Here is a 121,682-nt window from a genome sequence, read left to right as displayed (position 1 = left end):
CCAGAAAAGTAACTGAAGTATTCCTTTTCCCATTCTTAAGAAATCAAAAGTGGAAGCAAAAAATTGAGCAATCAGCCTACGAAGTTGACTGGGGCAACAGAATACACTCACGGATTCTGTTCACAACAGCGGGAGTGACAGACCAAAAGGAGAACGGCACAGCGTCCCTCTCTCCTCTGTCCACTCATGCAACCAGCACGTGAGTGCGTCCACATGCAGCTCCCAGTCTCCTGTCCCACTGACGCCAGCGTCCACTCACCACAAGCCTACTAAGTGCCACATGTGCTAGGATGCTCCCTCATCTCATCACCATAGACATCCCTGCTGGAGGTGAGTATGTGACAGACGAAAATCACGGAGGCCTAGAGAGGTTGAGACCCGCATTCCCACTGCGGTGAGGGTGTGTTTGAGAGGGACCCCACGGCTGGGCCCTCCATGCCGCTCTCCTCAGTAATCACTCCCAGACCAGAGCAGTGAGGGAGAATTTTCTTCCTCTTACTATTTTCAGCCCCTTGGCTGACCCACCGTTCCCCAGAAAGCTATCGAGTTCTGGCAGCTCTGAGGCCACAAAGCCATAAACGCACGGGACACACAGCCCATCTGTCTCTAACGGGTCTTTTACTTGTCATGCTCATCATTTCAAAGAGCAGATGGGTTAAGAAAGACTTGGCAAGTTACCACGAAATGACCCCTCCACTCCTTCCTGGGGGAAGGGTGACTAGTTAGCAGTCAGGCCGCCTTTCTTCCCCCACTCCCTGCATTCCTGTCCCTAAGGAGCCACAGACAATCCCACCAAATAGAGGCAGGAGACAGCCTCCTCCTTCCTACAGCTGGTGGGGGGAAGGGTCCTCTCGGGCCTTTCTAACTGCATGAAAACCAAACTGTGAGCTGTACCGACCCGGGCCTCACCCATGTTGCAGTCACGTACAACACAGGTGCCCAGTGGTATCATCAGGCAGAACTACGAATGTGCTTTCCATCGTTTTCATACAATGATTCCAGAACCGTTATCCACACAGTTCCATTTCTCACACATACGACGTACTTCACGGATTACACAGCATGTTCACCATGCCCCTCATCTGATCCTCCCAGTAGCCTTGTGTGATCCCTTGAGTATGTTTTCCCATCTCCATTTCTTAAGAAATGGAGTTTCTGAGGTTATGAAATCAAAACTTTTCAAGAACATCCAGCTAGTGTTAGAACCAGGATATGAGGGCTTCTGATTCTAGAACCGGTATTTGTGCCACTATTCCACATGGGCCCCTCCAGGGATTTCTGCCTGATCTTAAAATGCAGACAGCAAATCCGTCTCTCTACAGTCCTGGGGTTCCCTATAGACAAGAAGTCAAACTTCTAACAGAAAGCTTATACTTATTTGGAAGGCTACCTGGGATATTTCTTTTAAGTTAGTTTGTTCATGTTTTGGAAAGATTGCTCCAATGGCAATGCGGGGCATGAAGTGTAGAAAGGATTCCATGATGAGTCAGAGAAACAATTCGGTGGCTCTTACAACGGTTCAAATGAGGCATGAGGCGCAAGCAGAAAGGACAGAGGGAAAAAGCATTGGAAAGAAATGCAAAATGAAATCCACTCAGACCCAGGATGGAAAAAAGGGGAGTAAACATAATGGTGGTTTCTAGTTTGAAAGACTGATGAACACGGATGTCATTAACTACTGCAGAGTGGTATCTGGGGCCTGGGTGCACCAGTTTGTTTAACCATTCACCTGCTGAGCAGTCTCCAGGTTGTTTCCAGTTTCTAGCCTTTATAAATAATGCTGCTATGAACAGATACATATAGGTTTTTGTGTCAACATAAGTCTTCATTTCTCTGGGATAACTGCCCATGAATGTGAGTGCTGCCTCCTATGGCAATTGCACATTGAGTTTTTTAAGAAACTGTCAAGCTGTTTTCCAGAATGGCTGTACCGTCTTCCATTCCCACCAGCCAAGTGTGAGTGATCCCGTTTCCCTGCGTCCTCACCAGCATTGGTCTTGTTACTACTTTTTATTTTAGGCATTCTGATAGGTGTATAGTGACGTGGCTTTAGTGTGCATTTTTCTGATTGCTCATGATGTTGAACAGCTTTTCATGTGCTTATATGTTATCTGAAATGTCTCTTCAGGTCTTTTATTCATTTTCAAACTAGATGATTCGGTTTCACTGCTGAATTTTGATAGTTCTTTATATATTATAGATATGAGTCCTTTATCACACATGTGGTTTGCAAATAGTTTCTCCCAGTCTCTAGCTCCTCTTTTCATCTTTATTTTGCATTTTACATTTTAGTCCATGATCCATTTTGAGTTAATTTTTGTACGAGGTATGAGGTTTAGAGCAGAGTTCAGGTTTTTTTCCTATGAATAATCAGGTAGCCAGTAACTTTTTTTAAGAGACAAGGTCTCACTCTGTCACCCAGGCTGGAATGCAATGACAAGATCAGAGCTCACTGCAGCCTTGACTCCTGGGCTCAAGTTATCCTCCCGCCTCAGCCTCCTGGAGTAGCTGGGACCACAGGCAGGTGCCACCATGACCAGTTAATTTTTTTAGTTTTTGTAGAGACAGGGTCTTGTGCCATGTTACCCAGGCTGGTGTGGAACTCCTAGGCTCAAGTCATCATCCCACTTATATGGGGCCAGGCAGTGGCACATGCCTATAAACACAGCACTTTGGGTGGATGAAGCAGGAGAATCACTTGAATCCAGGAATCCCAGACCAGCCTGAGCAACAGAGGGAGGCCCTGTCTCTGCAAAAAATTTTAAACATTAGCTGGGCATGGTGTTGTACACCTGTGGTCCCAGCTACTTGGGAGGCTGAGGTGGGAGGATCTCTCAAGCCTATGAGGCTGAGGCTGCAGTGAGCCATGATCGCACCATTACACTCCAGCCTGGGAGAAAGTGAGACCCTGTCTCAAAAAAAAAAAAAAAAAGAAAAGAAAAGCTAGAGCATCACCCATATTAAAGACAGGTATTGTCTTTTTGATAATTTAATTACAGTTATATAATGGACATGTAAAATATCCAGTTTGGAAGTTTGAAAAATACATAACTTTAAGTATTCTTACCTTAAAATTCTGATTCCTACCTAAGATATCTCATACTGTTTACATAAGTATCACAATGCCGGGACAACAACTAAAAATGTGTACGAGGGAGAAAACTGAGCATGTATGCCTATTAATTAAGGTATATTTCCCCCTTATTACATAAAAAGGTCATCACGGCATATCCCTGTGACTGTATCTAAGGCAAGCCTACAGTTTTACTTCTCTGTATTGTAAAATGCAAGGCTAAAATTCAAATACTAAACATTTCCTGAAGCCAAGGGTAGTTTACTTAAAATAAATGCCTAGGGTCTATATAAAAAATATGAAAAAGCTAGCTACTTCATAGCCATTCCAATCTAAGTTCAGTTTTTTTTTAATTGACACATAATTGCGTACTGTACATATGTATGTAGTACACATGGTGATGTTATAATACATGTATTGTAGGTGATCAGCATAATTAGCATATCCACCATCTGAAACATTTATCATTTCTTTGTGTTGGTAACGTTCAATACCCTTCCTCCAGTTATCTGGAACTATATATATATATATACATATATATATATAAATATATTTTTTTTTTTGAGACAAAGTCTTCCTCTGTTGCCCAGGCTACAGGGCAGTGGTGTGATCACAGCTCACTGCAACATCTGCTTCCCAGGTTCAAGCTATTCTCCTGCCTCGGCCTCCCTGGTAGCTGGGATTACACAGGCACTCACCAGTATGCCCAGCTAATTTTTGTATTTTTAGTAGAGACGGGGTTTCACCACGTTGGCCAGGCTTGTCTCAAACTCCTGACCTCAGGTGATCCACCCACCTCAGCCTCCCAAAGTGCTAGGATTACAGGCATGAGCCACCGCTCCCAGTCTGAAACTATATATTCTTGTTAACTATAGTCATCCTATGTTATAGAACACTAGAACTTATTCCTATCCAGCTATAATTTTGTATCCTTTAACAAATTTCTCCCTATCTCCCTCTTCCCCCACCCTTCTCACCCTCTAGGATCCTCTGTCTACTTTCAACTTCCATGAGATCCACTCTTTTTTGCCTTCCACATAAGAGAACATGTGCTGTGTAACTTTCTGTCCCTGGTTTATTTCATAATATCTTCCAGTTCCATCCACGTTGCTGAGAATAACAGGACTTCATCCTGTGTTATGGCTGAATAGTATGCTACTGTGTATAAAGACCACATTTTCTCTATCCATCATCTGCTGTTGGACACCGAGGCTGATTCCATATCTTGGCTATGGTGAACAGTGCTGTAGGAAACGGAGGTGCGGATGCCCCTCCGACACTGATTTCCTTTTCTTTGGGTATCTACACTGTAATGGGACTGCTGGATCACACTGTAATTTCATTTGCAGTTTTCTGAGGAGCCTCCATACTGTTTGCCATAGTGGGTGCCTTAGCTTACTCTTACTCTTTCTCTTTTTTCCCTTCGAGACAGAGTCTCACTGTTGCCCAGGCTGGAGTATAGTGGTGTAATCTCGGCTTGCACACTGTAGCATCTGCCTCCCAGGTTCCAGTGGTTCTCATGCCTCAGCCACCTGAGTAGCTGGGATTATGGGCACCCGCCACTGCACCTGGCAAATTTTTGTATTTTTTAGTAGAGATGGGGTTTCACCACATTGGCCAGGCTGGTCTTGAACTCCTGGCCTCAAGTGACCCACCCACCTCAGCCGCCCAACAGTGCTGGGATTACAGGTGTGATCCACCGCTCCCAGCTAATTTTTGTGTTTTTAGTAGAGACGGGGTTTCACCATGTTGGCCAGGCTGGTTTCAAACTCCTGACCTCAGGTGATCTGCCTGCCTCCACCTCCCAAAGTGCTGGGATGTCACCGTGCGCCCCGCGCCCAGCCAGCTGCTCTAGTGTACACCCCCCTAGAGTGTGTAAGAGCCCCCTTGTCTCCATATCCTCACCGGCACTTGTTATTTTTTGTCTTTTTGGTAATACTCATCCTGACAGGTGAGATGATACCTCACTGTGGTTTTGATTTGCATTTCTCTGATTATAAGTGATACTGAGCATTTTTCTCACATATTTTTTGGCCATTTGTATGTCTTCTTTAAACAAATGTCTGTTCTGTTGGGTGTGGTGACACAAACCTGTAAGCCCAGTACTCAGAACGCTAAGGCAGGAGGACAGCTTGAGCCTAGACCAGCCTAGGCAGCATAGCGAAATCCTAGCTCAAAAAAAAAAAAAAAAAAAAAAAAAAAAGAAGAAGAAGAAGTAGAAGAAAAAAGAAATATCTGTGTCTGTTCAGCTTTTTGACCTCCAAAAATTAAGAGCCCATTTTGGAATCCGATGACCTGCCTGATTCAGAGACAATCTGTGTTTGGTTCTACTCTGCTACTTCCTATGTGACTTTGGGAAGTTCCCTTAGCCACTTTGAGCTCAACTTCCTCAACATTAACCAGGAATAAGTGCCACCTGCCTCTGCTGGTTAACGCTGAGGACTGAAAGGAGGACCTCCGCAACGCCACTTGACAATGCCACCTGGCGGAAGCCCCTCAATGCGGGGCTGGTAGGATCATCTGAAGCTAAGTACAACTTTCCTTTCCACTTTCCCAGGCTCATTCTGCATACGATTAGCAAGGAATAGCGAATAAAGGAAACCAAAATACTTGCTTAATTTTTTATAAGAAATTTTTAAAAAGTGGGGGTGGTAGAAAAATAGGAGGGAGATGAGGGGAAGGAAAAGCAGCCGGTCACAAGTTCTAGTCCAGGGCTCATCCCCGGCCTCCTCACTCAGGCAATCACCAGTCCCCACCTCCTGGAGGGGGGGGTACTTTCTCGGCGGGCTTCACCCACATGGAAGGCACTGCCACAGGTGTTCAGAAACCAGGAGCACCTTGAAATGGGCAATGTGCTTTGGGTAGGAGACCTACAATTTCCTCAAAGAAACCACGGCACAAAAGTGACCCACATAGGAGGTAACCAACGGCTGTAAATACTTGGTGGCAAAAACTGATGTCATACCTTCTGTACAGGAGACACACACCCAAATAAAACTTGCCAAAATAGCAGAGAAAAAAGTACAGCAGACATCCAGTGCCATTCTGTTACAGAAATATTTATATCCCAAAGCCAGGAACCTCTCTGGAACACTGTTTATTTCCATGTTTCATGGAAGATGTTTGAGTGCACTCACGTGTGTCTCAACAAACTTCCAGTCTCTGTTCTAAACCCTGTGGCTCCTCAGCAAAACCCAAAAACAAGTATCAGTTTTCCTTCCAAATGGGAAATTTCCTGACCTAGCGAAACCAGCATCAAATCCACTTATTATGAGATAGCTGATTACAGGCGCAGCCCTCTAGTCCCAGGATGACTCCCCTCCTGCAGGAGCGGGAAGGATGGGCATAGCACTGGCCTGCCAGACCACATCTCCAGGCAGTTCGAAACCATTGCTGCTCAGGTGAACCATGATAAAAATCGAAACCAAGTATCTCTGAAAAGTGTACATGTCAAGAGCCACACCTCGAACCAGACTCAGCAGAAATGGACGTTGCAAGGTTTGTTCAGAGACCTCCTGTCCATGCCCCCTCTCCCCGGCACCTCCCTCCTTGCACTAGGGGCCCAGGGCCAATGGACCGCTCCCTTACCTCTAGCCCAGTGCATTTTCAGGAACAGCTCCCAGACTCTACCAGACCCTGAAATGTATTCACTGAATGCACTATTTCTTCAAATGATCATAAATCACCTGACTATAACAACAATTGTTTTAAAAGTGTTCTCTCTCTCTGTTGGGAATCGTGCCATGAGTTTGAGCAAGCAGCTTTGCTTCTCTCTACTGCAATCCTATCATTTGCAAAATGTTAACAATTACTGCGTTCACCCATAGCATTGTTGTAAAAAGCCTTAAGATCCACTTCATGTAGTCTGCCTGGAGCACAGACCCTGTCACATGGCAAACGTCCACTGAAGGTGAGTTGTCTGTAGCTATTAGTACCTAGCAGTCCAGCGAACAAAAGGAGTCGATCAGGTCTCATCGTATCACCATGAAAGGATGTCCATGTAGACTGCGCAGTGGGAGTAGGGGGACTCAGTGTTTATCAGGTACTATTTTGTTTTTTACAAAGTGTACATATATATTTGTAGGTACACTGGAAAAGATCTGGAAGGAAATACACCCAGTGTTAATAATGACTACCCCAAAGACACATTCATCCAAACACACAACAGAAAAACACTCACTATCTTTCTGTCTTCCATGTCATTTGAACTATTTTCAATAAACATCTATGGCTTTTGTAAAGTTTTTGAAAGGAATTTGTTGCAATTTTTTCCCGGAGAAACAAGCAAGAGGATGAAAAAGGTGGAAACAGAAGGTAAAATGGAATGGGACTCAATGGAATTGAGTCCAAGCCAGGCTCAGCAGGCACACGAACCACGCACCTCTCACTACAACTCAACACCAGCTCTCTCTTCTCTTGATCCAATGGCCAAAGACTTAGAGATAAAATGTTTATTGTGATCACATCAATCACACGACGGAGCTTGGAACCACCCTTCCAAACTCCTCTGGTTCTGTGTACCTGCCCGGGGCTGTTAGCTTTCCTCCTGTGTCTTTGGCTGGCCTGTAATCCCCTAGTGGTGGAAATGCACCCTGACACTTAGCCATCATCCCCACAACACTCGGCCCCGCATAGAGACCAGGGCAGTGATGTCCACTCGGACTGTGATTCTACTTATAAAGCAAAGGACTAGGGACCAGATGCGACTTGTCTTTGGTAACTCACCAGCTGTTGCTTGAACCAGAACAAACTCAGGTCTCCTGATGCCCAGAAAAGAACTAGTGCCTCTCCCACTAGAAAAGTGATGAAAATGTTTTGCTTGCTGTGAAAAGATGCACTCCTGGAGAAGATGGGTGCAAGTTCTCATGGAGGCACTCAGCCCAGATGACCAGGAAACAGGGCTGCCAGATGAGACACTCGGCCCAGATCACCAGGAAACAGGGCTGCCAGATGAGACACTCGGCCCAGATCACCAGGAAACAGGGCTACCAGATGAGACACTCGGCCCAGATCACCAGGAAACAGGGCTGCCAGATGAGACACGGGGCCCAGATCACCAGGAAACAGGGCTGCCGGATAAGACACTCCGCCCAGATCACCAGGAAACAGGGCTGCTGGATGAGACACTCAGCCCAGATCACCAGGAAACAGGGCTGCTGGATGAGACACTCGGCCCAGGTCACCAGGAAACGGGGCTGCCAGATGAGACATTCGGCCCAGGTCACTAGGAAACAGGGCTGCCGGATGAGACACTAAGCCCGTCCACCGGAAAGGAAATCTGGCTGGGCAGTGGAGGGAAATTCACACAGCCCAAGGACAGCAACAGCATGAACAAAACAAGAAATACCTGACTGGAAAGCCATAGCCTGGCTAGCAAATTCAAAACAGAGCCACAATCCTAGCAGCACACATCACTGCAACACAGAGCTTCAGTCAGTGTGCGCACACTTTAAGTAGAAATGTAAAATGTCCATGTTTTTGGAACAAGTGGGCTATTTTTGTGTGTATGTGATGTCAAAGAAAACAGCTGAGAAGAAACTGTTGGCAAGGAAATAGAAATAGGCGCCCTTACACATTGACAGTAAGATAACGGTATGGCCCTAACGGAAGGGAATCCGGCAACACCCATCAATATTTAAAATGCGCAGAACCCTGGATCCCACAATTCCATTTCTAGCAATGCATCCTATGAACATATTCACGCAAATATGCAAGAATTATGTACAACTCAGCATTGATTAATCCAAACGGTTGGGAACAACCTAAATACTTACCAGTGGGGAACTGGTGGAGAACCGTGTTTATCTTATGCCAACATCTGTGTTTTTAAAAACAAGACACATATGCTGGGCACAGTGGCTCATGCGTGTAATCCCAGCACTTTGAGAGGCTGAGGCAGGTGGATCACGAGGCCAAGATATCCAAACCATCCTGGCCAACATGGTGAAACCTCATCTATACTGAAAACACAAAAATTATCTGGGCGTGGTGGAGCACATCTGTAGTCCCAGCTACACAGGAGGTTGAGGCAGGAGAATCGCTTGAACCCGGGAGGCGGAGGTTGCAGTGAGCCGAGATCACGCCAGCCTGGTGACAGAGCAAGACTCTGCCTTGGAAAAACAAACAAACAAACAAAAACTGGCAACAGTGGTCACAGGGCAGTGATGGGAGTAGGACTGCCTTTCACTCTCCAGTACGTTTTGAATGTCGCTCATATTACATATTCAAAATATATGACTACAGCAAATATTTTCAAAGTAACTATGAAAAACTGGGAAAATAATATCTAACACACAGAACTGCTGTATAATTAAAGGATGAAAAACAGGCACTATCAGAGTTCAAAGGAAGAAAGATTAATTCTAGCTTGGATGTCAGAGCGGGGATCATGTAAAGGAAGTGAGTATTTCAAGTCTTGAAGGATGGAGAAGATTTAAAGAGGCAGAAGTGTGGAGATGATGTCCCAGATGGAGATAAGAACATAGGCGAAGACGATGTCCCAGATGGAGATAAGAACATAGGCAAAGACGATATCCCAGATGGAGATAAGAACATAGGCGAAGACCATGGCCCAGATGGAGATAAGAACATAGGCGAAGACGTTGAAGAGATGAGAAGGTATAAATTCTAAGTGCAGCTCTCAGGCTGGGCTTCAGAACAGGGCTTAGGCAACAAGCTGGAGTGCAAGGCTGATGGCGGGAATGGAACCACTGAAACCCAAACTTGCATATCACGCCCTGATCATGAGCCTTGAATGCCAAGCCAGGGAACCCGTCCTTGATCTTAACAATGAAAAATCACTGGGCCGGGTGTGGCGGCTCATGCCTGTAATCCAGTGCTTTGAGAGGCTGAGCGAGAGGACTGCTTGAGGCCAGGAGTTTGAAACCACTCTGGACAACACGGCAAGACTCTGTCCTTACAAAAAATTTAAAAATTAGCTAGGCAGGATAGCACACCTGTAGTCCCAGCTACTCAGGAGGCTGAGGCGGGAGGATCACTTGAGCCCAGGAATTTAGGGTTACAGTGAGCTGTCATGGCACGCCTGCATTCCAGCCTGAGCAACAGAGCAAGGGCATGTCTCAAAAATCAAATAAAATGAAATAAAATCGCTACAAGTTTGTACAGACATAAAGTATAAAATCATACCATATATGATTTAATCCAGCTATATAATATAAATTAGAAGGGGAAAAGAGAAATTAGGAAGCTATTATAAGAAAACAAGACTCAACTAAGACATGAGCAAAGGCCCTGGGCTCACAGCGTTATCTTTATATAAAGAAATGAACTACCACATTTATTTTCATGGCATCACCAACTCAGATACAGGCTACAGTATTCTGGAACCATCTCTGTATCAGTCAAATCAGATGGCCATAATACCGTAGGCAAATACCATCAAAAACACCATAGGCTGTGTGGTTTAAACATTAGTTTATTTCTCACAGCTCTGGAGGCTGGAAGTCCAAGATCAAAGTGTCGGCCAACTCAGTTCCAGGACAGGGACCTCTTCCTGGCTTGCAGACAGCCACCTTTCTTCTTGTTTCCTCACACCAGGGCAGTGCAAGCTCTCTGCTTTCTCTTTTTATTTTTGAGAAAGTATCTCACTCTGTCACCAGGCTGGAGTGCAGTGGCACAATCTCAGCTCACTGCAACCTCCGACTCTCTGGTTCGAGCAACTCTCCTGCCTCAGCCTCCCGAGGAGCTGGGATTACAGGCACATGCCACCACACCCAACTAATTTTTGTATTTTTAGTAGAAACAGGATTTCAGGATGGTCTCAATCTCCTGACCTCGTGATCTGCCCACCTCGGACTCCCAAAGTGCTGGGATTACAGGTGTGAGCCACCACACCCGGCCTGGTTTCTCTTCTTCTAAGGGCACTAATCCTGTCAGACCAGGGCCCATGCTCATGACCTCATCTAACCCTAATCACCTCCCAAAGGTCCTACTCCCTAATACCATCACACAGGCAGTTAGAGCTCCAGTACAAGAATCTGGGGGAGACATAAACATTCAGTTTATAACAATGTCTTTTCAATCCTGTTGAAAAAAACAACCAAATGAGTAGGCGACAAAGTACCTTATATGTAAACAAGTCAGGACTTTTCATATTTCTGCTAACACATTTAGGTCAATTTAAAATGTCTGATAACAAGAGTCAGAAGCAGAGATAAATGAAAGTTAGTTACTCTGCATTTTAGGCCCACACTGAGCTGTCTTCCAATGACATTGTGGCACAAAGAACACTGCTTTCTATTCCTGTTTTTGCCACCAAAAAAGCTGGAACATTTCCCTGTATTTCCGTTTATCTCTAAAATCACTTGGTTGACTTAGCAGACCTCCAAGGTCCCTTCCATTCACAAATTCCACAAATAACTTCCTATCAACAGAGGCTACACAAATAAACTACACTGATGAAGGGGAAAGGTAACACTAGCAAACAATGAAATACACACAAGGTAAGACGTATAGAGAACTGGATCAACCACAAACTGGTGGACGATGAGCCGGCGGTGCATAAAAACACATTCCCTAAAGATGGACAGAGAGGCAATGGCGCCGAGGTAGTATTGTTGAAGATTTCCTCTTTTAAATCTTCAAGATAAATAACCCCATTGTTTATATTCATTCTGATTCAATGTGAATGTGAAAACTTCCTCCAGGGGACACAGACATCTAAAATCTTCCCAATGTATCCAATTTGTCACTTGATATTTTTACTGACAAGAAAAATGAGGGACTGAATATACAAACAGACCATGCCTGATCATATGTATAAAGACAGAACTCAGATCACAACCTGTAGCTGCCCACCCAGGAAACCAATCCCCTATCTACAGTCAACAGCCAGGAGGCCAGCCAGGCTAGCACATCAGACAGGAAGCCAGACTGCTCTCTCTCCACAACCCAGAAACTAAACCACAACTCTGTCCCAGGTGACCAGGACTTGACTCAAAACTGACAGCCACCCTAATTTTGGCCCAGTGTTTCCAGTTAGGATCATTCAGGGAAAGTCAAATATGCCCCTACCCAATCACATAGGACACCCCACTTCTGTACAGCCGCCTCCAACCCCCACAACAGCCTCCACTGGGGGCCGTTCTTTCCATCCTGAAGCTTCCTCACTCCTCATCCGCCACTCACTTGCATGTCAGTCTCTGCCACACGCAAGTGACGGTGCCGACTCTCTTGCCACAGCAACTCTGAGAAAGTCGCCTCTGCCTGTCTCATGTGGGCGGCTTTCCTTCATTTTCCCCAAAGAATAAGTCTTAAATGAGGGGCTTCTTTCTATATGGTCAAGTTATACAATTCAGAAGCCCAGCATGGCAGATTCCAAGCCTGGAAAGACCATACACCCCTCAGGTCCTCTTTCCACAAAACACAGCTTCCTTGAGTTCTTCAGTCACTCCGACCAACCAGGGAAGGAACCACGTGTTATGGAAAGATCAAGGGCCTTGAAGTCAAACTTCTGAGTTCATCCAGTACTTCATCTTTCAACTTAAGAAATTACATGGCCTTGGCCAGGCGTGGTGGCTCGCATCTGTAATCCCAGCACTTGGGCAGGCTGAGTTGGGTGGATCACCCAAAGTTGGGAGTTCAAGGCCAGCGTAACCAACACGGAAAAACCCCATCCCTACTAAAAATACAAAATCAGCGTGGCGTGGTGGCGCATGCCTGTCATCCCAGCTACTCGGGAGGCTGAGGCAGGAGAATCACTTGAACCTGGGAAGCAGAGGTTGTGGTGAGCCGAGATCGCACCATTGCACTCCAGCCTGGGCAAGAACAGCAAAACTGTCTCAAAAACAAAACGAAACAAAACAAATGATGTGACCTTGAACAATTTTCTTAACTTCTCTAAGCCTCTATCTTCATCTTCAATAACATAATTTTACCTCCAAGATTGCATTAAATGGAATCCCACATGTAAGCCAGCTGACAAATATTAGGGGCCCTACAGCTGTGCGCTGCTACTGCCGCCCCACTTTACCCCAAGGGAGAAGCGCAAGATGTCCAGAAAAAGCCTGTTGATCCCTGCACCTCAGCATCCTGTGTTCACACAAGGCGCAGTGACATCCAGACTTACCGGGGTCACCCAAATACAAGACATGGTTTGATTTTTCAACTTAGGTACACATGGCTTCTAACGTTCACCATATATGATCCATAATTTAGAAGAGATTTTCCTACACTACCCTGTGGTTCTATTTTAGTAGACTTAGATGTGCCATAATAGCTCACTCTCTTAAGCCCTCTTCAGTATCAAAAACAAAACTTTAATCTGTAACACAGTTATCAGTAGTGAAAGTGGAAAAGGTACCTAGGAGTCAAAATGATCCTCTGCCCCGCCCTGCCCCACCCTACAAAAAGCTGTTCAGGAGTATTTGGGCTGCTTATGAGAATGCTGTCTGTATTCCCAGGGACAGACAAACGCCTACCCTGGTTAGAAGCTGCGCTGCTCAGCCTCCGGGGTAGAAAGCTCCACACACCCTCTACCCAAGGAGAAGAGAAGCAAATGGGGTGGCCAGGCTCCAGGATGTGGACTGTTTAGTGTGGTTTCTGCAGTCCAGGTCACCGCCATGGGTGAAGCTCTTCCTTCCTTCTTTTCCACCCAAGTGGCCAATGTCCTACGGCTGCTGTAGGGCCTCTTCCCTGTGAGTCAGCCCAGGCATTCCCTTTCCCCTTCCTTCTGTTTTTTTGAGATGAAGTCTCGCTCTGTCACCCAAGCTGGAGTGCAGTGGCATAATCTTAGCTCACTGCCACCTCTGCATCCCGGGTTCAAGCAATTCTCTTGCCTCAGCCTCCCAAGTACCTGGGATTACAGGCACCCGCCAAAACGCCCAGCTAATTTTCATATTTTTAGTAGAGACATACTTTCAACTTGTTGGTCAGGCTGCTCTCGAACTCCCGACCTCAGGTGATCCACCTGTCTCGGCCTCCCAAAGTGCTGGGATTACAGGCATGAGCCACTGCATCTGGCCGAGTCAGCCCAGCCATCCTGACTTTTTGTTCTGGTAAAATTACTCTCTTCTACATCTACCTTCCAAGTAGCTAAATCAGAGATCTGGCCCTTGGGACAGGCTTGAAGAATCCCTGTTTTTGGTCCTCAAGAGGTCCTACCAGGGTCTGGGACAATTCCAAGACTTGTGTTCTTAAAGAGGAAAGAAACCTCACATACACGGCTCTCGCAGAGCTCAGGCAGAGCTCAGGCAAGGCTTGGGAGGCGGCCCTAAGGTTTGGGTGTGCCATCTACGATAACAGCTAAGAGATCTGAAGCCAGCTGTCTGGGTTCAAACCTCAATTCCAACAGCACTGGCTGTGTGATGTTAGACGACGTCCCCAGCCTCTCTGTGGTTCAGTTTCCTCACTGTAAAAGGGCCACAATAAGAGAGCTGCTCTAAAAATTAAGTCAATTGGTGCATATAAGGTATTCAGAATAATGCTTGGCACATGGGGGACTTCAATAGACACGTACTGGACAGAGTAACTTAGCAATTACTAAATATACTCATGCAGGCCAGGCGCGGTGGCTTACGCCTGTAATTCCAAAACTTTGGGAGGTTGAGGCGAGAGGGTCACTTGAGCCCAGGAGTTTGAGACTAGCATGGGCAACAGAGCAATATTCCACCTCTAAAACTGTGTGTAACATACATGTCTATATACACTCAAATGTTCACAGTGTATTTATAGTATACAAAATAGCTGGAATACAGACTTAACTATTCACAATGGTTACTTCTAGAGAAGGGGGAATGCAAATTTCAGCTTTTTACCCCACACATATATTCTTGTATCATCTGAAATATTTAAGCAAATTGTATGTATAAATTTGCCCCGAAACACATAGCAGAACAATGTAGTTTTCACTCAAAAATCTTCAAATCATGATGGAATTGTCCTGTGAAAGTAAAGTTAGAGAGGTGAAAAGTCTCCCTCCAGCCTAAATGCTCTTTCATATGACCTATATTACACAAACCAATGCAGACGCCCCAATCCTTTCCCCACTGTCATAAGAATTGTTCAGTGAACTTACAAACTAGATGATAGAGTTACCAGGCAAGAACGTGGATCCAGTTCTGCTTTTTCAAAGGCCAGTATTTCTCACATAATAGTAATGCATTCTTCAACCGGTCAACTGCCCCCAACACCTGAGCTCTCTGTTGTACACAACTCAGCGAGGCCTGGGAGAAAACAGTGTAAATTCCACTTAGTAACAACACATCCCGCCTGATTCCTCTGCTAGGTTAGTTCTCAAGTCGTCTTTTTCTAAGCTTTCATTCGGCTCTGCCACACGTACCTAGGCTGGGTAAAACACTTGACCAGGTTTTTTTCTTCGAGACGGAGTTTCACTCAGTCGCCCACGCTGGAGTGCAGTGACGCCATCTCGGCTCAGAAGCCAGCGCCCGGGTCCATGCAGCCCCCTCCGTGGCAGATGCGGGGAGCCGGGGAGCAGTGGGGACCGGCCCCTACCGGCAGGACGACCGGGACCCCCGCGCGGGCCCACGCGGTATCGTAGCAGGCGCGAAGTCCCCGGTACCACCCGAGGCCGAGACAAAGCCCAGGCGCAAGGACCCCGGATCCCGACCTCGGACCCTGCGGAACTCAGCTCGGAGCCGCCTCGCCCGGGGCAGAGACCCCCGCCCGGTCCGGAGACCTCGTTGCCCGTTCTCACCTCAGGCCGCCGCCTCGGAGCGCTCGCTCCTCGCCGCGGCGCCTGGGCCGACTGGAGCGCAGCTGAGCAGCCGACAGAGCCGAGGCAGCCTCAACCACGGAGCCCCGGGGCGGGGCCGCTGCCGCCGCTTCAGCCCGTGTTCCACGCTCAGGATCCGGCTCGGATCAAGAAGCTGCAGCTGGCGCCGGGCTGCGGCCGGAAAACACATCACGCAGGTGCACAGGGCCCCGCCTGCCGCCCGCTACCCCGCCCCCAGCGGAGCCGGGCGCCCAGGGCCCGCCCCCCGGCCAATGGGGAGCGAGCCGCGCGGAGAGGGCGGGGCCTAGGGGAACAAATGGAGGCTGGGCGGGGCGGTGCTGGGATTGGGCGTACAGGTTTCCGCGGGAGGACGGTACCCAAGAGCTGGCCGGATCCTGGCCTCCTAGAAGACCCAGCTCTACGTCCACCTGCAGTCTGGTCTACAGGACGCGCTCATCTCAAGCCCAGAACTCAGGCTTTTAGGGCAGAGAGCGAGAGACAGGCTTGCTTTACAAAAAGTGAAACTGAGGTCCAAGGAATAGGATTGCCTGCTGCCCGAAGTCACGTAGTCCCATTCACTCGTTCACTTTGTGATTCACCAAACATTTGAAAGCACGTATGGTGGGCTTTAGGAGTGAAGTAGGGCCGGGCACGGTGGCTCGCGCCTGTAATCCCAGTACTTTGTGGGGCCGAGGCAGGTGGGTCACTTGAGGCCAGGAGTTCGAAACCAGCCTGGCCAACAAGATGAAACCCCATCTCTGCTAAAAATACAAAAACTTAGCCGATCGTGGTGGCGCGTACTTGTGGTCCCAGCTACTGGGACCTGTGTAAAACAGGACCTGCACCCTGAAGGCACTCACTCAGGGAGGCTGCTGGGATGGGTGGATGCACAGTTAAGGTCTTCATGGTGGCTGAGGCTGACCTCATCCCCATCGCTCTTCCCACACACACCTGAACACTCATCACTCCCACGCTCACACCCACCACTGAAAGCCTGGCCCCTAATCTGATTTGCCTAACAAGGTCTCCAGATGAACAACACAGGCTTCCCTACCTCTCCCCTGCTAGGGCCCCACCGTGTTCTGGGATGTACTCAGGGATCAGGAGAACAAACCCTCAGGGAGTGAAAGGACATTCCAGGGTGCAGGCCTCTGCATCCCCCTGCATGCCCTCACCCCTGCCTGACACACCCTCACCCCGTACCTGGCCAGCTCCTACCAACCCTTAAATTCTCACCAAGTTCAGTGGTGGCAGCCACACCCTAAAGTGGCTGACCCCCCAATAACCTATGTCCTTGTATAGTCTTCCTGACCTTGGGTACGAGCAAAACCAGTGACTGGCTTCTAACCCATAGAGCCTGGCAAAAGCAATGGGATGTCACTGTCACAGTGCATCACCTTCGCAGACTTGAGAGAAAGGTTCCTCCTGCAGGGGCTGCCAGAGGGAGATGATGTGCTGAGAAAAGACCTTTGGAGGGGCCCCGTAGGCAAGGAAGCAAAAAGCTGGGCCCTTGCCAAGCGGGTCCGAGGAAATGAATTCTGCCAGTAACCTCAGCGGATGTGGAAATGCATTCTGCCCTGGTGGAGCCTCAGATGAGGATGCAGCCCAGCTGCTTAGCGTGAGATCCCAAGCACAGGACCCGCTAAAATGCGCTCAACTCTTAGCTTGCCAAAATTGGCTTAAAAGTGTGTGTTGTTTTAAGCTTCTAAGTTTATAGTTATCGCCTGTGAAAGTGTCAAAATATGAGACAATAACTTAGGTCCCTTCCCCATCACACACATTCTTCTTTCTGGCATTCATCACAATTCTACTTATTGATTGAAAATCTCCCTCTTGACTGGGTGCAGTGGCTCAGGAGTTCCAGACCAGCCTGGCCAACATGGTGAAACCCCATTTCTACTAAAAATACAAAAATTAGCTAGACATGGTGGTGCAATCCTGTAATCCCAGCTACTCGGAAGGCTGAGGCAGGAGAATTGCTTGAATCTAGAAGGCAGAGGTTGCAGCGAGCCGAGATGACAACATTGCACTCCAGCCTGAGTGACAAGAACAAAACTCCGTCTCAAAAAAAAAAAAAAAAAATTGTCTCTTGCCACTAGCTTGAAGGTCCCATGAGAAGAAAAATGGAAACTCTTGCTCATAACAGTGCCCCAAATGCCCAGCACGGTGTAGTTCTAGGGCAGTGGGTCGATGGTGGAAGCTTCTGGTTGAAGGGCCCAGCTGGCCCTCTCAGCTGCCTTCTCCCTGGTGAGGTTCCATTATAGAGAACAGAATAGTTTCTTGCCTTTCCAGAGTCCCTCTTAGTGGGGATTGGCCAAGTGACATTGTCCTGCCCCGGGACATATAAGTGGAAGTTGGCTGAAAGATTTCTAGCCATGGTGTGCTGGGGCGATTGGAACCAGGACATGAGAGCTGACTATCCATTGTTCGGGAATTCTGCAAGTTGGTTGTTCAACACATTCAGTACTTCAAAATATTAAATAATATAAACTCGCAAATTAAAAAATGCATTAGACCAGATGCAGTGGCCCACGTCTAACACATTGGAAGCATGAGGCAGGAAGATCATTTGAGCCCAGGAGTTCAAGACCAGCTTAGGCAAAAAAGGAAGACCCTGTCTCCACAAAAAATTTTAAAATTAGCTAGGCATGGTGGTGTGTGCACCCAATCCTAGCCACTCAGGAGGCTGAGGTGGGAGGATCGCTTGAGCCATCTGTTCAAGGCTCCAATGAGCTATGATAGTGCCACTGCACTCCAGCCTGGGTGACAGAGCCAGAGCCTATCTCAGAAATAAGCATATTTCATACATCAATAAATTTATAATAAATGTATATTTATATATACATTTATGTATTACAATTATATATTTAGACGTAAATATATATTTCTTGTTTTATTTATTTATTTATTTTGAGACGGAGTTTAACCCTTGTCACCCAGGCTGGAGTGCAATGACGCAATCTGGGCTCACCACACCCTCCACCTTCCGGGTTCAAGTGATTTTCCTGCCTCAGTCTCCTGAGTAGCTGCGATTACAGGCACGAACCACCATGCCTGGCTAATTTTTGTATCTTTAGTAGAGATAGAGTTTCTCCATGTTGGTCAGGCTAGTCTCGAACTCCTGACCTCAAGTGATCTGCCCACCTCGGACTCCCAAATTGCTGGGATTACAGGTGTAAGCCACTGTGCCCAGCCTATATGTTATATTTATATATTATAATTATGTATATTAATTTTATATAATTATATATAAATATAAAAACTTTCCTTGCCTTCTCTTGTTTCTACCTACAGTCAGTCCCATGACTTCAAATACTATCTACATGTAATAATTTTAAATGTATATATTTTATATATATATATATATTTTTTTTTTTTTTTGAGACGGAGTCTCGCCCTGTAGCCAGGCTGGAGTGCAATGATGCAGTCTCAGATCACTGCAACCTCTGACTCCTGGGTTCAAGCGATTCTCCTGCCTCAGCTTCCCAAGTAGCTGGGCTTATAGGCCCCCAGCACCACGTCCAACTAATTTTTGTATTTTTAGTAGAGACAGGGTTTTGCCATGTTGGCTGGGTGGGTTTCGAACTCCTGACTTTAATTTATCTCCCGCCTCGGCCTCGTAAGGTGCTGGGAATACAGTGCTGGTCAAAATATTTTTCTGTTTCCAAGCACTTTACATGAGAGGAAAGCGGAGAATAAATCATCTGACACTCTACTGTAAAAAAAAATCTTTGTGCCTCTCTTCTTTTCATCTTTCCTAAGTGTACATATTACCAAAATGTCTTTAGGTTGAGGTCCCCACGTGAAAACTTTACAGGGTGTTGAGTTCTCAACCACCCTCCTGTCTTTTCCTAGTCCTGGTATTTTAGAACTGTCTGGGGATGACCCAGGATACCCACAGTGGCCATGTCTGTTGGAGGGTCTAGTGAGTATCAGCCCCGGGGTCACCTCATCGCCAAGGACAGCCTGAGGTAGGGGGTAGAGTCTCTCAGGGGAGTAGCTGGATGCTCTTGGCCTTAGAGGAATCTCCTGGTATAGTTTCATCTAAAATGGTGACCCCTTAGGGTTATTAAAATTTTAGGACATTAAAATGAATGGACAATACAACGTAATGTGATTAAAGCTAGGTCATTAAAACTGTTCTTCCAGCCGGAGTTTTGATTCCTCGGAGACACATTGATGGTCTTCAAATGGGATGCTGATATTGAGAGGAAAAGGCAAAAATGGTTTCTGCTCTCTAGATTGTCACAGACTTGTGAAGAGAGAAAAACTGTCCCAAAGGACAAGGAAAACCCACCCCAGAGAGGATGTGCAAGAACCTGAACATGAAAATGCACTGAAGGCACACAGAAGGACAAAGAGCAGTGCCAGTGCCTCCTAGGTGGTCACTGAGCACTTTACTGAACAGGATGGGTGTCCCGAGGGATAGAATGGCCTGCCGTGACACTTAGAAAGGTGTTGGAGTCTGCACTGCCTCTTCCTGAATTTGTTACCTTGAAAAGGCTTCTCCACTTATTTGAGTTTCAGTTTTTCATTGACTGTAAGATACATTTTATCTGTACAGCTTGAAAGATAAACATACTATTTCCAAAGAGGCAAGGTAAAATGATGTATTTTATTTGCTAAAAATTCGTATTTATTTCTTCCCCAGAGTGAGTGTAGTAAGTTTTAAAGGTCTGTTCTTTTCAAAGGTAATTTCAAATGGAATTGTAGGACTTAGCTTTGTCAATGCTACCGCTGAAATAAAAGTGTGATAGATAAATTGATGATTTACAAAGATTCACCAAAATGTCAGTTTCCCTCTTGCAGCATGGTGAAGAATTTATGACAGTGGACACATCTGTATCCTCTTATCTGGATACCTGAGGGTTTTTTTTTTTTTTTTGGAGACACTGTCTTGCTCTGTAGCCCGACTGGAGTGCAGTGGCGCCATCTCTGCTTACTGCAACCTCCGCCTCCCGGGTTCAAGTGATTCTCCTGTGTCAGCCTCCTGAGTAACTGGGATTATAGGCACCCACTACCACACCCAGCTAATTTTTGTGTTTTTAGTAAACATGGGATATTAGGCCTGGCACAGTGGCTCAGGCCTGTAATCCCAGCACTTTGGGAGGCCAAGGTGGGCGGATCATGAGGTCAGGAGTTCCAGAGCAGCCTGACCAACATGATGAAAACCTGTCTCTATTAAAAATACAAAAAAATTAGCTGAGTCTCGTGGCAGGCACCTGTAATCCCAGCTACTCGGGAGGCTGAGGCAAGAGAATTGCTTGAACCCGGGAGGTGGAGGTTGCAGTGAGCCAAGATATTGCCACTGCACCCCAGCCCAAGCGACAATGTGAGACTCCGTCTCAAAAAACAAACAAACAAACAAACAACAAAACGACAGGGTTTTGATATGTTGGTCAGGCTGGTCTCAAACTCCTGACCACAGGTGATCGCCCTCCTCAACCTCCCAAGCTGCTGGGATGACAGGCGTGAGCCACCATGCCCTGCCCACTCTATTTTCTTTTTATTCCCTAAATTTTAATATGTTTGAGTTTGTCTGTTCCTTTGTTACTGTTTTCTTACATAAAAGAAATTCTGCCTAATCCTTCGTTAAAAAAAAAAAATCTTCCTGTGACTTCTGAAAGAGTTCTGGTTTTATCTTTCACATTTGAATATATAATAAGTTGATTATGGTTCATGGAATAGAGAAGAATACAATGCATTTTCCCAAGTAGATGCCAGCCTGGTTTGTCTCATATTTTAAAATGCATGTGATTTCTTTTTCTATTCTACAGTGCCTACTCTATCATTCATCAACTTTCCATATAAATGCTGGGTCATTAACACTTTTTTTTCCCTTTGATCTGCTTGCTCATCTCTCTGCTAATACTGTGCTGTCCTGAATATTTTCGTTTGAAAATCTTAGAAGTATGTTAGACAAGCCATCAGTCTTTTTTTAGATGACTAAAAATCATTAGACATTTGTCATTTTTACTACGTAAGAAAAAGTAGTTTTTCTTGCCCAAAAACAACCTGAGTTGGGAATTTTTGTGATTTCATAGGAATAACATCTGGAAGTGGTGATATAAATGTCATTTTAAAAAACATGTGTCGCATTTCCTCTTATTCCTTTCTACCTTGATATTGTGCAATAGAAATTTTTAAAATTGTGGCATTAGTATTACCAAATATCAATTATTGGTTTTATTTACTACTCAGTTAAATCTAATGAGCCTACTCTGTCTTGGTGTAATCACATGGCATGGGCTCAACTCCTCAGTTAACAAGTGACAGCATTTGTAAAATATTGTCTACCAGGGAAACTCATTGAACACTTAGTGTTCAGACTGTGTTTTGGTGTCTGGTTCCCTAAGCACCACTGCAGTGACACAAAATAATAGACCTTCAGCAGAAAAAGTTTTGGCAAATATAAGCCATTTAGATGCAGTGAGTCATTCTTATTACTTGGGTTGGTGGAATCCTTTTCAAAATGTAAGTTACTAATACAAACAAAGATGGAACTTTGTGAGCAGGCGTTTTTAAGAATAAGTAGTCTCAGGACTGATAATGTTAACTCTCTTATGCACATCAGGTAGGACTTTATTATGACAGATACTAGAAATGTACAAAGTGAAGTTAAATGGTAACTCCTAGCAGCACATCTTACTCCCTGGATTCTCTAATAAGATGGGATTTTCTACTTTGCTGTTGCCTTTTTGAATAGTTCAATTCTAGCATTCGTACTGCTGTGTGGGAGGGAGTATGTGTGAACAGAGTAAGAGTTGTGACAATCAAGTCACAGAATAAATGCTTGAAATTTTAGAATCATGTAAACAGCGTATGGATTGAGTATAGATTCCCAGTGCTGTCAGTCCCACCCATCCTTCTATCCACATGTGTGGGATGTTCTAGGACCCCGTGGCTTTTGAGGATGTGGCTGTGAACTTTACCCAGGAGGAATGGGCTTTGCTAGATTCTTCTCAGAAGATTCTCTGCAGAGAAGTGATGCAGGAAACCTGCAGGAACCTGGCTTCTGTAGGTGAGAATGACAACACATTTCACTTAATTACAGAAGTATTTCCCTATCATCAGTGCTATTTGTGATTTGGAATGTGGCAAGGGAATGATTTGGTGAAGAAATCAGGCATGGGCACTCTGTACAATGAACATGAAATCTAGTAATATTTCTATAGTTTGTAATAATTTATGATAATTTTGTGGGTCTGTATTTTAGGAAACAAATGGAAAGGCCAGAATATTGAAGATCACTTTGAAAAATCTGGGAAAGAGATAAGATAATTTGCACTGAGAAGAGGAAATAAAGTCCTCTGAAGGAAGCTTAGCTAGTCATGAACTTAAAAACAAGCGATCAAAACAAATAAGAGTCACTTGAAATTTATTTCTTTTTAGAAAAATTTCACCCAAAATGTAATGTTCTTCAGTGTAGCAGTCAGTGTTTGGAAAACAGTTTACTTGAAAATAGTACTACAAAATTGTGTACATGAATGTTACTAATTTGGTCATAGCCATGCAGGTGGTAGCTGTGTTTTCAGTAGTAACCCATTTACTTTCAAATAATTCAGTCATGGCAAAAAAAAAAAAAAAAAAGCATTTTCCTTGGTATTGGTAGCAGTGTAAGTCAAAGACCTATTAATAAGTAGAAAGTTATTAAACCAACCAATAATAATGTGCTTGTCTTTTTTTTTTTTTTTACAGAATTCATATGATACAGAGACTGTGTGAAAGCAAAGACAGTAGTCAGTATGGACAGTTGTCAGCCAAATTCTAAAGCTTGATCTGAATGAGAACATTTCTCCTGGATTAAAACAATGTGAATGAAGTATTTGTGGAAAAGTCTTTGTACGTCATTCCCTCCTTAATAGTCACATCCTAGCTCACTCAGGATACAAACCATATGGAGAGAAGCAATATAAATGTGAACAGTGTGGGAAACTCTTCGTTTCTGTTCCAGGTGTTAGAAGACACATGATAATGCACAGCGGAACTCCAGTTATAAATGTACGATATGTGGGAAAGCTTTTTATGTTCTCAATTCAATTGAAAGACATCAGAGAACTCACACAGGAGAAAAACCCTATAAATGTAAACAATGTGGTAAAGCGTTCACTGTTTCCGGTTCTTGTCTAATATATGAACAAACTCACACTAGAGAGAAACCCTACGAATGTAAGGAATGTAGAAAAACATTCAGATTTTCTTGTTCCTTTAAGACGCATGAAAGGACTCACACGGGAGAAAGACCCTATAAATGTACCAAATGTGATAAAGCCTTCAGCTGTTCCACTTCTCTTGGTTACTATGGAGGCATTCATACTGGAGAGAGACCCTATGAATGTAAACAATGTGGAAAGCCTTTAGTCATTTGAGTTCCCTTTGTAACCATAGAAGTACTCATACTGGAGAGAAAGCCTATGAATGTAAACAATGTGACCAAGCCTTCAGTCGCCTCAGTTCCCTTCACCTCCATGAAAGAATTCATACTGAAGAAAAACTCTATGAATGTCAGAGATGCGGTAAAGCCTACATTCGTTCTAGTCACCTTACTCGCCATGAAAGAAGACATGATATAGAGGCTGGGTGTAGTGACTCAGCCTATAATCCCAGCACTTTGGGAGGCCAAGGAGTGTGTATTGCTTGAGCCCAGGAGTTTATAACCAGCATGGATTAAAACAATGTGAAACAACCTGGGCATCATGGTGAAACCCTGTCTCTACAAAAAATAAAATAATGCCAGGCGCGGTGGCTCACGCCAGCTACTCGGGAGGCTGAGGCAGGAGAAGGGCGTGAACCCAGGAGGCGGAGCTTGCAGTGAGCCGAGATCGCACCACTGCACGCCAGCCTGGGCGACACAGCGAGACTCCGTCTCAAAACAAATAAATAAATAAAAATAATTAGCTGGGTATGGTGGCACATTTCAGTTGTCTTAGTTCTTTTTCAAGGACATAAAAAGCAATGGGGGGTTGGGGGAAAGCCCTGTGCATGCAGATCACGAGGTCAGGAGATCGAGACCATCCTGGCCAACATGGTGAAACCTCGTCTCTACTAAAAATGCAAAAATTAGCTGGTGTGGTAGCATATGGTTGTAATCCCAGCTACTCAGGAGGCTGAGGCAGTAGAATCACTTGAACCCAGGAGGCGGAGGTTTCAGTGACCCGAGATTGTGCCACTGCACTCCAGCCTGGTGACAGAGTGAGACTCCATTTCTAAATAAATAAATCAATAAACAAATAAATAAATAAAGCCCCTTGAATGTAAGAAATGTGGTAAAACATTTACTCTTTCCCGTTCTCTCATAAACATGAAAAGGCTCACACTGCAGAGAAACCTTAAGAATGTAGGAAATGTGGTCAAACCTTCAGATTTTCCTGTTTTTGAAGATTTGGGAGGCCTCAGACTGGAGAAAAGCCTTTTGAATTTAAATTTGTGGTAAGGCCTTCAGTTGTGTTAGTTTCATTTGAAGACATCAGCTCAGTCCTGAGAAAAACCCTATGAATGTCCAGAATGTGGGAATGTTTCATTTCTCTCATACTCACTCAAGGACATATGAAAATGCACACTGTCGCTGGCTGGACCTTGTAAATACAAGAACGTACACAGGATTAAGACTCTAATAGTTTAGAAACTGCAAGAATATTTTCAGTTTTCACATTTACTTGAAAAGTCATGTGAAAACTCCCATGGGAAAGAAGTTCTATAAGTGAAGCTTTTCTAATTTGGAAAGCCTGATGCAAATTAATTATCGTGCAGTGTTTGAAAAAAGTGTATGAAATGTTACACAAGTTACAAGTATATTGTTTTTATCAGTGACTCATTCTTAAAGAGTCTTGAGTATGCATTTCACGTTGTTTTGCAGGGAAACCTTGAGGTGAGAGTTCTGTAAATGCTCTTTAAGCAGTAGTACTTGAGTTTCATAGATAATGATATTAAGTTTGTTGGTAGAATTTTTGTCTGTTCATTTGATAATTTGCTGGATTCATGGTTGAATTTTGATGTTTTTCTAATATGTAGGTAAGTTCAATTTTTTTATTTCATTATTATCTTTTTTTGAGATAGAGTCTCACTCTGTTGCCCAGGCTGGAGTGCAGTGGTGCGATCTCGGCTCACTGCAACCTCCACCTCCTAGGTTTAAGCGATTCTCCTGCCTCAGCCTCCTGAGTACTTGAGACTACAAGAGCCTGCCACTACATCCAGCTAATTCTTTGTATTTTTAGTAGAGACAGGATTTCGCCATGTTGGCTAGGCTGGTCTTGAACTCCTGACCTCATGATTTGCCTGCCTCGGCCTCCCAACGTGCTGGGATTACAGACATGAGCCACCGTGCCCGGCCAGGTAAGTTTCATTTGTATGTATTGCCTTGTGATTAATGGACCAGTGAATAATGATTGTGAATTGTTGAGATAGTCTTACTAGCCTCATTTGGTAAACTTTGATTATACCTTGTTCATTATACACATTCCACCTTTCTTTATTAAAGGTAAAATTACTCTTGATGTAAAGATGTTTCTGTTTTGCTAATACTGAGTTGGTATTAATTCCTAAGTACATAAAGTTTATCATAGAGTATCATCTCGTGAGTTCTTTGCATCTGTTGCCCTTTATTCTTTATTATTTCTGTCTGTTATTTGGATCGTTCACTTTGAATGAAGGAGAGAGGACTGTGATAGGACGATACGTTGTAACCAATCTGAGGGAGGAAGCATTCAGTCTCTCAGTCACATATGATAGCGTTGGGCTTTTCATCGATCCCTTTGGTATTGTAGTAGATCGTATTACACCATTAAGGTATGATAGTTTATATATTGTATTTTAGAGTATTACAGTCTTACCAGTCAGTGTCACATGATTCAGTTCCCTACCAGCCAACAGACAAACCAATCACGTTCTCCTGTAGGAACAAAGGAACATCCTCAGCCGGGCACAGTGACTCACGCCTGTAATCCCAGCACTTAGAGAGGTCGAGGCGGGCGGATCACGAGGTCAGGAGATTGAGACCATCCTGGCTAACACGGTGAAACCCCGTCTCTACTAAAACTACAAAAAATCAGCCACTCATGGTGGTGGGCACCTGTAGTCCCAGCTTCTAGGGAGGCTGAGGCGGGAGAATGGCATGAACATGGGAGACGGAGCTTGCAGTGAGCCGAGATCACACCACTGCACTCCAGCAAGGGTGATAGAGCGAGATTCTGTCTCAAAAAAAAGGAAAAAAAAAAAAGAACATCCTCACTTCTTTAATGTGATACCACTCCCTGCTCCCAAGTTAATCCCTGTTTGGGCCTGTGGGAGCTTACGCCATCTTCCTGTATGTAATTAATAACTGATGTCTGGCTTATCTGTTTAGTAATAGATATTATGTGTTTAACGGTGCCAGTAAACTTAGGGTGCTCATTTCTTCCTCACCAGTGGGGTGCATGAGACGCTATTGAAACAATTGGCAACGCAACACGAATGGAATGGACCAGCCCTCATGCAGGACACCTGCTCAACTTGACCTACCTGCTGTCGGCTGATGGTTCCGTAACACATCAGCAGTCACCTGAGTCAGAACCCTGAGCTGACGATGGGCCTTCCCTTTGTTCTGCACAGTGTTTTGTGGTCTTCAGGTGTTGTCATCTTCTCCCACACTAAAATGCTCTCATCTCCTAGACATGAATGTTTAATTGCACCCCAGCATGACATTTGACCTGTGCTTAGCAGGCAGTTTGGAGGCCCTGGCTTATTAAGGCACAGAAGCACAGCACATAAGCCGACACTTAAGTCCTAATTAGCAAGAATCAGGCTGTATCTCTGTAGTCCCTGCATCTACTCTGGTCACCATCTCTGTATGTTTAGGGCAGCCATGTGAACATTATTAATTACTGTACACTCGAAGACAATAGTAATTATGTAGGCAGAAGTAGTGGCCTTGTTTGTTTCTTGTGCTGCTGTTCCCCTTGCCGCTGTCCCCTACACCCTCCTGATGAGGTGTACATCCATGGTGCCTCATGGTTCAAGAGAACTAGTAGATGGCTCACAAGAACACTCTGTCGCTACTGTCTGTGCCTCTGTCACAACAAATATCCTGATCCTTCAGTTTTAAGGGTGCAGGGCCATTTTCCTCCCTTTCTTACTGGTAGTTCTCAAGATAACTGTATGATATGCTGGGAATGCAATATCCTAATAATCAGGTGACATTGGTCAGAACAGCCCAGGCTCTGTTAGAGTCCCTGCTCGAAACAGAGTGGCCTTTAACGTTTGTGTCCAGCAAACCACATCGTGGGAGAAAACCCAAGGTGGGCTGCTTTCTGGGGTCCCTCAGTTGTAGTGCAAGTGAAGCGTTTACAGTCAAAACTCCATCCATCTGCTCTGGGTAGCCTTCCTGATCTTGTGGTAGCGGTTCATATTGAATCCTAGGCTTCTGTTGTCTTTTGTTTGCTATTTGTAAGTAATAAATTCACTTTATGGAATTTATGTATGGATGTGTTTGGTCTCATTGTACTCAGAAAAGTTGGTAGCCATTGCACAGTGAACCCACTTCATAATTGGTGAAAACACCTATGCCCCCCTTGTGCCTCAGCAAGGAGATTAATTCAGCCAAACATAAACTTCATGTTCCTAAAACCCTGTAGCACAATTATTACCATGTGGGAGGCCTTTAACAATGGTGATGCTGATTTGAAGAACTCTGAAGGAAGAAATTTACACAAATGGGTTGGGTACACGGGAGTCCCTCCTAACTTAAAGCAAACCTTACTCCCCTCTGCGTAAAAGGAGTAGAGAGGGCAGGCACGGTGGCTTAGGCCTGTAATCCGAGCACTTTGGGAGGCCGAGGTGGGCAGATCACAAGATGAGGGGTTCAAGACCATCCTGACCAACATGGGGAAGCCACATCTCTACTAAAAATACAAAAATTAGGCGGGTGTGGTGGTGGGCACCTGTAATCCCAGCTACTTGGGAGGCTGAGGCAGGAGAATTGTTTGAACCTGGGAGGTGGAGGTTGAAGTGAATCAAGACCATGCCACTGCACTCCAGTCTGGGTGAGAGGGCAAGACTCCGTCCCAGGGAAAAAAAAAAAAAAAAAGTGGATAAGAACTGAAACAGGTTTAAAATTTCACCTAATTGGAAATGCAAAGTTTACAAAAATAATATTTAAAATAAAATGCTAAATGAGTGCTCATTGAATTTTATGCCTCCACAAAGTAGGTTGTGAATTAACTTCCACATCTGTTGAAAGCCACCAAATTTGGGAAGCCTCCGTGTCTGAAATTCACATGTGGCTCAAATAAGAATTATACCTGGGGATACCCCAAAGTTTAAATATGGTATCCCCTGTGATATTATGAGGAATTACTGTACATAAAACAGGTTGTCTTCCTTTAACTCTGAAAATCATATTATCTTGCCTAAATTCTCCAAAACGCATCGCTCTGCAGTATCCTATAGAGGACATAGGTTTCCTGACCAATGAGCAGTAAAAGTAAGTGTGTGCGACTCACCTATGTTCTTATCAAAATGGAAATCCCCGAATCCCACCAGTTAGAATAACATGACAGAATGTCAGGTTTTTGGAATACATAGGTTTTCTGTAAGGTTATTAGGTATTGATTCCATTTTTAAAGTAGATATCAATATTTTTAGATTACCTATTTCTCCTATGTTTTAGTATTAATAGATTGCGTCTTTTAATTAATCCAGTTGGTCTAATTTACCAAGTTTGTGGGTTATGGAGATTGTAATATTCTTTATTATTTTATCATCCATGGGCTCTCTAATATAAAGGCCTCTTTTAATTCTTCTATTATTAGGTTGGTGCCAAAGTAATTGTGGTTTTGGACCGTGAATTTTAAATTTTTATAACTAGGCTGCAACACATGTTTATTAATCAAAATAGAACCCATTACAATGGACTGGGCACAGTGGCTTACACCTGTAATCCCAGCACTTTGGGAGACTAAGTCGGGTGAATCAGGATGTCAGGAGTTTGAGACCAGCCTGACCAATGTGGTGAAATCCCGTCTCTACTAAAAATACAAAAAGTAGCCAGTGTGGTGGCAAGTGCCTGTAATCCCAGCTACTCAAGAGGCTGAGGCAGAAGAATCTCTTGAACCCAGGAGGCAGAGGTTGCAGTGAGCCAAGATTGCACCTTTGCACTCTGGCCTGGGCGACAGAGTGAGACTAGGTCTTAAAAAAAAAAAAAAAAAAAAAAGAAACCATTACTTTGAACACATTTTTGCCAATGATAAATAAACTTGTTTATTCCATGCTTTCAGGGTTGATGAACTCTTGGAAAGCATTTTCTGCATCCTGATGGTTGTGTAAGTGTTTTCCCTGCAAAAAGTTGTCAAAATGCTTAAAGAAGTGGTAGTTGGTTGGCGAGAATTCAGGTGAATATGGCAGATGAGACAAAACTTCATAGCTCAGTTTATTGAACTTTTGAAGTCCTGGTTGTATGACATGTGGTCATGCGTTGTGGAGAACTGGGCCCTTCATGTTGACCAGTGCCAGCTCCAGGTGCTGCAGTTTTCCATGCATCTCATCGATTAACTTGGCATACTTCTCAGATGTAATGATTTCACCAGGATTCAAAAAGTGTAGTGGATCAGAAGACCGGCAGCTGACCACCAAACAGTGACCATGACCTTTTTTTGGTACAAGTTTGACTTTGGGAAGTGGTTTGGAGCTTCTTCTCAGTCCAACCAGTGAGCTGGCTGTTGTATGAAATCCACTATTCATGGCATGTCACAATCTGATCAAGAAATGGTTCATTGTTGTTTCATAGAATAAGAGAAGATGACACTTCAAAAGGATGATTTTTAAAATATTTGGTCAGCTCATGAGGCACCCACTTATCAAGATTTTTCAACTTTCCAATTGGCTTCAAATGCTGGATGACCATAGAATGGTCGACATTCAGTTTTTCGCCAACTTCTCGTGTAGCTGTAAGAGGATCGAATTCAGTGGTTGCTCTCAATTAGTCATTATCAAATTCCGGCCCAGAGCCTGGGGCTGAGGCTGCCATGACCACCCTGTTCTCTACTTTCTGTTGCACTTGGGCCCAGAGGCTGGGGCTGAGGCTGCCATGACCACCCTGTTCTCTTCCTTCTGGGGTCCCCAGGAAGCTCCCAGGACTGAATGATCCCCACAAATACAGTGGGCAGGATGGGAGGGCTGGAGGTCAACTACCCCCACCCCGCCACCACAACCAAGAGGCCCCCATGGTGGTTGGCCCCGAGATGTGGGTCCCTGCGGAATGCAGGCTCCCACGGATACTTCAGGGGATGAGCACGGGTCCTCCTGGCTGACAGGACCTGGTGGGCACTGGGTGTGCGGGGCCTGTACAGGTGGGTTGGACAGAACTGGGCCTAACCAGGGAGCCGGAGACTGGTGTGTCTTCCAGATTTCCTATGAGATCCCCTATCTGGTCATAGATGATGGTGGTTGCTCTGAATCCCTGTAAGGTGTTAGGCGCTCCATTCTTACCAAGTTTATTTTGTTACCTGGTAGAACTTGGCTCATAAAGAAGAAAATGGTGAAGAGGAGGACAGGAATCCTCATGGCTGAAGAAAGAAGAAAGTTTGGCTTCATTTCCACGAGGCAGAGAAAACTTCCGTCCGTGGCTCTCTAGCACCAGTGGAATGTCTCTGTTTGGATAAGAAGAGCCTTTCTGTACCTCATTAGGGATATTCATAGATAGAGGTGTTCTATGCATGCACAATTGCTTTGATGGGAGGACTGATGTAGATGCACAGTTTTGGCCAGAAAACCTTGTTAAATGGGAACATAAGCTACAAACATTTTGGCAAAAGATGAAAGTTTATGAACAAACAACCATTTATATTGTTACAATAAATTAGACTGTGTTGAGAAACCAGTTGCTTTCGTTAATGAGCAGACATTTTGTTAGTGAACACTTCCCAGACTTTACTAGCCCTGCTAAGAATTAATCACCCCACTTGCTCCTGGTCTGAAACCCCAAAGTGTTTGTTGATGTTACAGTGCTTATGCCTTGTATGTTAGATTAGTGAATGTATATTTGCCTCTTCCACTACTGTATGATCTTCTTGCTTGCTAGGACAAGGCTATATTCCTCAGAGCAGAGGAGGGAGTTGAATCATGCGGCCATTTATTCTCAAATCCTCTTCACCAAGTGGAACAAAACAGAACAGCGAAAGACCACTGCACATGGAAGCAGGAGGTCTGGATTTGGGTTCTAGATCTCTAGATCGATTACTGACTGGAGGTATGGATATAGTCAGGAAAATTGTCTTCCTTAGGTGCTTCCTTGATAGCACCTATAAAGGTTGAGATCTGTTGGATCTAGATCAGGGGATTCTCAATCATTACTATGCATAAAATCAACTGGGACAGTTGCTTTGTAATACACATGCTTAGTTCCATCTCATGATATTTTTACTGTTTCTTAAAATTGATCTAGTATTTTTCATTAAATAATGTAAACTTTCTAAGTCTACCTCTAATAAAACTCCCACCGGCATACAAATACATTGAATGATATTAGCAGCAGAATCTTTAAATAAAGTAACCATATACAACTATTAAACCACCTTTTTTCATTACTTATTATTTCAGGCTGTTTGTCATCATTGTCATCATAATCAGCATCATCCTACATTGCTGAACAGCCATTATGAACCATATGGCATAAACATTTTTCCTACTCACAAGGAGCATATATTCTCTATATGCATATGAAATTAATGTCTGAACAAAGTGGCTTAAACAAGGCAGAAGTTTATTTCTTTCTCACTTAAATCTATAGTTACACCTATCATGGCTGGTACAGATGCTTGCCAAATTCATTAGGGACGCAGGCCCCTTCCAGCTGTCTGCTCTGCTGTGCTTTAGAAGAGGCTCCAGTTTGGCTGCTAAATGCCCACCTATCATTTTTTAATTCCAGGCAGCAGGAAAGAAAATAGCCAAGAGAGAAAAACAAGGGAACATCTACCCCTCCTTTTAAATTTTTTAACCAACCACCTCTGTTTTTTTTTAACCCAATTTGTTGAGCTATGATTACATTTAAAAAGCTGTCCATGTCTAAGGTATGCATCTCAGTGAGTCTGGGGATAAGTATACATCATGAACACCACTACCCTTAAGATTATAGACATATCCTTCACCTCCCAAAGTCCCCCCCATTATTATTATTATTATTATTATTATTATTATTATTATTACTGGTAAGAAATTTTGGTAAGAACACAAAATCCACCCTTTTAGCAAATTTTAAGTATGCAACACAGTATTCTTAGCTATAAGCACTATGCTGTAAATGAGACCTCCAGAACTTACTTATATGGTATATCTGAAACTTTGTGCTCTAACCACATGTATCCATTTCCCCTGCACCACGGCCCCTGGCAACCACCATTCTACTCTCTGCTTTTGTGAGTTTGTCTATTTTAGATTTCAAATGCAAGTGAAATCATATAGTAATTGTCATTCTGTGGCTGGCCTATTTCATATAACGTAATGCCCTCGAAGTCCACCCATGTTGTCACAAATGACAGGGTTTCATTATTGTGTAACACTGAATACTATTCAGATGCATATATGTATTACCCATTTATCCTGACACTCTCCCTCCACCTGCCTCCCAACAGGCCCCAGTATGTGTTGTTCCCCTCTCAGTATCCATGTGTTCTCATTGTTCTGCTTCCACTTGTATGTGAGAACATGCAGTGTTTGATTTTCTGTTCCCAGGTTAGTTTGCTGAGGATAATGGCTTCCAGCTCCATCTATGTCCGTACAAAGGACATGATTTCATTCCCTTTTATGGCTGCATAGTATTTCATGGTGTATATGTACCACATTTTCTTTATCCAGTCTATCATTGATGGACATTTGGGTTGATTCCATGTCTTTGCTATTGTGACTAGTGCTGCAATGAACATGTGTGTGCATGTATCTTTATAACAGAATGATTTATATTCCTTTGGGTTTATACACAGTAATGAGATTGCTGGGTCAAGTGATATTTCTGGTTCTAGGTCTTTGAGGAATCACCATACTGTCTTCCACAATGGTTGAACTAATTTACATTCCACTAACAGTGTAAAAGTGTTCCTATATCTCAACAGCCTCATCAGCAGGTAGTTTTATTTAAAAAATTTTTGAGAAACCTTCATACTATTATACTAAATGGCCATAGTAGTTTGTATTTCCACCACGAGTATACAAGTGTTATCTTTTATCCACATCCTCACTAATACTTGCTAGTCATCTTTTCGATAACAGCTATTCTAAGAGGTGTCAGGTGACATTTCATGGTGGTTTTTATTTGCATCCCCCTGACAATTAGAGATGGTAAGAATTTTGTCATATATTTGTTGACAATTTGTATCTCTTCTTCTGGGAAACGTCTATTCAGATCTTCACCTATTTACAAAAAAATTCAACTTTTATTTTAGATTCAGTGAATGCATGTGCAGGGTTTTACATTGGCACATTGTGTGATGCTGAGGCTTGGAGTATGAATGATCTTGTAACCCAGGTAGAAAACATAGTATTTCATGGTGTAAATGTTTTTCAGGTCTTGGTCCCCACCTTCCCTTCCCCTTCTTGCAGTCCCCAGTATCCATTGTTCCCATCTTTACATCCATGTGTAATCAGTGCTTTGTTCTTACTTATAACTAAGAACACATGGTATTTGGTTTTTTATTCCTGCATTATTTTAGAATAATGGCCTCTAGCTGCATCCATGTTGGTGCAAAGGACATAATTTTTTAATGGTTGCATAGTATTCCATGGTGTACATATACTACATTTTCTCTATGCAATGATAGAGAAAATATTCATGTATTTGCTATTGCAAATAATGCTATAATAAATATATGAGTGCACATGTCTTTATGGTAGAACAATTTATTTTCTTTTGGATACAAGGGTCAGTCCCCATGGCTGCTGTCAAGGGCTAGCGTTGAGTGCCTGCAGCTTTTCCAGGCTCAGGGTGCAAGCTGTCAGTGGATCTATCATTCTGGGGTCTGGAGGATGGTGGCCGTCTTCTCAGAGCTCCACTAGGCAGTGCCCCAGTGGGGACTCTGTGGGGGCTCCTACCCCATATTCTCCCTCTGCACTGCTATAGTAGACATTTGCCATGAGGTCTCCACCCCAGCAGGCTTCTACTGGACATACAGGCTTTTCCATACATCTTTTGAAATCCAGGTGAAGGCTTCTGATAGGGTTTGGCTCTGTGTCCCCCTCCCCCAAATCTCACCTCAAATTGTACTCCCACAATTCCCACATGTTGTGGGGGGACCCAGTGGGAAATAATTGAATCATGGGGGCAGTTTCTCCCGTATCGTTCTCGTGGTAGTGAATAAGTTTTACGAGTTCTGATGGTTTGATAAGGCGAAACCAGTTTTGCTTGGCTCTCATTCTCTCACTTGCCTGCTGTGTTGTAAGACCTGCCTTTCGCCTTCTGCCTCCCCCCAGCCATGTGGAACTGTAAGTCTAATTAAACCTCTTTCTTTTGAAAATTGCCCAGTCTCGGGTATGTCTTTATCAGCAGCGCACTCCTGTACTTTGTGCAACTGCAGGTTTAATATCCCATGGAAATTGCCAAGGCTTATGGCTTGCACCCTCAAAGCAGTGACCCAAACTGTGTCTGGGGCCTTTTTAGCCATGGCTGGAGCTGGAGTGGTTGGGAGGTAGAATGCTGTGAGCACTGTCCTGCACTTGCCCTGGGTGGTTCAGCCCTAGGCCCAGCCCACAAAACCAGTCTTCCCTTATAGGCCTCCAGACCTTTGAAGGGAGGGGCTGCCACCAGCCAAGGTCTCTGAAATGCCTTTCAGGCTCTTTCTTCATTGTCTTCTATTAGCATCTGCTTTCCTTTTAGTTATGCAAATGTCTTCAGCCTGTTTGAATTTCAGAGGATACTAATGGCCTTAAAAGTACCATATGGGCCGGGCGCGGTGGCTCACGCCTGTAATCCCAGCACTTTGGGAGGCCGAGACGGGCGGATCACGAGGTCAGGAGATCGAGACCACCCTGGCTAACACGGTGAAACCCCGTCTCTACTAAAAATACAAAAAATTAGCCGGGCGTGGTGGCGGGCGCCTGTAGTCCCACCTACTGGGGAGGCTGAGCCAGGAGAATGGCGTGAACCCAGGAGGCGGAGCTGGCAGTGAGCCGAGATTGCGCCACTGCACTCCAGCCTGGGCGACAGAGCGAAACTCCGCGCCCCTCCGCCAAAAAAAAAAAAAAAAAAAAAAAAAAAAAGTACCATATGACCCCTAACACTTCCTGACTTCATTTCTGCAATGTATTTTAATTTTTTACATCATCATGAATATTGAAACTTTTTATATCTATTCACTTTCCATTTGTTTTCAAGTCCAGTTTACTTCCAAATAATTTTAGAATATAGAGTCTCCATAAGACTCTATTTTGTCTGGTTTTTGCTGTACCCCATGACTATGAATGCTTTCTAGTACATATAATACACTCAAAAGTACTTACGAGGCTGCATGCGGTGGCCCACGCCTGTAATCCTAGCACTTTGGGAGGCCGAGGTGGGCGGATCACGAGGTCAGGAGATCGAGACCAACCCGGCTAACATGGGTGAAACCCCGTCTCTACTGAAAAAAAAAAAAAAAATAGCCGGACGTGGTATCGGGCGCCTGTAGTCCCAATTACTCGGGAGGCTGAGGCAGGAGAACGGCGTGAACCCGGGAGGCGGAGCTTGCAGAGAGCCGAGATCGTACTACTACTGCGCTCTAGCCTGGGCGACAGAGCAAGACTCCATCTCAAAAAAAAAAAAAAAAAAAAAAGTACTTGTGAACGAAAAAAGGAATGAATCTTCTTATTTTTCCTTCAAAATAGCCTTAACTCTTTGGTTTCCAAGTTTATGTGGGGTTTTTAGTACTTGTCTCAAAAATCCAATCAAATTGAACCGGGTGTGTCTCCAGAATGAAGTTTTGATGAAGTTCAGTATCTGTGCAATCAGGGCATGTCTCTTGGAATGTAGTGCTGATTAGGTTTATTAATTGTTTTTTCCTGTATAAGGGGAAGCCAATCAGAGGATGCGTTTTCCCAGAGAAGGAGCATCAGAAGAGTTTAAGACCTTGGGGGAAGAGAGTCTTGCTGCTTGCTTGTGGGACTTGCCTTGGAAGGTAGATAAGTTCACAGCATCCTCCAACTTTTTATTTTTGGTGAGTTCTCGGAGCACTGAGATGTGAACTGGCCTCATTCCCTTACAATGATACTGTTACCAGTAGAAGAGATTCGAGTTACTGACAGCATATCTGCATGGGTCCATAAGCAACTTCAGTCCTTGCCTCCTCAGAAGAAAGAATTCGACTGAGGGGCATACAGCCGAAAAAGAGACTAAGTTTCAGAGCAGGAGAGGAAGTTTATTTAAAAAGGCTTTAGAACAGAAAGGAAAGGAAAATTCTCTTGGAAGAGACCCAAGTGGATGCCTGAGGGTCCAAGAGAGAAAAGAGAAGGGCCTCTAACCTTGATCCTGGGATGGGCTTGCCTCTTTCCCATGATTCTTCCTTTAGGGAGAGTTTCCGGCATGCACAGTGCTTTCCTTATCCTTTGGAATTGAGCATGCACCGTGTGTTTAGGGAGTTATGTGCATGTCCATCCCAAGTTTTCTTTCCTTTTCCAGTGGAGTGTGTCCCCGGAAGATTATACTTTGTCATTTTTGTCTCTTAACATGAATGCCCAAGAAGTTGCTTCTTCCTGGGGTCTGCATTTAGTTAACATTTTTGATGTTAACAGGTGTAGACCACCAGGAAATGGCCTGTCTCTGGTGCTGCCTAATTATCATTGTTAGAGAGGCAAAGTGATCATTAACAGACCATCACCTGACATTTCTAGTGGGTAGGGGAAGAGCCCTCTCCTGCCCTGCTCCTGCTCTTCTACCTGTAACAAGACAAGCCTTGCATATCATCAGACATGTGTCCCATCAAGGCAGCACCTCATTATTAAACTTTACTGTGTGAATTGTTACTTCACATTCTCATATTCTGTGTTCACTATTTGTGTGCCTTTTCCATTTTTGTTTTGACCATATCTCATTATTTTAACTGCCTTCTCCAAGACTCTAGATCTGCATTGACCAATAGAGTAACTACTAGTCACATGTGGCTATAAACTGTAAATTAATTATAATTAAATAACTAAATGGCATATCCTTAGTAGTAATAGCCAAATTTGTGGCCAAACTAGAAATTCTGTAACTACATATGTGTGGTAGTTACTGCATTGGACAATGTAGATACAAAGAATTTCTTTCATCACAGAAAATCATGTTGGGCATGTTGGCTGCCACTTATTTTTATTTTATTTTTATTTTTTATTTCTTTGAGACAGAGTTTTGCTCTTGTTGCCCAGGCTGGAGTGCAATGGCGTGATCTCAGCTCATCGCAACCTCCGCCTCCCAGGTTCAAGCGATTCTCCTGCCTAAGCTTCCCTAGTAGCTGGGATTACAGGCATGCGCCACCACGCCTGCCTGTTGTTTTTTTATTATTATTATTATTTTTAGTAGAGACCGGGTTTTTCCATGTTGGTCAGGCTGGTCTCAAACTCCTCATCTCAGGTGATCCGCCTGCCTCAGCCACCCAAAGTGCTGGAATTACAGGTATGAGCCACTGCGCCCAGCCTTACTTTTAAATTCTATTTGTGTGCTTTATAGTTAAATTATATTCTGCTTCCCTACATTCATTTCCTTTCACAGATTTTCTCAGGCAATTTTTAAATTTCATTCATTTACCTTCTTGAGGAAAGTACTTAGATCATTTTTTAAAAATAATGTACAGCAAATAATTTTTCCACGGATATTGTTTTAGCTTTATTGTGTTGGTACTTTTACATACTATATTCAGGTATTACTATTTTTCATAACTTACTTTAAAAATTGTGCCAAGTTTATTTAAAAGAGATTTCTCCCTTGACTTTTGTAGGTCAGATTGTGTCTTCCATTACTGTTATTTTAGTTTAATTTTATTTTATTATATGTAAATATGTTGCATATTCCTTTTTTAAAAATGTGAGATTTTTTCTCTCTCTTGTTACACAAACTTTGTATGCAGTGTTCATTATGCACTTTAAAAATAAATATTTTGTTTCAGGGCATGATGCTTTCACACATGCAACCTTAGAATAATTTTAAATTCCATTCCACTTTCACCATTCCTGAACTGCTTTGAATATATTGGATGTTGGAAGCCATGAGAGGTTTTGACTTGCAATCCAGTCAAGATAATAGGATTTTCCATTTATAGTGTAATGTGATACATATTCGTTTTGGTTTCATACTTTTAAAGAACCTATTCTCTTTTACTCTGTGGTGATCTTTGCTTTTCTATTTGTGCATTGCTAGAATGTCAGCTGCTGTTTCCCTGGCACCTGAGACGTTACTCAACACTGTATAGCGCTGGTGTTGAGAACTGAGAGAATCTACTAAATAATAGCATTTTTTTGAGACCGCAGTTCTGAATTAAAAGGAAGGGAAAGGACAGGCAAAAGAATATAGACATCAGCTATTTTTACTGAAGATCTGTTGGAGAACATGGTTTTGGTGTCCAGGAACTTGAGACCGAATACTGCATTCCTAATACTTCACTAAGATGTGCCTAAATAGCCCTGAAGGGGTTAGGAAGTCATAAGTCAGCTTCTTAATTGTTATGGGTGTCCTTAAAATATTAAGGTAATATTGAGAATGCAGAATGGCTCCTTCCTCATGACTTTTTAAGAGATCTGGGCCGGGCGCTGTGGCTCACGCCAGCACTTTGAGAGGCTGAGGCAGGTGGATCACCTGAGGTCAGGAGTTCCAGACCAGCCTGACCAAAATGGAGAAACCCCATCTCGACTGAAAATACAAAATCAGCCAAGCGTGGTGGTGCACGCCTGTCATCCCAGCTACTTGGAAGGCTGAGGCAGGAGAATAGCTTGAACCTGGGAGGTGGAGGTTGCAGTGAGCTGAGATTTCACCATTGCACTCCAGCCTGGGCAACAAAAGCGAAACTCTGTCAAAAAACAAAAAAGGAGAGAGAGAGAGAGAGAGAGAGAGAGAGATCTGGAGGGAGATACTAAGCTGTGCATGCTCTCATCTTGAAGTCACCAAATACGTAAGTTGCTATTCCTGCTCTGGTGAGAAGTTTGTCAATACATTTTTTCCATGAATTAATGAAAATTTTAGACCCATAACATAAATTTTAAAAAATTTATCCTAAAGATTGCTTGTGTATGTGTGTGTTTTGAAATATATTTAATCTCTACATACTGAAATAGTTTTTATAGATTCCACACAAGAGTCCTTTAGGAAAAAAGTGTGCTTTAATTTTCTTATAATATTTGTCCTTTTTTGCCCCTGACACAGTCTGTATATGACCATTTAAATTACTTTTAGTTCATGTTTGGGTTATAATCACACACAAATATTCTCTAAAGTCCAAATCTTATTTTGATATTTGAGGAAGAGTTTACATGGTAATAATATTAAGGGTTACAGCTGGTTTCACTGAAGCTTTGTAGGCATTCTCTAATACCTTATTGTTTTGAAGGAATATCTATTCTGCTTGAATTATAGACTACATAATACATGTACTGTCAGGTACATTCATGGAAGGGACAGGCAGATGGAGTCATATGTTACTGGAGTCTCGATGAACAGATGTAGGAAATAGTCCAAGGAATAAGAAAAAAGTTGATACTGAAAAGTGCTTGTTGAAGTCTGTAAATGTGCATTAAAATGTGGCAGTAAAAATAGACACAGTGAAGTTTGGGAACTGGGGTCTAAATCCTGGAGTCCCCAGAATCATAGAGAACCTTGGTTAGGGGAGTAATTTTGTAAAAAAGCAAGAAGAGACAGTGACAAGGCAGAATATAATTAAAAGTATTGCTGTGTCATTTTCTAATTTTGTAATTTTGTCATATTTTTCAAACTCTGTTGATCATTTATTAAACTGGTAAATAAACTATAATCAACAGGGTTATTATAAGAGTTAAATAAGGAAATTTATGTATATCTATAAGCACAATGTCATAATTAATACAAAGCTACCCTTTTTATTTTTCCTGGACTTCATGTACAAATGGGTCAGTTAATTTTTTGTTTATAACACATAATTATCATTTGTACATAAAATATATTTAATTATTTTTATATTTTTAGCAGGGAAATAATACATGCATGTTTTCCCCCGTCTCAAACACATGCGTTCATATAAACATATCCATCTATATACCTACATATCTATGTATGAATATACACATGGATATCAGTATTTCTCAGCAAGTATGCATCATGATAATCAGAGATATTGCAACTAACAAGACTGATATAAACCATGATTGCAAGAATTTTAGATACCACCTTAGTAAAATATCAGATTGAGCTGCTACATTTCTCTCAGCCCTAAGTCATTTTGTATTTTCTGAGCATCTTAGAGGATTGTGACTGTATACACAGGACAGAAACACCATGACGCAGGGTACTGCTGCGAATTTCTGATGCAGGGGATTTTAAGGGCTAGATCAGCAGGATGGGAGTGTTGACCCTCCAAGTGAAATAAATTCCTGAATTGATTATCTCCATCCTAAAACAAACTTTTTTTTTTTTTTTTTTTTTTTTTGGTGATACAGAGTCTTGCTCTGTCACCCTGGCTGGAGTGCAGTGTTAGGATCTCGGCTCACTGTAATTGCCTCCTGGGTTCAAGCAATTCTCCTGCTTCAGCCTCCTGAGTAGCTGGGATTACAGGCAAGCACCACCATGCCCAGCTAATTTGTGTATTTGTAGTAGAAATAGGGTTTCACCATTTTGGCCAGGCTGGTCTCGAACTCCTGACCTCAGGTGATCCACCTGCCTTGGCCTCCCAAAATGCTGGGATTACAGGTGAGAGAAACCGCACTTGACCCTAAAACAGCTTCTTACTTGATTGATTTCCGAGTTCCAAGGGAAAATACAAAAGTCGAAATTGAGAGAAAGTAAAAGTGGAGTAAGGCCTCAGAAGGCTGTGATTGGTGTTGGAGAAACACTACTAGGGCATAAAGCTGGGATAATAAAATCTGAGAAATCCCACAGTGTTTATCTACAGGTGGAAATCATATTCCACATGTGGGCGGAGTCAGGGATCCCTGTGTTTTAAAATCAGTGAGGGAATTGAATATCTGGACTTGTGTCAATTAACATACAAAACTCAGTGCTTTTGATGTTCTCATTCACAAGATATCTGTGTTCCTTCTTTGTCAGAAACCATAGTCATAGGCTTCCTAATTTTGACCTTGGGAAAAGAGGAGAGGCCTCTGTGTGTTTGTGACTGTTGGTCAGGCTGTGGTGCAGGGGGTGTCACCCTTCAGTGAAGGTCTGGCTTTTCATCACAGGTTGGTCTGAAAATTATGTACAAGGCTGGCGTCTCAGGTGTTCTTTCTCCAACCTCAGCTTTTCTTAGTGCCTGAAGTGTCTGCAAGTGGAAATCCAGAAGAAGACAGAGAGAAACTGAGTTCTTGACAACGCATTCACTAGTGAGTGGGGGATGGCTCTTTCTACTGAAATTATACCCATATTGCTGGCAAATGGGCAGTTTTCTCCAGTTTGCATGGGTGTTTCATTTTTATTCTTTTTTTGTTTGTTTTTATGATGCAAAATCCACCCAGCCTGGGTGTTCCAAATGCAATCAGGAGACTTTCAGGTATCTGGCCTCCAATTAAGTTTTCTCAGGACTCTAGGTTGGGTATCGTGTGTCAATGATTCCTAAATTATCAATATAATTTCTAATATTACACTACTTTATTCCGGCCCCTATGCAGGCTATTTACAAAAAAAGACATGAGACGTCTCATTTATGTATTTCTTTTTCTTCTATCCATCCTATAACCTCACAGGGAAATAATTGACCCATTAACTGTACCATCGGCTGACATAGACTTAGGATTGTGATGAATGCAGGCAATAGAGATGCGTGAAGAGCAGAAGATCACAGCCCAATAATGAGGCTGATGTTCTAGCAGCTGAGTTCAATAAATCCCATGTGATAGGCCTTGGGCAAGAGCTGCACAGTGTTGAGGAAAAAGGAGAGTTTGATAAAATATATTTATGCTTTTAAAAACTTTGCAAAAGGACAACTAAAGAAGTCATTATTATTCTTATACCCATTCATTTTACCTTTTGGTAATTAACCTTTTTGCCTTCTGGTAACTGAAAGTAACATATAAGAAATACAATTACTTAATTATGGTTGCACACTCAGGAGAAGGAATATAGTAGATATAGTACAATTTAGGGTTCTGTGGAAATGCTCTATAAGGGCTGGTTAGAAAAAAACAAAACAGTAAAGAGGCCTTTTTATCCTTGAACAAGCCAAGTGACAAGGTAAAGTTAAAAGAGAGGCAGTGATAACTGATGTTTGGGTTGACCAGAGAAAGTTGAGAACAGGAGGCTTCATATCACAGGAATCATCAGACTAAGACTTCCTCAGTATAGCAGCCTCAGCGGTCTTGTCTTGTGCGGCTGGACTGTCTTTAAGCCTTGTCATGAACACCTGAATTACATAACATTAGAGTGACTATATGTATGAATTGAGTCCTATATTCTGTGTAAAACTTGTTCAGTTCTGAAGAATGCTGGAGTCTGGTTCATTGCTTTCTACCTTTTTAATGAATAAGGGACAAATGACCTGTATTTAGTAAATATTTGCTGGATAGGAAACATGTTTTCTATTACTTCTTTAGATTATTCAAAACACATAATAGGTCTTTTAACCATTTGATTGGTGAGAAACCTGTGGTTTATCTAGAGAAATAATTCATGTAATCACGGTCATGTTTAAAAAGTAGTAAATCACGGTTATTTGCCTTGTGACAAATCTGTAATTTACTTGAAATTCATGGTAAATTTGTTTTATTTATGAAGGTTCAAGTGAAAATTTTATAATCAGTTATGTACAGGTGATTAACACATTACTGAAAAATATGTGGGCTATATTATGCCACATCTCATGCGATATTTCTTCATAGGAAAGTTTAATGGATTAAGAGTGGGTATATCTCTGTGAGTGAATTTGAAAGGCAGATACCAGTTTAGTGTTGAGAATGAACTGGCTGGAACCTAAAACACTGAGTGTTCTGCATACCCAGATCCTACCTATGTCATCTCAGCCTTCCTCCTCTGGACATTAAAAGGGATTCTCTGTCTAAACTAAAATGTCTGATGTTTTAGAACAAAGTGACTTTTGAAGATGTAGCTATTGACTTCACCCAGGAAGAGTGGACCATGACGGACACATCCAAGAGAAAGCTGTACAGAGATGTAATGCTGGAAAACGTGTGTCAACTGGTGTCCCTCGGTGAGTCCCTCAACATTCACATACGTATGTAGACACACATTGACTCATTCATTCAATAAGTGTTGGAACAGCTTCCCCATATCTCACTCTAATCTCTGATTCTCTCACAGATCTTATCTGAAAAAAAAATTTGAGCTCTCTAAATCTGTCTGAAAGAAATATCTTTATTTTATTTTATTTTATTTAGTTTGTCACTCAATTAGAATGTAATCTTGACAAGGATGTCATGGTTTCCTTGGTACTCAGTCTCTAATACTCAGAACAGACCTGAGAACATAATGAATATTTTCAATGTATTAAATTAAATATTTTCTAAATAACTCTTCTGCTTTAGTCGCTATGCTTAGGCTGAGACCAATTAGTGAAAACAATAGCAATATCTTTTTTGTGTAGAACACCAATTATTTCTGTAAATCGAATTGTTTTTCTGTTCTGTATGAGAATAATAATAAACATATTGTGCAGAGATTTAATTAATCTCTTTCTGGAAAGACTGTGTATTACGCATTGTGTCTTGGAACTTAGGCATGGACTCAGCATTCATAGGTCCTGACTGTTTTGAATTTCCTTTTCCTGATGGACCTTTTGTTTGAATTTATTTTCTAGTCTCACATTGGGTCAGAAAAATCCTGGGGAGTTTTCTGTGTTCTAGGTCTTGTGGCCTGAGCTGACCTTCACTGTTTTTATTCTTCCTTGATAGCCTGCCTTACAGTTGGTGATAATGCACATTTATTGACAGTGAACTCAAAACACATGTACTGTTTCCACTAACAGGGTACCAGATAAGCAAATCCTATATAACTTTGCAGCTGGAGCAAGGAAAAGAGCTCTGGCGGGAAGGAAGAGAATTTCTCCAAGGCTAGAATCTGGTTAAGCAACAGGGTCCTGTGCTCTAATAGGAGGAGGTGCTTCGTCAGTGAATAATATCAGTCAAATATTAATTGGCGGTTTTATTAAATGAGTGGTAATTTCTAAAATGTAGGTTAAGTTACTGGAGCAGAATTCCTTAGATGTTATTATCATTTTGTTCATATGTCAGATGCTACTCTTGTGTCCTCTTGCCTTTTCTTTTACTTTCGGGAAAAGGATAATTCATGTACTTGTTGGGGTTAAACTGTCACATGCTGACTCTTTTCCCGATACCCCTGTGAAGACTATCCCTCTATTTACCTGCCTGATATCTCATTTCCATTTTAACTCTTTTCACGTTTTAATTTTAAAACTCTTTTCTAATTGCTGACGCTGTACAATCTGTTTCTTCTATTGAAGTATTTTCTTCAATTGAAGTATTTTCTTCATTTGACACATTTGCCACATCTAAGTGTCAATTTTTGAAAAAAGTAAACGGGCCTTGGGGTTTTTCAAACAATTTTATTACCATAATACCAAGGTAACAATTTATTTTTCAATTATTTGAGACAAGGAAAGTGCCCTTAAGAAAAAACACACGATATTCATGCATCCTATCAGAAAAGATGCATCCACTGGTATGACAATGGTGAGTTTTATAGCTGTGTACACCAGCCATCTAAGTTAAAGACCTGGTAATGGGTTAAGTTAGTAATGACACACAGTCACCTGAGTGTAATTAGGCTGGCATTAAGTGCTTTCTAAGCAAAAAAAAATTTGATAGTTTGAATTCAGTGAATAAAGTGACCTGTGTTCTAAACCATAACATGAGATCTTTAAAATAGAACAAGTGCGTGTGCATTGCTCATGCTCAGACTTTGAAAGATATTGATATCATCACAATTAATAGAATAACTCTGTAGTTGGTATCTTATAAAAGAGAAAATATCTGTGTCTGCAGGAGACAATGTGTACGCAAGTGTCAATCGAGAAAAATGACGAGACAAGTCTCAATCATTGTAGGAGATTTATTTGCCAGAGTTAAGGACATGCACCTGGGGGACAGGTGTATGCCTTTCTCCAAAGATGATTTTCTCTAAATTTAAAGGGGGAAAGGGTGGGATATTGAGAAGTACACAATTTTCATGTAAAAGGTGGGTAGAAAAAAATAGTAATTCGTACATTTTTCTGGCTCAGTGAATCTGGATTGTTTTTACATGAGATGACATAAACAAATGAGGCAGAGGAATAATGCAGGAGAGCTGCATTTTATATAAGACAACATAGGCAAAATGGGGCAGGGAAACAATCGGATATGTATTTGTGTCTGGTGAACTGGGGATGACTGCGCCTGTAAAGACAAGCTATCAGTTTGCATTGCCATGGTGTAACTTTAACAGCTCATGAGGAATTTCCTTGTGGGCAAAATACTGGCGAGGCAAGTAGCTTTTCATCTTGTAGCCATATTATTTAGGAACCAGAAGGGGGAGGCAAGTTTGTGTGACCCTGTTCTCAGCTTGATTTTTCCCTTTGGTTAAATGAGTTTGGGGTGCCAACATTTAATTTCCTTTCACACAAGTAACATTGGAAAGATTTCAACTGTACTCTACTACTGAATGGTTGGTCTAGGATTCAAAGGTGGTGAAATGAACGTATAGATGTATGTCGGTAAATCAATAAGAGCTTTTAATCTTTGTCCCTAAAGGAGAACTCTCTCACTCTGGAGGATCCCTTTGAATGTAATGATTTGAGAGAAGATTGCACTCACAGTTCCACAATGACTCAGCGTTTGTTAACTCAGAGTGGAAAGAAACCCTACATCAGCAAACAGTGTGGAAAATCCCTTAGTAATCAGTTATTCCCTAAACCACATAAACAAATTCATACTAAAGGTAAATCATATCAATGTAATATATGTGAAAAGGCCTATACTAATTGCTTTCACCTTAGATGGCACAAGATGACTCACACTGGAGAGAGGCCATATGCATGTCATCTATGTGGAAAATCCTTCACTCTGTGTTCTCACCTTAGAAGACATGAGAAAACTCACACGGGAGAGAGACCGTATAAGTGTCATCAGTGTGGGAAAGGTTTTATTCAATCCTTTAACCTTCGAAGACGTGAGAGAACTCACCTTGAATAAAAGCGTTATGAATGTGATAAAAGTGGGAAAGTCTTTAGTCAAAGCTCTGGCTTTAGAGGACACACAAGAATTCACACTGAAGAGAAACCACATACTTGTCTTCTATGTGGGAAAGACTTTAGTCTATCTTCTGACCTTAGATGATATGAGAGAACATGCACTGGAGAAAAGCCATATGAATGCCATTTATGTGGGAAAGCCTTCAGCCAGTGTACTAATCTTAAATAACATCAGAAAAGTCACCCTGGAGAGAAAATGATAAATGTCTTCAGAACATATTCTGACTTTAGATGACATGGTGTTAGGAATGACGAATGTAAGGAATATGGAAGAGACTTCAGCTGTAGTTGTAACATCTAAAAATGACAAAGGACTCACATTTTGAAGAATTACTATAATCAACATGGACGTTACTTCAGTTACCTTTATTCTTCAGTCCTCATCAATAAATTCATATGGAAGAGAAATTGTACGACATGTATGTACCAAAGACTTGTTAGTGATCTGATCATAAATGACACGAGAGAGCTGAAACTGTCAACATAATAAACTAAAAGTCTTCAGCAACAGTTTTAGTAACTTAAAACATGTGGGACTTTCAGGTAGAGAATCTCTAGCTCTGCATTCAGTGTGAAAATGTTTTTATGTGCAATTTGTTGTCAACTAACATAAGAAAACTTTACTTGGATGAACCCTTTATTTGTATTTTCTGTGAATAAACATTCAGCCAAGCACTAGGCTTGATGTTCACAAGAAAACACAGTGATAAAATGCTGCTAAAATGGAAAATAAGAGAGGAAATCCTTTATAAGTTAATAAGAAGGGAAAGTCTTTCCAAGGGCAATGAATTCTCTTGGAATACCAAACACTTCTTACTGGAGAAGTTATGTCTTGAAAAATCATGAGAAATCCTTTCTTCACAGAGTAACGCTTGTGGCACATGTGAGATTTCACACTGGACAAAACACGGTTAGCATCTTGAAAGGAGAAGATTCTTAAGTGGTAATTCATTTCTTAGTTGACATTAAGTTTCTCACATTGAGAAGCTATCAAACTTGAAAATCATTGTGGAGAAACCTGATAGATTTCTCATCAGAAAAGTGAGTCAAGAAGGTGGACCTCTAGAAAAAACTCTTAACACATAGTTTAGCAAAATAATTCAGAAATTTGAGAAAATGTCTATTCATAAAAATGCAGCACATAAATGTATAATAGCAAAGTGACCTGGGCATAAATTGAATGCAGAATTGTATAAGAAATCTCATTAAACATTTCCAAAAGATCAATACTTACAAATATTGAAAGAATACAATCGGATGTTGAAAAAATTTAGTGTGTTGGTGAAGTCCGTCTTTCATTTATGCAGCCCCAACATATCGATTTGCATCTGCACTCCTCGGCTTATGGGTCGAGATTCTACCCCAACTTCTGAGTCTCCCCAGTCTTCAACGGCTCTTTCCTCACAGCTCACCTCCCTTTACTTCCATGTTCACTAAAACCACTTGTTTCCATCCAACCCTGGAACTGACACATCAGGGATCTTCAGCCCCACTTGCCAGATTTCTCAGTGTGTCATTGCATAGATTTAGCAAGGAAACGGAGGCTGGATCAAAGACACCTAGTATATGCATTTGGGTGTCCCCAGCCCTTGCCTCTGTCTCTGAGTAGTTACCTGGGATCAGAGAATAAGGCAGCCCTGCTCTTCTATCCCTCAGAAATCTCTTGAAATTTTGTCCCTGAAGCCTCTCTAAGTGGAGGTAGCAGTTCATCTCATGACACCCCAGAGTTTACTCAGGTAAGTCCTGAGTTATTACACAGAGACAGACACAGCTGTGTTCCTTTTACTTCTGTCCAGAAGATAAAACACCAGCATGATAAAACAGCCGAACCTGTCAGCCACCATGCAAGCCTTTCCTATATTTGATTCAATGTACTTTTCCAGAAGCAAAATGAAAGTTCTCACAGATGGGGCCTCCTCTGCCTTGTCCTCAGAATTGGAAAATGTATTGTCCATCAAGGAGCCTCAGTACTGAACCTAAAACTCAAGAGAAAACGTTTCCTGAATAATAAGTGGGATGACGACTTGAAATTTTGCAAAACAGGCACAATCTTAATACGATAGGCCTTACTAAGGCTAAATGGCCTTATCCATGGTTGAAATTGACACATCATTATATTAAAAAATCTCCACAAGTGATTGATTTTACTCAGCAGCCAGGGTTTATGTCAAGAGTGAGGATAATGAGCAAGAAATTCAAGCCCTTGGCAAACTGGTTGGAGAGGCAAGGATTGTGTCCAGGTAGAGCTCATAACATTATTTATTGTTTAATCTATTTAATTAAATATGTAATTTACCCTCAAACTGTGGCTGACATTATATGTAGTCCTGAGTCACATTAAGATGTACTATTTGTGCTGTGAAATTCTACGAGATTTGACAAATGCATGGTGGCAGATCTCCAGCATTAAAGCATAACACAGGATGCTTCTCTTATTCAAGCTCTTCTTCCCTTCACATAGAGGGAATCAATCGACTTTTTTATACTAACTTTCGAATTTGTTTCTTTATTCCCATCTTCTTTAATTAAAGCACAAGATATCGTACTCAATTTCCATTTGATCTTCCAAAAGAAAGGTACTGAATAATCCATACCTGAATTTCAGTGATTCAGATTCAGGTCCACCGCTAAGCAGTAAAGGCCAAACGTCCTGTGCTGCCACCTCATGGCCGGCAAAGGGCAATGAAATCCATCGTTCCGGCCATGCAGGGCGCGTGCGCGGTCTGCTTCCCGCAGCGAGCCGGATCTCCAGGGAGGACCTGAGTTTTCTTTACCCAGGGTGAGGGAGGCGCCGCCGCCCTGGCTTTGGGGCTGGGGCCTCCGGGGAGGTTCCGGGTGGGGGCGTTGAAGAGGCAGCTCTTTTTGCAAGGCCCAAGATGGCGGGCCCTGCACAGGCCGCGCTGTTCCGCGCCCTCAGGGCGTCAGTATCCCATTGGGGCCGGATGCCCCCGCTGGGCCCGGAGCATCCTTGGGCCTGCCCTCGCAGAGCCGCACTGAGGCTGAGGTGGCGCGGGGGCCTGGGTTCCGCGAGGAGTGGCGGCAGCGAGGGCTGGAGGACCCGGGCTCCGGGGCTCCGGGGCGTCTGGCCTGGATGGGACTGAGCCCATCCAGGGACTGGGACTCCCGGGTTCTGGTGCGGGTGGATCCTGGGCAGGCTCAGGACCAAGTCCCTCTCCTTCCACCAAGGAGCGCCCAGAGGCCGGCGGGAGCTCCAGGTTCACCTCCTCCTCCTTCAGGTGTTTACTTTTCCTTTATTTCTGTAAGGCCAGAAACTGGCGCCATCCTTCACATCGGTGAATCGGGACCCTAACACCCGTTACCTCAGTTTTATTGTTATTGCCATTAACAGTGTTGGTGGCATTATCACTAAGATCATCATTGTTGTTATTGTCATTCATGATTATTAGCAGGTGGGTTCATCATTTTGTCTCACTATGCATTTTTTTTTTTTTTTTTTGTGATTGGTTTTATATGATGTTGAATTGAACTTCTCTAATCTTGACTAGTGTTGTCAGATTCCTGAAGAGCATTCCGGAGGACAACGCCTGCCTTTAGTGCAGCCACAGAATTTCGTGGGCACAGGAGAGCACCTAGAATATTCCCCTTTCATTGCACAGCAGCTTTGGGAAATGGTGGCTGCCTGGCTCTGAGATGAGGTGGAAAAGACCGGACACTGGGGCAAGTGATAGCACCTCCACTGGTGTTTTTATGAAGCCAGTGCACTGTCTCCCACGTAGACTTAGAATAAAATCTGATGGCTCTAAAAGGACATGTTTGCCCTTCCTGGACTTCCTGGGAGCCTTTAAACCTTGTGTGGTTCCTAGAGTGGCTAGGTTGCCATATCTGTGCCTCGTATGGCAGCACCAGTCTTTTCTGGGCCAACAAGGGCACTTAGAATGTTTCCAGAAGCTCAGGCATGCTGTCTCTGTTCCTCCCTTCTGTTCAATGGCAATTCACTGGGTCCCTGGCTGACATAGAACATCCTGCAGAGGGATGGGCTTGGGTGACTTCCTGGCCAGCCTTTCCAGGCAGTTATCTTTGAAAAACTTGAAGAGACTCACAGAGGCCATTCACTGGTATTTCATGACTGCAAGTGGGGTTTCTGGTTCCTTGAGTTTACTTAGAATATCTGAATGGCTCTGAATGGCCAAGAAACCCTCTCTGGTCTTGGAAGCTGCCAAAAGCTATTACTGGGCCTTGGAAGAGTCTTTAAAATTTTTCCAGGTACAGCTGAGAATAGGAAACTTTTCCAGGTCTAGCCCAACCAGCTCAGGTCGAGTCCTGAAAAACTGGTGGGTATTGGGGGAGCTCATCTTATGAAAGAGCAATTGGTGGCAAAGCTGGGTCTCCAGGACAGCTGTGTGTGTATATGTCCGCAGAGCATGCCTTGTAGTCATCTTTAGTAACTGAACACCATTTGTGAATGGATAAACTATATTCCTTGCTGTACAATAGTGAAAAATTCATATTAACAATGGTAATAATAAAAATATTGATGAATATTAACAGGAATGACGATCATCATGATACTAGTACCAATGGTTATAATACTGATAATAATACTAACCCTATGGACTTGGGACATACAAGTTTTCCCTAAGTGGATAATAGGCATAAATATTTGGTGGTGTAGGGTTATTTCAAGTCCCAGAAAGCAAGGATGAACATCTAGAACGAGAAGAAAAACAATCTGGAGGTTGGCAAGTGCACACCTGGGGACTCCTGTGTTAACTTCTGGTGTTTCAGCCGAAGAGGGAATGTTAATATAACCCTGGTCCTGTAACACCATGCTGACCAACACCTACCAGCTTTCAGTAGATAAGATAGCTGGCTGATGGAACAGGGATCCAGAGAAGTTACGTGTCCAGACCAGTACATGTTGCCCAGTGGCAGAGTTCATGACAAGCAATAAACCCCAGGATAATGTCATTCCCAGCCAGCTGACTGTCATCTGCTCTTTCATGGCCCCTCTCTACTGGTACCTCTAGGCACTGGCATGTCCTCCAGAGGCTGTAGGAGGGCATCATACTCAGTACTCACCCACCTGCAGGAGGCAAGAAAGATGGAAAGAGCTAAATACTATGGTTTCTGGATTCTTTTTGGTGGGCATGGCATATTTCGCATTTGCTTTACTAATGGTGGAACCCAGTCAATGGTTTGCAATACAGCTCTGGATGACTCTGGACACCTGTAGAGATTTTGACAATTTCCAGAAGGTCACAAGTTCTTGGAGGACTTTTTCATGAGTTCTTTGACTGAAAAGGTGGTTCAAAAAACTACTTTTCTGACTTAGAAAATGTTGCAGAGGCTGGGCGCAGTGGCTCATGCCTGTAATACCAGCACTTTGGGAGGCCGAGGCAGGCAGTTCTCGAGGTCAGGAGTTTGAGACCAGCCTGAAACCCCATCTCTACTAAAAATACAAAAATGAGGGGGGCGTGGTGGCATGCACCTGTAACCCAGCTACTCAGGAGGCTGAGGCGGGAGAATCGCTTGAACCTGGGAGTCGGAGGTTGCAGTGAGCCAAGATTGTGCCACTGGACTCCAGCCTGGGCGACAGTGCGAGACTCTATCACAAAAAAAAAAAAAAAGAAGAAGAAGAAGAAGAAAAAGAAAATGTTGCAGAGACTCTGGTGAACAGGTAGTCCCTCTCCTGCCACTCCAGGTAAAAGTTTCTTGGCCACAAACCTGATTTAGCAGTATCCCTTCATCTTAGGTGGGTAACAGAAAGCCATTCATGACCTATCCAAGCATGGAGGGGGAATTTGACTTAGAAAACTTTTAGGTGGACTAGTTGGTGAAAGAAAGTGCATTCTAGGGCTCACAGACCTACACATAGAGTTGCTAGCACATAAAGCATATGTATGAATTCTTTCTGAGCCCATGGCAAGACCAGGGTGCACTTCATCCATCTACTATGCTGGTATGAATAGATACTTGCCCGAAAAAGAAAAGAATAACTCAGGAAGCCCATTCTTCTACAGGACACCAGGTGGTAGGTAGGAGTCTTGGGGTTGCTGTGGTATGTATGTTTTAAGGTTGTCTTTTAATCATCTTCAGCAAACTCAACAGTCTTCAGAACATAAAAAAAATTATTCAACATTGCATAATAACTACCACAAATCTATCCATGATAAAGAACTGTACCCACATAATAATAACATTAATAGCAATCATAATGGTGTGATATAAATGTCATTTTAAAGAAGAGAATAATAAAAGAGCAGATATTTAAGAGCATATTCCTGTAAGCCTGTGACATTGTTCCCATATGAGCCCTCGTGTTATTGATTACAGGGAGAGGCTTGGGGCTGCATCTTGAAATATCTTCTGTGATGGCAAAGAAGAGTGGCAGTAGGGAGAATAATTCTGAGCCACACGAGGGCTTGGGCAAAAGTGGAGATGCCTGTGCCACGTGGAAATACATTACAAATGGACTATGGAAAAGGGTCTGGCCAGAGTCCTGCCTGACACAGGTCATACAAAAGCTTTCAGTAGTTCGCCCCAAGAAATGGCTGGTCCAGGCTGTAGATGAGAAGCACTGGGCAGACAGATCCACACCCGCTTCCTGAGTCTCAGAAGTCTGGTGTGCATCGAACATTAAGCCCCCAAGCCTACTGAGACTTCACCTCCTGGCTGGTCTTCTACCATCTGATTCTTGAGCCCCATCACGTAAGTGCCATCTCCATCCTGGAATTGCTGACAATGTCTGATGGAGGGTTTCACCCTGGGTACTCAGTACCAGCAATGGATGAAATACCAGAAGGGAGGCTCCAGGGCTTCCATAGAAGACACATTCTAAAGTTGCTCGGGTGATCAAATGGTCATCTCATAGATTTTCAGCAGAACTGCAGCATTTTGTGAATACCTGAGTGAATGCAGAAAGTATCCAGACGCATGGGCATTCTAGGAAGCTCCCTGTGTAAATCAAATACAAGGAATATCTACTTCTGGGCTCAAAAGCTAACTTAGATTGCAGGGGCCTTTAAAAACAGTATGCTGAGAATAGATAGGGCTCAAGGACAGTATCTCCAATTGAACTTTTAATGAACTCCCGTAGGCGCCAAGAAGGCGGGCAGATAAGGAAGAGCATAGCAACAAGGAACTGAGTAGAAGGTTACACCTGGGAAAAGAAAGTTTGTTTTACATTGCATTCTTTCTGCTGACGTGGGGTTTATGGAGTATAAATAAAGTGAGGCGGAGGCTCTGAGCGCGGCCGCCATGTTCTCTGTGTGTCTTTGTCTTTTGTGTGTTCTTTCATTCTCCACCACCCCCGACACGGACCCCAACATTAGATAATAAAAAAAGTGAGATGCTGGCAGAAGGCAAATAACTCCACTTCAGTTCTTGAGAGAAAAATGGTTCTGTAACCTCTGAGTTTATTTAGAAAATGTTTGGAGCCTCAGGAAGACCAAGTATATCATTCCTGATGTTTCCAGGGCAGATTGGACTGCTTGGGCCTCTGGGACTATTCTAAGTCCTCTCAGACTTCCATGGGAAACCGTATCTCTACTCCTAGAGCTCACACCACCCCTGAGCAAGCTCATTGTTTTCTAAATATTCCAAGGAAGTCCATCCAGGGTATGCCTGTATTGGTGAGTTTCACCTTGGACTGGCAGGAGAACTCTGAGAATGATACATCCTGACTTCACTTGATAAAGGTAGGGGAGCCAAGAAGTCCAGATCTGGAGAGCACCTGAAACACCAGATGGCAGAAGGACAGTAAGGAGGTGAAGTCAGCTATGGAGGTGGAGCTTCATGTTTAATGCATGTAGGATTCTGAGTTCCAGGACTGATGGGCTGGTGGGGATGAGATACATGTCTTCTTTGCAGGGAGCCAGGCCAAACCAGCCATCTGGTTGCACTACTGAAAGCTTTTGTGTGCCCAGTGGTAGGTAAGACACAAGCCAAACTCTCTTCACCTCTGGCTGGTAGTCCTTGACTAGAGAGGTTTGCACACAAGTGGTCCTATTAGCCCATGCTCTCCTGTGGCTTGCTTTGCTTTCACCTGTTTCTCATGTTTGCCATCATGGAACACATTTCATAGTGAAATTCTTTGACTCTGACTCCAAATTACACAAGGAGGACCCAATTTGTCAACTTTTCATATATTTAGGAGAATCTCCACATTGATTTTTGTATCCTTATGTTCATATTGTCACCAGTATTAAAATTCTTACTATTTAGGTCATTGCGTTCACTATCATAATTATTAAATATTTTTCATTTATCATTTATTTTTATTGGTTAATTTTTTGTGGCAGCTGTTATATAACAATCACTAGAGTTTCTCTATTCATGAAAGATGTCCACGTTAATGGAGGTAACTAGGAGTGTTACTTTACAGGTATGTAAACACAGATAATCTTGGCTGAACTGTGGCTATATTGTCTGGTGTCCCTTTGAAGGTGAAGCCTCTTGTGTTATTCTAAGTGACCTCTGGAGACAGAAACTGTCTCATAATTGCAGGGACGACTTGAGAAGGCATCCTGAGCCTATGCAGAAATGCAGAAGCACTTCCATGATCTAAGCAACCTATGTGAAGGCCTGAAAGCCAAAGCAAAGCTGTCCAACAAAAAGTTTTCCTAGTAACACTGGAGGTCCATCAGTCACTCCTCCTGGTCTGGAAATGCCAGAAATGTCCTCCGTGGTTCTTGTGAGGGTCCAGATCTTTTCAAAATCACCTCAGAAGCCATAGAACCACTCCATCCTACCTGAAATTGCAGAATGACTTTTCTTTTGACCAGAGTCTCAAAAATATATTCATTGATAGTTTTGGTTCCTGGGAGCCGCCATTGCTTGCAAAAGATGTGCCAGAGACTAGACATTTTCTGTTTCCTCACTTGTCCGGAAAAGACTGAAGTGTTTCTGGAACACAGAAATGGGAATCTGACCCTCTGAGCAGCCTCAGAATTTTCTAAGTCTTCCAAGCAGAGTGGAAGTTCTGGTGAGGACCCTTTGTACCCCCGATGGTCTGGAATCACATAGGATGATGCGTTCAAACAACTCTAGGTGGAGATATATTTTCTGAGATATTCCAAGGAGGAGGGACACAACTGGACCAGATGTTAAAAGGGCAGCTGAGCATTAAGTGCCTATGTAGTGTTTGCAGCTTAATGTCCCATGCAGAAGGGGACTCTGGGCTCTTGTGTTAGAATTCAATGTAATTCTGGGGTCCTGCTTTTCTTCCAGGAAATCCCACTTCCATCTGGATGTCTGGATGAACCACTGAAAGCCACTGAGTGTCCTGCAGTAGGTGAACTGTGGCCAGAGCCCAAGGATGAAGGGGGCTCCTTCTGTCTGTGACTGTGAAGAGGAAGCCTGAGGTATAGCAGACTCAGGCCCCAGAAGGATGGAAAAAATGAGGTGGGGAGTGAGGGGACCTCAGAGGAAGACTGAGGTCTGCAGAATCCCAGGGTCAAGGAGACAGTGCGGTGTCCTGGTGGTGTCCTTGATGTTCCAAGAGGGGTGATAATCCATCTCCTGAGTAAAAGCTTCATATGGGGTGAGGAGGGGAGAAGTAAACAGAGAGGAAGCAGGGAAGGCCAAGACAGCGACCAGCCTTAGAGCGATTTTAACCAGAAATGGACACAGACCCTGGACCCCATCGCGGGGTTGCAGGCCAAGGACCGTCTCTAGGCGATGCATAGCTCCCTTGTGGGGTTAGTGGGAGTAGGCATTGTGACGTCTGCAGGGGTGTGGAAGGCTGGGCGACGGGAGCAGCTTACAGGGCTGGACCAGAAATACTGAACTTCTTTTCCATCAGTGAAATCCACTTCCGAGTCAGAAAAAACTGCAAGTTCTGGAGGGGCAGGGCCTAGGAGGAGGTCAGGGCCTGAGCCTTCCTGCTTTGACCCCCCCTACCCCCCGTGTTTCTGGGTCTGTCCTCACTTCCACCCAGCGGATCTTGAGTATCCTCCTTTGAGTCCCCACGAGTGTGTTGTGTGCAGTGGGGCCAGGCTGCTTCATCCACTGCACGTTCAATGTTTCCAATACTTTCTGGCCAAAGTTTAGAGTTGTCAGACCACTGACTTTGAATGTTGACCTGGTTCCTTTTGAACAGAGTAAAATCTATTGAAGTTTAAGGTCACCTCTTTTCATGGATGGTGAAGAGGCAGGCTATTCAGGCGCAACTGCCCTCAGGTCTGGAGGGCGCCGGAGGTCACTGTGGGTGGTGGGTGAAGCCGGAACCTCTGTGGCTCTAGACTTTCAAATATTTCATTTTTTCTTTTGTAGTTTGTGTTTGTTGCTTGCTTTTTTTTACAATGGGAACTGGAATGTAAGATGCCAAACTAGCCTGTGGGGGACATGGATTTTCACAACAGTAACCACAGAGTGTAGTTTCCATTTCTATTCCCTGTTCATGTGGGAGGCAGAAAAGGAAATCAGGTGCTCAGTTCTAGGGACATCACAGGACTAGGACATGTACAGTGAGGGTGGAAGGCAGAGGCATTGCTTTAGGAGAATAAAATTACTGCATGCACACACATATGTATGTATATGGATGTATGTACACAAATATGCATATTTATAGATTCTGTTCTTCCTCTCTCTATATAATTTTCTTTATTTCACACTTGATATGATTTTTTTTATTATACTTTGTGTTCTAGGGTACATGTGCACAATGTATAGGTTTGTTACATATATATACATGTGCCATGTTGGTGTGCTGCACCCATTAACTCATCATTTACATTAGGTATATCTCCTAATGCTATCCCTCCCCCCTCCCCCCACCCTACATCAGGCCCCAGTGTGTGACGTTCCCCTTACTGTGTCCAAGTGATCTCATTGTTCAGTTACCACCTATGAGTGAGGACATGCGGTGTTTGGTTTTCTGTTCTTGCAGTAGTTTGCTGAGAATGATGGTTTCCGGCTACATCCATGTCCCTACAAAGGATGCAAACTCATCCTTTTTTATGGCTGCATGGTATTCCATGGTGTATATGTGGCACATTTTCTTAATCCAGTCTGTCATTATAGGCATTTGGGTTGGTTCCAAGTCTCTGCTATTGTGAATAGTGCTGCAGTAAACATACATGAGCATGTGTCTTTATAGCAGCATGATTTATAATCCTTTGGGGATATACCCAGTAATAGGATGGCTGGGTCAAATGGTATTTCAAGTTCTACATCCTTGGAGGAATCACCACACTGTCTTTCACAGTGGTTGAACTAGTTTACAGTCCCACCAACAGTGTAAAAGTGTTCCTATTTCTCCACATCCTCTCCAGCACCTGTTGTTTCCTGACTTTTTAATAATTGCCATTCTAACTGGTGTGAGATGGCATCTTATTGTGGTTTTGATTTGCATTTCTCTGATGGCTAGTGATGATGAGTATTTTTTCATGTGTCTGTTGGCTGCATAAATGTCTTCTTTTGAGAAGTGTCTGTTCTTATCCTTTGCCCACTTTTGGATGGGGTTGTTTGTTTTTTTCTTGTAAATTTGTTTGAGTTCTTTGTAGGTTCTGGATATTAGCCCTTTGTCAGATGAGTAGATTGCCACAATTTTCTCCCATTCTGTAGGTTGTCTGTTCACTCTGATGGTAGTTTCTTTTGCTGTGCAGAAGCTCTTTAGTTTAATTAGATCCCATTTGTCTATTTTGGCTTTTGTTGCCATTGCTTTTGGTGTTGTAGATATGAAGTCCTTGCCCATGCCTATGTCCTGAATGGTATTGCCTAGGTTTTCTTCTAGGGGTTTTATGGTTTTAGGTCTAATATTTAAGTCTCTAATCCCTCTTGAATTAATTTTTGTGTAAGGAGTAAGGAAGGGATCCAGTTTCAGCTTTTTATTTATGGCTAGCCAGTTTTCCCAGCAGCATTTATTAAATAGGGAATCCTTTCCCCATTTCTTATTTTTGTCAGGTTTGTCAAAGATCAGATGGTTGTAGAAGTGTGGTATTATTTCTGAGGGCTCTATTCTGTTCCATTGGTCTATAGCTCTGTTTTCATAGCAGTATCATGCTGTTTTGGTTACTGTAGCCTTGCTGTATAGTTTGAAGTCAGGTAGCGTGATGCCTCCAGCTTTGTTCTTTTGACTAGGATTGTCTTGACAATGCGGGCTCTTTTTTGGTTCCATATGAACTTTAAAGTAGTTTTTTTCCAATTCTGTAAAGGAAGTCATTGGTAGCTTAATGGGGATGGCATTGAATCTATAAATTACCTTGGACAGTATGACCATTTTCACGATATTGATTCTTCCTGTTCATGAGCATGGAATGTTCTTCCATTTGTTTGTGTCCTCCTTTATTTCATTGAGCAGTGGTTTGTAGTTCTCCTGAAGAGGTCCTTCACATCTGTTGTAAGTTGGATTCCTAGGTATTTTATTCTCTTTGAAGCAATTGTGAATGGGAGTTCATTCATGATTTGGCTCTCTGTTTGTCTGTTATTGGTGTATAAGAATGCTTGTGATTGTTGCACATTAATTTTGTATCCTGAGACTTTGCTAAAGTTGCTTATCAGTTTGAGGAGATTTTGGGCTGAGACGATGGGGTTTTCTAAGTAGACAAGCATGTTATCTGCAAACAGGGACAATTTGACTTCTTCTTTTCCTAATGAAATACTCTTTATTTATTTCTCTTGCCTGATTGCCCTAGCCAGAACTTCCAACACTATGTTGAATAGGAGTGGTGTGAGAGGGCATCCCTGTCTTGTGCCAGTTTTTAAGGGGAATGCTTCCAGTTTTTGCCCATTCGGTATGATACTGGCTGTGGGTTTGTCATGAATAGCTCTTATTATTTTGAGATACGTTCCATCAATACTGAATTTATTGAGAGTTTTTAGCATGAAGGGTTGTTGAATTTTGTCAAAGGCCTTTTCTGCATCTATTGAGATAATCATGTGGTTTTTGTCTTTGGTTCTGTTTATATGTTGGATTACGTTTATTGATTTGAGTATGTTGAACCAGCCTTGCATCCCAGGGATGAAGCCCACTTGATCATGGTGGATAAGCTTTTTGATGTGCTTCTGGATTCGGTTAGCCAGTATTTTATTGAGGATTTTTCTGTCAATGTTCATCAGGGATATTGGTCTAAAATTCTCTTGTTTTGGTGTGTCTCTGCCAGGCTTTGGTATCAGGATGATACTGGCCTCATAAAATGAGTTAGAGAGGATTCCCTGTTTTTCTATTGATTGGAATCGTTTCAGAAGGAATAGTACCAGCTCCTCTTTGTACCTCTGGTAGAATTCAGCTGTGAATCTGTCTGGTCCTGGACTTTTTTTGGTTAGTAGGCTATTAATTATTACCTCAATTTCAGAGCCTGCTATTGGTCTCTTCAGGGATTCAACTTCTTCCTGGTTTAGTCTTGGGAGAGTGTATGTGTCCAGGAATGTATCCATTTCTTCTAAGTTTTCTAGTTTATTTGCGTAGAGGTTTTTATAGTATTCTCTGATGGTAGTTTGTACTTCTGTGGGGTCGGTGGTGATATCCCTTTATCATTTTTTATTGCATCTATTTGATTCTTCTCTCTTTTCTTCTTTATTGCTCTTGCTAGTGGTCTATCAATTTTGTTGATCTTTTCAAAAAACTAGCTTCTGGATTCAATGATTTTTTGAAGGGTTTTTTGTGTCTCTGTCTCCTTCAGTTCTGCTCTGATCTTAGTTATTTCTTGCCTTCTGCTAGCTTTTGAATGTGTTTGCTCTTGCTTCTCTAGTTCTTTTAATTGTGATGTTAGGGTGTCAATTTTAGATCTTTCCTGCTTTCTCTTGTGAGAATTTAGTGCTATAAATTTCCCTCTACACACTGCTTTAAATGTGTCCCAGAGATTCTGGTATGTTGTATCTTTGTTCTCATTGGTTTCAAAGAACATCTTTATTTCTGCCTTCATTTCGTTATGTACCCAGTAGTCATTCAAGAGCCAGTTGTTCAGTTTCCATGTAGTTGAGTGGTTTTGATTGAGTTTCTTAATCCTGAGTTCTTGTTTGATTGCACTGTGGTCTGAGAGACAGTTTGTTATAATTTCTGTTCTTTTACACTTACTGAGGGGTGCTTTACTTCAAACTATGTGGTCAATTTTGGAATAAGTACAATGTGGTGCTGAGAAGAATGTGTATTCTGTTGATTTGGGGTGGAGAGTTCTGTAGAAGTCTATTAGGTCCGCTTGGTGCAGAGTTGAGTTCAATTCCTGGATATCCTTATTGACTTTCTGTCTCGTTGATCTGTCCAATGTTGACAGTGGGGGGTTAAATTCTCCCACTATTATTGTGTGGGAGTCTAACTCTCTTTGTAAGTCTCTAAGGCCTTGTTTTATGAATCTGGGTGTTCCTGTATTGGGTGCATATATATTTAGGGTAGTTAACTCTTCTTGTTGAATTGATCCCTTTATCATTATGTAATGACCTTGTTTGTCTCTTTTGATCTTTGTGGTTTAATGTCTGTGTTATCAGAGACTAGGATTGTAACCCCTGACATTTTTTTTGTTTTCCATTTGCTTGGTAGATCTTGTTCCATCCCTTTATTTGGAGCCTATGTGTGTCTCTGCACGTGAGATGAGTCTCCTGAATACAGCAAACTGATGGGTCTTGACTCTTTATTCAATTTGCCTGTCTGTGTCTTTTAATTGGAGCATTTAACCCATTTACATTTAAGGTTAATATTGTTATGTGTGAACTTGATCCTGTTGTTATGATGTTAGCTGGTTATTTTGCTCGTTAGTTGATGCAGTTTCTTCCTAGCATCGATGGTCTTTACATGTTGGCATGTTTTTGCAATGGTTAGTACTGTTTGTTCCTTTCCATGTTTAGTACTTCCTTCAGGAACTCTTGTAGGACAGGCCTGGTGGTGACAGAATCTCTCAGCATTTGCTTGTCTATAAAAGATTTTATTTCTCCTTCACTTATGAAACTTAGTTGACTGGATATGAAATTCTGGTTTGAAAATTCTTTAAGAATGTTGACTATCGGCCCCCACTCTCTTCTGGCTTGTAGAGTTTCTGCCAAGATATCTGCTGTTAGTCTGATGGGCTTCCCTTTGTGGGTAATGTAACCTTTCTCTCTGACTGCCCGTAACACTTTTTCCTTCTTTTCAACTTTGGTGAATCTGACAATTATGTGTTTTGAAGTTGCTCTTCTTGAGGAGTATCTTTGTGGCGTCCTCTGTATTTCCCGAATTTGAATGTTGGCCTGCCTTGCTGGGTTAGGGAAGTTCTCCTGGATGATATCCTGCAGAGTATTTTCCAACTTGGTTCCATTCTCCCCATCACTTTCAGGTACACCAATCAGATGTAGATTTGGTCTTTTCACATAATCCCATATTTCTTGGAGGCTTTGTTCATTTCTTTTTACTCTTTCTTCTCTAAATTTCTCTTCTTGCTTCATTTGATTCATTTGATCTTCAATCTCTGATACTCTTTCTTCCAATTGATCAGGTCGGTTACTGAAGCTTGTGCATTTGTCATGTAGTTCTTGCGTCATGGTTTTCATCTCTATCAGGTCGTTTATGGACTTCTCTGCATTGGTTATTCTAGTTATCCATTCGTCAAATCTTTTTTCAAGGTTTTTAGTTTCTTTGTGCTGGGTTTGTAGTTCCTCCTTTAGCTCTGAGAAGTTTGATCAACTGAAGCCTTCCTCTCTCAACTTGTCAAAGTCATTCTCCATCCATCTTTGTTCTGTTGCTGGTGAGGAGCTGCGTTCCTTTGGAGGGGGAGAGGTGCTCTGATTTTTTGAATTTTGAGCTTTTCTGCACTGCTTTTTCCCCCTGTTTGTGGTTTTATCTACCTTTGGTCTTTGATGATGGTGATGTATGGGTGAGGTTTTGGTGTGGATGTCCTTTCTGCTTGTTAGTTTTCCTTCTAACAGTCGGGACCCTCAGCTTCAGGTCTGTTGGAGTTTGCTTGAGGTTCACTCCAGGTAGGCTCCTCCCAGTTAGGCTCTCCAGTTAGGCTACTCGGGGGTCAGGGACCCACTTGAGCAGGCAGTCTGTCAGTTCTCAGATCCCAACCTCCATGCTGGGAGAATCACTACTCTCTTCGAAGCTGTCACACAGGGACATTTACATCTGCAGAGGTTTCTGCTGCTTTCTGTTTAGCTATGCCCTGCCCCCAGAGGTGGAGTCTACAGAGGCAGGCAGGCCTCCTTGAGCTGCAGTGGGCTCCACCCAGTTCGAGCTTCCTGGCTGCTTTGTTTACCTACTTAAGCCTCAGCAATGGTGGGCACCCCTCCCCCAGCCTCACTGCCGCCTTGCAGTTAGATCTCAGACTGCTGTGCTAGCAATGAGAGAGGCTCTGTGGGCTTAGGACCCTCTGAGCCAGGTGTGGGATATAATCTCCTGGTGTGCTGTTTGCTAAGACCCTTGGTAAAGCACAGTATTGGATGGGAGTGACCCAATTTTCCAGTGTTCTGTGTCACAGTTTCCCTTCACTAAGAAAAGGAATTCCCTTCCCCCTTGCACTTCCTAGGTGAGGCGATGACTTGCCCTTCTTCGGCTCTCACTCGTTGGGCTGCGCCCACTGTCCTGCACCAACTGTCCAACATGCCCCAGTGAGATGAACCTGGTACCTCAATTGGAAATGCAGAAATCACCCATCTTCGGTGTTGCTCACGCTGGCAGCTGGAGGCTGGAGCTGTTCCTATTTGGCCATTGTGGCACCAACCTCACTTGATATGATTTCTAAATTTAAATGCCTTTGAGACAAACATGAATTGTGAAGGGATTTAAAAATGTCAGTGAAAAATGGAATTAAAAATAAAAATATAAGTATCAACTTTATTTCTCAATATAATCTCTACTGAGGTCAAGACACTGCATTAAGGGATGATCCCAACCATTCAGTCCATTGCTAAAGAACTGAGGGTCATGGGAATTTAACCATGTCAATGCAATCTTCTACTATTAACTGAAGAAAAATGGGTGCCCTTTACAGTTATTTTAAGATTAGGAAAAATAAGGTCAGAAGAAACCAAATCAGGACCGTAATGTTGATGCCTAATAATTTCCCATGAAAACTCTTTCAAAATTACCGGTGTTTGATGAGAGGAAGGAACAGAAGTGTTGTTGTGGTGCAGAGGGACTCTCTAGTGAAGCTTTACAGGGCACTTTTCTGCAAAAGTATTTGCTAATTTTCTCTAAGAACTCTCCTACTAAGCAAATATTATGGTGCTTTGATCCTACAGAATGTCAACAAGCAAAATGCCTTGAGCATCCCCAAAACCTCTATGGCTTTTGCTTTTGAGAAGTTTGCTTTTGCTTTGACTGGACCACTTCTACTTCTTGGTAGCCATTGTTTTAATTGTGCTTTGCCTTCAGGATCCTATTGATAAAGTCAGTTTCACTCCCTGTTATAATTCTTCAAAATAATGCTTCAGGATCTTGATTCTGCTTGTTCAAAATAGTCACTAATAGCTCTACTTTTGTCCATAGCTGATCTAGGCACAAGGGTATTTGGGACTCATCAAATGTAAAGTTTCTCAACTTTCACGTTATAGTCAGTATTGTGTAAGCTGAACCAATTGAGATGTCTGTGGTGTTGGCTATAATATCTCTCGTTAATTGTCAGTCCTCCTCAATTAGGGCATAGAAACAATTTTTTTTCTCTCAAAAATTGGAATGGATGCCCCTCCTCTGTGGGCTTCATCTTCAACATTGTCTTATCTCTTCTTAGAATCAGGTATCCCTTTGTAAACGACTGATCCTTCAGGTCATTTTTCCCATAGACTTTTCTTAAAGAATAATTTATTTCACCGTTTTTTGTACCCCAGCTTCACCATAAATTTGATGTTTGTTCTTGTTTCAGGTTTGGCAGAATTCAAGTTTGGCAGAATTCATGTGGTTCTTTTCAGACTGATGTTTTAAATCCTATTCACATATGTTAAAACACGGCCGGGCATGGTGGCTCACGCCTGTAATCCCTGCACTTTGGGAGGTTGGGCAACATGGCAAAACCCTGCCTCGACAGAAAATACAAAAATTAGCCTCTACAAAAAATACAAAAATTAACCAGACAAGGTCCCAGCTACTTGGAAGGCTGAGGCAGGAGAATCGCTTCAGCCTGGAAGCAGAGGTTACTTTGAGCCAAGATTGCTCCACTGCACTGCAACCTCGGTGAGAGGAGTGAAACCCTGTCTCAAAAATAAGAAAAAGTTAAAATAAACTAGTATATGTGTGTTTTGATGCAAAAGCTAAAAGTTCACGCATAGTTTTTTCATAATTGTTATTTTGCATGAACTTATTGAAGCCCCCTATTATTTGCCATAATTTTCTCATCTTATTAATTTCTATATACATACAGAATTTCCAATTTGTGTAAACCTTTCTTCCCAGTTACTGAACAATTATTTTAAATTGGAAAAATATGAGCTATTTTAATCTATATTTTTGTTTTCTACTTCTGAATATTTTAGAGAAAAAATGGATAATGAGACTTGTAAGATGGAGATGTTTGGAAGTTTCTATTACCAATGACAAATTAATTTTTAAATAATTTCAGGAAAATTTAGGTGAATGTCTGTACTTTCATATGAACATTCATAGTAAAACAGATTTTTTAATTTCTACCCTTGATAAACTTTAGTATAAAATATGTGAGTAAATGTGTACTTTTCCGTTCCTCATGAACATTCTCAAGTTTATGCTATCTGGATTTTCTCAGGATGAATTACAAGCTGTATATGCTGCTGAAGTGTCTCAAAGATTATGTCCCAAAGAGAGTGCCCTACTGTTTTTCCAATATTAATTTCTAAGTTTTACCAAGTTACAAGTTTTTTTTTCATAAAATATAAAACATAACTTTCCTGTGGTAAGGGGTACAAAGGAAGCTTGGATTTGTTCTGAGAAGGGGAGAGGGTACTTCTGCCCATTGCCATGCACATCTGATTTTAGAGCTGAATGCCTTTCTGAGCTTGGCTCACTCCTCTCAAACTTGCTGGTAAATAGACACAAATTAAAGAGAAATAATTGTACACCATTTGGGATCAACGAATCCAGATATCTGAACCATTGTTTATTATTTGCCCCTCCCACCCTCTCACCCTCCCAGATCTCTAGTGTCTATCATTCCACTTCTATGTCCAAGTGTACAATTATTTAACTCACACTTACAAATGAGAACTTCATGTGTTCATTTGTACAGATTCTCTTCCACCTAGCTACCTCTGAGACTGCAAGAACAATCACTCCTCCCCCTCCTCCTTCTCAGCCTACTCAAACAGAAGACCAGGAGCATTATCTATCTATCTATCTATCTATCTATCTATCTATCTATCTATGCACACACACACACGTACACATATATATACACACACAAATATATATACACACATATGTGTACATATACACACACACTCATAAAGAATTTGCATTTTAAAGAATGGCAGAACCATAGTTGTTCAAAAATCAACTATATAATTCTATATATGATAAATGTCTACTAGAAAATTCACGTTGAAAATTGCAAACACGACATAGAAAAAATAAAGTTTTAAAAAATTTTATTTTATTTCATTTTAAGTTCCAGGATACATGTGCAGGACGTGCAGGTTTGCTACATAGGTAAGTGTGTGCGATGGTGGTTTGCTGTACCTATCAACCCGTAACCTAGGTATTCAGCCCCACATGGATTAGCTATTTATTCTGATGCACTCCCTCCTCACTCACCCCCAGACAGGCTCCAGTGTATGTTGTTCCCCTCCCTGTGTCTATGTTTTCTCATTGTTCATCTGCCACTTATAAGTGAGAACATGTGTATTTGGTTTTCTGTTCCTGCATTAGTTTGCTGAGAATAATGGCTCCCAGCTTCATCCATGTCCTTGCAAAGGACATGATCTCATTCCTTTTTATGGCTGTATAGTATTCCATGGTGTATATGTATCACATTTTCTGTATCCAGTCTGTCACTGATGGGCATTTGGGTTGATTCCATGTCTTTGCTATTGTGAAGAGTGTGGCAATGAACATATGCATACAAGTATCTTTATAAAACAAGAATTTATATTCCTTTGGGTATATACCCAGTAATGGCATTGCTGGATCAAATGGTATTTCTGATTCTAGGTCTTTGAAAAATCACCACACTGTCTTCCACAGCGTTTGAATTTACATTCACTCCAACAGTGTAAAAGTGTTCCTGTTTCCCCACAGTCTCACCAGCATCTGTTGTTTCTTGACTTTTTATTAATCACCATTCTGACTGGCATGAGATGACATCTCACTGTGGTTTTGATTTGTATTTCTCTAATGATCAGTAACGTTGGGCTTTTTTTTTTTTCATATGTTTGTTGGCTGCATAAGTGTCTGTTCATATCCTTTGCCCACTTTTTAAAATATTTTTATTTTCACTTTTTAAGACAGAGTCTTGCTGTGTCACCCAGGGTGGAGTTCAGTGGCACAATCTCGGGTCACTGCAACCTCTACCTCCCAGATTCAGGTGGTTCTTCTGTCTCAGCCTCCTGAGTAGTTGGGATTACAGGCACCTGCCACCACATCTGGCTGATTTATTGTATTTTGAGTAGAGACTGAGTTTCACCAGGTTGGCCAGGCTGATCTTGAACTCCTGGCCTCAAGTTATCTGCCCACCTCACCTTCCCAGACTTCTGGGATTACAGGTATGAGCTACTGCACCCAGTTTTTGCCCACTTTTATATGGGGTTGGATTTTTATAGTTTTGGGTTTTACATTTAAATCTTTAATCCATTTTCAGTTCACTTTTGCATAAGGTATAAGGAAGGGGTCCAGTTTCAGTTTTCTGCATATGTCTAGATAGTTTTTCCAGCACCATTTATTATTAAATAGGGAATCCTTTCCCCATTGTTTGTTTTCATCCAAAATAAAATGGTTGTAGATGTGCAGTCTTATTTCTGATATCTCTATTCCATTCCATTGGTCTATGTGTCTGTTTTGTACCACTACCATGCTGTTTGGGTTACTGTAGCCTTGTAATATGGTTTGAAGTCAGGTAACAGGATGCCTCCAGCTTTGTTATTTTTACTTAGGATTGTCCCGGGTATATGGACTCTTTTTTCGTTTCATATGAATTCTGAAGTAGTTTTTTCTAATTTTGTAAAGAATGTCCATGGTAGTTTATGGGAATAGCATTGAATCTATGAATTACTTTGGGAAGTATGGCCATTTTCATGATATTGATTCTTCTTACCCATGAGCATGGAATGTTTTTCCATCTGTTTGTGTCCTCTCTTATTTCCTTGAGTAGTGGTTTGTAGTTCTCCTTGAAGAGGTCCTTCACTTGCCTTGTTAGCTGTATTCCTAGGTAGGTATTTTATACTCTTTGTAGCAATTGTAAATGTGAATTAATTTGTGATTTGGCTCTCTTCTTGTCTATTGTTGGTGTATAAGAGTGCTTGAGACTTTTGCACACTGATTTTGTATCTTGAGACTTTGCTGAAGTTGCTTGTAGCTTAAGAATCTTTTGGGCTGAGGTGATGAGATCTTATAGATATAGGATCATGTCATCTGCAAGAAAAGAAAGTCCGACTTCCTCTTTTCCTGTTTGAATATGCTTTATTCTTTCTCTTGCCTGATTGCCTTGGCCAGAACTTCCAACACTATATTGAATAGGAGTGGTGAGAGGGCATCCTTGCCTTGTGCCAAATTTCAAATGGAATACTTCCAGCTTTTGCCTGTTCAATATGATAATGACTGTGGGTTTGTCATAAATGGCTCTTATTATTTTGAGGCAAGCTCCATCAATACCTAGTTTCATGAGAGTTTTTAGCATAAAGGAATGTTGAATTTTATCAAAGACCTTTTCTGAGTCAACTGAAATAATCATGGGGTTTTTGTCTTTAGTTCTGTTTATGTGGTGAATTACATTTATTGATTTGCATATGTTGAACCAGCCTTGCACCCAAGGGATGAGGCCGATTTGATCTTGGTGGATAAGCTTTTTGATGTATTGCTGGATTTGGTTTGCCACTATTATATTGAGAATTTTGCAACAAAGTTTATCAGAAATATTAAGCTAAAGTGTAGTAAATACATTGAAAATAATAACAGACTGATTAAAAGACTAAATAATATGAATCCTAAGTGTTTTCACAACTGATTTATAGAGTAAAAGCATTGCCAAACTAAATGAGCTTGGCCAAAGACTGTACAGGGTCTGAGATGTTGTCTCAACTTCCATTACTCATTGTGAGGTGGACCTACAGTAACTATATTTGATGCAAAATTTCATGTTGATGGAAGCTGAGATGTCCTGCAGTCTCAGAGGGACAGTATTCTGGTGTGTCTCCCTTTGCCCTGTCAGGAATAAAGATCTAGACTCTACAGGTTTTGTCAAAATATACAATATGTAGGAAATGGGGCAGGGTTTAGGTTGTGAGGCAAAGCCTAGAGATATAAAGAAACAGCTTCTGACCCAGGGCTCATGAAGTTAGGTTAGTTTCAGAGATGATGGTGGAGTGAGCATAGTACAGTCTTTGGAACCATTCCTTCCCCTTATTTGTTCATAGGCCAGATGTGCTCAACTAGGGGGCATCTCAGGTCTGATGAACAGAGTCCTGGAGAGACAAAGGGGCAATCCTGAGGAAGAGGCTCAACAGGGAGGAAGGAGCCACCATTTTCTCTCCTGAGAAAAATCCTTCTCCCTAGGAAACCATAGGATTTTCTTTGGTCCCAGTGAGACTTTTTCTGAGTGAAGAGAGCAGAGAGAGCAAGGGACTGATGTGTTATCTGTTTCCACCTCCTGCAGTGATTCTGAAACCATGGGGGACAGAATTATCTTCAGAATCATGAGCAATCCAGATGCCATGGTTTCACACAAGACACTGGAAGTTCTTATCTCTGGGGGGTAGGCACTGGTCACTGATACTCTTTAAAGCTCATTCACTGATTACAAAGTGAGCCAAATTAATAATCTACTGCAAGTTTTACTAAACTCACTTTACTCGACACACAATTCACACACATTGTTAATATACACATTTTGATGCTTGGACAGGGTTGGACCCAAGATTCTGTACTTCTATGGAGCCCTGTGTTCTGCCCAGGTGTAATTTACTCTCTGGTAAGTAAACTGATCACATAACTAACAAGAGATTGATCTGTGATGATTAGAAATGAGAAGATCTGTTGGTTATGTTTTATTGGGATGGATTCTATTAACATTTAAATACAGTTTAAAAGCACAGCTTTACAATGAAAAGTAAGAAGCAAATATAAAAAGTGAAGGGGCTGGCGGAGCAAGATGGCCGAATAGGAGCAGCTCCAGTCTCCAACTCCCAGCGCCAGCGACACAGAAGACCGGTGATTTCTGCATTTTCAACTGAGGTACTGGGTTCATCTCACTGGGGAGTGCCGGACGATCGGAGCTGGTCAGCTGCTGCAGCCCGACCAGCGAGAGCTGAAGCAGGGCGAGGCATTGCCTCACCTGGGAAGCGCAAGGGGGAAGGGAGTCCCTTTTCCTAGCCAGGGGAACTGAGACACACAACACCTGGAAAATCGGGTAACTCCCACCCCAATACTGCGCTTTAGGAAACAGGCACACCAGGAGATCATATCCCACACCTGGCCGGGAGGGTCCCACACCCACGGAGCCTCCCTTGTTGCTAGCGCAGCAGTCTGTGATCTACCGGCAAGGCAGCAGCGAGGCTGGGGGAGGGGCGCCCGCCATTGCTGAGGCTTAAGTAGGTAAACAAAGCTGCTGGGAAGCTCGAACTGGGTGGAGCTCACAGCAGCTCAAGGAAACCTGCCTGTCTCTGTAGACTCCACCTCTGGGGACAGGGCACAGTAAACTAAGACACACAGACACCTCTGCACAGACGCAAACGACTCTGTCTGACAGCTTTGAAGAGAGCAGTGGATCTCCCAACACGGAGGTTGAGATCTGAGAAGGGACAGACTCCCTGCTCAAGCGGGTCCCTGACCCCTGAGTAGCCTAACTGGGAGACATCCCCCACTAGGGGCAGTCTGACACCCCACACCTCACAGGGAGGAGTACACCCCTGAAAGGAAGCTTCCAAAGCAAGAATCAGACAGGTACACTCGCTGTTCAGAAATATTCTATCTTCTGCAGCCTCTGCTGCTGATACCCAGGCAAACAGGGTCTGGAGTGGACCTCAAGCAATCTCCAACAGACCTACAGCTGAGGGTCCTGACTGTTAGAAGGAAAACTATCAAACAGGAAGGACACCTACACCAAAACCCCATCAGTACATCACCATCATCAAAGACCAGAGGCAGATAAAACCACAAAGATGGGGAAAAAGCAGGGCAGAAAAGCTGGAAATTCAAAAAATAAGAGCGCATCTCCCCCGGCAAAGGAGCGCAGCTCATCGCCAGCAACGGATCAAAGCTGGACGGAGAATGACTTTGACGAGATGAGAGAAGAAGGCTTCAGTCCATCAAATTTCTCAGAGCTAAAGGAGGAATTACGTACCCAGCGCAAAGAAACTAAAAATCTTGAAAAAAAAGTGGAAGAATTGATGGCTAGAGTAATTAATGCAGAGAAGGTCATAAACGAAATGAAAGAGATGAAAACCATGACATGAGAAATACGTGACAAATGCACAAGCTTCAGTAACCGACTCGATCAACTGGAAGAAAGAGTATCAGCGATTGAGGATCAAATGAATGAAATGAAGCGAGAAGAGAAACCAAAAGAAAAAAGAAGAAAAAGAAATGAACAAAGCCTGCAAGAAGTATGGGATTATGTAAAAAGACCAAATCTACGTCTGATTGGGGTGCCTGAAAGTGAGGGGGAAAATGGAACCAAGTTGGAAAACACTCTTCAGGATATCATCCAGGAGAACTTCCCCAACCTAGTAGGGCAGGCCAACATTCAAATCCAGGAAATACAGAGAACGCCACAAAGATACTCCTCGAGAAGAGCAACTCCAAGACACATAATTGCCAGATTCACCAAAGTTGAAATGAAGGAAAAAATCTTAAGGGCAGCCAGAGAGAAAGGTCGGGTTACCCACAAAGGGAAGCCCATCAGACTAACAGCAGATCTCTCAGCAGAAACTCTACAAGCCAGAAGAGAGTGGGGGCCAATATTCAACATTCTTAAAGAAAAGAATTTTAAACCCAGAATTTCATATCCAGCCAAACTAAGTTTCATAAGTGAAGGAGAAATAAAATCCTTTACAGATAAGCAAATGCTTAGAGATTTTGTCACCACTAGGCCTGCCTTACAAGAGATCCTGAAGGAAGCACTTAACATGGAAAGGAACAACCGGTACCAGCCATTGCAAAAACATGCCAAAATGTAAAGACCATTGAGGCTAGGAAGAAACTGCATCAACTAATGAGCAAAATAACCAGTTAATATAATGGCAGGATCAAGTTCACACATAACAATATTAACCTTAAATGTAAATGGACTAAATGCTCCAATTAAAAGACACAGACTGGCAAACTGGATAAAGAGTCAAGACCCATCAGTCTGCTGTATTCAGGAGACCCATCTCACACGCAGAGACATACATAGGCTCAAAATAAAGGGATGGAGGAAGATTTACCAAGCAAATGGAGAACAAAAAAAAGCAGGGGTTGCAATACTAGTCTCTGATAAAACAGACTTTAAACCATCAAAGATCAAAAGAGACAAAGAAGGCCATTACATAATGGTAAAGGGATCAATTCAACAGGAAGAGCTAACTATCCTAAATATATATGCACCCAATACAGGAGCACCCAGATTCATAAAGCAAGTCCTTAGAGACTTACAAAGAGACTTAGACTCCCATACAATAATAATGGGAGACTTCAACACTCCACTGTCAACATTAGACAGATCAACGAGACAGAAAGTTAACAAGGATATCCAGGAATTGAACTCATCTCTGCAGCAAGCAGACCTAATAGACATCTATAGAACTCTCCACCCCAAATCAACAGAATATACATTCTTCTCAGCACCACATCATACTTACTCCAAAATTGACCACGTAATTGGAAGTAAAGCACTCCTCAGCAAATGTACAAGAACAGAAATTATAACAAACTGTCTCTCAGACCACAGTGCAATCAAACTAGAACTCAGGACTAAGAAACTCAATCAAAACCGCTCAACTACATGGAAACTGAACAACCTGCTCCTGAATGACTACTGGGTACATAACGAAATGAAGGCAGAAATAAAGATGTTCTTTGAAACCAATGAGAACAAAGATACAACATACCAGAATCTCTGGGACACATTTAAAGCAGTGTGTAGAGGGAAATTTATAGCACTAAATGCCCACAAGAGAAAGCAGGAAAGATGTAAAATTGACACTCTAACATCGCAATTAAAAGAACTAGAGAAGCAAGAGCAAACACATTCGAAAGCTAGCAGAAGGCAAGAAATAACTAAGATCAGAGCAGAACTGAAGGAGATAGAAACACAAAAAACCCTCCAAAAAATCAATGAATCCAGGAGTTGGTTTTTTGAAAAGATCAACAAAATTGACAGCCCACTAGCCAGACTAATAAAGAAGAAAAGAGAGAAGAATCAAATCGACGCAATTAAAAATGATCAAGGGGATATCACCACCGACCCCACAGAAATACAAACTACCATCAGAGAATACTATAAACACCTCTACGCAAATAAACTGGAAAATCTAGAAGAAATGGATAATTTCCTGGACACTTACACTCTTCCAAGACTAAACCAGGAAGAAGTTGAATCCCTGAATAGACCAATAGCAGGCTCTGAAATTGAGGCAACAATTAATAGCCTACCAACCAAAAAAAGTCCAGGACCAGATGGATTCACAGCTGAATTCTACCAGAGGTACAAAGAGGAGTTGGTACCATTCCTTCTGAAACTATTCCAATCAATAGAAAAAGAGGGAATCCTCCCTAACTCATTTTATGAGGCCAACATCATCCTGATACCAAAGCCTGGCAGAGACACAACAAAAAAAGAGAATTTTAGACCAATATCCCTGATGAACATCGATGCAAAAATCCTCAATAAAATACTGGCAAACCGGATTCAGCAACACATCAAAAAGCTTATCCACCATGATCAAGTGGGCTTCATCCCTGGGATGCAAGGCTGGTTCAACATTCGCAAATCAATAAACATAATCCAGCATATAAACAGAACCAAAGACAAGAACCACATGATTATCTCAATTGATGCAGAAAAGGCTTTTGACAAAATTCAACAGCCCTTCATGCTAAAAACGCTCAATAAATTCGGTATTGATGGAACGTACCTCAAAATAATAAGAGCTATTTATGACAAACCCACAGCCAATATCATACTGAATGGGCAAAAACTGGAAAAATTCCCTTTGAAAACTGGCACAAGACAGGGATGCCCTCTCTCACCACTCCTATTCAACATAGTGTTGGAAGTTCTGGCTAGGGCAATCAGGCAAGAGAAAGAAATCAAGGGTATTCAGTTAGGAAAAGAAGAAGTCAAACTGTCCCTGTTTGCAGATGACATGATTGTATATTTAGAAAACCCCATTGTCTCAGCCCAAAATCTCCTTAAGCTGATAAGCAACTTCAGCAAAGTCTCAGGATACAAAATTAATGTGCAAAAATCACAAGCATTCTTATACACCAGTAACAGACAAACAGAGAGCCAAATCAGGAATGAACTTCCATTCACAATTGCTTCAAAGAGAATAAAATACCTAGGAATCCAACTTACAAGGGATGTAAAGGACCTCTTCAAGGAGAACTACAAACCACTGCTCAGTGAAATCAAAGAGGACACAAACAAATGGAAGAACATACCATGCTCATGGATAGGAAGAATCAATATTGTGAAAATGGCCATACTGCCCAAGGTAATTTATAGATTCAATGCCATCCCCATCAAGCTACCAATGAGTTTCTTCACAGAATTGGAAAAAACTGCTTTAAAGTTCATATGGAACCAAAAAAGAGCCCGCATCTCCAAGACAATCCTAAGTCAAAAGAACAAAGCTGGAGGCATCACGCTACCTGACTTCAAACTATACTACAAGGCTACAGTAACCAAAACAGCATGGTACTGGTACCAAAACAGAGATATAGACCAATGGAACAGAACAGAGTCCTCAGAAATAATACCACACATCTACAGCCATTTGATCTTTGACAAACCTGAGAGAAACAAGAAATGGGGAAAGGATTCCCTATTTAATAAATGGTGCTGGGAAAATTGGCTAGCCATAAGTAGAAAGCTGAAACTGGATCCTTTCCTTACTCCTTATACGAAAATTAATTCAAGATGGATTAGAGACTTAAATGTTAGACCTAATACCATAAAAATCCTAGAGGAAAACCTAGGTAGTACCATTCAGGACATAGGCATGGGCAAAGACTTCATGTCTAAAACACCAAAAGCAACGGCAGCAAAAGCCAAAATTGACAAATGGGATCTCATTAAATTAAAGAGCTTCTGCACAGCAAAAGAAACTACCATCAGAGTGAATAGGCAACCTACAGAATGGGAGAAAATTTTTGCAATCTACTCATCTGACAAAGGGCTAATATCCAGAACCTACAAAGAACTCAAACAAATTTACAAGAAAAAAACAAACAACCCCATCAAAAAGTGGGCAAAGGATATGAACAGACATTTCTCAAAAGAAGACATTCATACAGCCAACAGACACATGAAAAAATGCTCATCATCACTGGCCATCAGAGAAATGCAAATCAAAACCACAATGAGATACCATCTCACACCAGTTAGAATGGCAATCATTAAAAAGTCAGGAAACAACAGGTGCTGGAGAGGATGTGGAGAAATAGGAACACTTTTACACTGTTGGTGGGATTGTAAACTAGTTCAACCATTATGGAAGACAGTGTGGCGATTCCTCAAGGATCTAGAACTAGATGTACCATATGACCCAGCCATCCCATTGCTGGGTATATACCCAAAGGATTATAAATTATGCTGCTATAAAGACACATGCACACGTATGTTTATTGCAGCACTATTCACAATAGCAAAGACTTGGAATCAACCCAAATGTCCATCAGTGACAGATTGGATTAAGAAAATGTGGCACATATACACCATGGAATACTATGCGGCCATAAAAAAGGATGAGTTTGAGTCCTTTGTAGGGACTTGGATGCAGCTGGAATCCATCATTCTTAGCGAACTATCACAGGAACAGAAAACCAAACACCGCATGTTCTCACTCATAGGTGGGAACTGAACAATGAGATCACTCGGACTCAGGAAGGGGAACATCACACACCGGGGCCTATCATGGGGAGGGGGGAGGGGGGAGGGATTGCATTGGGAGTTATACCTGATGTAAATGACGAGTTGATGGGTGCAGCACAGCAACATGGCACAAGTATACATATGTAACAAACCTGCACGTTATGCACATGTACCCTACAACTTAAAGTATAATAATAATAAATAAATTAAAAAAAAAAAAAAAAGAAAAAAAAAAAAAAAAGTGAAGGGGCTATTCCCCAAAGTAGTTTCCACTGAAATACCACCAGAGAAAAACAACTCTCAGGACAGGGATACTGCTTCAAAGACACAGATTTCACCGCTGGATGGTTGATCTAGAATTTCCGAAAATTCCATCCATTACTCATGAAATGCAGTTTATTTAAGAACTTTCTAATTTGACTGTAGTTTCATACTCACACACTTCAGTGTGTTGTGTATTATTCCATTGATGATAAGAATAACTTATTTGGAAATGAATTACATACTGGTGAGGAAATTTTCCCTTTAAATTAAACTTAAACTCACACCATAAAATTAGCAGCATCTGTTTGTCTGTTCCAAGAATTAAATAGGTTCTACCCAGGGCACCTGAGGTCAGTTGAAAACAAAAGCAAAAAAAGTTGGAATAAAAAGTAAGAACACCCTTCCAATGTTACAAATGCATCCCAGTCTCAATTATTCACATTCACGAGAATGATTCACCTATATCCCACTTTAGCAAAATTTCACCTACTCTCGACTACCAATTGACTAATCAAAACAAACCAAGACAGAATAATAAATTCAAATTCATCCAGTACACTGAGGGGAAAACCTACACCTCAAAATGTAGTATACAGATATTCACACAGGATGTCATCTACTGTGAAAACACGTGCACAGAGACAGTCCCTTCACATGATCAGAATACTCACAACTCCACAAGAATATATTAGATATAGGATTATCTTGAAATGCGGCCATGACTAACCAGTTGTCCCTTTTACATAGACAAAAACCTGAGGACCACATTATGTTATGTAGGAATGACTGTACACTTGTGTGCGTGTGTGTGTGTGTAGGGATCCGGGGAATCCAATAGACATTCCAGTGATAACCTTTTCATGTTCAGCCTCTTGATTCTATATCCGAGTGAAATGACTTGCCAGTGGGGAACAAGATAAGTCTTTGCAGGAAGTGCTCTGGTGGGAGCTAGATACCCAAATCATAAAGCATCGAGTGTTGGAAACATGCACTGAAGTTAGACGAAATACTCCACGCACAATTTAGACGGTGAAAGACTTTCGGGTAATCATGCAGTCACCGAGAGGCTGATTGATGACATTCCCCGAATTTATGATTGCAAGAAGAGACAAATATTCATGACATTCTATTTCCGGTGGTTGGGGACATACGATGGCAATTTAAGAAATCATGAAATCAAGAAACTTGAGTAATCGGAAGGTATGCCAACTAAAACCTTCGATTCCTTTAACAAAGGATGAAAACAAAAACCACATATCACACAGCATGGGAGAGGACATTTTCATATGTATGTGATAATGGATCAACATTTGAGAGAGATGCAATAAAAAGTTGTAAATTTGACAAAAGCAAACAACCAGAATTAAACACTGGAAAAGCCTGGGTGACGGGAGTGGAGCGCCCTGTCTCAAGAAGAAAGAAACAGAGAGATTTAAAAGCAGGGAGTGAAACAGAGGTTTGTACACCATTGTTACTACTGGCCCGTGTTTCAGTAGGAAAAGGCGAAAAGAAGGCATTTATCTCATGGATTCTTGCATGGATTGCTCAGGATCTGGGATGTTGCCTCCGTTTCCAGTTAGGCATTGTGTGGTGGACTGGCAGTTCCCACATTTGGTGCAAAATTTAAAGCTGATGAACGTAGACATGCTCCCCAAACTAGGAGGGGCAGAATTTGGGTGTGTCTTCAGGTCCTTTGGCTTACCAGGAATGAAGATCCTGGCTCCAGGGATTTTGTCAAAATGTCTTAGAGAGTGAGAAACGGGGCAGAATTTAGGCCCGGCGCCAAGGCCTCGAGGTGTAAAGAAACATGCTGGCCTCAGGGCCCATGAAATCAGGATGATTTTAGGGAGGATGGTGGAATGAGAGGACTGTGACCTTTGGCCCCGTTTCTTTCCATTGTCTTTCATGGGGCAGGTGTGTTCAATCAGAAGGCTTCCTGTGCCCGATGAAAAGAGTCCTGGGGGAGGAAAGAAGCGCTGCTTAGAGAGTTGCTCCACAGGGAGAAAGGAGCCACCATTTTCAGGAGAATGATCCCCAGAAGCATGAGCAGTCCAGATGCCGTGGCTTCACACAAGACGCTGGAGGGTGTTACGTCTGAAGCCGGGACCTGGGCATCGGTGTTCTTTCATGCTCATAACTGATTTTCAGGTGAGCCCAATGGATCACCTGTCTGCCAGTCATGCTCATCACACTGTACTTTACACACAAGTCACACAGAGACACTGTTAATACGCGCATTTGTGTGCTTGAGCAGGGTTGCTCCCAAGATTCTGTGGTTGTACGGAGCCCTGAGTTATGCCCTGGACATCTTTACTCTCGGGTTGGTCAACTTGGATCACTGTACCGAACGAGAAATGGAGCCTGAAATCCAATCGGCGAATACACAAAAGGAAGGGGCCATTTCCCACAATCATTTCCACTGCAACACCACCTCGGATGAACAAGTCTCATTGCAGGTCAGGGACTATGCTTCAGAGATGCACCTTTCGCAGCTGGACGATTGACCCGGAATCTCCCAAATGCCATTTTGATGCACACCAAATGAGTTTTATTTCAGTGCTTACTGCTTTTATTTTAGTTGAATACACACACGCTCCTGTGTTTGATTACCTTGATTATCAATACGATTTACTTCCAAATGACTCACATACCAGTGGGATGATTTTCTGCTTCAATTCATTGGAAATGGGCAGCATTCAATAGGCAAGTGTGTCTGTCTGTCTGTCTCCAGCATTCTGTGGGTTCCACCAACGGCACAAGTCCTAGGGCGCCTGAGGTCCATTCAACAAGCAATGTAAAAACGGCGAGGCAGGTTCAAAAGAAGAACATCCTTCCTCTCTTCAAATGCGTCCCAGTTTCCACTACTCAAGGTAGCAAGAAGGATCCACAGAAGTCCCACGTTCGCAAAATTTCAACTTCTGGTGCTCACCAACAACTGACGAATGAAACACACCCCAAGAGAAAATAGTCAACCCCGTCCCCTGCAATAACCTCACGCGCAACCCTACACTGCAATATGTCCTATTCAGAAATTCACACTGAATGTCATCTACCATGAACACAAACACACAGACACTGCCTCCACAGGTTCAGAAGACTGACGACTGCAAAACTCGATGTTTCCCATGTCTGGGCTCATCCTGAAACGCAGCCATCACTATCCAGTTGTCCCTCTTGTGTAGACAGAAACCTGGGCTCCTCATTACTTTATGTCGGATTGACTGTGTATGTGATGTGATGGTGTGTGTGTGTGCGCGCACGAACCCCCTCGTGGGTGTGTGTGTGTGTACGTGTACGTGTGTGTGTGTCAGTGTGTGTGCGCATGCACTCCTGCGTTTGGGTGGAGACTTTTCCTGAGATCACTGGCACACAAACAGAGCCCTCTTGCTGTGTTTGTTCCTCCCTTTGGATCTCCTGGTCCTCCCTTGCAGAGAAGTGAGTGTGTCAGTGTTCATGGACTCCTGAGATGTCAGGTTCCTTGAAGAGAGGTTCAGCAGGGAGCTTTGCTGTTCAGGATGACAGTTGTTCATCCCACTCTTGTATTTTGATGGATGAATCACAAGCACGTTGGGAGGCAGGGTACATTCGACTTTTCTGACGTTGAAGTCAGGCTTGGTTTTGTTTTGGTCTTGGAGGAACTTCCAGTGGTCTAAGGTGCTTTCCTGAGTGGCTCTTTCCACCAAGTGCTCCTCCAAGTCAGGTACCTGGAGGCAGGGTTCTCTCTGGAGCTCTCCTTGCGTTGCTCGCCTGTCTTTGTTCAGCGCCAAGGGCTCCTGGTTCCCTGCCTATTGACACACTCTCACTGCATCTTTCCAGTTCACTCTTCTGGATGTAAAAGAGGACATAGGCCTGTTGACTCAGGACAGAAGCGATGCTACAGGCAGTGACCTCGGCGTCATCCATTTTATTCCACTGGCTTCCTGGAGCTTTGACATAAGAGAGGTGATGTCCGTTGTGACAACACCACCCAGCGTGGACCAGCACAGCATAGAGGACATAGACAAGAGGTCCTGTGTTCTGCTGAGACATGTATGGCTGCATGTCAAGGCACTCAGGGTATTGCACATTCTTGGCAAGTTTGTTGCCTGTGACATTGCAGAATCTCTTCAATAAAAGGATGAGGACCTTGGCAGAAGTGTGTAGAGTGAATGTCTTGGAGGCAGGCGCCTTCTGGAGACAAAGACCACAATGATAGGCATTCTCTCCATTGAGTTCTTCGGGCTTCACCACCTGTTCCAAAGCTTGCTTCACACCCTGAACTGCCTGGATATCCAGGGCGATGTCCAGGTAAGGGTCAAAGGTGTCCGAAACGCCCTGGCAGTGGAGACACTTGATTTGAGATCTCCAGCAGCCTCCAAATATCTGGTGGATGAGGGTGGTGTCCTCAGAGTCATGATCTACTTGCTTGTGCCCGGGAAGACATGCCTTTTTCATGGCATCCACAATGAACATCAGAAATTCATGGGCATCTTCCTGCTTGCCTCGATGGAAGCCAGTAGCCAATGCCTGTGAGGGCTGGATGATGTGGCCAGGACAGTGGAGGGCCCGTGTGATGTGAGCTTCCATCGTACACAGCATGCAGCACTTGTGACGATGACAAAGTTGAGAGTGCTCCCGGGACAGCATGTAGTTGGCAAGGGGTGGTGTGTATGTCAGGCACTGCAGGGAAGCATTCACGTAGCAAGTATTTCCCATATTCTGGAGCCCAGCCCCCACCGCAACAGGTCTCCTGCTACTGAGAGGAAGCTTCTTTCCGGGGGCAGGCTGTCTTGCCACAGGAGCCAAACCATCACAGAGGTTGACATGGGTCTCAGATGACAGTGGTGACTTCTCAGGTAGAGAAGTCCGCTGGATTTCAGCAAAAGCTGCATCTGGCCGAGAAGATGTGAGTTTTGAAAAGTGATTGAACTGCCACTCACCTCCCAAGTGGAGTGAATCGGTATCCATGTCGCCAGGAGCAAGGATCACAAGCTTTTTCTGCTGGGACCGCACGTTGCAGAAAGACGCTATCTCTTCCGAAAGAGTCTTCAAATGACGCGCCATTTGACTGCATCAGCCCCTATATAACTAACCCCCGCCTACCGCGAACACCCCACCCACCCATCAGGTACGCGGTCCACCAATCCAATATCAGCACTCAGTTAAAGAATGAGTCATAGGGTGTGTCCTCTTTTATTCCCCAGGGAGTTCACTTAAAACTCCTGGGGAATCCGTTAGTTTACTTAAAACAGTGCTAGGGAATAATTCTGTCCTCACGAAACAATGTGTGTGTTTGTGTGTATGTGTTTGCTTGCGTGAGCTTGTGGGCGTGCGGAATTATGCCCATGTGAGTGTTTCTTTGTGTTTGTTTATATGTCTGGGTGTGTGTGTGTTTAAGCTGCAATGTGCTTCTAACTATGTGCTTTTGGCCGATACGATCATCCTTTCAGGCATTGAAGGACAGGAAGTCAGACCTGTACTTTCTGACTTGAGAATCATCAATGAAGTACAGTTAATAACACAGTGTATTTGTTTCCTTAATATCAAAGAAGAGATCTGTGCAGTCTAATAAGTATTCTAGCGATAACCTTTCCATGTTCAGCCTATTGATTCTGTGTTCGAGTGAAATGACTTACCAGTGGGAACCAAGATATGTCTTTGCAGGAAATGTTCTTGTGGAAGCTATATACCCAAATCATAAAGCATCAAGTGTTGGAAACATGCACTGAACTTAGACGAAATACTCAGTGCCCAAATTAGACTGTGAAAGACTTTCAGGAAATCATGCAATCACCGACATACCAATTGATGACATTCCCTGTATTTATGATTGCAAGGAAAGAGAAATACTCATGACATTCTATTTCCAGTGATTGAGGTCGTATGACCACAATTTAAGAAATCATGAAATCAGAAAACTTAACTAATCACAATCTAATCCAACTAAAACATTTGGTTCATTTAAGAAAGGATGAATATAAAAATAACATATCACACAGCATGGGAGATAATATTTTAATACGTATGTGATAATGGATCAACATTTGAGAGAGATGAAATAAATAGTTGTAAATTTGAGAATAGCATATAACCAGAATTAAACACTGTAAATGCCTGGGTGATGGGAGTGAGTCCCTGTCTCAGGAAGAAACATAGAGATTTAAAAGCAGGGCGTCTAAAAGAGATTTGCATACCATTGTTAATACTGGCAGTTGTTTTAGTAAGAAAGGGAAAAATAAACCATTTGTCTTAGGGTTTCTTGTATGTATTTTTCATCGTCTGAGATGTTGCTTCCAATTCCAGTTAAGCATTGTGTGGTGGACTTGCAGTTACCACATTTGGTGGAAAATGTCATGCTGATGAAGGTAGACTTGTTTCCCAAACTAAGAGGGACAGAATTTGGGTGTTTCTTTGGGACTTTTGGCTTACTAGGAATAAAGATCCTGGCTCTAGGGATTTTCTTAAAATTTTTCAGATAATGAGAAAGAGAATAGAATTTAGGCCAGGCGCCAAGGCCTCGAGGTGTACAGAAGCATCCCTGGTCTCAGGGCCCATGAAATCAGGATGATTTTAGGGAGGATGGTGGAATGAGGAGAGTGTGACCTTTGGCCTCCTTTCTTTCCCTTTTCTTTTCATGGGTCAGGTGTGCTCTATCAGAAGGCTTCCCCTTTCTGTTGGACAGAGTCCTGGAAGAAGAAATGAGCGCTGCTGAGAAAGATGCTCCACAAGGAGGAAGGAGTCACTATTTTCAGGAGCATGATCCCCAGAAGCATGAGAAATCCAGATGCCGTGGCTTTACACAGAATGCTGGAGTTTCTTTCCTCTGGATCCGGGAACTTGGCCTCGGTGTTCTGTAATGCCCATAGCTGATTTTGAGGTGAGTCCACTTGATAACCTGTCTGCGTGTCATGCTCATTACACCGCAATTCACACACACGTCACACCGAAACACTCTGAATGAGCATATTTATGTGCTTGAACAGTGTTGCGCCCAAGATTCTGTGATTCTACAGAGTCCTGAGTTCTGTCCTGGACATCTCTACTCTTGGGTAGGTCAACTTTGATCACTATACCTAATTATAAATGTACCATTAAATCTAATCAGCAAATACACTAAAGGAAGGGGCCATTCTCCACAATTGTTTCACTCTGGTTGATCAACTTTAATAACTGTACCTAAGAAGAAATGGATCTGTGATGATTCCACATCAAAGAACCTGTTGATTTTTTGCCATTTGAATGAATTGTGTTAACATTTAAATAGAGTTTAAAACCCCAGATTTCCCATGAAATCTAATCAGCCATGAAATCTAATCAGCAGATACACAAAAGGAAGGGGCCATTCCCCAAAATCGTTTCCACTGAAACACCACCACCAATAAACAAGTCTCATTGCAGGAAAGGGATCCTGCTTCCAAGATCCAGTTTGCACAGTTGGACGATTGACCCAGAATCTCCCCTAATGCCATTTTTTTACACCCCAAGTGAGATTTATTTCTGGGTTTTTAAATTTTATTTCAGCTGAATACACACACTCCTGTGTTTCAATTTCTTTCAAACACCTTTTAATAATGAAGTACCTTGCTGCTTCACCCCTTATATAACTAATGCCCACCCACCGGTTCCACTACATTTACCCATCAATTACCCAATTTACCAATGAAATGTCAGCAGTCAATTAAGTTTTGTGTCTTAGGTTGTATCCTTTTGCATTCCTCAGGGAATTTAATGGACACAGCTTAAATTGTGATTATAGAACAGCTGAATCAGATTTACTAATCAGTGTTATGGGCAAATATGATAGGAGTGGAACTGGGTTAAGACAGTGGCTACACATTTGCCTTACTTCATGTAAAACAATGCCAGTTAACAATTGTGTACATATTAAACAGTTTGTGTCTGTGTGTGTATTTGTATCTTTGTGTCTAGATGTGAGTGTGTGTGTGTGTGTTGAGAAGTACTTCCAAGCGTGTGCATCTGGGAGATAAGATCATTCTTTCCGTGATAGAACAACAAGAAGTTGGGACTACACTTTCTGATTTGAGAATGTGCAGTGATGTTATGTAATTAACACAGCATATTCTGTCTTAATTAAAATGGAGAGATGAATGGAGTCAAATTGACATTCCAGAGATAACCTTCCCATTTTTGACCGATTGATTCTATATCATGTTGCAATGATCTGGCTGTGGGGACAAGACAAGTCTTTGCATGAAATGGTCTTGTGGAAGCAATATATGCAAATAATAAAACATCAAAAGGGACTATGCCTTCAATTTGTAGAAATATTCACTTAAGTTTGATGAAATTCTCAATGCCCAAAATAGACTGCAGAACACTTTCAAGAAAACATGCTATAACCCAGAGATTAATTGATGACATCCGCCGAAGTTATGAGTGCAAGAAAAGAGAAATATTCATGGAATTTTATATCCAAGGGTTTCTTGTATATGACAGCATATTTTGAAAAGTCAAAATCAGAAAAACTTGACAAACAGGAAGATATCTAAGCTAAAACCTTTTGTTCATTAAAGGAGCGATGAGAGGCAGTTCCAAGATGGCCGAATAGGAACCGATCCAGCCTCCAGCTCCCAGCGTGAGCAACACAGGAGACAGGTGATTTCTGCATTTCCAACTGAGGTACCGGGTTCATCTCACTGGGGCTTGTTGGACAGTGTGGGCAGGACAGTGAATGCAGCACACAGAGCAACAACCGAAGCAGGGCGAGCCATCACCCCACCCAGGAAGTGCAAGGGGGAAGGGAATTCTCTTTCCTAGCCAAGGGAAACCGTGATACATAGCACCTGGAAAATTGGGTTACTCTCACCCTAACACTGTCCTTTATCAAGGGTCTCAGCTAACGTCACACTAGGAGATTATATCCCACATCTGGCTTGGAGAGTCCCACACCCACAGAGCCTCCCTCATTGCTAGCACAGTAGTCCAAGATCTAACTGCAAGGAGGCTGCAAGGCTGGGGGAGGGGCGCTCGCCATTGCTGAGGCTTGAGTAGGTAAACAAAGTGGTGGGGAAGCTCGAACTGGGTGGAGCCCACCACAGCTCAAAGAGGCCTGCCTGCCTCTGTAGACTCCACCTCTGGGGAGAGGGCATAGCCAAACAAAAGGCAGCAGAAACCTCTGCAGATTTAAATGTCCCTGTCTGACAGCTTTGAAGAGAGTAGTGGTTCTCCCAGCATGGAGTTTGAGATCTGAGAACAGACAGACTGCCTGCTCAAGTGGGTCCCTGACCCTGGAGTAGCCTAACTGGGAGACACCCCCACTAGGGTCAGATTGACACCTCACACCTCACACAACCGGGTACCCATCTGAGACGAAGCTTCCAGAGGATTAATCAGGCAGAAACATTTGCTGTTCAACAATATTCACTCTTCTGCAGCCTCCGCTGCTGCCACCCAGGCAAACAGGGTCTGAAGTGGACCTTGAGCAAACTCCAACAGACCTGCAGTTGAGGGTCATGACTATTAGAAAGAAAGCTAACAAACACACAGAAAGGACATCCACACCAAAACCCCATCTGTACATCAACATCATCAAAGACCAAAGGTAGATAAAACCACAAAGATGGGGAAAAAGAAGTGCAGAAAAACTGAAAATTCTAAAAATCTGAGCACCACTCCCCCTCCAAAGGAATGCAGCTCCTCTCCAGCAATGGAACAAAGCTGAACAGACAATGACTTTGACGAGTTGAGAGAAGAAGGCTTCAGACGATCAAACTTCTCCGAGCTAAAGGAGGAAGTTCGAACCCATAGCAAAGAAGCTAAAAACCTTGAAAAAAGATTTCCTGAATGGCTAACTAGAATAACCAATGTAAAGAAGTCCTTAAATGACCTGAGAGAGCTGAAAACCATGACATGCGAACTACATGACAAATGTGCAAGCTTCAGTAACCGACTCGGTCAACTGGAAGAAAGGGCGTCAGTGATTGAAGACCAAATGAATAAAATGAAGTGAGAAGAGAAGTTTAGAGAAAAAAGAGTAAAAAGAAATGAACAAAGCCTCCAAGAAATATGGGAATATGGGAAAAGGCAAAATCTACGTCTGATTTGTGAACCTGAAAGTGAGGGGGAGAATGGAACCAAGTTGGAAAACATTCTGCAGGATATCATCCAGGAGAACTCTCCCAATCTAGCAAGGCAGGCTGACATTCAAATTCAGGAAATACAGAGAACGCCACAAATATACTCCTCTAGAAGAGCAACTCCAAGACACATAATTGTCAGATTCACCAAAGTTGAAATGAAGGAAAAAATGTTAAGGGCAGCCAGAAAGAAAGGTCGGGTTACCCACAAAGGGAAGCCCATTAGACTAACAGTGGATCTCTCGGCAGAAACTCTACAAGCCAGAAGGGAGGGGTGGGGCAATATTCAACATTCTTAAAGAAAAGAATTTTCAACCCAGAATTTCACATCCAACCAAATTAAGTTTCATAAGTGAGGGAGAAGTAAAATCCTTACAGACAAGCAAAGGCAGAGAGATTTTGTCACCACCAGGCCTGCCCTACAAGAGCTCCTGAAGGAAGCACTAAACATGGAAATGAACAACCGGTACCAGCCACTGCAAAAACATGCCAAAATGTAAAGACCATCGATGCTAGGAAGAAACTGCATCATCTAATGAGCAAAATAACCAGCCAACATCATAATGACAGGATCAAGTTCACGTGTAACAATATTAACCTAAATGTAAATGGGATAAATGTTCCAATTAAAAGACACAGACTGGCAAGTTGGATAAAGAGTCAGGAGCTCTTGTAGGGCAGGCCTGGTGGTGACAAGACCCATCAGTTTGCTGTATTCAGGAGACCCATCTCACGTGCAGAGACACACATAGGCTCAAAATAAAGGGATGGAGGAAGATCTACCAAGCAAATGGAAAACAAAAAATGGCAGGGGGTGCAATCCTAGTCGCTGATAAAACAGAGTTTAAACCAAGAAAGATCAAAAGAGACAAAGAAGGCCATTACACAATCGTAAAGGGATCAATTCAACAAGAAGAGCTAACTATCCTAAATATATATGCACCCAATTCAGGAGCACCCAGATTCATAAAGCAAGTCCTTAGAGACTTACAAAGAGACTTAGACTCCCACACAATGATAATGGGAGACTTTAATACCCCACTGTCAACATTAGACAGATCAACGAGACAGAAAGTTAAGGATATACAGAAATTGAACCCAACTCTGCACCAAGCAGACCTAATAGACATCTACAGAACTCTCCACTCCAAACCAACAGAATATACATTCTTCTCAACACCACATCGCACTTATTCCAAAATTGACCACATAGTTGGAAGTAAAGCACTCCTCAGGAAATATAAAAGAACAGAAACTGTAACAAACTGTCTCTCAGACCACAGTGCAATCAAACAAGAACTCAGGATTAAGAAACTCAATCAAAACTGCTCAACTAAATGGAAACTAAACAACCTGCTCCTGAATGACTACTGGTTACATAACGAAATGAAGGTGGAAATAAAGATGTTCTTTGAAACCAATGAGAACAAAGATACATCATACCAGAATCTCTGGACACATTTAAAGCAGTGTGTAGAGCAAAATTTATACCAATAAATGCCCACAAGAGAAAGCAGGAAAGATCTAAAATTGACATCCTAATATCACAACTAAAAGAACTAGAGAAGCAAGAGCAAACACATTCAAAAGCTAGCAGAAGGTAAGAAATAACTAAGATCAGAGCAGAACTGAAGGAGACAGAGACACAAAAAACCCTCCAAAAAGTCAATGAATCCAGAAGCTGGTTTTTTGAAAAGATTAACAAAATTGATAGACAGCTAGCAAGACTAATAAAGAAGAAAAGAGAGAAGAATCAAATAGATGCAATAAAAAATGATAAAGGGGATATCACCACTGACCCCACAGAAATACAAAGTACCATCAGAGAATACTAAAAACACCTCTACATAAATAAGCTAGAAAACCTAGAGTAAATGGATAAATTCCTGGACACATACATTCTCCCAAGACTAAACCAGGAAGAAGTTGAATCCCTGAAGAGACCAATAACAGGCTCTGAAATTGAGGCAATAATTAATAGCCTACTAACCAAAAAAGTCCAGGACCAGAAAGATTCATAGCCGAATTCTACCAGAGGTACAAGGAGGAGCTGGTACCATTTCTTCTGAAAGTATTCTAATCAATAGAAAAAGAGGGAATCCTCCCTAACTCATTTTATAAGACCAACATCATCCTGATACCGAAGCCTGGCAGAGACACAACAAAAAAAAGAGAGAATTTTAGACCAATATCCCTGATGAACATCCATGCAAAAATCCTCAATAAAATACTGGTAAACCAAATCCACAGCACTTCAAAAAGCTTATCCACCATGATCAAGTGGGCTTCATCCCTGGGATGCAAGACTGGTTGAACATACACAAATCAATAAACGTAATCCAGCATATAAACAGAACCAAAGACAAAAACCACATGATTATCTCAATAGATGCAGAAAAGGCCTTTGACAAAATTCAACGGCTCTTCATGTTAAAAACTTAATAAATCCAGAATTGATGGAACCTATCTCAAAATAATAAGAGCTATTTATGACAAACCCACAGCCTATATCATATTGAATAGGCAAAAACTGGAAGCATTCCCCTTGAAAGCTAGCACAAGACAGGGATGCCCTCTTTCACCACTCCTATTCAACATAGTGTTGAACTTCCGGCCAGGGAAACCAGGCAAGAGAAAGAAATAAAGGGTATTCAATTAGGAAAAGAGGAAGTCAAATTGTCCCTGTTTGCAGATGACATGATTGTATATTTAGAAAACCTCATCCTCTCAGCCCAAAATCTCCTTAAGCTGATAAGCAACTTCAGCAAAGTCTCAGGATACAAAATCAATTTGCAAAAATCACAAGCATTCTTATACACCAATGACAGACAAACAGAGAACCAAATCGTAAGTGAACTCCCATTCACAATTGCTTCAAAGAGAATAAAATATCTAGGAATCCAACTTACAAGGGATGTGAAGGACCTCTTCAAGGAGAACTACAAACCACTGCTCAATGAAATAAAAGAGGACAGAAACAAATGGGAGAACATTCCATACATGCCATGCTCATGGATAGGAAGAATCAATATAGTGAAAGTGGCCATACTGTGCAAGGTAATTTATAGATTCAATGCCATCCCCATTAAGCTACCAGTGACTTTCTTCACAGAATTGGAAAAAACTACTTTAAAGTTCATATGGAACCAAAAAAGAGCCCGCATTGCCAAGACAATCCTAAGTCAAAAGAACAAAGCTGGAGTCATCACACTACCTGACTTCAAACTATACTACAAGGCTATGGTAACCAAAACAGCATGGTACTGGTACCAAAACAGAGCTATAGACCAACGGAACAGAACAGAGCCCTCAGAAATAATACCATACTTCTACAACTATCTGATCTTTGACAAACCTGACAAAAACAAGAAATGGAGAAAGGATTCCCTATTTAATAAATACTGCTGGGAAAACTGGCTAGCCATAAGTAGAAAGCTGAAACTGTATCCTTTCCTTACACCTTATACAAAAATTAATTCAAGATGGATTAGAGACTTAAATGTTAGACCTAAAACCATAAAAACCCTAGAAGAAAACCTAGGCGATACCATTCAGGACACAAGCGTGGGCAAGGACTTCATGTCTAAAATAACAAAAGCAATGGCAACAAAAGCCAAAATTGACAAATGGGATCTAATTAAACTAAAGAGCTTCTGCACAGCAGAAGAAACTACCATCAGAATAAACAGGCAACCTACAGAATGGGAGAAAAATTTTGCAATCTACTCATCTGACAAAGGGCTAATATCCGGAACCTACAAAGAACTCAAAGAAATTTACAAGAAAAAAACAAAAACAAAAACAATCCCATCAAAAAGTGGGCAAAGGATATGAACAGACACTTCTCAAAAGAAGACATTTATGCAGTCAACAGACACACGAAAAAATGCTCATCATCACTAGCCATCAAAGAAATGCAAATCAAGACCACAATGGGATACCGTCTCACACCCTTTAGAATGGTGATCATTAAAAAGTCAGGAAACAACAGGTGCTGGAGAGGATGTGGAGAAATAGGAACACTTTTACACTGTTGGTGGAACTGTCAACTAGTTCAACCATTGTGGAAAACAGCATGGCAATTCCTTAAGGATCTAGAACTAGAAATACCATTTGACCCAGACATCCCATTACTGGCTATATCCCCAAAGGATTATAAATCATGCTGCTATAAAGACACATGCACACATATGTTTATTGCGTCACTATTCACAACAGTAAAGACTTGGAACCAACCCAAATGTTCATCAATGATAGACTGGATTAAGAAAATGTGGGCACATATACACCATGGAATACTATGCAGCCATAAAAGAGGATGAGTTCATGTCCTTTGTAGGGACATGGATGCAGCTGAAAACCATCATTCTCAGCAAACTACTGCAAGAACAGAAAACCAAACACCACATGTTCTCACTCATGGATGGGAATTGAACAATGAGAACACCTGGACACAGGAAGGGGAATATCACACACCAGGGCCTGTTGTGGGGTGGGGGGAGGAGGGAAGGATAGCATTAGGAGATACACCTAATATATATGACGAGTTAATGGGTGCAGCACACCAACATGGCACATGTATACATATGTAACAAACCTGCACTTTGTGCATATATTCCCTAGAATATAAACTATAATAAAATAAAATAATAAAATAAAAAAGTGACGATGAAAATAAATGAAATGTAACACACAGCATGTGAGATAATGTTTTAATACATATCTAAAAATGCCTTAAAATTCAATAGAAATTAAATAAAATCTTCTAAAACTTGACAAAAGGAAACAACAAAAATTACAGACTGGAAAAGCCTGGCTGACTGGAGTGATGTCCTGTCTCAAGAAAGAACAAACAAACACACAAACAAGCAAAGGATTCTGAAAGCAGAGAATCAAACAGATATTTGTACACCGTTCTTCCTTCTTCCTACTAGCACTCTTCATAGTAGGAAAAGGCAAAAACAACCCAAATGTGTCACGAATTGCTTCATCAGTTTTTTAGGATCTGAAATACTGCCTCAATTTTCAGTTTCTCATTGTGGGGTGGACCTGCAGTTACCACATTTGGTCCAAAATTTTATGCTGATGAAGGTAGACCTGTCCTGCATTTTCAGAGGGACAGAATTCTGGTGTTTCTCCAGGTTACCAGGAATGAAGATCTGGGAAGAATGTGTGTGTGTGTGTATGTGTGTATGTATGTCCATAAGTATTTCCTGTTTTTAAATTTAAAAAATGCGGGATACATGTGCAGAACATACAGGTTTGTTATGTAGGTATCCTTTGCCATGATGGTTTGTTGCACCTATTGACTCATCCTCTAAGTTCTCTTCCCTCATCCCCAGTCCTCAGCGGGCCGTGTTGTGTGTTGTTCCCCTCACTGTGTCCTTGTTTTCTCAATGTTCAACTTTCACTTATTAGTGAGAACATGCGGTGTTTGATTTTTTTGTTACTGTGTTAGTTTGCTCAGTATGATGGCTTCATCCATGTGCCTGCAAAAGACATGATCTCATTCCTTTTTATGACTGCATAGTATTTTATGGTGTATAGGTACCACGTTTTCTTTATCCAGTCTAGCACTGAAGCGCATTTGGGTTGGTTTCATGTCTTTGGTATTGTATATAGTGCTGCAATAAACTTACATGTGCATGTGTCTTTAGAGTGGAATGATTTATATTCCTTTGGGTATATAGCCACTAATGGGATTACTGGGTCAAATGGTGTTTCTGGTTCTAGATCCTTGAGGAATCACCATACTGTCTTCCACAATGGTTGAACTAATTTACAGTTTCCCCAACAGTGTAAAAGCGTTCCTCTTTCTTCTCAGCCTCACCAGCATCTATTGTTTCTTAACTTTTTAATAATCACCATTCTGATGGGTGTGAGATGGTATCTCATTGTAGTTTTGATTTTCACTTCTCTGATGATCAGTATTGTTGAGCTTTTAAAAATATATTTGTTGGTTAGATAAATGTCTTCTTTTGATAAGTTTCTGTTCATATCCTTTGCTCACTTTTGATGGGGTTGTTTGTTTTTTTTGCTTGTAAATATGTTTAAGTTCCTTGTCAATTTTTGTTATTAGACCTTTGTCAGATGGGTAGATTGCAATAACTTTCTCCCATCCTGTAGGTTAATTGCTCATGCTGATGATAGTTTCTTTGCTGTGCAGAAGGTCTTTAGTTTAATTAGATCCGATTTGTCAATTTTGGCTTTTGTTGCAATTGCTTTTGACATTTTTGTCATGAAATCTTTGTCCTTGCCTGTGTCCTGAATGATATTGCCTAGGTTTTCTTCTAGGGTTTTTATGGTTTTGGATTTTACATTTAAATCTTTAATCCAGCTTGAGTTAATTATTGTATAAGGTGTAAGGAAGGGGTCAAGTTTTGGTTTTCTGTATATGGCAAGCTAGTTTTCCCAACATCATTTACTGAATAGGAGATCCTTTCTCCCTTGCTTGTTTTTGTCAGGTTTGTCAAAGATCAGGTGGTCATAGATGTGTGGTGTTATTTCTGAGGTCTTTGCTCTGCTCCATTGGTCTATATGTCTGTTTTGGCAGCAGTAGCCTGCTGTTTTGGTACCATAGCCTTCTAGTACAGTTTGAAGTTAGCGTAATGCCTCCAGCTTTGTTATTTTTGTTTATGATTGTCTTGGCTATATGGGGTATTCTTTGATTCCATATGACATTTCAAATAGTTCTTTCTAATTCTGTGAAAAATGTCAACGGTATTTTGATGGGTATAGCATTGAATCTATAATGTTTGGGCAGTATGGCCATTTTCACAATGTTGATTCTTCCTATTCATGAGGATGGAATGTTTTTCCATTCGTCTGTATCCTCTCTTATTACCTTGAGCAGTGGTTTGCCGTTGTCCTTGAAGAGGTCCTTCACATCCGTTGTACTCCTAGTTGTATTCCTAGGTATTTTACTCTCTTTGTAGCAATTGTGAATGGGAGTTCATTCTTGATTTGGCTCTCTGCTTGACTATTGTTGGTGTAATGGAATGCTTGTGATTTTTGCACAATGATTTTGTATCTTGAGACCTTGGTGAAGTTGCTTATCAGTTCAAGAAGTTTTTCAGTTGAGATGATGGGGTTTTCTAAATAGGAAGTCATGTCATCTGCAAACAGAGACAAGTTGACTTTCTCTCTTCCTATTGGAATACCCTTTATTTCTTTCTATTGCCTGATTGCCCTGGCGAGAACTTCCAATACTATGTTGAATAGAAGTGGTTACAAAGGGCTTCCTTGTCTTGTACCGGTTTTCAAATGGAATGCTTCCAGCTTTTGCCTATTCTTTATGATATTGGCTGTATGAAATAGCTCTTATTATTTTAAGGTATGTTCCATCAATACGTAGTTTATTGAGAGTTTTTAACAGGAAGGGATGTTGAATTTTATCAGAGGCATTTTTGCGTGTATCAAAATAATTGTCTGGTGTTTGCCTTTGGTTCTGTTTATGTGATCAATTACATTTATTGATTTGTGTATGTTGAATCAGCCTTTCACCCCAAAGATGCAGCCCACTTGATCGTGGTGGATAAGGTTTTTGATGTGCTGCTGGATTCGGTTTGCCAGTATTTTATTGAGAATTTTTGCATTGATGTTCATCAGGGATAATGGCCTGAATTGAGCAGGTGTGTGTGTGTGTGTGTGCTTTTACCTCGGTTTGCCAGTAGGTTGATGTGTGTGTGTGATGTGTGTGTGTGTGTGTGTGTGTGAGAATGTGTGATAGAGAGCCAAATTAGGGCAGAGGAGGCTCCCCGGCCTGTCATGACATTGAATGTTCTGAATTCAAGATGCTCTAATGGACTGTGTCAGTTGGCCTTCAGCCAGGAGGTGGTGCTTGCAAAAGACCGCCAGCTGTGGTGGTAGTGGTGAGATTTGGACTTGCCTTATGTTACCCATGGGAGGTACTCTGGTGTCTCAGGGAACGGGTAGAGCCAAAGGGCTTCTAAAAGTTTCTTCTGTTATTTGTGTTAATCTACCAGGGTAGGTGGTTGAGCAAAACCAGGTGGGAACTAGGTCAGGTAAAGTGATGCTCTGGCTCTCTATGTGTGGGACAAGCAGTGGCTCCAGTGGGAATTGGAAGGCAGTTCTTAGGCCACTGGGGTAATTTTCCAGAGAGAAGTGAAGCTGCCTCTGCCTCTGTGCAAGGAGAGTCCATATGAAGAATGGGGAGTAGCTTGGCAGTAAGCCCCATCCAGCTCCCACACCCTTGGCGAGGCAGGTCTCACACCCACAGTGTTCCACTGGGAGTAGTTAGCTAAGTTTCAAGAAGTCTAAACTCAGAGCTCAAAACTGACCCGTACCATAAGCCTCTCCTATTGAGACAGTAACTGCAACCTTCAGGCCAAACCCCTCCTGATCCACCTGCAGAGCAGGGGCATCCAGCTCCCGTGCTTGCTGCTGCATCACACGTCCCACTCGCCTCTCAGTTCTGGCCTGGGGAGTTTGTCCCCACAGAAAATTATATCAAACATTTCAGTTGGGAGGTTCTCTCAACCTGTGACCACCATTTGAGTTAGCTGGCAGACTTCTGGGAGGTCCTCTCTGAGGTAGAATCAGAAATGGCTTCCCTCCATCCTGCCAGAAACTGGGAACGTGCTGGAGACTCAAAGCACATCCCAATGCCACTCCTCATATACTCATCACTCTTCACTGAATCAACTCCAGCCCTGAGTACGATTAAGGCCTTCCCCCATGGCCTAGATTGATAGGTTTCCCAATGGAAGTGTATATCTTACAGTCAGTTTATCCCCATCTCACACCCTGGAAACTCAAAATTTTCTGCCTAGCTTATGGTGTAAGCTGCATCCTGCTGCTTCTTTCAAATGGTCTGTGGCTTATTTCAATTTTCCTGTTAAGTTCCTGTGTTGCTTCTTGAAAGAAAGTTCAGTGTGAATCTCTACACACCATTTTGTCTTTCCAAGTGCAAGAGGCAGGCTAACAATGCCTTCAATCCACCATCTTGGAAAACAAAAGTAACAGTTTTCTCATTTTTAAAGGTTTTGTTAAGATCTGTTAATGACTCACAAAGAAATAGTATTGGGTATATTTGAAATTAGTATTTATTCATTTATGTTGATAAGTGAAAACACAAGATGGTTATCAAGATGGAAGTACTTAATATGTATATTTCAATATTCTTAGATGCAAATAACTTCACTTTTGATGTATTTTTATTTTACATCAGTTTCATTTCAACTTAGGTTTAAGGGGTTCTTGATAATCTGACATGATAAGTGGTGTTGGAATTGGCATTAAAATCCACCATGCTCTACAGCACTTCATCCTTCTTCGGCAGGCACCGATTTGATCTTCTACTACTTTGCAGACATCTCTTCTGCAAACACCAGACCAATTGAGACAATGACCTTCAGCAGCACCCAAACCACCTCTCACTGCAGGAAAGAAGATCCAGTGAGATAGTCCACAAATGGAATGTAAATCCATAAACACTCTTCAGTAACAGAATACATTTAGTATGAGCATTTCTATGTGGGAGCTTTTGAAATGGTTGCTGCTCATATGTCAGTGACACATGCAGATTAAGAAAGGTAGTAGTTCCGATCCTGGTTTGGCACAACAGTCACGGTATTTTTGGTGGGGGAAAAGGGATGTGGGAGGGGATGGTACATCTTCATCTTTTCCTCTGGGTTTTCTCTCAGAAATGGCTGTTGCTTACTGCGGGGCAAAAATGCCAGTGAGGGTTACTGAGGGCCATAGTGGTTCCACCTTGTGGCTGATACTGATAGTCCCTTTCTGCTTTTTTCGTTCCTAGCCAGAAAAGATGTTTCTGCTGTCTCAGGTATGCCGATTTCAGGAGTTGTTTTTTCTATATGGCTATTCATTTTTGTTTTTTTGTTTTTTTGTTTTTTCTTTCACTCTTTCTCTCTCTCTCTCTTTTTTCTTTTTTTTTTTTTTTTTTTTTTTGGCTTCACTGTGTTGCTGTAGTTTCTTAAGTGGTCCCTTGAACCCTCCCAGCGCTATTTTGGTTTGTACATAGCTATCTATAAATTTTTTCTTGGGGGAAGTGTAGAGTTAAAGGCTGGTATGTCCTGCTTTTGCTCCCCCGAGTGATTTTATTCCCCCAAGCTAATATTTCAGGCTTTCAATTTATTCGTGCTTTCATCTGTTCAAACAAGTGGAAATTACTTTTTCTCTCCACATTTAGATTTGCTCTCTCTACTTTAATTGCTAATAGTGTCTTAGTCATAGGATAGATTAGTTAGAAAAAAGTATATTTTTGACATTATAAATGATCCTTTCAATTTGTGTCTAAAACTGGAAAATATTAGAAAACTTGACATTTATTATTGTGTCCAGACCAGTATTTCCTCCAGATAACGTTTATTAAAACAAAGATAATTTAATGAAGATCTCTCTAATGGTAAAGCTGGTGGCTTTGTGCTATTATAATATCCTTAAAGTGACAGTCTGGTGGAAAGACCAACTAAAGCAAGGGTTAGGAGAAAAACAGTTATTACTTTCATTTTGGTCTCACTCTGCATTAAGAGTTTTCATTGTGTCAAAGATTTATTATTCATTAAGTAGCCTAATGTTCATTTAATAATAAATGGATCCTATTAAATATGATTTTTAAAATTATAATCACATTACTTTTATTCACATCTGTCTACTGATGCCATTCACAGATGAGAATGGTATAACGTTATTTTATTTTTTTCATTTTGCCACATCTTTATTTACTTAGGTTTATGCTGTATCGAACAATGTATGTGTGGGAGTAATGGGTGATTCAGGAATGCATGAGGGGGAGGTTTAAGCTCTTTAACTTTGAACAATTAAAATTAGCAATATAATGTTGAAATACATGCATAACACTCAAGTGATACTTTCAAAATAGTGTATATTTCCTCTGTTTATTTGTAGCTTTTAAACCCAGCTAGAAGTATTCTATTTCTTTTAGGCACCATAAGTCTGAAAGTCTGTAGTGAAAGCTATGAGTAGTAAATGATGCTAATTCATGTACTCCCACCTGTGGAAGAATTGAATGTCTTAGATAAAAAAAGATGGTGCAATTGGTGTACCAAGTATCTTAGAATATAATTTGGTGGTGGTTTTTCTGTTTCTGTAGCAGAGTAACATATATACTATATCCACGTCATCAAGTTATTTAAATATGCCTTTAAACAGGGAGAACTGAAAATAATACTGTGAATCCTGGTAAGCATTTAAAAATAATGAGGAGAATATTGCCTTTATAAAGTCAAAATTTATCTGAATACAACCCATATAGCAATTTCATAGCAAAACACTTCCTTTAATCCTATTTAAGTCAGAAGGAAAAGAATTCCCACTGTCAATGCTGTATTGATATAGTTCTAAAAGTTTTGAACAATGAAACATATTGTAAGAAGAGAAGTCAGAGGGGATTTGAGCCCATTGTTTTTCCTCTCCTTCTATACCTCCCAACATACCATTGGAATGTTGTAACATTTTGAAGAATCTATAGTAGTTTCGCAAATCATAGAATACTATGAATGCATCTGAATCTGAGATATCCCCAAAAGATACAAAATAGGTGTGACTAGAATGAAAGAAAGATTTAGGCTTTTGGCCATGACTGCAAGTGAGCTGCTCTCAAGTGACTGCTGCTATAGAACATATATATAGTAGAGGATCTCTTTGAAACATTTCTATCCCTGAAAATGGTTAGGCAAGTTCTTAAAATATCTCCTCTTTCAAACACAAAAATAGTCTGTGAACTGGAGCTTGAGCAGTGGGCACTTTGTATTGGATAACTGATGGAGGGGGGTGAGGGTTTCCCAGATCTTCTGGGATGATCTGCTATGATCAGTAATGCTAATGATGGTACTACTGACTCTGGGGCCATCAGAAGTTCCAGTTTGTTAATGCTGAAACTTCTATATTGAGTTAAAGCATTGGGTCGGCTTCACAGAGGAAGTCTGGATAATAGCATTCTCATTTCAGACCATAAAATGATGTCAGGTTAAGGATGAACAATGAGTTCAGTATTAAAAATGATCAGGTAAGCAAGACACCATGAATAAAAGTTAATGAAATGAATAGCATATCTAGACCCTTTAAAACTAGATGTATTGAAATCGTCAATGTGGAGAAATAATTAAGCAGGTATGTATCAATTGTTTAAAGAAACAATCTACTATTACAAAGATGTAAAAACAATAGTAAGACAATATAGATGATAGAAAAAACGGGCAGGTCTGGCTGGGCGTGGTGGCTCATGCCTGTAATCCCAGCATTTTGGGAGGCCAAGATGGGTGGATCACGAGGTCAGGAGTTCAAGACCAGCATGCCCAAGATGGTGAAACCTTGTCTCTACTAAAAAATATATATATAAAAATTAGCCGAACATGGTGGCAGGTGCCTGTAGTCCCAGCTACTCAGGAGGCTGAGATAGAAGAATCGCTTGAACCCGGGAGTTGGAGGTTGCAGTGAGCCAAGATCGCACCACTGCACTCCAGCCTGGGCAACAGAGCGAGACTCCACCTCCAAAAAAAAAAAAAAAAAAAAGGCAGGTCTGAAACAAAAAATAATTTAAAAATAAATGCAAGTTATTAATGATATATTAGACACAGGTAAGAGGATAACTAGTGAAGAAAAAAATGTTTAAATGATATACCCAGAATGTAGCATGGAAACACAAGGTCTAACATTTATTTAATTCAAATATGGGGGGAGAGAAGTGTAAAAGGATTCACCATTTCAAGAGATTCTCAAAAAGAAATTAAGAAAAGGTATAAATCCATTGATTCAAACAATATATTTCTAACAGATGATATAAAAATAAACTCACTTTAGTTAAATTATAAAACATTAAAACCAAACACCAGACCATACAAACATTGAAAAAAGGATAATTTATAATGAAATAATATTTATCTGATTATTATAGTAAAGCAAAAACTAAAAATGAGTAAACTAGTATCAACAAATGTCGAGAGCAAATAACTGTTAATATAGAATTGGGTACTCAGTAATGCCGTCTTTCCAGATCAAAAATCACAATATGAAATTGACAGAGAAAAATGAAAATTGTTCACTACCAAGAGATCCGCAGCAAATAAAATTTCAAAGGCTACATATCAGAAAGAAAGAATTTAACCCAAAAGCTGATATTAGAGTCAACTTGGAATTCCATAAATATCACTGAACTGATGATAATAGTAACACTTTCTGACACGTGGGGATTCTGAAAAGAAGTGAACTTTTACTTTTGTTTAGAATTTAGAAAGTTATAGAAAAATGCTCTTGCCCTGACAAAGAGAATAAGCTGGATAAACTATAGATCATAGATTTCATTTTAAAACACAGTACTGAGGTCTCAAAAAAAGCTAATTAACTTAAATTCAGAGCGATGAAGCCCTGCTGAAAAAAGAACGGATCCACAGATGCTTTGTGCCTAGCTGAGTTGCAGCAGCAGAAGCAGGAGGAAGCTGCCCTTGGTGGAGATAACAAGGAAACAAGTGAATCTCCAGCAAATGTTGAAAGGCTGAGTGTGGGCTTGTGATAGTTTAGCATCATCAGTAGGGGCCCAAACACACTCACTCTCACTCACTCTCCCTCACTAATGCTTTCTTTCTTTCTTTCTTTTTTCTTTCTTCTTTCTTTCTTTCTTTCTTTCTTTCTTTTCTTTCTTTCTCTTTCTTTCTTTCTCTCTCCTTCCTTCCTTCCTTCCTTCCTTCCTTCCTTCCTTCCTTCCTTCCTTCTTTCCTTCCTTCCTCCCTCCCTCCCTTCCTTCCTGTCTGTCTCTCTCTCTCTCTCTCTTTCTTTGGAGTCTCACTCTGTCGCCTAGGCTGGAGTGCAATGGCGCGATCTTGTCTCACTGCAACCTCTGCAAATATAATAATAAATGCTGCTGAAATTCAATCCTGTCAGATCTAACTGCCTGCATATAAATTTCCAGGTCCCACAAAGACATCTCATTGAGGTCACATTCTGTTGTATTCTTACTTTGTATCTTGAGATGCCTTGGTGGGACATGGAAATTTATATGTAGGCAGTTTGATCTGACAGGATTGAATTTCAGCAGCATCCATTATTATATACACTCACTAGATCAAAAAACATGGATGGAATCTTATCAACAGGAGCTACTGCTAAATGAGTCTCTTTTATATTTTTCCCTATTATTATCCTAGTGAAGCTGTAAATATTAGGTTCTTGAACTCACAGGACTGATTCTAGGATCTTGTCTGTCCAGGGATATAGCCTTCTAATCTGCAGAACCTTGTAGTAATCAGCTACTAACTTACCTGAGGATAAAAGAATTGAAAAAAGAAGGAGAATAAGAAGAAGCAAATGGAGTCTCATGGCTGAAGGGCCAGCATCTATGTAGGTTGAGCCTGGAGTCTCTGGACATCGTTGGTCTGGGCCTTTTTATGATGCTGTCTGAGTCTGTGATTTGTTCTTGGTTAGTAGAGCCTAACGAAAAGAGAATAACTAAATCTCCCACAAGAAACTTCCAGGGACACACAAGTACATAAATGTGGTGATATCTCAATGGATGAGAAAGCAGGTGAATGCTGTTTATTTCCAAAAGACTCAGGATGTCTTATTGTCACCTGCTTTCTTTATTATTTTCAACATACACATGCAATAGTCATTGCTCTTACTTTAAGTATAAAGTATTGTTTGCCAGGCAATATAGTAGGAACTGAAGTAAAATTGTTATACAAAAACTGTACGTAATTAATGGATATAGTTTGGCAAATTTGCACATAGATATTACTCTTGTTACCACAACCAATATCCAGGTAATAATATATCCATCACCTCCAGGTGTTTCCTACGTCCCTTTATTGTTGTTGTTGTTGTCAGAACCCCTAAGATCGACCCTTTTAACAAATTGTTAAATACAAAATACCTCAGTAATAACTATAGGTACTATGTTTTAGAGCCTATCTTTGTAATTGACAAATTTTTCATAGCTTTAACCCTTGAACAATAACTCCCCATATTGCTCTTTCCCACTCAATAAAATACCAAACTTTTTAAAAGCACATTCTATGTAATCCACTTTATGAAGCTTTTTCTAACATTCTTTTGTCTGCTCCCCCTCAGTAAAGGGAACAACTAATATAACAATTACCTATTTTGGATTTTTGTGTCTCTTACATATATTCCTGCATGAACCCATGTAACACTTTATCTCCCATTATCTTAATATGAAGTAAAATAAAACTTGAAATGATTTTAAAAATGAAATCACAGAAGTGCTTTGTAAAAGTATGATGTACCATTGCTTAGTTGTAAGAATTCAAGTGACATTAGGGGTTTTAAAACATCTTTTGTTTTGATTTGTTCTTTGCTTGTAAACCTTGTGTCTTGCATATTGTGGGCACAGTGTCTTTCCCAGCTATTTGCTTGGGGAAGATCAGTTAGAGTTACAATGAACATCAAAGGCTATCTTGTCTAGTGACTTACCTTCCAGATGAGGAAATGAGCTGAGGGAAAGGAAGAAACTTGCCCAAGATCACCCAGTGATCAAGTGAGGAAGGTGATAGGGACAGCACTAACGCTTGGTATTCTGAGCCTCATTCTAGTTTCCACTCTTTCCCCTTCTCTGTTTCCTCCTCTCTTCCCCAGCCTTCTAAAGAAAACTTTGCAGTTCTGCTGCAATGTCTACCTAAGGACATCCTGAGGAGACCCCACTTTTCATTAGACTGCTTTTTTAAGCACTGTCCTGCATTTTCTTCTTCAGTCTTGTTGTATCCCATTTTTGGCGATAAGTAATGCTTCTGCTGTGCTGTTCTATCCAATTAGTTTTTTACTATTTTCATTGAGTGAAAATTAAAACAACAAAAAACATGAGTTTATCTAAATTTGAAAGTTTTAAAACTTGATTAAAATTTCCTGGAGATATGGATGTAAGACATATATTTTAAAATATTTTTCATTTTCAAAATTAAAAATCAAACCTATATATTTAGCCAGGGTGACTACTTGATAACTACTAATCAGATAGGTCTTCAGTAATGCCACAAGGTTAATACACTTATAAATCAATTCCCTGGTGTTTTGTGCTACTGAGTTAATACAATTTGATACGGTATCACCTTTAACCAGGCTTTGAGGAGTCACACAAAGGAACAGCACAACAGAACCATAGGGTAGGATGTGTGGGAAAAACGAGATGTAAAACACAGCCTTGACTCTGACATTTACTCCACTGTTGGGAAAAGTACTTCAATTCCCAGGGCCTTAATATTTTCCTGTATAAAACAGGAAAAATAGAGCCATCTTTAACGTTTTGTCAAATCTTGTTGCTGAGTGATTTTATAGTGTCTGCAGCTATCCTCTCTGCTAATCACAACAAGGTTAACTAACTGTTCTTTTGTTTAGGTAAAGATATTTCTGCATTTGTTTACAAATACTTATTCCTCCCTTCCCAAGAAAGGAAACATTTTAAAGATAATTTATAAGATGTTCAGAGTCTCTTACATATCAACCCTTCACAATGTGGTAGAGTAGCTTAACCCCGTCCCTAAGAGTATAGATTCAGATCAGCCTGTTTGTAATTAACCCCCAAACCTATGGGGAGTGTGGTATAGATAATATATTTCAAATACATGAAAAGGCGCATGTGCACACACACACACACACGCACGCACGCACACACACAGACAGTATTACTAAGGCAGAGGTGCAGATGAAAATATTGGATAGACAGCTCAAAACTCTTAGTACTAAAATAATCCTAATAATAACTTTCCTTCCAAAGTCATCACCGACAATCAGATCTCTTAAAGGTTGGTGCCTTAGGTTTTTGAACTTTGTGTAACTTTTGGCTTTCTTATTTGGTTGTATGCTATTTATCTCATAGAAAGAATCTTCTTCTTCATCCTATGCCAGTGCTGTATTGTAGGGGCTTGTGAACGTTTTTCTGGTCTATAGCCATCCAGGTTACTGGCCTCTGGCTTCTTAGGAGCAAGGCCATCACATGCTTTTGTTCTTTGCTTGCTTCCTTGTAAGGGCCCGACATACTTAACAAATATTTGATCAACTGAACTCATTTTCCACCTCCGTTCTCTCCCACTTCAATCTCTCCCTTTTACTTCTTCCAGATTAGTTTTCCTACAGCAAAATGAGAATTGTCCAAAAACTTCCCTTCATCTTTACAACTTGAAGGATTCATTACCCTAAGCAGTCTTTCGAAACTGACTATCACAGACTAGATAAAAAGTCTGGGTTCACCAAGAATAGGCATGTGTGCCATTATATTTTCTGTTGAAAGCTTTGGAAAGTGTCTTTTAGCAAACAACATAAAGCATAGAATTTAACCGTTCCTGACAATGTAAAAGGATCATCCACATTCTCACATGTCCATGGCTACTTTCCCACTCCTTCCCCAACCTTGAAATCCTGAATTCAAAAGAAAACATAAGAAAATAGTATGCCTCATGTAAGGCAACAGGTTGCTTAATCTTTCTTGCCTATACACATTCAAGAGCTCCAGAAAAATTTCTGAGCTACTTAGGATGTCTGATCCTCTTCTTGGGTAAAAGCAGTAAGTCCTACATGTAGTCACCAAAATCATGTCTGTTCAAGGGGTCTTATACCTGTGATTCATGATTGCATGCTAAATGTAGAAGGATATGCTCTGTTGCAGGGCCATGTCTGGTCATTGTTTAAGTTCTACTTTGGAGGACTAGTTGCTGAGAAAGAAGAGGAAATGATAATATTAGAAATTGGAATAAAACTTAAGGGGAAAAATCAAGTACAAGGGACCAACAGTACTGAGGGGCAATAGGTTGAAGATTTCTTCGATTATTGTAATATTTTCAAGGAGACCCCCATGAATCCTTCCTGGCTGACCCCAACATAGCTTTGGCATAGCCCTTATGCCAAGTGTCTTAGGCTAACTAGCTTTTCCTAAAGAAAATAGAGGAGTTATGGAGAACAATATTTAGTAGAATAATGCCTGATTCTCTTGCTTTTGAGGTCTAGTAACTGCTAGTAAACTTGCCTAATTAATTCACATTAAGAGGTAGAGTAATGAGGGTTTCAAGTACTTGAACCACCACTGACTTCATTTCACGTGAGAGTTCTTATGGAGAGCTAATGAACTATGAGGCTACAGGTCTCTCGGCCAATAAGTCTTCTAGATTTCCTGTGACTCCGTTTTCTGGTCATAGGTGATTTTGCTTTTGCTTTGAGTATTATAGCACCATAAGGTGTCAGACACTCTGCTCTTACCAAGGCTTACACAAAGTTTATCTTGTTATTTGGTAGAGTTTTGCCCATTCAAAAAAAAGAGAGAGAGAGAATGATAAAGAGGAGGACAGCAATCCTCACTGCTGAAGGAAGAAGAAAGCTTGCCTTTATTTCCAGTAGGCAGAAAAAACTTCTGTCTGTAGCTCTCTAGCACCAGTGGAATGTCTTTGTTTGGATAATAAATGTCCTTCCATACCTCATTATGCATATTCACAGACAGAGATGTATTATGCACGCAAAATCACCTTCATGGGATGACTGAAAGTCCATGTTTTATTGGACACTAAGTTCATTAGAAAGATGTGGGTGCACAGTTTTGACCAGAAAACCTTGTTAAATGGGAACATAAGCTACAAATATTTTGGCAAAAGGTTAAGGTTTATGAACAACCAACAATTTATATTAAGTTACAATTAATTAGGCCATGTTGAGAAACCATTTGGTTTAGTTAATGATTAGACATTTTGTTAGTGAACACTTCCCAGACTTTACTAGCCCTGCTAATCCCTGCTTTGCTCCTGGTCTGAACCCCCACAGTGCCTTGTTTATGGTACAGTGCCTACTGCTTGTATGCTAGATTAGTGAATGTCTATTTGCCTCCTCTACTACTGTGTGAGCTTCTTGTTTGCCAGGACAGGGCTATATTCCTCAGAGCTGAGGAGAGAGTTGAATCATGTGGTCACAACAAAACAACTATGTATAGCTATTAAACCACTTTGTTTCACTGCTTTTTATTTTCTTTTATTTATCACCATTGTTTTATTTATAAACATTGTTTCTGCTCATAAGGAGTATGTATTCTCTACATGTTTATAAAATTAATGCCTGAATGAAGTTGCCTAAACAAGACAGAAGTTGATTTCTTCGTCACTTAAAATTAACCTGTAGTTACACCATTCGGGGCTAGTACAGATACTTTCTAATATCATTAGGGATGCAGGTCCCTTCCAGGTATCTGCTCTGCTATACTTTAGAAAATACCCCAGATTGGCTGCTAAATTCCCACCTATTATTTCTGAATTCTAGACAGCAGGAAGAAAAAAGGTGTAGGAGAAGGGCAAAGGAACATCTACCCTTCCTTTTTAAATTTTTTAACCAACCTCCCTTAAAAACACTTTGTTGAGATATGATTACATTCAAAAAGCTGTACCTATTTAATGTGTATATCTCAGTGAGTTTGAGGATAAGGATACATTGTGAAAGCATCACTACTATCAAGATTATAAACATAATCATCACCTCCTGAAGTTCTCCCTCCCATTCTAATTATTATTTCTATTAGTAAGAACAATTAACATAAAATTCACCCTCCTATTATATTTTAAGTATGCAATACAGCATTCATAACTATAAGCACTATGCTGTAGATTAGACCTCCTGAACTTATTTATGTTTGTATATCTAAAACTTTGTACTATAATCACACCTACTCATTTGCCTGCACCAGAGCTCCTGGCAACCTCCAGTCAACTCTCTGCTTCTGAGTTTATTTGAGATTTCAAATACAAGTGAAATCATACAATATTTGTCATTCTGTGTTTGGTTTATTTCACATGACTTCATGCCCTTCAGATCCACCGATGCTGTCACAAATGACAGGGTTTCATTATTATATAATACTGAATAATATTCCATTGTGCGTACATATATATATAAAACGTTAATTCATCCGTCCGTGAATGAATGATAACATGTGTGTCTTCTTCATATATCTTGATTATTGTGAACAGAGCTGAAAGGAACATATGAGTGCAGATATCTCTTTCACATAATGATTTCAATGACTTCATATATATATTGTATGTTTTATATATATATATAAAAATAAATGGGATTGCTGGAACAAAATGGTATTTTTATTGTTAATTTTTTGAGAAACCTCCATACTATTTTCCAAGATGGCCATACTAATTTACATTCCCACCACCAGTATACAAAGGCTCCCTTTTCTCCACATCCTTACCAACACTTGTTATCATCCATCTTTTTGATAATAGTTATTCTAACAGGTGTGAGGTGATATTTCATGGTAGTTTTCATTTGCATTCCCGTGATGACTAGAGAGGGTAAGAATTGTTTATATATATATCGTCCATTTGTATCTCTTCTTTTGAGAAATTCCTACTCATATCTGTTAGTTCATTTTAGTTTTTTAATTTTAATTTTATACACAGAGGATACATGTGCAGGTTTGTTCCATGGATGTCTTGTGTGACGCTGAGGTTTAGAGTATGAATGATCTCATCACACACATAGTGAACATAATACCCAATAGACAGTTTTTAAGGCCTTGTACCCAACCCTCCCTCCTCCCTCTAAGAATCTCCGGTGTCTATTGTTTCCATATAAGTGAGAGCTAAGCAATGTATAACCCAATGTTTAGCTCTCACTTATAACGGTGAATATGTAGTATTTGGTTTTCTGTTCCTGCACACAATACCACACTGGGCTAATTTTTGTATTTTTGGTAAAGACGGAGTAGCTTCAGCATGTTGGCCAGTCTGGTCTCAAAATCCTGAGCTCATGTGATCCACCCACCTCACAAAGTGCTGGCGTAACAGGCATGAGCCACTGTACCTGGCTTTTCTGAATTTTTTTTAGCTTATATTAGGTTTGTCTGTTCTAGAATTTTGTGCACATTTATTTATATTATAGGACACTTTTTAGCTTAGCTTTCCCCACTCAGGGTGAGAAAGATTATATTGATCCAAGATGTTGATTAATAGAGTTGATCATCCCCCTTTATTGCCCAATATTACTCTATAATATGCGTATAATTTGTTTATCGATTTCCTCTCGGTAGACATTTGAGTTGTTCCCAGATTTTAGCTATTGTTAATAGAACTCAAGGACATTTTTTAAAATAAAAAAATTCAATCCAAAATGTCCTTTCCTTTTGACTCTCCAATATTGTGTCAGGGTTACATTTTTGTTGTCATGAAAATCCAATTACATTGAACAAGATGTGTTTCCAGAATCAAGATTCAGTATATGTGTGGTCTAGCTGTGTCCCAAGAATGTAGCCCTTATTAGTTTTATTAAGCATTTTCCTATATAAATTGAAATCAAGTAGAAGATGCGTTTTTCCACAGTAGGAGACATAGAACAGTTTAGGACTTTGAAGAGATAGCAACTTGCTGCTTGCCTGTGCAACCCACCTCAAAAGATACAACTCCTCCAACTTTTGGTTTCTGGTGACTTGTCCAAACAATTAGATGTGAACTGACCTTATTCCTTACAATACTACAAGTCGGTCTTCTGCACCTGGCCAAATACAGTATAAAATTGATGGGCATACGTTTCTTTTGTTTTCATGCTTTCTATTTAAAGCTATTCTCTTTGGCTGGGCACTATGGCTCATGCTTATAATCCCAGCACTTTGGAAGGTCGAGGTGCAGGGATCACTTGAGACCAGGGGTTTGAGACCAGCCTGGCCAACATAATGAAAGCCGTCTTTCTGAAAAATACAAAAGTTTTCTGGGCATGGTGGCACATGCCTGTAATCCCAGCTACTCAGGAGGCTGAGGCAGGAGAATCGCTTGAACCCAGGAGGCAGAGGTTGCAGTGAGCTGAGATTGCGCCTCTGCATTCCATCCTGGGTGATAGAATTAACCTTCATCTCAAAAAAACAAAAAGCTAATCTGTACTTTTCTTTTGGTGCATAACTATTGTGGGTATGTGAATGTGTATCTGTAGCACCTAGAATAGTGCCTAGCCCATCACTTGTGTTGAAAATTGAGAAAACCTTCTTAATATAACTTTTCCACACTCTAGTTCTGAATTTAAAGACAGAAAAAGATAGGTTAGCAAATATACGTATCAGTTATTTCTATTGACAGATCATTTGGAGAACACGTTTTTGGATGTGGGAGAATAAAGGTCCCTAACTCTCCACCCCAGAAATAATTTTGCTGATACAAAAATCAGTCAGACATGGTGGCACATGCTTATAATCCTAGCTACTTAGGAGGATGAGGTGGGAAAATCACTTGAACCCAGGAGGCAGAGATTGCAGTGAGCCAAGAGTGCCCCATTCCACTCCAGCCTAGGCAACAGAAAAAGACTCTGTCTGAAAGAAAAAAAAAAAGTTGTTACTATATAGGAGACAATTTTATTGTCATCTCATTTAAAATTGAAGAGTACATTTGGGTCGAATTCTTATGCCTGCAGAGACATTTGCCTCTGGCTTAAAATCACTGGCTCCAGGAGGAAACTCCACCAGAGGGCATCGTAAGGATTTCATAGTGTCTAAGTCATCTTGGTAATTCTTCAAATAATTCCTGGCAATTCTGTTAGGTCTTGAACTTCACTTACTTCTTATATGTTTAATAAAAAGAAGTTCAAAACCTTGCCATGGCTGTTGAATTCCCACAGGCTTGTCTTCCCCTTAAAATTCATTACATGGTTTGTACTCTTTTGCGAATATAATACATAAGTTTGGAGGTGGATGCTTTCAGCCATTAAGTTCAAAAGTACTGCTACATGGGCCGGGCATAGTGGCTCATACCTCTAATCCTAACCCTTTGGGAGGCCAAGGGGTGCAGATCACAAGATCAGGAGATCGAGACCATCCTAGCCAACATGGTGAAACCACATCTCTACTAAAAATACAAAAATTAGCTGAGTGTGGTGGTGCGCAAGTAGTCCCAGCTACTTGGGAGGCTGAGGCAGGACGATTTCTTGAACCAAGGAGGCGGAGGTTGCAGTGAGCTGAGATCACACTATTGCACCCCAGCCTGGTTATAGATCAAGATTATGTCTAAAAAAAAAAAATACTGCTACATGGACATCCATCATTCCGGCATCTCTGCCATAACAGCTGAGTATCGACAATGTCTCTTAGTTTCTTTAACTCCAAATTTGTGTTGTGTCCCTTGGTCTCCTGTCGTACCATAAAGTGTATTATTTACAAAAAGGACAATTTATCTATTGTTATTTCCTCTCAGTATGCTACATCCTTTTAGAATTTAAACATAGTGTCTCCCAACCTGAAATTTGATTTTTAAAAAACCAGAAAAATGTTTTTGGACATCTTTTATTTCCAGCTGTTTTCATCTTCATCTCCTCTCCTGAAGTCAACTGAGGGTAAAGTTCATTCGTCAAAATTTCTCCTCAACTCACAACAACTTCATCCCACTCCAATATGATTTTTGTCCCCATGAATTGATGCACATAATTTTTGCTGGCAGTGGTAATGTCCTAATAAAAAAAATCATGAGATGGCATCAGACTTTACCTTATGTTCTAGCTCAGCAGAATTTGATCCCTGTCTGATAAGGAAACCATATTTTCCCTAGAAACTTTTCACTTTTGTCACAGGTTTGGTTCCCAGGGAGCTGGATATAGATGAAGTTTAGTGTGCAGGATGTTTATTAGGAAGTAATGTCAGGATCCACATCTGTAGAAAGGATTAGAGGGAAGCCTTCTGTGCAAAGGGACAAGTCTAATGGCAACGCAGCCTGACTTTGTCAACTGGCCGCACAGACAGAGCTGTTCAGCTAAGAAGGCCTCCCCTATTTGTCCCAATTGAATCAAATGGCAAAGTCTATGCATCCCTTGCCTCCATTAATAATTGTGTGCTTGCCACTTGTGGAGGGTGAGACTTTGAAGCAGGTGGCTTTCTGTGGCTGAAGAAAACCTTAAATGTGCTGGCAAAGTTTTCCAAAGAGACAGAGAATGGCATCTGCCATGTATGTTGCCCCTTTCCAAAGAGGAAGCAACAAGGATAAAGTCCTCCAATGGCGCTGTATGCAGATGGGTGGACAGTAATATCTGTCCCTCCTGTGACCTAAGAAGAACAAGTGGCAGACATGCAGCCAGGTAGTTAGAGGTGCCACAGTGTTAGGAGATAAACATCTGTCATAAGCAGTGCTTCTTTGAATCAGGTGTGACACAAGTCTTGCATCCCTTGCATGGACTCCTTCCCCGTTATCCTGCTGTCCTACCTCATGAAGGTGAGTGGGGGCTAGGTGGTGGGCAGTCCCAGGATGAGGTACACTTTGCCTGCAGTGTTCCCACATGAGTTCCAAGGTAGCCCAGGTGATCATCCATGAACTTTGTATTTTCCTTATGCTTCTTGTCTTTGCCTTTGAGGAACAAGTTTCATTGGACTCTGAGTCCAAACAACTCATGTATCCCTATATCTTCACATTGTCCTTCACCTAAGGGAATCTCTAATCTCTAATGCCTTTGTTTTATTATTACTATCAATATTATAATAATTAACATTGTCGTTATTAACTCCATTGTTGGTTTTCAGTTATTTTTATTCATGGAGTTAATATGAATTATTCTTTTGTGGCTACTTACACCAAGATGAAGATAATGTATTAGTTCAGGAAGAATCTGCATTCTGAAGGTGAATAGAAGTTCACACTACAGATGGGCAGACACATGCCCTCCCAATTCCTGATGGACCTCCTAGTGCCTCCTAGACCTAAGGGGTCTCCTGCAATGCTCCAAGATGCCACCAAGGCAGGGATCTGCTTGTGCATGCCTGAGAGCATTCAGGATGAAGTGAGGCTCTGGAAAAATGCACGAGTTTCCACATAATCCCCAAAAACCTTACAGGTGAACTGGATGCCACAGAAACAGGAGTGGTCATTGACACAACAAAGTCACCAAAATTGTTTTGAAGTCAATTAGGAAACCCAGGAATCACTCTTGCTGCCATTAAGTGGAAGAACAGGAGCCTGTGAATGGCATCCTTGTCCTGCCTGAAACTCCACAGATATTTCTATGTGGCCTCAGGTACCAGGAATCTCCGTGATTTTCAGAAAGGCAGGGACAGCTTATGCCAGCCCATCCCTCTGCAGAATGTGCCCCAGCGGATCAGAGGATGGAACCATCATGGACTGCACAAAGGCTCAAGGCCAGCTTCCCAGACCTGCCTGTGACTCTAGGTAAGTTCTGAGTCCACGTGGGTGCCAAGGAAAGGTTAATGATGACCTGGAAAGATGGGACAAGCAGACACCACCCCTAAACAATCTACAGGATTCTAACTTCAGCAGGAAGCCAAAGACCAGCTCATACCACACTAGTGCACCTTGAAAACCCCTGAATGCAATGCCGCTCTGCAGAGAATTCAACAAAGAAGTTTTTGCATTCTAGGCTGCATTTTACAGTGCTTCTGGACACGTGATCAGAAATTGAACATTGGTATATCTAACTCTGACATTTTTCACAAAATAGTTTTTTTAAATGAGGTAATATAGACAAAATATAATATAACCATATGTATTATATGCCAAAATATGCTTCACTGGCATCAAGTAGACTCACTTTGAAATACAATCTAGGACAACCTCCATTTTCAGAGTATTTTCTTTTCGAAAGTGAAACTCTCCCACCAAAAACCAACAACATCACAGGCTTTTGCCTCCAACAAACCGACAAAAAACCAATACATTTATTCTACCACTGTGAAATGGACTGCGGTGCAACACATACGTGTGAAACCCCACATGTGGCATCGCCGTGAGCCAAATGGGGACTCGTGGTGTAAGCAACACTCCTCACGTGTTAGTGTGCGTGAGATTCACTTGGCGGAATTTGACTAGGTGCGTGTTGGTAGAGTGGGGCTGAGGTTCTCTTGCCCCTGTGGATGCTTCAGAAGTCACAGGTCCTGCGAAGACCTGCGGTCCCCTCAATCAACTCTGTTTCGGAGACAAAATGACTTGGATTGCTGACAAGTCAAGAAATTTTCAAGCCCTTGGAAAATCAGTTACACACAAACACGGAATGAAAGTCAAAAGAGAGTACGTCATCTTTTTGAGAATTTTATTCACTTCAAAACAAATTAAACACACCTATTTCCAATGGCATTCCAGAGCCCAATTTTCGAGGCTGAGGAAACACCCCAGGAACGCTTTGTGCAGAACGCTTCACAGCGTCCAAAACACTGCTGTCAGGGCGGGGCACAGCTGAAGGCCTGCATCTCTCAGGGTTCCCTAACTGTTCCCTGATTCAGTCATCTAGAGAGCAAATGCACAGTCATTCCCCAGTTTCCTACTGACATCACAGCGGAAGTCTGACTCCCACGCGTCACCGTCACCCAGTTTCTGAGGCAACGAATCATTGGCACAGATGCTTCTGGTGGCGGGTTTCCGGAGCGCCCTGCGAACTACAATGTCCCTCACCAGAATTCGATGAGGCAGAGTCTCTGCATGTGGTCCCTGCCTGGCCTGGGCTCCAACATCCCCAGAAGCACCACAGCTGGGGAGTTTGGGAGTCACCACACACAGTCTGCTCTCTGCTCTGTGCTCCTTAGTCCCACAGACCCCTCCAAATCACGGGAGCTGGATGCAATGGAGCCCTGGCCACCTGTAGTCTCACTCCAGGTCAGAATCGCTGTCCTCTGAGGAGGAGGAAACCTGAAGGTCCTCATAGAGGACACTCAGGGGGACAGGAACACAGGGAGCCTCAGACTTCTCTGAGACATGACGGCTGTGAGCGAGGAAGGCTCCCGGCTTCTCAGGAGAGGGAAACAAGGGAGCTGTCAGGAGGCTGGAGCTCCACCATCCGTTTTCCAGTCTCCAGAAGAGCATTCTGAGAGGCTGGGCCCCATCGTGGCTGGCCGCTGGGTGATGGGACATGGTGCAGGCCTGGGCAGTAGGCAGGCAAGGTCTGCTGTGCGGAGGCTGCCGGTCGCTGCTGGGCACCTGGGCGGGTGTCCTCCTGCTCATCTGGGGCGACGGACTTGGTCTGAGTTCGGTTGCAGCTGGCGGAGGTTGGAGAGTCTCCGGGGCCCCCAGCTCACCTCCCTGGATGGCATTTTCGGGCATCTGGAAGGGACCCATTCTCGGTTTCTTGGGGAAGTTCAGGCAAGCCTGAGTCGGAGCCTGGGCAGGTCTCTTGGCTCCTGGCCTGAAACTGAGATTGGAGCCGAGGCCCAAGCTGTGTGTGTCGGCTGGTGGGCAGGGCTGTGAGGTCACCGCAGGACGTTTGTCTTGTGCCTGGGGGCTGATGACCCGGATCAGGCCGTGGGGCTTGGAGGCAGCCTGGGGAACTTCTCGACGGCCACCCTGAGGCCTGCTGTGTGTCGGCTTCCTCACGACGAGAGGCTCCGGGCCCTGCTGCCTGACTCCAGGCTGAGGGATGTCGGCCACAGCCCCTGTCTGTCGTTCCTTTGGTCGGAGACTTGACGAGGAGCTCAGACTGGCTTTTCTGAGGGGAGACAGTGAAGCCAAGATGGATACCGTGTCAGACATTTTCGTAGCTGAGCCATCAGTGAGGGCACGGTCCACGCGTGGCCTCTTATTAGTTGCTTGGACCGGCATTGGCCTGCTTGCAACCTGAAAGAAAGGAGACCACACACGTTAGAAGTTCCTCGGCATCGAGCCAACATGGAAATCAACCACATCCAAAGACAAGGTGTACACAGCAGGAAATTCTTAATACGGTAAGTACAGGCGGTCCTTGGAAGTAGGGACAGATCCTCAAGGTGAGTGCTGATCGGGGCAAGACCCATGAAAAATGCACTCTCGAGCTATGATCTGAGAATACCATTTTTCTAAAGACTGTGTCTTGGGCATTCACTGGATCAAAGCGCCTCCACTCAGCCTTCCATGAAGTGGGACGGACTAATGCCCTTCTGAAGGCAGGTCGGTGGCTCAAGGGTTCCCAGGACGTCTTTTCTGAAAACATGCATGTTCCTGGGGTGAGCCGCCTCCATGTTTGGGGCCCCTGAGGGACTAATTTCCTCACGCCGCTAGGAAGACGTTGTTGGCAGGCTTGCCATCATTGCACAGAGAGAAAGCAACAGGAAATACGGCATCTTCAGATGCCTTCATCTGGAATCAAATGGACCTGGAAGGATCATGGAGTCCCTGACCCCAAGAAGGCAGGAAGAAGGGTTCCCCGATCCCCTCACACACACGGGAACCTGAAAGGAAATCAACCAGGGTGACCCAGAGGAGAAAAAGACCAGGGGCCCAGGGTGACACTCACCCTCAGATAATCACAAGATTCCATGGATTCTTTTCGATTTGGCGGCAGCTTTTCCGGAGGTGTCCCGGAAAAGATCTGCAGGAGAGCCTTCCTCTGCAGGTCTTGTTGCCTGCAGAAGAGAAAAAGTTCAGGCCCTGCCCCCTGGTTCTCCCCAGGAGACAGGGAGAACCCTGTCTGGGGCCCAGTCCCGTTCTGTGTTTTGTGATACATAAATGGAACTTTTGCGCCCTTTCCGCCTCTGCACCTTCCCTCATGTGCCAACCTTCCCATCCTGCTGGTGGCCCTCTAGGCTTCCCAAGTAAGTACTGTCATTTGGATTCCGTTGCTTTTCCCCCTGTCATGGGGAACCCGCACGAAGCGCCCCCGCCTCTCCACCGTCCCTGAATCTCCCAGAGCCAAAGGAGCTCCCGGATGGGGAACCCGGGAGGACACGGAGCTCTGGTCTGTTTCTCTGCAGCGTTCCTTCCCTGTCCCAGAGACGGAAAGGCACACGGTGTGCGGGTGCAGAGACACTGTGTCCTTAGGTGGCAGTACCCTAAGGGTGGTGAAAACCCCTCCCACTGCTCACCTTGGTCTCGCTTCCTTCTCTCCCTTTTCCTTGTTCAAGGGCCCAGGGTTCCTTCGAACCTGGGGCTTCCATGGTTTCCGGTTTTCCTTCCCTTCCTTTCTCCCAAAGGTCTGGGGAACCAGGGCTCCGTTCCAGCACTTCATGGGGCACCTGGTACTTCTGGCCGTGTGGCCAAAGGCCCCGCAGTTTTTGCACTTGACCTGTGGGTGGAAAGGAAGTGATGCCAGTGAATGAGCTGAAGCCACAGGCAGTGATCCAATGTCAACATTGAGACGGATTGTGAATTCAGAACTGAGTGAGGATTCCAAAGCGGGGACACCGGCATGGGGGCCCTTAAGTGGCGGGAGGGTTCGGTTACGATGTTCCCTCCCAAAGCCCATGTGACGGAGGAACTCTCAAAGGAAGGACTCAGGGTTCTAGCGGGGACGATCATGAACCCGATGTCCACAACACAGCCCAACCTGGCTACACAGGATTCTGAGTGGAAAGGGAGGTTACTCCCAAGAGTCTCTCCAGGGACCTGTCGGGCCGGGGAGGAGGTCCCAAGCCAGGCCCACCTTGGATGGGAAAAGCAACCCGGGTGGTGCTGGCAGAACTCTTTGGAATCCAACCCAGTCTCTGAGGACCGTGTGACACTCGCCCCCTCCTCCCCCCTCGATACCCAAAAGATTCCAAGGCTAGACATACCCTGGGATCTTCTTCATCGGGTGGGGGAGCCCTTGGCCCAACTGGGGCCCTCTGCTGCTTCTGGAGGGTCTGGGCTCTCACGAGTCCGTTTGCCCCACTTTTGGGGTCACGACGTGCCATCTTCTTCGTCTCCTGGGCGTTTTATGGCCGCCTTTTTCAGGGGTTGATGGTTGGGTCACCTGAATCACACACAAACACACACAAAGCGATGGTTAGGCACATTGGATATTCACACACCCACAAGAAACCCTCAGCTAATTCCATGACGGTGTGGTCATGAGGAGACCTCACCACCCGTCGGTCAAATCTGTGGATCACAATGTGGTGTGTGCATCCTCAGATATTGTGTGTTCCTCTGCCGTGACTACCTGGTCCAAGAGTAAACTTTGCCTGCCACATGGCCCACGGCCTAGGTATGTGGAGTTGGAGTTGAGATTTCAATCCCAACCAAACAACTGATTCTGGAGACTGGACTTAGGTCTATCACCATTCACTCCAGTAGAAGACACAATGATTCTCTCTCCCCTGAGGGACAAAAGAATAGAAGCTACAGGGCATGGCCGATGTCACCCCTTGGCAGGTCTGCTTGAAGGCAGGGATAAGGGATGCTTCCTATCAGAACTCAAATCACTACTCTTGCCGTTTCATTAGGCAACTTCCAAACACAAATTCATCGAGAGAAGTTATCTCCCTCTCTACCACACTAGCAGGTGATGGTCTTTCCTGCTCTGTCTTTTTGGCTTTAGCTCCAGCCCCTCTTTATTTATTTTTCTGGTATTTTACACACGCCATACGAATTCATCTAAACAAACGCTGAACAAGTGGCATATGAATTTCTTACATGGCTAAAGGGCAAACCACCCCTTTTCCAAAGTTCTTTTTCCATTTACCCACCAATTCAGCATGCTGGAATAAATTTCTTTTTGCATTTCCATCTGGCTCTTATCCCAGGCACGGAGATGGAAATGTTTTCTCGCTTTCTGTTCCAAGAATTACGGGTAAGGAGAACACATCCTACCACATCAGCGAGCCCCATTGTGATCTGTTTCTTTCACTCTCCTTTGTCTCTTTTCCCCCAACCCCTCAGGGATTGCGTGAAACAACCAGTCGTTCAGGGAAACTAACCTGAAATTACAGGTCTACTTTCTTTCCTCGGCTGGCGCTCAGATGGACAGGTGAGCTGGCGCTCAGATGGGCAGGTGCTGGAGCAGCCCTGCTGGAAGCGGTGCAGCCTTCAGGAAGCCGGAGGAACGGTCAGAGAGGGACCTTTGCTTTCCAGGTTGCCTTTTATACTGCCTCTGGACCCCTGACGCGAAACGGACCCTAACCTAATCAACTTAATCCAATTACATGACCTGGAAAGGTCTATTTGCCCAGCCCACTCTAAGATGATGTTCACTATGGACAGACATTCTAATACCTACCTGTACAGCTGCAAGCTTTGAAGAATAGATGTTTCCCGTCAGGTATGTAGCACTGGTGCAAGTACCCCTGTCTGGTTTTACATCTTTTTTTTTTTTTTTTTAAACAAGGTGCTAAAATAGACACAGTGTAATTGGACCATATTTACTCTATTTCAACGTAGGCCACAGTGTCATCAAGAAGGTACACCTTGACATGCAATCTCGGTCGTTATCCATCTTCAGAGCTTCTCCTTCTTCCCCACAGTAAGTGCGTCAGCAGAAAACCCTGACCACAGCCTCACGTGTTTTCTCCTCCAGGAGGCCCTTGGAAACCACCGTGAATTGGACTGTACTGGGAAACCCAGATGAAGAAAGTCAACACCGCTTTGTCCTTCGGTGCCTGGCTCCTTTTTCAGCTCGTCCTGCGGCTCCAGGCATTATGCCTGAAGAGTCTCCAGGACACCGGTGCGGCTCTATTTCCTTGGGTCCCGTTGCCATTTCTCTGGATTTGCGAAGATCCAGCGGACTTTCTGTGGAACTCTCTTGTCGGGGAACTTGGGTGCCACGTCCCCTCATTCTGCCCGTCGTCATCTGCACCTGCACGAGTTAGGGTCCAAGTTCCCTGGACGAGAAGAGACAGGCAGGAGTCGGAATGGTGAACCAGCACACTGGGGGCATTTTCTCACTTGGTCCAAGTGACCCCATGGTCTTCTAGAGCTTTGGAACCAGTCGCGTCCCACTTGACACTACACCCGACTCTCAGTTGCTGAATGTTGTTGGCCCTCTGGCGATCTCCTGTTGGATGAGTTGCACCTGCTGAAACTCGATTTCCCCTGGATTTGCGCTTCATTAATTATTCATGATTCAGGTGGGAACGCCTGCTTACATCCCCCTGTGGCTGTTCTCTGAGCTTTCCGGTCACATCGTTTCCTGCCATGCTCTTTGGTTCATTTTGGTCATGCTCCTTCTGCTGTCAGAGGAGCAGAGAGTTGATCTTGTTGATTCTGGATACTGATAGTTTCTAGGTGATCTGGATAACCAGGGTACGACCCTCAACGGCGGCGGAAAGGGAGCAGCCATTTGGCGTTGCTCAGAAAATCCCACTCAGTTCCCAGGCCTCCTAGATGTGGAATCCTGGTCAGAGTTGTTCCCAGGTCAGAGAACGGAGATAGCCTGTGCATGGTGGGATATCTTTACCTAGAGCTTTCAGTGAGTCTCGACCTCAGCTACTCTTAGGATCGGGGGAGAAGCATGGAAAGGCCCTGTGCTCAGGCATCTGGAAAGAAGACGGGATGAATATTCTACCTCTGAAGTACGTCCCAAATCTGGGAGTTTACTTCCCAGATTAATAGTGTCATCGATAATTATTAAAATTGGTCATTAGTGTTTAATAATTAATCATATTATTACTCCTAATACCGCAGGGTGTGTACACCTACCTTTGATGTCATTCCTAATATCCAGGGAGGGAGAGCATGGTTTTAGTTTTAATATCGCAATAAGCGCACACTCACCCTGTGACACAAATCCTAATATCCAGTGTGGTAGAGTATGACATGACTCCCAACATAGCAATGAATAGACAGCCACCCGGTGATATGGCTCCTTATATTCACGGAAGATGAGTATGATATTAGTCCCAATATCGCAGGGAGGGTACAGGTCTTCTGTGTTATGATTTCTAATATCCAGAGGAGGAGAGGATGATAATAATCCCAGTGTCGTAGGCTGTGTTCACCGGCCCTGTGACATTGTTATTAATATCTTCGAAGGGAGAGGATATTACTCCCAATGTGGCAGGGGGTGTACATCCACCCTGTGATATTCTTTATATTCCAAGGCCGAGAGGTTGATATTACTCCTAGTATCACAGACACTGTACACCCCCGTGTTTTTAATCCCTGCAATATTCGGAGTAGTATCATCCTCTCTTGGGTGGAAATTGGGAACAGTATCACCGGGGGCGTGTACACACCCTGCGATATTGAAAGTAATATCATCCTCTTCCCTCCTGGATCATGGAAACAACATCACTGTGGGGGTGTACACTTTCTGCGATATTGGGAGTAACATTATCTTCTGTGCCTTGGATTATTAAGGATAATATCACGGGGGCATGTGTACATCTTCTGCAATATTGGGAATAATATTATCCTCTCTCCCCCTGCATATTAGGAAAGATATCACAGAGTGGGTGTTCACCTCCTTCGATATGGGGATTAAAACCATCTTCTCCTGTTCCGGATATCAGGAGGAATATCACACGGGGATGTACAGTGTCTGTGATACTGGGAGTAATATCAACCTCTCGGCCTAGGAATATTAAGAAGAGTATCACAGGGTGGATGTATACCCCCTGTCATATTGGAAGTAACATTAGCCTCTCCCCCCCATGGATATTAGGAACAATATACCAGACTGGGTGTATGCCTCCTGCTCTACGGGGAGTAATATCATCCTCTCCCTTCTATGATATAAATAACAATATCACAGGGCAGGTGAACACAGCCTGCGATACTGGAATTATTATCATCCTCTCCCCCTCTGGATACTAGGAACCATATCACAGATGAGTTGTACCCTCCCTGCGATATTGGGAGAGATATTATACGCTTCTTCCGTGAATATTAGGAGCAATATCACTGGGCGGCTGTCCATTCATTGCTATGTTGGAAGTCATGTCATACTCTACCCCCTAGATATTAGCATCACTGCACAGGGTGAGTGCACACCTACTGCGATATTAAAACTAAAATCATGCTCTCCGTCCCTGGATATTAGGAACAACATCACAGGTAGGTGTACACCCCCTGTGGTATTAGGAGTAATAATATGATTAATTATTAAACATCTTTGGTCGATTTTAATAATTATCAATGACACAATTAATAGGATACCATTATTAGCTATGGATAATTATTTTAAATATACGATTATGTACTCTTGAAAATAATTAGTAATATTAATGTCATTTAACAATATTATTAGTTCTTAATATTAATAATTATTTTATTACCAACATCACTTAGTATTGATTTAAGTAACATTAATTGCTGATATCATTATTTTATTAATAGTGATATTATGATTAATTGTTATACTAATCATTAACATTTTTTACCAGTATTAATTTATACTATCTTTATTGTGATTATTAATATTGATGATTGCTATCAATTTTTATTGTATTTATTAATATTAATAATTAACAGACTTGTTCCTGATATCCGACGGGGAGAGGATGATATTACTCCCAATATCGAAGAAAGTGTACATCCCTCTGTGATATTATTTCTAATAGTCAGGGGGTAGAGGATGACATTATTGAAACTATCGCAGTGGGTGTCCATCCCTTCGGTCATTTTGTTCCTTATATCCTGAGTGGGAGAGGTTGATATGACTCCCAATATCACAAGAAGCGTACTACCGCCTGTAATATAGTTCCTAACATCTAGGTGGGAAGAGGATGATATTACTGCCCATATCGCACGAGTTGTAAAACCCCTTCGATATTTTGCCTACGATCCTGAGGGGAGAGGATGATATTACTCCCAATATCGAAGAAGATGTATAACCCCCTGTGACGCTATGTTCAATATCCACTTTGGGAGACGATGACATTACACCCAATATTGCAGGGGATGTACATCCACCTTGGGATATTGTTCCTTATATCGAGAGGGGGAGAAGATGTTATTACTCCCAATAACGCAGGGGCTGTGGCTGTACACCCCTCCTGTGTAATTGTTTTTAATATCCTAGGCAAGAGAGGATGACACTACACCCAATATCGCAGGGGGTGTACATTCACCCAGTGATATTGTTCTTAATGTACTCCACCTCTGTCCGCCAGGGATATCGTTTCTAATATCCAGGGGAAGAGAGGATAACATTATGCCCAATATCGCAGGGGAGTGTACACACCCTCTTAGATGTTGTTCCTAGTATCCAAAGATAGAGACGATGATGTTACTGGCCATATCGCAGCGGGTGTACAACCTTCTGTGATACTGTTTTTGACGTTCAGTGGGGGAGAGGATAACATTAATCCCAATATCACAGAAGGCGTACAGACCCCTGTGATGTAGTTCCTAATGTACAGGGGAAAGAGAAGAATATTGCTCTCAATATCGCAGGGGGTGTAACCACCCTGTCCCCTGTATATTGCTCCTAATACGCAGCGGCATGGAGGCTGATAGTACTCCCAATATCCCAGAAGGTGCACACACGCCTGTGATGTAGTTCCTAATATCTAGCGGGAAAGAGGCTGATTTTACTTTCGATATTGCAGTGGGTGTACACCGCCCCCAACCCCAGGGTATCATTCCTAATATCCAAGCGGGAAGAAGA

General features: G+C 42.3%; 1 protein-coding gene, 1 long non-coding RNA gene and 1 pseudogene across 3 annotated transcripts; 2 read left to right on the top strand and 1 right to left on the bottom strand.

Annotated features, from left to right (window-relative positions):
* The first annotated feature begins 43,980 nt into the window (after positions 1–43,980).
* LOC135966723 (uncharacterized) lies at positions 43,981–47,486 on the top strand (annotated as a pseudogene).
* Positions 47,487–56,280: 8,794 nt separating this feature from the next.
* LOC135966770 (uncharacterized) lies at positions 56,281–96,115 on the top strand. Of its 2 annotated transcripts, XR_010580359.2 has the most exons (4): positions 56,281–56,430; positions 83,054–83,287; positions 84,945–85,026; positions 95,714–96,115. It is a non-coding gene; the product is annotated as an uncharacterized lncRNA (long non-coding RNA). The 2 variants fall into 2 exon arrangements; XR_012422026.1 differs by lacking the exon at positions 95,714–96,115 and having other exon boundaries at positions 84,945–85,890.
* A 16,941-nt stretch (positions 96,116–113,056) lies between these two features.
* On the bottom strand, positions 113,057–116,049 carry LOC135966945 (protein FAM90A5-like). Its single transcript, XM_065527702.1, has 4 exons — positions 115,930–116,049; positions 115,243–115,442; positions 114,675–114,783; positions 113,057–114,019 (listed from the first exon to the last, which is right to left on the bottom strand). The coding sequence occupies exons 1-4, from the start codon at positions 116,047–116,049 to the stop codon at positions 113,057–113,059; spliced, it is 1,392 nt and encodes a 463-aa protein (XP_065383774.1).
* Positions 116,050–121,682: the final 5,633 nt, after the last annotated feature.

Source organism: Macaca fascicularis, chromosome 13 (genome assembly GCF_037993035.2).
Source record: "Macaca fascicularis isolate 582-1 chromosome 13, T2T-MFA8v1.1".
Classification (NCBI taxonomy): domain Eukaryota; kingdom Metazoa; phylum Chordata; class Mammalia; order Primates; family Cercopithecidae; genus Macaca; species Macaca fascicularis.
This window is presented reverse-complemented; position numbering and strand designations above follow the sequence as displayed.

Excerpts from the sequence above, each read along its gene's own strand:
- LOC135966945 (XM_065527702.1), bottom strand. The coding sequence starts at position 116,049 with ATGGCACGTCGTGACCCCAAAAGTGGGGCAAACGGACTCGTGAGAGCC. Across the intron at positions 114,784-115,242 it reads GAGAAGGAAGCGAGACCAAG|GCAACAAGACCTGCAGAGGA; the intron begins GTGAGCAGTGGG and ends TCTCTTCTGCAG. Across the intron at positions 114,020-114,674 it reads AATCTTGTGATTATCTGAGG|GTTGCAAGCAGGCCAATGCC; the intron begins GTGAGTGTCACC and ends CCTTTCTTTCAG.